The sequence below is a fragment of the Cyrtonyx montezumae genome, unplaced genomic scaffold (assembly GCF_038088225.1).
Source record: "Cyrtonyx montezumae isolate F1298 unplaced genomic scaffold, pur_monq_1.0 scaffold_2, whole genome shotgun sequence".
Classification (NCBI taxonomy): domain Eukaryota; kingdom Metazoa; phylum Chordata; class Aves; order Galliformes; family Odontophoridae; genus Cyrtonyx; species Cyrtonyx montezumae.
The window spans coordinates 13773858-13910973 of record NW_027071936.1 but is presented as its reverse complement, the minus strand read 5'-3'; the positions used below and the strand labels follow the sequence as shown (position 1 = coordinate 13910973).

The 137116-nt window shown below is 39.1% G+C and overlaps 3 protein-coding genes across 6 annotated transcripts; 1 reads left to right on the top strand and 2 right to left on the bottom strand.

Moving 5' to 3' along the window:
• The first annotated feature begins 64705 nt into the window (after window positions 1-64705).
• On the top strand, window positions 64706-75564 carry PGRMC2 (progesterone receptor membrane component 2). Its single transcript, XM_065736472.1, has 3 exons — window positions 64706-65041; window positions 73487-73642; window positions 74355-75564. The coding sequence occupies exons 1-3, from the start codon at window positions 64714-64716 to the stop codon at window positions 74450-74452; spliced, it is 582 nt and encodes a 193-aa protein (XP_065592544.1). The 5' UTR covers window positions 64706-64713; the 3' UTR covers window positions 74453-75564.
• A 5023-nt stretch (window positions 75565-80587) lies between these two features.
• LARP1B (La ribonucleoprotein 1B) lies at window positions 80588-114190 on the bottom strand. Of its 4 annotated transcripts, none has more exons than XM_065736405.1 (19): window positions 113895-114190; window positions 106493-106554; window positions 105367-105426; window positions 102560-102725; window positions 101097-101240; window positions 98601-98744; window positions 98173-98341; window positions 94353-94497; window positions 91084-91258; window positions 90190-90356; window positions 89329-89700; window positions 87628-87751; window positions 86597-86802; window positions 86096-86202; window positions 85395-85552; window positions 84827-84971; window positions 82902-83011; window positions 82536-82663; window positions 80588-81661 (listed from the first exon to the last, which is right to left on the bottom strand). In XM_065736405.1, exons 1-19 carry the CDS (start codon window positions 114142-114144, stop codon window positions 81446-81448), a joined length of 3048 nt encoding a protein of 1015 aa, XP_065592477.1. In that variant the 5' UTR covers window positions 114145-114190; the 3' UTR covers window positions 80588-81445. The 4 variants fall into 4 exon arrangements, with proteins under 4 accessions (XP_065592477.1, XP_065592475.1, XP_065592474.1 ...); XM_065736403.1 differs by having other exon boundaries at window positions 85395-85555; window positions 87628-87748; XM_065736402.1 differs by having other exon boundaries at window positions 85395-85555; window positions 113895-114189.
• A 4928-nt stretch (window positions 114191-119118) lies between these two features.
• On the bottom strand, window positions 119119-136141 carry ABHD18 (abhydrolase domain containing 18). Its single transcript, XM_065736481.1, has 13 exons — window positions 136039-136141; window positions 135242-135350; window positions 131817-131901; window positions 130744-130844; window positions 129353-129431; window positions 129186-129270; window positions 128445-128472; window positions 126589-126727; window positions 124548-124637; window positions 123796-123897; window positions 122603-122975; window positions 120498-120660; window positions 119119-119514 (listed from the first exon to the last, which is right to left on the bottom strand). Exons 2-13 carry the CDS (start codon window positions 135331-135333, stop codon window positions 119463-119465), a joined length of 1389 nt encoding a protein of 462 aa, XP_065592553.1. The 5' UTR covers window positions 135334-135350; window positions 136039-136141; the 3' UTR covers window positions 119119-119462.
• Window positions 136142-137116: the final 975 nt, after the last annotated feature.

Below are 137116 nucleotides of genomic sequence, written 5' to 3'. Positions count from 1 at the left end.
CCAATCAAACTATGTCTGTTATCAGACAAAGGAGACCACAGGTAAAAGGCACATTGTGAATAATGCCATCACAAGAGAAGCTTCAGACAGACTTCACACCTTATCAGACAGCAGAGAACTTAACCACAGAAATGCCTATTCCCACTGCACAGTCTTCTTGCTGCTAACAGAACTATTTCTGAGTACCAGAGGTGTTGTGAGAAAGGAAGAACAGGTCAAGATCGCTTCAATCAAATTTTCTTATCTCCTGGTTATAATCACTCCCTGCCTTAACACCGAAGTATCTTTTGCCCAAGGCGATTCACAGTACAGCTTCCCACAGGAGTCTCTCTCCCCACTAAGAGTGAAGAGAAAAGCAGCCGGGGAAATAAAGCAGCAAAAGGTGAGATTATACAAACATCATGATTTATACACAGAAATAAGTTAACCAAGCTGAATCACAGAATAACCACAGGTACAGTCAAACCGTATCAACAAAAATCATACCCAGATGTGAAAATACAGTCAGTAGCCCTATTATGAGCCAAAAAAAAAATCACAGATGTCAAGCTAAAGAACATGATCTTTAAAAGAAAAGCTATAGGTTGAACTTCCTAAAGAACTTAGAATTAGAATAACTATGCCCGCTCTTCTTGAGTGACAAAGTATCAGCTGAAAAAAAAAGCTATGGCTTTTCCTGCAGCTACCATTAGACTTCAGCTTGCTACTGTTCTAACTACACAAGATACCAGTAAGATAACTACATGTCGCATTGAAGCAATAGCTGAAGTTTGACATGAGCTTGTCAGAATTTCTGCTGGTATATTTATATTTGAGTACATACTGAAACTTGGACATCAAATCAAAGGTGGGTACCACGCAGCAGATTTCATGCACATCCTTCTCCACAGGACTGCTCTTTTTTCTGAATAGACTTAGATTTTAGTAATTACTTTCTTGCCACTTACAAGCAAGAAAAGGCTCAAAGAGACTTAACTATTCAAACAGAATCCGAAGAGCATTTTAAGTATTACCTCATTTTTAGTGATTCCAAAAGTAAAGCTATAGCATCCCAAAGCATTGATTTCATCACTTACTGTGCAAGAGACACTGTGCCATAAGAACAGCCACACAGACAAGACTTGCTCTAACAGCAGCAGGGGCAGGTATTACAGATAAGGGGCACAAGAGATGCACAAAGTGGTACTTCATCAGCACATCCCTGAGTCACAGATGATGGCTTTGCATTCAAAAAGCTCTCAGTGGCTGCACTTGTGTCGCCACTTCTGAGCCCAGGCATAACTTTAAGAAACCCTATGACTGCATGGCAATAAGTTTCCCAGAACTATATTCTAGTAAATTTCCACCTAGCGACCCAACAAAATCAATTGCAGCTTCCTTAGTCCTTGCATTGTAATAAACTGTAGTTCCTTGTTCCTTAGTCACATATCCTCAGCCACCCAGGATTTCCTAATCTGTCACATCCTCCTCAGAGTCAGTTTTGTTTTTTTTCCCAGCCTCAAGGAGGCTAGGTTAATTGGCCGGTCCTTCGAGGCCATTCCACATATCTGAGTATCCCTGTCACTTTTCACTGCACCTGTTGTAATGTGAAACGAGGAAGTGAAAACTGGAAGCTCACCGACTTTCAAAAAGGAAGACACAGTTTTAAATGGATACAAACCTACTGTCTCTGGTGCTTGGTCAAGACTAGAAACATGGCAATTGCAGCCTGGAACTGGCTAATTCTAAATAATGAGAACAAGGACAGGAATACAACATATTGGAGCAGCATTTCGCAAATGCTAATTAACACAGCTAAAAATTTTTAAGAAGCAGTATGAGCTAAGTAAAACAAACATTTCACACACATTTTCCTGGCCATCTTTTCTCCTAGCTCCCATTCTCTCAAGGAGCTGTCATAAAAGGCTCCCTTCCCTGGAGTCGTGCCCTGTTTTAGTTCCACTCATCTTCCATCCCCCAGACCGCAACACAGAAACAACTTCTGCAATTCCTATCCTCTAGCCCTTAAGTGCCTGGCTTCTGCCCAACAGTTTTATAGCAAGGAAAATCCCCACTTAACTCTTCTCCTAGCCTCTATCTTCCTGACTTATTCCTCTGGGAACACTTCCCTTTCTGTCATCCTAAAATTGTCTCAAAAATGAAGAAAAACATGAAAGAAGGATAACAGGAGGGGGGAAAAAGACAAATACATAGTTAAAGATATGAGGCATTGATTTTTATGACTACAGAAATCAATAACGACTAAAAAAAATATCAAGATACATATCATACGGACACATTCTTAAGATGCCAAATCCTTCCAGGCACACTGAAAAATGGCAATAGTGCTTGGAGTAAACAAACAAGGTCAATACTATCCCCTCCTAGTTTCAGAATTCCGGGCTAGAAAACTCTATCCTTAGTTTTGGAGGAAAGAACTTCTTAACCAAGCATGAGAGGCCATAAAAGCGCTTCTCATATTGCATTCCTAACATACTTCTTTTGCACTAAAAAAAATTCAGTCAATTTTTCCAGTCAATATTTAACAGCTCAAAGTAGGAAGACAGCTCCACAAAACTAACAATGTGGCAGACATTCCAAAGGTATGCCTTCCAGAGCAGCAGCTGTAAACAGTAGCAAAAACATCATCGTTTTTCTAACTTAGCCACCTTTGACTAACAGTCACAAAATGACTTCTTAAATAGTCATTCTCTTAGTATGGTAACTAATCAATTATTTCTCTTTTTCAGTTTTCAGATTCATTCTGCGCTGCTCAACAAGATGATACAGGTATAAGTAGAAAAGCCAGGCCTGTTTCTAAGCTCTGCTTCAGCAACAGATGTAAAGCCAAGAGACATCACGGTTCACATGTTGGAATTTTCTAAATTGAATCTGGAAAAACACACTGCAATAGGGTACATAGCAATACAAAAGAAGAAATGTGATCAATTTAAAAAAAAAAAAAGCAGATCTTGCTATGGCAGAAAGGTTTTGGTGCTTAAAGGCAGAATGTTATCTCTACAGTGCCATAATGACTTCGAACTTCTACAGAGACATTATCCACGTGATTTTGAGTTGAATGAGTCAGTTTTAAAACAATACTCTTATTAAATACTGATGTTTGCACCAAAAAAAAAAAAGCCCAAACTCCTCTCAGTGCCTGTTACTTTGACCAATGCTTCCCTTTAATAATTGTGATACTAAGGAATGGTTTCTTATAGAGCCAAGTCAAAGAACCAGACACGTACCTCCAGTCTACTCCTCAGCACACAGTGTAGTAACCACAGACACATGTACCTGTATCTTCAAAGGGGAATACATCTCTTCGTGAGCTCACAGAGTCACAACAAAACACAATTCAGGCCTAATTAAGAGCACTTAAATGACCTGAGATAGGTTTAAGACAGTGTTAAAAGCCCTGAAGATTCCCAGCAGTCCTCTCACTGTACACTGTTTAAACATGTTTCTCCTCACACGTGCAGCCAAGAAGAATGGGTATAATCCATATCACACTTGCTGCAAGCTATACAGAAAGGGCACTGGATAGTATGACCAGAAATCTTGCAGGATTTAATTTACAACCTTGTATGTTGTAAGCCCCTCAGGATAGGAAGCTCTCATGTTTTATATATCTGCAGAAACAACGTGCATACCTATGACACTGTATAAATAACAGAGAATCAGATTAAAAACATCTGTAGACACTCTGGCGGATCTATTGTCTTGCTGCCTGCTGTCTCTTAGTAATTTTTGATGGCAGACAAGACATTTCATGCAACAGGACTGCTAGTATCCTTGATGCAGCGACATAAGCATACGTAACAACATTTTAACGAGAGACCTGATGAATAGGAGAATTAAGAAAATAAAAATAATCTGTCCTTAAGGCATGACCTACTTACACTTTTCTGTTTGATTTGTGTTTACTTCTTGCCAAAACAAGATAGGAAACATGGATGATTGGTGGGAGACAGGAACATTTATTTGATTCTGAACTAAGACTGTTGTGATACAACTCTACTCTCTGGCTGCCCAGAACTGTCAACGTCCATTCATTTATTGTAAGTGGCTTCTGTGAGAACACGAATAATGCACGTCCGGAACACGGCGATTGCCATGGAAGATATAAAGATTCACACACTGTGCAACTATCAAGTACAGAAATAATGCTATAAGGGAGACAGACTGTTATTGATACCAAGCAGGGAAGGGAACAACTACATTTCCAAGCGAGAGGCAAAAAGGAATCCTAAATTTAGAACCAAATTCAGAACTGAAGCCAAGATACTGTCACCACCAGAGCTGCGTGAACACCTCACAGAAAATCCTTCAACAGTGTTAAAACCAGCTCCTTTAGGTTTAGAATAAAGAAGTAAAATCAGTTCCTTTCAAATGACTCCTGTATCCTTCAATTAAAAAATAGAATTGGAAACACTTCCCCCTCTGTCCAGCTATATGCTTTTTAATCTTATCAAAAGCCTTTCATGTTGACTCCATAGTCAAACTTCAGGCAGCTGGTCATACTGAACATCCGCTGAATCAAATGCACCTCGTGTTTCTGCAGTACTTCAGGCTGCTTCCACGAAAGACAAGAATTAAAAGTCACTCCTCCTAATAAGAAAATTCATTCTCGCCAAGAGGTACTAAGGACAATTTGAAAAACAGGAAAGTGCCAGAAGTGTGAAACTGTATGAAAAATATTTTGTTCAAAATGAAATGATCTGATTATCCCATTGGGATACTTTGAGGAGCAAGTGCTTCCCTCCGCCTTTCCACGTTACTTTCTCAGACCTATCTGTACATAATCAAGTCCACTTAGTTCTCCCCTCCCAGGAAGTGATATTCATGATACTTTCTAAAGTTGTACTCAAAATCATGGTGTTTTCTATTCAACTTTCACTACTTCCTTTTCAAACAAAGGCGTTTAAACTTGATGAGATAAAATGTTACAGAACAAAACGCTTGTCCCTTTACTTACAGGCAGAAAGCTGTGTACACATAAGCTAAGAGATACATACAGAACATGTATGTACGTACAGCTTTCAAATATAAAGTATATAGAGCATTTATTCACATCAGTATGTTTTTGGTGCAGATTTTTTATTTAGGTCTTCATTCCCCCTCCCCCCCCCCTTCACCTCATAACAGATCTAGATATCAGACTTTCACTCAGCAAAGACAGGACACTGTTTCACCAGGTCATTCCCTTCCTAAACATCTCCCTCCAAAATTTACATTGTCTAAAAATGGAACGTAAGTGGGATCGAGTTGTGCTCCCTGCCTGCTTTCCAACCAGAGGGTGCCGGTTCAACTTGCTAGCATAAGCTTAGCAGGTGTAAGATATCTGTTGCAGCTAGCAGCATGTTACATTACTGCAGTTGTACTTCAACCCATCTTTCTCAACCTCCTCCCAGTTCCCAGGTAGGAATTGACAAGAAAAACAAGAATCCTAGATAGCATATGGCTTACTATAAGAGATTATTATATTACTGAACTGCAACAATAAAGTGTAATAATGGCTATAAAGACAAACCTCATTACTACTTACACCAGCAAAAGGTCCTAGTCTCTGTCATGCTGTTCCTACTGCTGCAAAAGCAATCGGCCACCTAAGAAGGAAAGAGCTGATTAAGGCAACTGAGTAGCTTCAAGAAGGTCAAATACAAAAGAATACTAAACGCCCATCCCACAGTACAACGTTACCAGCAACACACTGCTGCAGCATTAGGTAAAACGCTTGGTGAAAAAGATTGTACCTTTACATTGCAGCTCACACTGGGAGTGCCTTAATACCTATGAGAATGACAGGCCATTAATTTCAGGCCCAAACACATGGATTCATCCTAGCTGTGCTGTTTGTTTGCTCTTATACCACTTCATTTTCAATTTCAAGCCCTAGAGAATACGAAGCTCACCATTTAAAACAATTTTCTCAGGAATTCCAGAAACAGTTTACAAGGGCAATTCTGTTGGTCCGCAACATGGCCTTACTTATAAAATTTATAAGAGTTCTTTGTTTTCAAGGCAGAAATTTAAGAATACAGATTTTGAATCATCCCTATTCTGTATTTTAATATTTACTTTAACGAGAAGTGTAAGCATACACCAGTTCATTCAAGCTCATAAGAAAAGGTTCTGATATACATCTTCCTTTAGCATTTAGTGATTCCTTCTTTATATTAATCTGAAACCCTTCACAAATGATTTTGAACATATGAGAAAGAAAGCCTGCTGCTAGACTTCTGTTTTACTTGCATCTGCAACTACACAACACCACCACTCTACGTATAAACAACAAAGCCATTTTCTACCGTAAGATAAAGGGAAATAAAAGTCACACAACATCGTGTCTGATGTTTCAGAGGACTACTTGAGAGAAAGGACCAAACACGTAATGGGGGATTGTGAGAACTTGCAGAATTAATTCCAGCTTTTTGTTACTCCAATGAAAAGTGATTTTTGTTTTTAACAAAGGCTGTAACAACATTTTTCTTCAACATTCACTTAATCGGTCATCAGCCATCATTTTTGCCTTTAGAAGTTAACCATTTTCCTTCCCATTCTAAAGAGAATCAAGTCTGAATGCCCACTTTCAAATCAAGCTTTCTCTACTATGACTTCTTACCAGTTGCCTACAGGTCTTCCCCACACACAGGGAAAAGGGGAAAAAAACATCAGTGTTTAGTATACTCTGTCAAAACTTCTTCCTTGTCTCTGTCCAATTACTCATTTGGGAAGAGCTTCTCAATCACTTTTTTAATTAACTTAAAACAGTTAACACATTCATTAATCCATCTCTTATGGAGCTTAAGTCATTGGAGAACTGAAAAATGTGACTCCCCATAACTTTTACCTTTGAAGTTCTTGATAAAGGAATCTTTTGCATTCAGAGAAGACTTGATCCATGAGATTACTGCAGTATCACTTGAATTTTGTTTTGGTGCCTTCCTTCTGCAAACCAGCTCTACCCTGTACTGAGGCAGCATTTTCTGTCATCTTGTCATCCTTCATGTGACTTGACATATATCACCTGCTTGCATTATTAACCTAGGAATGAAAGGCAAAAGTTTAGCTGGTGGAAGGTCTGTGCCCTTATATAGAACAGTAAAAGGCCATCGTATAAGCAAAGAAAGCAAACAAAGTATCATAGGGATGGACTTCATTTCCTTTGGTCAAAATACATCATGACTCCTGTTTAACACGAATGCAGTTTAAACACGCTATATGTCACCAAAAAAAAGGAAAACTGTAACACACTCAGTATTAGCAGTCAGTGATGAAAAACATATGTACGCAAGGATAAATGTCCTGAAACACAAGGAGTCAAGTAAACAATGGTATACAACATACTCTAGTACTACGAATTGCAGGACATAAGCCTTTAGACAGACAGCCTCCGTAAACTTCAATTTAAAACAAAAGGTAATATACAGTCTACTTAATATGAAGAGCTACTTGCAACTCTATGTATGAAAGACAATTTGATTTCATCAACGCTTTAAACATGTAAAGTTAGATAAGTTTTTTGACTGTTTCAGTTTGGGTACTTGGCCCACCTCTGTCTGTGTACCAATTACCAGAACACAGAGAAAGGGAGACATCAAAATTTTAAAGAGTATCATAAGGATTTACCAATGAACCATTCCTACAAAAGGAGCACAGTAAGTTAACAGATCTATCTTCATTTTCACACAATATGCGGAACCATCAAAAATAGATATCATACAAGAAAAAGTAGAAAACATTAGTTGACTGAACCCCAATTTTACTCTATTTTTAGGAAAACAAAAAAGGAGTTCACAAATACAGCATAGCAACATTTGAGGAAGATGTAACAGTAATGTAATATAACAACAGAACAAAGATGAACAAAAGCTCAAAGCCACTGAGTTCCTTGATGCTTCACAACTGCAGTCAGACCAAAGAACAGAGACTGCTGGATTTGCACATAGTGCTAACTCCTGAGATCATTAATGGTTACTTGCCACATAAACATGGGACAACAAACTGGGAGAGGAAATGCTGAACATCAGTAGCCAAATCACCTACATCAAAATAAAGGGCAAGAAGAAAACTACTTTGTATACAGTGCAAGCATTTAAGAGAGGCAAATACAAATAGCCAAGTATACCGCTTCCTACTGGAAATAAAGCCTGGTATGCAGTATCATATCATCATATATGGTCTATAGCATCGTTAAATATTAACTCTACTCCAAATTTTACACCTTCTAGATCTAAAAACAGTGTGAAACTACCATCATTGAAGGTACCAACATTTGGATCACAGCCTCTCATAATTTCCAACCAAACTTGTTTTTCTTGTATACATTTCCACAAAGAGATAGAGGCATTTTGAAGAATGCTCACTCAAAATATAACATCTAAACAGAAACTTAAGACCCCCTAAATCTGTTCTGAACATTCCTGGACCAGGAACATTATGACTGACATCACCACACATTCCCAGGGCAAACCTTTCCCTGACCAAGCTACATTTCCTCAAAGGAAAACAAACTAACAAACAAAAAGCAGCACTAAATAGCACTATCCCAAATCTCTCTCTTGCAAATTATTATTAATAACTTATGGACGTGAGTGTTAAGTTTTTAAGAGTTGTTTTTGTTTTTTCTTCCTAAGTACAGAAGTAATGTACAAAACTTGCTAATAAAAAAGCTTTGTCCATGCTATTTAAGAATGTTACATTCCTAAAGGTAACTGTGGAAGTTGTACATAATAAAAGAGCAATAAACTCAGACATTTATAAGTAAAGGCTACACATAGAAAAAATGACTATTAACAGTAGAAAAGATGAAAAGGAGGGAATAATATTTAACGTGATAAGGTCCAAGCACACAGCAGCTGGCATAGTCCAGTATTAGGGTTGAGAAAAACAAATCTCTGAGGAGGGACACAACATAGCTTTCAGGCGGTATTTGAAGTCAGTTCAGCTGCTTCTGATGTCATGCTATTGGCAGTACAGCAGCAGAGGCCAAACCTTCCCATCAATATTCCATTACATTTGTTGCCACGTGACAGGTGACAGCAGAGGGGCACTTAGGCAATAGTATCTGACATACAAGCGCAGATGAAGAAAAGGTGCGTCATGAAACTCCTCCCACACAGAAGAAAATTGCACCCACTGACATACCATCAGCATTTGCTGGACATTTACAGAGCCCAAACAGTGGATATGAAAACACCAGTGCAGTTCAGCAGTGGCCACATTGACAGTGGGTCAGTTCTGCTGGTGCAGATTTTTATGAGCATGGCATGCAGGCTCTTGTTCACGGCTGATGAAAACAAGCAGCCATTTATGGCTATTGTGTTGAAAACCAGCACTTAGTAGCTGGGAATTTGCTCTCTCATACTATTATTGAGCTCTATGCATCTGTTGTAGTTTCCACAAAAAAAAATAGGAAGAATTACTTTTGGAGTGACTAGTAAATATAATTAGTGTTATTTCTCCCTTCCTTTTTTTGCTTACTTTTTATTTCAATCTACTAGTTGTACCTTTCCTTCCAGATTCTCTTCCCTGTCCCACTAGAATTGGGGTTAAGTGGGTGAACAACACTGCAGTGTTAACCGCTTGCCAAGTAAAAGAACAACACAAACTTTCACATAGGTGAAGATATACTATTTCATGTTTTTTGAAGTACAGTGACCGTTTTAGATGGTTCCTTCAGCATACAGATAGTCGTTGCCTAGAACCGTAACAACCTCCATTCATTTTGTGAGGAAACACCACCATTGTGCACTGTTCTTTCTGGATAGTTAATGGGAAGGGTAGTTTGGAAGATCCCAGAATGTCCCAATTCTTTCTCACTAAAACATATTTTGCAACAGTGTACTTGCTACCCTTCACTAGATGAGGAAGATCAAAAATTTCTACTACAACTGCACTTGCAGTCACTCACTTCCTTCTAAAACAAAGGCAAATAAATTTTACTGTTGAGTTTTCATGTGGACACAACTCTTCGTCAAGAGCTTCATCTGTGAGGAAGGAGTTCAGAGGCCACAGCAAGAAGAAATCCGTGCCTGAGTCACCACCTTATTCTGATTAAGAACAAGTGGATTCTAAAAAAGGAATAGTTATGGAAATAATTTTAAAACTCTGAATTATGAAACTATCTGCTTCTGTGCCGAATAAAGTCAGTGCTGGCACATGTTTCTCATTAGCTGTACTAAAGCTTCTCAATTTCCCTGGAAATCCCTAGTTTCTCCTCTGAAACAAGATAATCTAGAAGGCCCCTAATTTTAGCTCTTCAGACAGAAAGGGTAGCACACGCATAAGCAGTGCTAAGTGAATGCTGCCAAAATGTCTGCGATTATGTGGAATGCTAAAACCAATGAGATTACTTGGCATTCATACCAACATTAAAATCTTCTCAATATTATCTGAAAGCAATGAGGTCTCACAGATAACGCATCTTGCACATGAAGCATTCACACAGCTGTCTACAACGTCAGCCAATGAAGAAATGACACAGCATTTTCTAAGAGCCCAATCACATAACTTGTTAATATGACCAGTTCGATACATCACCATCAAAAAAGATGAAAAACCAAAGTCCACCACCAATATGCTATCTATGAGCACAGCGTAAGCGAACATTTGCACATTTATAGAATAATCGCAACCAAAACCATTTTTTTCGTTTGCTATTAGTTCTGAACAAAGGAAGTACAACAGGCCAAACATATTACATAGTTTATCACTCTTTATAACAAAATTCCTATTTAGAAAAGTAGTGCTGTATGTGTTCATTTGTTTGTCTCATTTTCAGGCAGATTAAATCACTCCTAAACTGTTAGCTTTTCATTGAGAACAGCTGTCAAGATAAGGTAACTAAAGGAAATGTAACCATTTAGTATACACTTTGAAGCTAATAACATCGACATACTTTCCGAATAAACCTCAAGTTTACTACAGTCTGCTTTGAGACAAGTCCCCATTTTAACCTTCAAATGTGAGGAGAACAAAGTGATTATCCTCATCTCACTAAATAGAGAGCATTTGTACGAAGATAATACTGAAGGGTTGTTTTGAGAAGCTCTGTTCCTCCTCTGACAGAGGCACAGCAAACTTTCATAACAACATTGAAACATAATGAAGGAAAATGCTGCCATAAATTTCTTGCACTGTAGAGGTCACTTTAGAAAAAAAGCTGCTGATGGAAGAAGCACCAGATAAACCTGAAACACACAGGCACAAACAAAAGCACCTGACACGGTGCGTTACAAAAAACAAACAAACAAACCCTACTGGTCTACCTCCTGTCAGTGGTAAGGTCAGAACGACAGCCACCGCAGTTGGAAATGTTTAGGGAGAAAAAGCAGGAGTAGGAAACGTACAGGGAAAGCATAGACAGAAAGGGTCTCCACCATTTCAACTGCCACAAAACATAAGAAATGGCTTTAGACTAGAAAATAAAAATTTCCCATAAAAAACTCACCGGAATAATTCTAGGTGGAAATACTACAGTAAAATTGACAGTAACATTCATTTGTTTTTTAAATGTTTATCCACTAAGATAGAAAGTACAGTGTTTTCCCTCAGTTGCTTCTCCAGGTCTCAACTTTTTGATACATGAAAGGTTAGCTCACCTGCAAGGCTACCTTGAATGTCAGTCCATCCTTGGATTCATTACACTACACCTCTATAAATGAGAAGTCTTTAAAACTCCATTTAGAAGCAAGGCAAAGCCAGTTTGTTCCACCGCACAAAATACCACGTGACAAGACCACTATGATAAGGGTCTAATAAAAACACAACTGGTTGTAAAATGATAACAAATAAAATCCATTACCAGCAACTACACATCAGTAATACCTTTTTTCTTTCTTATCTAAAAACAAGGCTACACAAAACCTTCTTAGTTCTGCCATATCAAACAACAAGAATCACCAAATACTTCTCGAGCGTTTTATGACATACTCCATGTTATAAGCCCTTGCCTAAAAATCAAAATATTTAAGTATTCTTTGAAGCAAGAAGGAAGAAAAGTGTGATTACAAATTGGTGATGCAAGAAACCCCAAACTTATATCCTCCTTTTGTTCTATGCCTATCTATAACTCATTTCAAATATTATTTCAAAGTTACATTATTGAACATATTTCTATCCCTTTATTTTTAGCTGCCAGCAGAAATATCCCCAATCTCACAAACCAACAGCTACTAAGAAAAATGCTTAAACGCTGTCTAAGTGGAGTGGAGCCTGGCTCCACCCTTTCAGATCTCACAGGTGGATCACCTTCACCTGTGCTCCCAGGGCTGACCAGGTCTTTCCTTCAGGTGCTCATTCAGTGGTTCAGGCAGTGCCTCAGCAGTTCCCATACAGGTGGCAAAGTAGAACTTAAATTTTTGACATGTTCTTTTTCAAAAAGACCAAAACCTCTTTCCTTATTTATACACATGAATACAAGATCCTGTGTTGCTTTTTTTTTCTCATTATTTTTTGTTGGTTAGGTTTGTGTTGGTATTTCATGTAGAAAATTGTCTAGACTGTAGTGCACATGCTCTTGACAAAAGCTCTACCTTCTGTGATAACACTGCTGCTAGCTTTAGGGAGGACATATTTCAAAAGTACAAGTGACAGTTCAACAGGTGGTGCCTAAGTCTACACTTAAGTACCAAAATACAGACATCGATGTCTACTTTGAAGAGACCAACAGTCTTTTCTGGCTTAGAAGCTTCATAACATGAACCCATATATACCAGCTTTTAAGTTTCACTTGTTATGAAGGGCCTTACTCTAAAATCAAGCATTCACTGAATTAAGTGATATTTTTTTGCAGAGGCTACATGGCTGGAAATAAAAAGAGTGTATGAGCTAACTCAACCATGAGAAACATATTTGTGGTTTTTTTTTCCTTAGGATTAGCAAGGGAAATATACAGCACTATAAAACAAAACACAGACTGGAGTTTGCCTTTCAAGAAAGAATTACCTTTGCAAAGCAAAATCAGGACAAATATCTTTTTATCCAATAGTTAAAGAATTTAGACAGTCATGCTGTCTCAAAACCCTCCTTTTTCCAAAATCTTATCACCTGATTTTCTGTTGCTGCTGTTCCCATGTGCATCCTAAATATTTATAAATACTAAAGGAACAACTGATTAATGGTTAGGGAAACCAAAGCAAGGAATCACAAGAAAGGGGATGCTTTAGCTGTTTTTCAATTGTGTTTTAAACAGAAGAACTCAAAGTTTCTACAGCATGTTTGACACAGTCTCTCGCTCCGGGACAGGCCTGACTGCAGATCTCAAAGGCAGTTCTTTGGCCACATAAATCTTTATGTTTGGAGCAATGGCACAAGACAGACAAGCAATCCTGAACCGCTGAATAAGGTGCAATAGAAAGATATTCAGGAATGTGAAAAGCTTCATTTCTCGGTGAATATTTTACACATTTCCCTGGAAGGTTACAGCCTAAAATTTAGAAATTTGACCAGAGAAATGAAAGGCTGGTGAGTAATAGTCCACAAAAGCAGCTCCTCTGCATATTCCAAAATGCACTTGCAGTTTTTAAAGTCTCACAGTCACTGTTTTTTAATTTTTTTTTTTTGTTCAGATATATTACAAAATAATGTAATACGTAAGGTGTTTTAGTCTAGCTTGTTGCTCAGAAATCCTCACAGACCAATGGGCTCCGAAACAAAGCCTCCAACACTGGAGCAGAAAGAAAATCAACCAGAATACAAGTAGAAATACTTCCCCTCAGTTTGACTTCCTAAAAAAGGAAACTGTAAGCCTCAGTTGATTTGTCAGAGACATGTCATCATAAATACAACAGTCTGTATCAGTAAAACAGAGCCTAAAGAGTTTCAGAAACATGATATCTTGATAAATACAGAAGTCAGAAAAGAAATTGCTCTTTAAATATTGCATAAATGGTATGAAAAAAAGTAGATCAGCTTGAAATATAGTTGCCATAAAACACCTTAAGAAGTCACAACCCAAATGACAATTTAGATTTTTCCTTGTACATTTGATACTTTTTTGTTTCAACAGAACTATTTCCAGTCCTAAATGACTCTTACTGTCAGAGTCAAAAGTTTGCAGGATCCAAGAGCTTCCCATTCTAGAGCTTGTCATATACTAAATCCAGTAAATTTCAGTGTACTTCAAAATACTATTTTCACTAAATGATATGATGCAACTTCAAAGGCTTCAGAAGTACATCAAAAAGAACCATAAGTGTGGCTGTTTAAGACAGCATTCTTTCCATTCTTCTCTGGATACCTTAAAGTACCATAATTGCAATCTAAAGTTGAAATAAATTAATAACATGAGAGGATTATTATCTATAATATATTCACATGTGTATAGCCATTTTTGATTAGTTATGGCAAATATTTGATTCAAACAAATATGTCAATATTTTAAGCAGTATAATTAAGATGTACTATTTTTTATTTCAATTTTTATTTCAATATACTTCAATTTATTATTATTATTACTTTTAAAGACAGCTGTACAGTCTGAGGATCAGGGGCCCAATGCTTATGGTATCTGTTAGAGCTTACTGTATTTATAACTAGTACTCAGAATGCAAATTTAGTTGCTCTGGACGAGTAACCTTAGAGCCAATAATCAGAACTACTTTATCAAAAAGTGTCAGTATTGTGTGAAGTACATTTTTCATGTACTGTTCATATTCTAGTATTTGACACCTAAACATGACCTTTTAGCTGTGCATTAATAAATATATCAACATAAAAATTTGATTAAAAGTGAATGGTGAATAACTGAACAGTAAGCTGAATAATGGTGATTTTTGGGAATTACCCATGTTATCAATTCAAATATTTGGGGAAAAAAACACATTTTCATTAAAAAACAAAAAAGACAAAAAACAAAAACAAACAAAAAACCAACCCAGGAATATGTTGAAAGCTTCACTTAAGCTGACCTTATCTTTCTTTGCTAAACAACACTGATATAGACCAGACTATGCCCATCCCTTCTGCACTTCCTATTAAAGCAGAGCTGCTGGATCAGCTTGGCTGCAAGCTCCTCTGACTTACAGATCCAGGAAAACCTCACTTCCTTTTGGAACAAGACCCTCCTGCCTTTCTCATTTTATCAGTCCCAACATAACCACAAAGTAATTCTCCACTCCCAAGTTCGCATTTGGCCTTTAGACACTTAGGGTCACGCTAAGCAGTTGATTCGTCTTGAACAATGTTACCATTTCATTAATTCTTTGGAAGGCAATAGATCAATCAATACTAATGAGTTTCTTTTGACATAAGATCTAGTATCAAACTGCATGTATTCTACATTGAATATCTCTTTAGCTTTAAGTTCTTAAGTATTTTCAGTAAGCAGTCTATTGAAGTGAATGGCATACAAATTCTATTGAAGTGAATGGTGTCAATTGCTTCATTACAAATATTAATCACCTTTACAGTTTCTTTATACTAGTGCCTCAAGTGAAACTGATTTAAAATATGGACAGCAGAATTAGAAGACTGATTTCCTATAGCTTTAGAACTAACAAATTCTCGTGTCTACAAAAAAGGTAATTTGACAGAAATAATCAGGCTATTCATATCGTGCTGCCACCTACAGACTACCTAAAAACTAACGAGAATTGAACTGTCACTACTGCTCTTTCTTAATGAGAGCACTGATAGGCAGGCAGACAGGGAAAAAATGTATTGTATTTTCAAGAAGCTCATAGATATCGAGTATCTTAAAAACTGTCCTCCTTTCATCAGGTTTGGTTGAAAGTAAACTATTGGTATAAAAGTTCTTAGGATAAGCACAAATACCATAAGACATCAGTCTCATTTCCCAAAGAAACAAACATTGTATTATTTATTTTATTTTATGTCCCTTTCAAATAGGTAGAATCAGACAGATCATTAGAACATCCAACTGCCGAATTATTTCAAATAATTATTTTAAGAAGAACAGAGTCTTGTCAAGTCAGTCTGACCCAGCAGATCAAGAAATCTTACAGCAAAAAGCCAACTTCTGAGTTTGTTAGCCTAAAATTACTCAAATCCCCCTCAAGAAGATTACACAAGACACTGTAGGCTGACTGTCCTACGAGCATTTGTGGCTTCCCCTTCGCTGGCAGAAACCCTATGAATTGCCACATGCTTCCTATCCTAGCCTAAGTCCTATTCCAAGCAGGCCAACTAACTTGTTCAAGTGTTTTACCTTCAAGTATCATTTAATACAACGAATATATATATATATGTATATATATTCAGTATATTGAAAATACATTGAAAACTACAAATTTTGTGAAAGCATTGCTTGTGCTAAAGCACATGCCTAATTAATTGGACTACAACAAACCAGTCACCACTGGTGATGCTAGATTGAACAGATCTTCCTCTGGCATTGTAGTTTAGGATTTTACCCTAAGAACTACTTTCTCTTAAGTTTCTGGTGTCTATCTGCTTTTTAAAATTTCCGCCAATCGGTATTTCTACTCTAAGCCCAAACTCCTCTGCAATGCAATACTTGGACCCATTACATGCCAGTATCAGCAGTCATGTCCTATGTCATCCCCATCCACATAGGGACAGTTTTAAGTGAATAAAACTAGAATTAAAAAGGATGCTTTTCAGACTTTTCCATTGAATTTAGATCTCTTAGTGGTACCAGTCCTTCACACCTCTTTTGTTTTACTTCTTTAAACAGTCACAGTATTTTTCTAAGCCGTAGGATGCTGCCCTCTTTGCAAGCTGCAAGGCAGCTTTCAGTTCTGCAGAAAGCTGTAAAACTTGCAGGCAGCAGCGTCCAGCATCCCTCATCACCACTTGAAGCCAGACATTCCTTCACTATGAAGCATAAGGCAGGTGAATCTCAGAAAGCCCTTCCCAGTATTTTGATGTGTGACCAGGGCCATTTCAGCACATTTCTGAAGGCTACTTGAGAAGCCTGACATTTACTAAGTTCATGGTACACTCAGATTCCAATTAGTTTATTTCATTTTCTTCAGCTGACAGCACCTGACCTGGATAACCCTCTTCCAAATTCCACATAAGCTTCATCCAGCTCTGCTCTAAAAAAGCTACTTGGTGCCTTTTCTATGAAAGGAAGTTTCAGCAGTCTTGGGTTCAAGCTTTGCCCTATTACTGGTTGCACTGTAGCCGTTTATCAGTGGGATGTTTAATGAGGTCAGTATAACTCAGTATAATGTACTCCTAAATATACTTCTTATTGATTTCTTCCAATTCATTCACTGGCAAAGTCGGAGACCTCCAAAATATTAATTCATTTTCCAGGTACTTGTCAAATCCTAAGGTTGATTCCAACAGAAAAATTAAGAAAACAATCTATCATTTCAAAAAATGTGTTGTTAATCCAGGTGTCCTACTGTTTTTGCCTCCTGCTATCCTTGGTCACTCTCTTCACGCTACAAAATCCAGCAATGGACTCCTTGCAGCTATTTGCATCAACAGTGAACTCTCTGTTCAGCACTTGCCTTTCAAGTCTCATCAGTGAAGAGTCTACTTTTCTTTGGTGCAAGGCCAAAACATTTCTTATCCAGTTGACTGTGAGGACATTTTAAGCTCAGATCTGCTTTTCTCAAATGCTCACAGAAGTGTTTTCCCAGGAAGCCTTATCATTAATTTCATAGTTTCTGGCTAAAACAAGTCAACTAGCATCTGTTCTCAGGCCTGCATAAAACACTCCCTATTTTGTACAGTCAATATTTTATTCCTTTTATCAACCCCCATATAAGATTACACATTCTCATCAAGTTTGAACACAAGTTGAAGTAAACCAACCAATATATTTCAGCTTTTCTCAGACACAAAACATTGTGACTGAGTAGAATCTTCCTTACACAACATCCCAATCCCTACGTCTGTTACAATCTAACTTAATGTTTGCTAAGTTTTCCTTAAGGCTGCATTACACAGTACCAAATAAATTAAAACAAACAACATCAAAAAACTCACTAGAACAACTGATTTCTTTCATACCACAACCGAACTCCAAAAAGGAAAGGAATCATTCCGAGACAGTAACACTAGTACGCAAAGGCTTCTTTCAATATAATTATAAGCATTGCTTAAATATAAGTAAGAACTCAAGAAGTCGGGAAATGCAAACAATACCAAACTAACATTAATTTCAATTTTAATACTTTCCATGCATGTTGCATTTTCTGTTCCATTTGGTGTGTTAGAATCAAACTTGAACTAGAAATATATAGCCAGCACAAGCAAATCTGCTTTCTGAAACCTACCTTTTTACTTTTTCAAGTATAAATCACTAATTACATGTTCAATTACATATTTTTAATATAAACTAGGAGCTCTCTCCTTGCCTACTGATTCCGGTGCATTTAATTAGCTACATGGATAGAGGCTTGCCTGCACAGGAAATGCGAATTGAGATCTGTTCCTAATGAGAAAGGAATAAGCTTCCAAAGCTCTGTAATAAATTGTTCTGCAAGCATGCTCTGCTTTTCCCCAAACGTCTATCCTTCACCTCTTCACAGATTCTTTTAACTGCACTCTCCTTCCATCTTCTAGCTCACTTTTAAATATTTCTTAAATGATCTCCTAGTAAAAATGCACAGTCTAATATTTCACAGGTGCACTCATGCTCTCTAGGGTTAATGTATCACCCTGTCATCACCACGGTCAACACATTCCTCACAATCACATTATCAGCTGTTTGTGTAGTTTCTGTCCTTATGGGGTGGTTGGGAACGCACAGAACTGCCGTGTGAAAGATGTCCAGGTGCAAGCTTATAGCTTTGCATCTGTTTTTCTTCTCGTGAGAGTTTTCTGAAATCTTTATAGGATTTCCATGTGCTCTTATTATGTTATCACTAACATATGAAATATACACGGCCTTTTAAGAGTGGACTTAATACTATGCAGAATTAAAGCAACATTAGATTACAAGATTAAAGCGATTTTACCAGGATTTAATATAAAAACTACAAATAAATTAGTCCAGTCATATTTTTCACTATGATTATGCTATCCAGCATTCTCAGCTGTCTTTCACTGTTTTTCAACTTAGAGCTGCTTATCTCAAAAAACTAAAACCTGAGAGCTATCTTTCACCTAAATCACGATGAAAGGTAATCATCTCTAAGACAACCTCATACATGAAAATAGTCAAATAGGTTCTAAGAACAGCAGCAATTCTAAGTTTCATAAAAAGAAAAAATGCTCACCCCTCCAGAACTTAAGTACCAGTTGGGCCCTTTCCTCAAGACAAGAAATGAAATATCTATTCACAATAGAATTTTAGAGAAGGTGTAACTGCACTGAAATATGCATTGCTACACACACAGACTATTTTAAGTCTGGAAAACTCAAAACACACTGGAAATACTGTTATACTCTGTGGAAAGCATGACTTCACAAGCTGGTATTTTCCATACCTACATGCCTGCATACATTGTGATTTTCTTTCTGTCTACCAAATCAGTAAGGTTTCACATGAGTTTTACTGAATACATATTAACTTTCTCATCCCAAGAGATGCTGTGGCCAAAAGACATCCATTGGTCCACACGTATGACCCCTGCGTATGCAGATGTATAACTCTTCATCACCTAACTTCAAGACTTCATGTTCACTGTCAGTCCAGAAAAGGGAAGGTGTCTTAAAGCACAACATTACCAGTAAATTGATACTATTCTACATTGCTGTGAATGAGGGAGAATGACTCTGCAAGTACAGATGCAAACCTAGGCTATTAATCTCATTCCACAGTAGGGACAGTCATCACAGAAGGATATGACTGAAATCTTGTAGTGTTTAACAAGACAAAAACAACAACATATTCACACGCCTCTTCCTTTCAAACCCTAAGCATTTGACTTCTTGTACATCAAAGGGATTTCTATTCCAACTGAATTTATTTTTAAAGAGCTCACTCCCAACTGTTACAGAACTGTGGATTTCCATAGTTTTAGAGATGTAATGACAATTATACAGCAGAAATGTAATGACAGATTATTAAGTATTGTGACAGAATTGTTATAATTTACAGAATATCACAGTCTCCTTTTACTTCCCCTACTTATAACTGTTTGTTTAAACCTATTCTTTCTTTTGTGCATAAGGTAGGTGAGTATAAAGAAGCGGCCTACTCTAACATCCCCCAAGCAGTTTCATTTTGCAGAACTGATTCATTAACTGAAGTTTAAAGGTGAGAATTCCGAAACTGCCTTGAAATTCTGAAACTGCTTCTTCTGCAGCTGTTCTAAAACAGACCAGAAATTCTGAGGTATACCAGATTAACCCAGCAAATTCTTCAGAAAAGTCAGTGCCTCCTTTAAACTCCCTCGGATGAATATAATAGACACGCTTCTGATTCATTTGTAGGTAGCAAACCTTGCATCTCCTCTCATTCAGCCAAACAGCACAAGCATTTTTATTAGCTGCTATGTTACAAAACAAGATTAATCAGAATTAGACCATGCCAGAATTGGGGTCCAAAAGATTTACACTCTGCCAGATTGCATACAATGCTCCTGTTTAAGCTAACACACAAACCAAATTCAAAAAATCACATTCATATTCAAAAACACATAATATTGTTTGAAATTCAATAGCATTAACTCGGCTCTGAATTTCAGCCTGTGTCACTTCTCCACTCCCTGACAAATAGCTTACAATTGCATAAATAATTGTACATTTTTCATAAGTTCATAAGTTCATAAGGTTGGAAAGGACCTATAAGATCATCTAGTCCAACCATCCTCCTATCACTATCTCTACCCAACTACTAAATTAAGTCCTTTAGCACCTCATCTAAACGCTTCTTGAACAGCGCTAGGGATGGTGCCTCAACCACCTCCCTAGGCAGGCCATTCCAGTGCCTGACCACTCTTTCAGAAAAGAAATGCTTCCTCAGGTCTAATCTAAATCTTCCCTGGCGCAACTTGTGGCCATTCCCTCTCGTCCTCGTTTTCTTCCTAGAAAAATCCATACAAATTTTTGCAGCTATTATATTGTAACTGCCAACCTATCAGCAGCTGTTTTAATTTTTAAAAACTGTTTGTTTGATAAACTATATCTGTAAAATCATCTCCAGGTAGTACTATTGCTGCTTTCTTTTTCGAGAAGAGCCTGGCAGTGCAGATAATCGTACAAGAGAAGCCAAAGCTACTAAGTTTAGTGTGAAACTGTAACAGGAAAATAGAAAATCATTAATATGCCTTATTAAATCTGTAGAGAGTTTGTAGATTACTTTTCATCTCAATAAGTTAAATAGAGTTTATTAATAAATGACGTATTGAGAATAGTTGAAAAAAAGTAATAACCCATTATATTTTGATCTAGTTTGACCACATTGAGATTAATTACTATAAAGTTTACCTGCTACAGATGAAGTTAACCTTTTGATTTCTTATATACTTTAAAATTTCTTTGCAACAGATATTACCATCTCTGTTTGCTACAAAAGAACATATACAACCTGTAGTGTGAGGTAAATAACTCCCAAAGATAGCACTTCACAACAAAATAGTATAGATGATAGCATATTTTGGGTAGTTCTATATAAATAGTATAGATAGGATGCAAATAATACAAAAGAGAAGATGGCTCACCTTCAAGATATCAAGGCTCACAAGGGACTCCACACAGGAAGGATCCCTGAGAAGAGATCCTTCCCTGGTGGTGGTCAGCCCTTAAATGGGGTTTGAGAGAGGTGGAGCCAGGCTCCACCCCTTCCAATCAGACAGGTATATCACCTTCACCTGTGGGCCCATGGCTGACTCGGCGCTCACCCCAGGTGACCAATCAGTGGTTCAGGCCGTGATTCAGCAATTCCCATACATGTACACCAGAGCCAAAAAAGGTTTGGAGACTGGAACATTCTCCGATAACTATGAATGTTCATTCTAACTCATTCCAGTAAAAAAAAAAAAAGAAAAAAGAAAAAGTCTTGCTGATGATATCTAGGTCAGTACACTGTAGTTAAAAAAAAAACCAGAAACTCACCATTATCAGTTACTCTTCTGCAATCATTCTTTTTTTTCGTGGAAATTCTTATAGTTAGGGCAAAAATACAAAACAAGATGTCATTCCTATTAATTAGGTCACATATGACTTTTAAGTTTATTGCCCAGTAAGTGAAAGTCAGAAAATCTTTGATTTTAGCAGAATTTTTTTTTCCACTGTCAGAAAATAGTATTTTTATCAAGAATTTAAATTCCTTAAAAATAAATGTATCTCATGGGCATGTAACACCTTACAGTAAACTACTGTGGACAGCAGAATTTATGAATGCTTCTAAATCCATGTACTCTTAGTAAAGGTAGAATAGTCATAGAAATCAGAGCAGAATTCCTATGTCAATGAAAATCCAAAAACTAAGCTTGCCCTTACTTCACTGAAAAGAAATAATGGAAGAAGTTGTGGGATCCTACAAGATGGAAAAAATACAAACAAACAAACAGACAAAATAAAGCATCCTCTGAAAGTACATTCCATTAACAGCACACAACAGCAACAGCCTAACTCTATATGCTATAGTCCAGTAGCTAGATCTAAGACCTCAACAAAATCACAGCGTTTTCACACATAACACAGGACAAAGTGAAGAATACCAGTGTATATTTTGGCTGCTTTTTTTTCAGCATAATGAAGAAGAAATATTTTGATGAAAACTAAAACCAAAAGTATATCCTGCAGAAATAAGTATTCTTCATGTGTTTTTGTCAAGCTATTTAAAAAATAAAAATAAAATCTTATTCCAGTAAGAGTTTATCTTGTTTAAATACCTTTTATAATTTGAGTTACCATGATCTATTTGCATCTTTAAACTCCTTCACATTTAGCAGGTTATAAGTAAATAACAATGTTTATGTTGGAAACATTCTCATAGTGCATATGTTTACACTGACTATTTATTATCAGGTGTTTGTATGAAAGTCAGAACTAATGAACTACAACAAAAAACTGTGAAAACTGATTCTACTACCAACCCAAGAAAAAAAAAATGAAAACTTGATATATAAACAGTGACAACAATATGGACAGATGATGGATATAAGGTTGTTGCTGGTTAGACACGAAACGTCATCATGGTTTTCTGTTGGGGACTGGCAGTGGTTCAGCACCGTACAAAACAAAAAGAATAGAAAAATATACTTCGGGATAAAACATGGTTTGGGGATTTTTTTTTTTATTATTATGCAGAAGTCACAGTAAATTTGATGTACTAACAATGATAAACTTGGGAGAAACGGTGTTTTAATTAATAATTTGAGTTAAGGTAGATTACTAATTTGTTTATAAAATATGGCAGACTCTCATAGACACAATTGAGCTGATCTTTAATGGTATTCTGATGCCAATCAACATTTAAAAGTGATGAGAAGTCAACATAACTAGGCTTCCAACACCATTTCTAAGAAAAGTTTAAGAAGTTTGTTTTTATGAATTTATTTACAAGTGACATAGATGGTTAGCAGACAAGTAACTCAACAGCATCTCTTACAGATGCTACAAAGACGCAATACTCAACAGTAAAAGACAGAAGATAAGCACATGCTACTTGTTAAACGCTTGCCAGGATTCTTCTGAAAAGTAAGTAAACAAATTAAACCTGGGCTTATCTACATATTTTGAAAATAAAGATTGAGAACTCTTATCATCAGTTAATTTATAAGCAAAAGAACAAATGGTGGGAGAAATGAACATTACCAAGAACTGTATTTCTCAGGAGAAGATGATTTCTAGAAGAAATCAAAGGAAATCCTTTACTCATGTCTTACGAAGAAAGTGATCAGCAGCCCAATGAAATACATGGAAAGCCTCTACTTGGACAAACTGTTTTTCACCTGGCATACATATTTACATAATTATAGTAGCCGCGCTGCAAATGTATTATGTGTTGTTCCAACATATCCAGTAAGACAATCTTATGAACCTGCATAGCCCCAACTGATACACCAACGTTTTAGTGCTTTTCTTCTTTCAGAATGAATCTGTCATATCCCCTTTCCATTGTTAAGCAAAAAAAACTCCCACTTGCTGTAAATGTATCTTATAGTGAATCACTTTCACAAAATGAAATAATATTGCATACTATCTGTAGATCTAAGTTATAAATATAACTCAATAGAAAACCCTACCTAGAGAGTTGGTAGTGTCTCCCTTCTTGGAAAGACATAAAAGCCATCTGGATATGGTCCTGGGCAACCCGCTACGGGTGACCCTGTTTGAGCAGTAGGGGTGGAACAGATGGCCTCCAGATTCCATGATTTCTCTAACAAAACTGCTCAGAGATGGCAAGTTTTCCGCACGCTAAAGGACTTGTAAATCCATTGTTCTTTCTTGAGTGCTTTAAGATTTATGCAGATCATGCAAAAGCCACTAGGGATCAAGGCCCTCAGCAGCTGGGTTCTGTACCTTCATTCAGTTGTTGAGGTGTGTATTTTGTAAGCATTGCGTGAAAACTCAGTGGTTCTAAGCTGTTTTTTCAAGTTCAAGCTATTTCCAACCATTGTAAAAGTCTCAATATCCTTCTTTCAGGCTTTCTGCTTCATCTCTCACAGACACATCATATCACTCTTTGAGAAAGACATGCTTTGTTGAGCGAAGGATGTTTAGAGATTTATTATAGACATAAAGCACCTTGGACCAACAGTAATACCTGATGAATACAAGGAGGAGATGGTAGTGCGAGAGAAGCTGCAAAGCCTGTTTTTTCTAAAGGGTGTAAGACTTGAAAAGCGTTATGGCATCTAGAGCCATATTGTGAGGATTCCAGAAAATGCTGAAGTTTAAACTGAGAGATGGATAAGAGATTTAGCTTTCCACAACGTAGAAGGGCTTGTGATGATCATAGTCTCTGCAACCTGGGAGTGCAGAGAACTGGCCACAAACTGTGAGTCATTAGAAAAAGGAAGCAGAAGAAGCCACGATCATAACCTAGATGGTCTCTGCTTTCAAAGAAAGGCTGAAGAACGAGAAGAAAGATAAATCTACTCCATCTTTGCTATCTGACAGAGTAAGCCTCAGACAAGTGCAGTCACTTACACAGATAAATTAGTTACAGTCTCTTTGGTGCCAAGATTTCTTCTTCAAGGGACTGCAGCTGTTCACTGCCTCCTGTGAAACAGTACTACAAGAAAAGTCCAATGTATATCATAAGAGTATTGGCAAGGCAGATATGAAAGCACATGGATTCCTTAGCTGCATTTATTTGTAGTTAACAGACACCGCCGAGACACTGCTGTGTTAAAAGCAGACGCAATGAAGAAATATACAAAACTGTATCCCTTAGAAATTTATGACAGACATTTTTATAGAAACAAGATGCCATCTGTAAATTTGCAATTACTTACACCAGTAGTAAAAGCGTGTTGGTCCCGAGAAAATGAGAAGCCTTAATTCTTGGGTTAAGTCCTGTTTTGTTTTCATGACTAATGGTTCATACACACAGCAAGCACACAGATGTATGAAACTGCATCTGAGAGGATCTGTTGCTTTTGTAAAAGCTAGGATGAATCTTAATGGTGATTTCCATGGGAATGCACAGTGCCAATGCCCTCATTCCACAAAGTCTGACTATGCACGCTCAAAATCTAACACAAGATTTCCACAATGGAATAAAATTATCTACATACTTACCCTTAGATGTGTACTTGAGGGCTTTGCTGAATACAGGCCTAGATACTCTAACTTGCTGAAGATGCTTTTTGTTTCAGCAGATCATCAGTTAGAATTTCATCTTTATGTTATTAATAGGAGTTCAAAACTTTACTAAGTATGCAACATGCTCAGATCTACTTTTTTCCCCATAAGCGTGATAGGGACATGAAATGTTGCCCTGTCAATATATATTCTACATTAATTTCCTCTTACTACTGTAAATTATTATTTGAAATAGATGACATTGGAGGAGTAAAACATGTTAAAATTCTAAACAAAAGATATCAGGAATTGATCACGTTTAAATTAAAAATAATAAAATATCGATCTGTTGAGAAGCACATCAAGATTTATGAAATCAAAGGGCATGTATTAATGAAAGCAAAACTACTTAACATCAATTGCTGACCAGTCACATGTAACAATGACCTACATAAGCAATTTGTTAATTATGGCAGGGAATGTCATTAAAATGGAAATCTGTAAAAACAGTGCATCTGAAGTACTTCACTAAATCTGCTTGTTTACTGCCTCTTAACGATCCTTGAATAACATGCTTAGTTTGCACATTAAAATGATATGTGTATATACACAAATGTAGTTTACCTTAGCATTTCCTGTATTGTGTATTGGAAAATGGAAAATCATCACAGAGAACTCACTGGGATAGATTCATTTCATTGTGCATGCCACCAACACCTGTAGGCTAGATTCTCCACTGGCTCATACAGTTCCACTGGATTCAAAAAAGTATATTGATTTTGGCCAACTGAGAAACTAGCCTTATTTTTGTTTTTGTTTGTTTCTCTGTAAGCAAATGAAGGCAATTTAAAAATATAATTAAGATTTCTTAGAGAAATTACTCATATTGTATTATAACACATTTGCATTTTTAAACTAAACTGTATAATGAAAATAATTATTCAGTCTTAGAGTCAACTCACTCATTTTGGACATTCTAACAGACAAATTATGTAGCCACAGAAATTCCCCTTTCTCCTTATCCATTCATACATCTTCATATATTGAAATGTTTCCTACAGTTTTATAGCCACTTTTCTCTTCTCCAGCTGAAGTAATAGCATAGCACTGTGGCTGCACTCTCCTCCGAAAATAAAATTTCTTGGATAATGTAGGAATTGCTCATAACTATTCTCAGCAGTGAGGGAGGAACTAATACGTCAAGAAACATGACATTTTTATTAAGCACCGTGGTCTAAGTTCCTACAGGAACTAGCCTTAATAATTTGGTTGCACATTGCACTGAAGGGATTAATATTATTTACTTATAAGCATGGCTTAGAGCAGGATTGCTAACACATCCCGCACACTTTCACCAGCTCTGCGTCTGATTTAGCTGCACATAATTTAAAAAAGTCATCACCAAGTGATTTCTCAACTATCTATGTGCCTCCAAGCACTGACAAGGGAAAAACTCTATCAACCATTAAAAATGATCTTTAATATTACAGTACACCTTTTGAGATTCTTCCATAAACTAATTCAGAAAACCTGGTAAGGTTTTCTGTTTGTCCACAAAAATATAGCAAATTCTACATTTTCATCCATAATATCAACCTGGGACGACCTTATTAATCACTCATGGCCATACGGCCTGCACTTTTTAATCTCCAAGTTTTGTTAAATATTTAATAGCATTCCTGACTACTCACTGCTAATAGACAGAAAAAAAGACTTTTAGGAAAACGGTATAATTGTCGGACTTCTTTTATGGGAACTGTTGAATCACAGCCTGAACTACTGATTGATCACTTGAGGTGAGTACTGAGTCAGCCACAGGAGCACAGGTGAAGGCAATGCACTGAGTGACTAGAAGGGGTGGAGTCTGAATCCACCTCTCCCAGACCCCATTTAAGGGCTGACCACCAAGAGGATGCATCTTTTGTTAGAGATTCCTTTTCTGTGGTGTTTATGGTGTGTCTTAGCCATCAATGACAGGTGAGCTTTTTTAGTTTTTCATTTGTTTTTATACCATCTAGATAAGTTATACAAAGATATACCATCTACCTTTATTTTTTTGTGTGGGTGCTCTTTTTTGGGGGCACTCTTCCTATACTTCTGAAGAGTGCATTGAAATAAAACTAATTTATTTGAACGTATATGTTCTTAACGGGTCATTGATAAGAGTAATCTTGTTTAAGTTATAATAATTATGTAATTCCTTAAAGAAATAATTTGTCTTAAAGATGTATCATCAATTTTAAACTCTTAAACTATTATTTAACTTACTGAATTAATATTTTACTGCTATAATAGCAGAGTAAAAGGAATCTTTTTATTTCACATTTTCTTTACTTTTGTGTGCGCAATTAACAGGTTTTACATCTATAAGTTGAATTATGTATAGTTAAAGCATTTTTAAGTCTGGTGGTAAGCAAGTTATTTTCTATTGTTATACCAGGAAGCTAAACAGGGGTGGTAAATTTAAATGTAATAGACCAAAAACATTTCTCAATATGTTTAAAGTGTTCGGTACATAATATGAATTTTATAAGCATAAAATCTGAATGCTTTTAAGATTTAACTTAGTCACTAAAAAAAGCTTTGTATCAGTACAAGACTTCAGTAGTCAACAAGACAATAAAACATCAGTGAAGACTTGTATTTGAACAAGGTAACTCCTTATACAGAAGGAAGTGTAAAGTGCACAGAAGCTTGAAATAAGGCTATACGAAAATGTACATGCACATTTTGACAAGGCAATAATAAACTATTTTCCTATATAAAAAGGGAGAGGAGGAAGTTCTCTAAGTAAATGACTATCTCAAGGATTAGGAAAAGGAAGTTGTTGATCTCAACCAAGAATGAGGAAATCAGCTGTGACTGATTTGTGAACAATTGCCTCATTTATATGAACTTAATGTACTGCAGGGAGTCACTCTGGTGATTAACTAGTTGGAGTCTGCTGCTGATCATTTTAAGGGCATCCTTGACATCTGATAAGCTGTATAAATGATTCAGAATTGTTTATTTGGTGGATTTTTCTATGTTAGATAATCAGTGGTAAAAGACGTTATCAGACCAAAATAATGGCTGAGACAGCTGCTGCTTCTCTGTATTTACAGTGCAGGTACACTCAGTACACTCTTGCTCAGTTACCCCTGACACTGTAGGACACGGTTGCTACCGGAGCAAATCAGTAACAGTGTTTCACAAAAACAGAAACAAGTAAATCAGCATGCAGTTAATAGTACCTGTAATAACACATACTGTGTTAATGCACAGCATATTAAAAGTAGGAACAAATAAAGGCAAATGGCCTTCTAGATGTCCAAATTTAATACAGCCCTTCATGTACCTTGTTTTACTTGACCGATGAAATGTTTCAGGATCAACATAGAAGGTGGAAATACCTGTACTGGCCTGAAACACTGTGTGCCCCACATTTGCTGCTACAGGTCCCTCACCACTTATACTTTGCACTGAAGCCCTCTTCAGGTTCACATGTGTGCACACGAAACTCAACAAGCTGATTCAGCTCACAGATCTGGTTGAAAGCTGTTTGTTTTTTGAGTCAGCAGGGAATAACTTGCTTCTTTCAGTAATGATGCTAGATTACTAATTTGGTTTGAACCATAGCATCTTATTTCATCCTTAAGGTGTACTGTACATTCATGAGATACTAGCTTCAGTGAGTAAAAATAAACCTCCAGAGGAGTGAATGTTCATGCCAGATTATTTCAGCGATCTGGTTTACATTATGTCCTAAAATATATTACTTTGCTAGATTGGAAACAAGACATTTAGAGAAGGAGAGAGAGTTGATTAACCTAGCTTTCTTGGAAAAGCTAACGTCTGGAAAATCACACCTTTTGCACCCATCCTCTGCATTTTCAGCTAGTATGTGATTCCCTTTTTTTTCCTCACAGAGTACTGTTTGTTTTTGTTGGGTTAGTTTTCTCTGGTTTAGTGAGTAGAACTGGTTTACAGTAGGATTTGATGAACAGAGCAGACAGCACCAGGGAGTTAACAGCAATGTGTGGCCACGACAAGAAGGAAACTGACCATTTTAGCAGTGGCAAGCCACTGGACCAGTTCAACCTCAAAACAAGGAAAACAAAACTGCACCATGAGTAAGGATAGTAACCAACACCTTGGTTTAGCAGTTGTCCATAGAGAGTCTTAACTTCCTTCTGTATTTTCTGGGTTTAAAGGGTATAACCAAAGAAGTGCTTTTCTCAGTAAGACAAGCCCACCTCCTTGGTAACAAAAGCAATACACCTGCAAGAGGAGAGGTAGTGCAAATAATAATCCATATCTTTCTTAATGTTCAAGTAGCAAGTTTAACATTTAAGTACAACTAATGACTAGTTTGGACTAAGATCAATACAGAGCACATAAACAGAAAAAGGTTTCTTTGCAGCAACATCCCTGGCAATAGGGAAAGGAGAGAGAACGTGCAAGCAAGATGACTGTAAGGATAACTAAGTTCCAACTGTGGGAGGAAGCTGAAGGAAGAAGGGACAGAGAAAGGGTAATGTAGCAGCACCGTACAGAAGGCCATACAGAGCACTGTGAAGCGTCATCTAAACTGCAGTCTTATTAAATTTTACATCACATCATCTGACATCAATTAAGCCTCAAGTATAACTGTCTGACTTCTGTGTTGTATCAACATGCCCTGTGAGACTTTAGCAAGGGACAAAGTCAGCAGTCCAGACTGCGGGAATGCCTGTGAGAAGAAAGCTAATTGGTCAAACCAGTGTTTTTCAAACCTCTTTAAGTATTTCACATCTACTATACTTCTGCTGAAGTATAGAAGACAAATGTAGCCACGAAGGGTTTTGAACGAAGTTAGTATTAGCACGAAGGTATTATTTGAAGGACATAGTTTCCTTGGATATATCTGAAGATGAGTGGATGTCAAGCGCTTCAGAACGAATACTGGATAGCTCAGAAGGCACTGGGAATTCACTGAAGCATGGACTACTGCCACCTTTTGGTGCTTTTAAGCACTTCCACCGTTTTATGGAGCTTCACTACTATATATACTTTTGTTTTACTTCTCTTTTAGGTCATTTTCTTTATTTCCGAGTTTATTCCTTGCTTGAGTCCGTGTTTTATTCAACTTATACGACATGTTGTATCCTCTATGTACTTTATAACCACGTCATTGACAATGTACAAATCCAACAGATCACATAAACATTTGTAACCAAGACCAATAGATCTCTTATAGTGATTGTGTAACATTTAACCACCCCTTACCTATCTCTCTTTCACCCACGTTTATGTATTTATTTATTCTTACATTATTTTTTTCTATCTCCTTCTCACCACTGTGAATGGTCAATTAGGCAACAATTTCAAACCATCTTTGAGTCACCAGGAGGTGTGAGAGACAGCAATTGTTTCATGTCTAAAAGCTTGCTTTCTGAGGTATTGTTTGTGTTAAGACAGGTTCATATAGGAGGGGAAAGGATGGGTGTCACTTAGCAATACTTTGTGTGCTGTTTTACATTTGAAAACACTTATTTGGATGTATTTGTCTTTGAGTGTGTACTGGTGGAATATCTGGCCTATGACCAGGTAACTGGTACCAGAGAACAGAGGATGTTACCATTGTATCGTGAGAAGGCAAGATAAAATTTGGTTGCCTTTGTTAAGAAAATAGTAAAGGAAGAAGTAGTCATCATCAACCAGACAACACAACTTCCTGTGATCCATTGCTACTGGAGATCAGCATCTGAACTACAAACCTCACAGGACCCACGGTTGTGGCTACATCCCTTGCTTTCCACAGTCTCATTGCTTTTTTATTTTTTCATTTTTTATCTCTTCTCTATTGCCTGGCTTTGCTTCCCCATATTCCCGTGTGACTTGCATTATCTCAGAACGAAGCATTACAAAGATTCTAAGGAATACTAATAAGTAAAGGGAAATAGAGAAGGACTTGGGGGTCCTGTTGAACAACGCATTGGACATGAGCCCATGAAAGGGGTGGAGAGTGTGTATGATGCCCTGCCAAAACAGTACCACCTGTGCCAGACTGGGTCCATGCCCAGGGTCCTAAAGAGCAGTGGAGGTGAGACAAGGGGAGAGGGGGGATGATACTTACCCTGGGTTAGCCCTGCCTTCCCTCGATATGCTCCATCATAGCTTCAAGCTGTGTTTTAACATTTCCACTACATCTTCTAGGTTATTTTTACTTAAAAATAATAATAACTGAAAAAAAAATTGTGTATTTGCTACATGGTTTTTTTTTGAGTATTTAAAACCTCTAGAGATTATGTATTTTGAAATTGCTGATCCAATTTTAGCACTAATGCATAACATAATTCATTTTTTCACAACTTTCAGATAGGCATGACCTTATTATTGCTGCCTACCTGTGTAAACACCATGACCAATACATACACGTGTTGAGATGTGACATCAGTGTGTTTTGCAGCTTAACCATGCATCTGTATCACTCGGCCTAACATTTTTACTAACTCTCTTTTACATGTGTGACAGCTGTCATAAGATAAGATTTCTGGAAATGAATGGCCTCAGATGTATTAGAGCAGTTTTGTTCTCAGCACAGCAGAAAGACCTTCTCCATGTAGTTACTATGATATATACTACTGCAATGTATGGATAACCTGTAGGTTATGCAAGGGCTATCTGCACATTATCAATCATATGTTAGAGAACTGCTTGTTTTTTTACAACAGCAAGTTAGAAAGAGTGAAGAAGGCAATACTTTTCCAAAAGATCAGACAGACAGAAAAAGAGTGAAAATTTACGTAAAGCCTATAATAATTTTTTTTCCTTGCTTAAACCATTTCCTTTGCCCCATTTCAAATTGCTAAGACAGGCACAAAGAACTTAGCTTTTAGTTTCAACTCAGACTACAAACAAGGAAAATGTTTTTCTGTCATGTCTATGTGGGGATCACAGGTATACTGATGTATGGGAACTGCTGAATCACGGCCTGAACCACTGATTGGTCACCTGAGGTGAGCACCAAGTCAGCCATGGGGGCACAGGTGAAGGTGATATACCTGTGTGGGTGGAAGGGGTGGAGCCTAGTTCCTCCTCTCTCAAACCCCATTTAAGGGCTGACCACCACCAGGGAAGGATCTCTTCTTGGAGATCCCTCCCATGTGGAGTCCTCTGCGAGCCTTGTCATCTTAAAGGTGAGCCATCTTCTCTTTTGTATTACCTGTATAACTGTTTATATAGAACTACTTAAAATATACCATCTTCTATACTATTCCCTGGTGGAGTATCGTCATTAGGAGTTATTTACCCTACAACTGACTACAAGCAGGCACTGACCGGGAGATCTCCTTCATAACGATTTAGAATGGAACGTTAATCATTACATTTATTTTTATTTTCCTTCAGTTACTTTTGTTAGGCATCATTTTAAATCGTCGCTATCTTCATCTTTCATCATCATTTTGAATTTGGGATTAGCTTTGAAAATTTTCAACCAAGACAAGCAAAATCTTTTGTTTAGAAACAGTAGGCCCAAGTTTCACAGTGTCATTGGTAAGGATAGAGAGTTTATTTTCAGTGGTGAAAGCGGACAGAGTCTATAACTTCATTATGGAGAAAGGCAAATGAGCTTTTTCTGTTACTCCCAACTCATATTAATTTGTACCGTATTACACAAATAATCCCATGTGTTGAAAAGGTTAATAAGGAAGAATCAGGCCTGTTGCTTGTTGATAAAACTGTAAGCCTGTGGACAGTTAGAGAGCAGGACTGGAAGCCCTGCTCACCTTGTAACAATCAACAGACTAATTAGCCATTGTAGGCCACAAACCTGGGTTAAGAGAAAGTGGGATCCGGAAGAAAGAATATGAGAAATAAGAGAGTGTTTGGTACGATGTGCACTGTATGTACCTGGTTTGCCAAGAACAAGGCATTGATTAAACAACGTTACTTAGTCACAATGTTACTTAGTTATAAATCATACAATATAGCCTAATTACACAAATAATATTGCTTAGCTATAGCTGAAAAGGTATATAAGCGCAGCTGTGTGTTTCAACAATACACTTATATTAGAGAATACACTAGAGGGTAGAGATAGATCAAATAGAATGTAATGGAATGCAAGAAAATAAAATCAAGTTTATGTTTGTATCAAGCTGGTGATCTTGCCTCTTTATTACCACTACAGTCATAAATTTACACGTGACTGTCAGGCAAAATAATTAGTTGTATGGAAACTGCTGAGTTAAAACCTGAACCACTGATTGAGCACCTGGAGAAAAGATCCGATCAGCCCTGGGAGCACAGGTGAAGGTAATTCACCTATGCAACCAGAAGGGGTGGAGCCAGGCTCCACAACTCTCAGACCTTATTTAAGGGCTGATCCTCAGCGTGGAAGGTTCTTTTGTTGGTGTTTTCTGCTTTTGGAGTTTTTCCTCTGTGACCTTAAATCTTCAGTGACAGGTGAGCTTTCTTTTTAATCTTTTTGTAATATTTCCTTTTTTGTGCTGGTTCCTTTGTCTTTTTACTAGTGTTCGTGATTGAACTCATTCTGTTCAGTGCACCAGCTTTCACATGGTGTTAGGTTTTGGAAAACTACACTGTGTGCTCCATTATGTGTCTGTAAGCAATAATGTGAGGTTTTTGTGATATGTTTTTTAGGCTGGGGAGCTATAAACACTCAAACAGTGCTTTACTTACTGAGGAAGCTTACTGTGAAAATGCTGCTCCCTTGTGAAAAGGTGTAGTAGTGGATGAGAAAGTATAACTGTGAAGAGGAACAGACTCTCCAGTTGATAGTGCAGCATATTTTAAGACTAGTTCAGTTAGAATTAGCTTGAGATGGGAGGAATCAGGCTTCATACAAAAAACAAAACTTTTGGTGAGAATGAGCATTTAAAAGCTTTCTGCTCCTTGTTGGGTCATCCCTTAGATGTACAGATGAGCAAAAGTGGAATATCAAGCAAAACAGTTGCACTGATTAAGAATAAAAAACACTTTCCTAGGAAAACATTAATTTTAACGTTATATACTAATTGTTCACTTCTTCAACAAATGGAAGAAGGGTTTTTTTTTGTTTGTTTGCAGTATTCCATATCTCTTAAGGTACTTCAGTAATCAGAAAGAAGGAACTGAGCCATGTTTTTGTACTGGAATACTTTTATATGGTGGGAGCATACTATTAACACCTATTCTACGCCATCCCGAGCAGTTTTATTGGCATTCAGAATATGCCAACAGCTCTTAAGACAGGGTGTTTCTCTTATCAATTGTTTAGATTCACTTTAGCTTAGAATGCAGCAGTAAGGCCAAAAGAAGTTTAGAGTTTATTGTGGAAAAAAAGATTGCTGTTGAGGGACCTTTTTGGTGTCGAGCCCTGGAGAGCAGAAAGCAGCCCCCCACGACCGCTAGTGTACATAGTCTCCATTGTTTTCTCAGGTTTCACAGCTGCAAAGGTTGGGTTGTTTCCTTTTCCATGAAGCAGCTCTTCTTCCTGTAAAGCTGCACAGCAGCTCCATGACAGAAAGGATATTTATTTTTTTCATTGATTTGGCAGGATGGGGATTGACCTTGTTCTCTCTTCATTGGTTTTATCACCCAGCCCAATTAATTTGATATTCCGTGACCTGAGCAACTCAGTGTATCTCGGGTGGCTGGGGCTTGTTTATACTTTTTTTTTGTGCTTGCTTGTCTTGACAAAAATTACTTGAGAGATGTCTCTTAAATCATTTTATCTTTTTATATTTAATAAAAATAGATCAGCTTTTACCTTAAATGTACTGGCTAGAAGATAGGCCAAGAATGAAATAATTTGAAGCCTGTGTAACTGATTGTGTTCCTCAGAGACATTCTTGCCTAAATGTGCTATTTATTCCAGTTTTAATCTAAGAGAATCCTTTAGATAACAGGTATTTGTTTTTTTCATGGAGGGACCTTAGGCCAAATGCCCTTCCCAAATTTGTTAACAATGTGATCCTAGTCTGTGCTGGTATTCCCCCACACTGCCCAGCAGGGATTTTCTGCAGTTCGCAAATGACACAGGTCTGGAAGGCAGGATATTTGTGACAGAAGGGTGCTTTGTTAAACAAATCTCTAGAATTTAAGTTATCTAACCATGCCATGAAATGGGGCCTGTAGACTTGGTTTCCTAATGCCCTGCTATGCCTCAGTGCCATCTCATGGACACCAGCGATTTCCAGCACAAAGTAGTTGAGGTAAGGAAGGTGAAAAGGAAATGCAAACACATTGTTTCAGAAATGAAACTAAACCCCATGTTATCTGCTCTGTTCCTGGCATAGTACAGCATTCAAAGTAACTTACCTGTTTACTTAATTACCACCTCATGTTATTACACTTGGATGCTTTCATGATCTTTTCAGACAACGTATGTCAGATTTGGACAAGACCTCTCTTGAAGTCTCAAACATAAAATATTTAAAAGTTTGGCTCCAAATATCAAATTTGACCATGCACAATTCCAACAAAAAGAGTAAAAAAATCTATTAATTAGCATTAGATTTTTTTTAGTATTGTTTCAGTTTACTCAAAAAACATCTCTGTAAGCTAGACATTAGGAAAAAAAAGTCAAGAAAAAATGTTTTACTTCACAAACCTGGTTGTCTCAGAAAGGCAGTATGTCATTTTTTCCTTATGAAGTGATTTCGCAGAATGGTTTCATATTATTTCCAAATAATCCTTTTCTGATCCAATGTTAAGTGAAACATTTTGGATCTCTAATGATTTGGAATTATAGAATTGCAGTGCAAAGGTAATCCGCCGTGCTTCTGAATGCTTTGGTTATGCATAAGCATTATTTTATCAGTCCCGTATTACTAGTTACCATACTTCCCTGAATAAATGCATCACTAATCAGCAGCTACTGAGGTTGAAATCTAACTTTTTGCAATCAAGCAGTAACTAAATATTACCCATAGTACTACCTCCTCTGTTTTCCTAGACAGATCACAATCTCCATGTCTGCTTTCATTAAAATATTTTTGGACATGACTGGTAACTCTTTAGCTGAATGATAAGTATCTGCCTATATTAGTTTAGGATTTGGCAGCAAACTCTGAAATATTATAGTCTGTCATATCCTATGGCACAAGGGCTTAAGACTTTCCACATTCCTTAAGTTACTCATGCTATTTGTAGAACTCGGCACAAATTTGCACATCTAAATGAAAAATGGTTCATTTATAGTTTGTCTGAAGCTGAATGAGCACAAAGATTTCTGGCATTTTATTTTAAGGGAAAAAAAAACCTCATTTGTTAGAGCAGAAAAATTAACTTGGCTTACTTCCATCTGGGATTTATGCGTTGCAATAAAATCCCTCTTCTTGAGAAAGGGTGCCTACGTTCCCTGTAAAACACAGGGAATTTAGCTATTCAAAAGAGTAAATTGAATGGACCGCTTACTAGACAGCACTAAGCTTTGTCAAAACAAAACAACAAATGAATAAGGCATCTATATTTTGCTACCCACAAGCACTTGAGGGTTTATCCTCATTTGGGGTTCTCAGCTACCAACTCTTTTCCTTCTAGTGCTCGTGTCTTTTCATCAGCTCCTTCTAATGAAAAAAGAGAATTCACAATGCTCCGCAATTTGCAATTAGAAACTCTGTTGTTGAAGTGTACCCCTTTTATTTAGGGGAAGATGCATATTGGATCATTTCCTCTGAATAAAGGAAAAGGCTCTGAAGCCTTTATTTATTTCATTTTCTTCCAGGCCATTGAACTTATTTATGAAGATCTGAATTATTAAGTATATCTTAACACGTGTGCGATGAAATTATTTACACAGATAAATTTCTGAGAATTATTACACCCTACAATGCAAGGTACAGTGTATGCTCTGAAATGCATGTAATCCCACAGATATTAATATAATTATTTTTTAAGCAATCTGGTGTAGGAAAAAAAAAAGGCCTCAATGGAGTAAAAGAAAAATTGTAACAGAGATGAGTCAAAGTATTTGAGGGAACCTGTTAGCCAGTTCTTGCATCTTTAGGCAGGGCCCAGCGTTGGGATTGTAGTTTGTTTCCAATGTCATGTGTAACTGTCCATGTTAAGCAGTATATGGAAGTTATGCTACAAATTTAATCAATTTTCTTTAACTCTGTAAAGGAAAATCTTGTAGTTTTTTTCTTTTTTAACAGTAACATATCTGGGATATAACTGTTTAATTTTTCTATACTGTGAGTTATTTCTCTAGATTTCCAAGGGGAATGAACAGGTATCGTGGCCTTCAACATTGCTCTAAAAACCCACCTGCATTTAGAAGAAGAGATTTTATAGACCTCTGAGAAATTGTCCAGAGTACAAATGGAAAAATTAAGAGTTAAATTCATTTCAGCCTCAGATGGTATATATTTGAACCTTCTCTTTCACTTTTGCACACATGGATTATGTTTAACATAATTCTCAGTGCCTGTAGACTTCTGACAGTAAATTTTCTCAGTTATACTTCAAAGAAGCAGCAGCTTTGTATTCACACCGGGCTAATTATTTTTAGTTTTATTCCACGTTTTAGACTGAGAACTCTAAAGCGTTTTGACTGCCACCACAGAGAATCTGGCAGTGAAGAAAACACCTGTAACTTGCAATCCTATAACCTCTACCTGACTGTGAGCATAACTTTACTTGCAGTGTTGTTATAGTAACAGGTAAAGGTGTGGGAAGATCAATTTTGAATGGACCAGAGAAATAAACTTCTATTAGTTCTATATGCTTCATACATTACATCATTTTTGATGAAGTGTAATCAGCTATCTAAGTTCAGAAGATGTGGATGTTTGGTACGCTATCAACATGTGTAGGCTGTTTTCTCAAGCTGAATTCAGTACCAGGCATTAATATCCAATGTCCTGTCATGGGGGCATGACTGAGCCAGTGTTTTTTGTCAAGCAGATGTTCCTAAGACCTGAGAAGTTGGCTAGAATCTTTTAGGTTCCAACATAACCAAGACACGTGGCCACTCTTACTCTTCCATATGTGATTAGTAATTACAACCAAGACACAGAGTACTTGAATTTTGCCAAGGCAATGTATTTTACAGATAGGATTACAAAATAATGTGTAGTTTTACAGAGCATTACAAGCGATGGTGAAGGCTGGCAGTGCAGAATAAGCACATACTCTTAAGGTAGGTTTGTCCTTATCTGACTTGTCAAATGTGGTATCAGAATACATAAAGGAATTTTGACAGGTGTTTTGGTTATGCGAAATTAACATTTGCAGGTAAATGCATCTTGCATTTCAGCACTGTTACAAAGATAATTCTGCACAGAGTTCTCTGTCTTATAGACTCCACCCACACTTGCCTGCTTTTCTGTCTAGCTTCTGATCCAGGCAATTATTGCCTTTTTGGACCTGTAACCACCAAAACAATTTATGCTGTTTACATGCTTACAGCTCCTTCAGACTAACTACAGAAAATATGCCACATCCTTCAACTCAATCATAAATTACTTCTTTAGATTACTATGTGCCACAGAGTCAAAAATAGGTTATTCTACAGTAACAAGGCCTAACATTGGCTGTGATGGGATTTAAGCCTGATACAATTGGTTAACACGCATGCTGTTATTTTGTCTTTTTCATTCAGATCAGTGCTCTTACTCCTGAGGGTGAGAAACAAGTACAATTGGGCTCTGTCATTCTGTTTCTGCTAGCATGTTTGGGACTAATTTGCAGTGCAATCTCTTGATATTTACCACTTATTATGACTGAAGTCTCAGGATTATTTTTCAGAAAATTTAGCTTAGTTTCACTTCTTCTTACAATCCTCTGTTATTCCTCCTTTGCTACCACTAATCATAATTGCATGAGAATCTCAACTTCTTAGTGACAAAAATATGTTCTGTTGCAATGCCATGAAAATAGATATTGCCTTGTTTCTCTTTACCCCGAGTGTAGAACACATTAACCATGTTCATAACTTGTGTGTTTATATCTGCACTAATGTGTTTTCTGCTATTATGCTTTAAGTTATATGCAAAGAGTATATTAAAACCCACAGTTGTTCTATGTAATATCCATCTATGTAATATCCATTTATAACTGTGTCATGGCCAGAAAATGAAGTCAGTTATGTTTAATAAGCTCAGAATTCCTGTTTGAGCTATATCAATGGAACACAACTGTATGCTTTTGTCTCTGGCAATGACAGAGTAAGACATCTCGTAGATGTCTGCAATTATCATTTTAGTGTCTAAGTTTGACTTCTCTATTGAATACCATTGGCTTTCTCTTTCTCACACCCATAATTACAACAGGCTAAAGGGTTAAAAGCACTTGGACCCTGCCAAAGAAGGACTTGGGGGTACTGGTGGATGGCAAGTGGACATGAGCTAGCAGTGTGCCATTGCAGCCTAGAAAGCCAACTGTAACCTGGGCTGCATATGAAGAAGCATGGCCAGCAGGGCAAGGGAGGTGATCCTGCCCCTTTGTGGTGGTGAGACCTCACATGGAATGCTGCATCCAGACATAGAGTCCTCAGTACAGGAGAGACACGGACCTCTTGGAGTGTGTTCAGGGGAGGGTCACAGGAACGATCTAAGAGATGGAATGCCTCCCATACAAGACCAGGCTGAGAGCTGGGGCTGTTCAGACTAGGGAAGAGGAAGCTCCAGAGATACCTGAGAGCAGCCTTCCAATATGTGAAGAGAGACTAAGAAAGAAGGGGACAGACTGTTTAGCAGGGTCTGTTTTGACAGGATAAGGGGACGTGGTTTCAAATGTAAAGAGGAGAGATTAGGTTGGACATGAGGAATAAGTTTTTTACAGTAAGGGTAGTAAGGCAGTGGAACAGGTTGTCCAGAAAGGTGGTGGATGCCCCATCCTTGGACACATTCAAAGTCAGGCTGGACAGGGCTCTGAGCAACCGGATCTAGCTGTACATGTCTTTGTTTGCTGCATAGGAGTTAGACTAAATTGCCTTTAATTATGTCTTCCAACTTAATTGTTGTATGATTCTATACACTCTTTCTGGTTTGTTCTTATTTTTAAACTCAATTATGTTTTAAAGTTCAGGACCGTTATTTTATCTGAACAACTTTTAATTATGCTTATTTTTCAGCATATTTCCTTTTTGAAGTAGATACACAAAGGATGGACAACTCTTTCAATTCATCAAGGACACTTAAAAACAATATGTAAAAAAAAAAAAGGCAATGCCAGTTGTTCTCTTGGATTCTATCTAGAAAAAATAGGCTGCCTACAATCGCAGAAAACTGATTCCTCTTGTTTGCTTTTGCTGTGAAAGGGCAGAGAAGAGGTAGGCAATGAAACTCATGACGTCTGGAAATGCAGAAGATGTTTTGACAGATAAAAACCTAGAACATTTCAGTTTTTTTTCTCTAATGAAAAATACTGAGCGAAGGAATAAGGGTGTACTGCAAAAGCATGTTATACTCTAAGCAGAATTAATAGGCTCTGCAAATAATGAGAGAGCATTTGCAGGAAGTGTTTGGTATGCCTCTGTTCATTTGTAATGCTTTACTTAGCTAAAAATATATACAAACCCAACTTGAAAATAATTTTAAAATGTGTACATTACAACTTAGATTGTAACCTCCATGCTCAGAGGTTTATTGTTTAATTGTAGCACAGGTCATCACGAAACATAGAAGAATAACAGAAGAATACTGGCATACTAATACACAATAAACAGTAAGCTTGAAGTTAAGATGGTCAAAACATAAACTGTAGTACAGTCTAGAGAAAATTGGCTTTGAATTGTTCTCTGATTTCTACTGACATACCAGTACAAATCAGAATAATATCCTGCTTATTCTAGCTTATGAACAGTAATAAATCATCTGGGGGAAAACAGTGTCCTATATATTTAACAGAACAAACCAAGGTAATATACAGGAAGATAATATATAGTAATATAATAGGAATACATAGGAAGTAATAGGAATGCATAGGAAGTTGTGCAACAATGTGCATAGGAACTTCTTCACAGTAAGGGTAATGGATTACTGGAACAAGATGCCTAGAGAGGTGGTGGAGTCTCCTTCTCTGGAGACGTACAAGACCCGCCTGGACGCCTACCTGTGCAACCTGGGCTAGGGAGCTGCTTGGGCAGGGGAGTTGGACTCGATGATCTCTAGAGGTCTGTTCCAGCCTCTGTGATTCTGTGTTATTAGACGCCTATGGAAAGATCTGTAGCTTTTGTGATTCACTAAGAAGATTTTTTTGTTCTTGTTCTAATGCTAGATGATCCAGTTACAAATGAGACATGAGTAATATTATTTGAATGGTGTCAAATGCAGGTAAAAGAAAATAACTGAGTGGTCCTATGGTTGTGCTCAGAAGGGAGGTTAGGACGAAAGGAGTGTTATGATTCAGAGAGGGCTGCTCAAGCACAAAATAATAAAAAAAACAGTCATCTCTAAGGAAATCTGTATTATGTTCTAACTCACAATATGCTGAAAGCACAGCTGAATGGAAAAAAGGTTTTTTTGTTACTCAGTTAAAATGAAAGAGAATCTATAACATTTCAGCTAAGTCATGCAAAAAGATGCTAGACTGGGGTACAGGAATGAGTTGCATGTTCTGTGTTCTGCTTTTCTCTAGTTAGTGTTGTTCCTAAGAGTATAATTTCATTATGTTTCTTTGCCATTATCTTATTTTAAGATGAAATTTCACTGAGCCCAAACACAGTTATGCTTTCAAGTCTGGAGAGCACAGTATCAAGAAATAAGGTGCCGCAACAAAACTACATACAAAGTTATTGTTGTCCCTCTTGAAAATAAACAAACCTGGAAGCAAAATCCCTACAGGAGAAGAGGAGGTACGGGTTACGTTGTATCCATAAATGTTGGTAGTCTCTTTAACAGTAATCATTGCAGCATGGAAGATATATGTAGATGTTACTTCTAAAACCAGGTATCTTCTTAGAGGCAAATGACAAGAGTTTACAGTCACAGCAACCTCAGTAGTGGCAGTTCCGGAATGAAAATAAAGATCTGAAATGTATAAAACTTATACCATAGTATAAATGCAACTGCTGTCCCACAAAATGCAGTAGTTATTATTCAGTCATTTCAATGTGTATAGTACCCACTATGACAGTATCTTACTCATGATTCTCCAACTTTCTAGACTAAAATGCATTTATGTATTATGATTGTAACACAAGCCACTTAAAATTAAAGAAAAGCTAGATCTAGGTTGATGCTATAAATGTCATTCTGTCTTTATGCTTTCCCAACCTATGCAGTGTAACAGAGTAATCCTAGGCAAATAACAGGCTATTGTGTATTATATCATAATGCGTTTACTCTACTTGCTTTACTCTTCCTATGGAAGTAATGATGGTGATTTTAGAAAGCCTGTATTTGATTTTAGAAGCCTGTATTTGTCAAGTACAGATGATTTAAAGGCTTTTAGCAAAGTGGCTTTTTTTAACTGGCAAAAAGTATCACATTGGAGTTTTCCAGTTATGACTGGCACTGGTGGTTGTAATGAAAGTGATGTTAGAAGGAGGGTTCAAGACACTGAAGCTTTAATTGCTGTCAGCAGTGTGGGAAAACGCTAACTGTAGACTCTCACACAGTCCAGCTAGCTTGATGCAGTTTAAAATTCAAATACTGAACTCAAGTAGGATTTTCTGGAAATAGACTGTATATAAATTCTAAATGTCTTGAAACTCAGCAGGTTTCCACTTCCTATTCTAGAAAATAAATCATTTGCATATGAATAAAACATCATTCTTCCTGTTGTTGTTGTAATATATGATTTCTTGCTATAATTCAAAGGGTGTTTTATAGATACAGACCCACACATCACCGAATGCTGGGTGTATTCTGTTATATGTTGTGGTTTGTGCTTATTTCTAATAACAATATTAACTATAATACCTGATAAATGTAATTTCAAGGAATTGGAATTAGCTTTCTAGAGTATGTTATTCTCACATGCAGCCACTGGATGGACTTACGGAGCTGGCAAATATTTTTTGGTTGTTGACAAGATATGCAACTAGGTGAGCAATTGAGAAGAACCTTCCCTTCTGGGCAGCAAAACATTTTCTTCAGAAAAGGCCTGAGCTTCCAGAGCAAGGCACAAGAAGGGATTTTAGTCTTTTCTCTTCTGCTGATTTTGTTTTCAGCACCATTTGTTTAAGAAATAGTAGGCTGTGGAAATGAAACAGTGATAGGAGAACTTGATTGTAAGAGAACATGTAAGTCAGTTCTTAACATAATTACTTGGTACTACAGTTCTAGGGTAAAAGCACTAAAAATTGTACAGGAAAGAAACAGACTAGAAATAGAAGCAAATCAGAGTTATTTGAAGTTCAGTTCAATTTTTAAGTGTGCTACTTCAAAATATCCATACTTTTGAAGAACAATTTCAGGAAATCTTTGCTTTAGATATCTCACTTTTTTTGTTTGGAATAGCAGTCATATGAAAATTTGAATCTCACTGGATAGTATGGGAAAAACAAGCCTTGCATTACATCATCTATTAATACAATTATTTTATTCCTTTCTTTAGTAAAGTAGGCTGTCAGAATTGTTTCTGACTATTTCAAATGTATTGTATTTAATTATATAACAGTCTATTTAATACACTTCCTTGTTTTCATTCAGTGTATACAACAACAGCATATGTATGTGAGATTCCATACCTCTCTGGACTTGTGTAGCTAAGGGTAGTAGTTATCAGTTGTGACAGTAAAACTCACTAACCCAACTAACCCAACTCCCTGAACTTCAAGTAAATAGTATTATTATAGGGGAACAAAGTTAAGCTCAGGCAAGAAAGCATAAAAAACAGAATAACTCTTGCTTAAATCTCTCTATACCTGTTGTTTTAAAGCTGAGGCAGTGACAGACACTAAAACGGCCCCTTCACTCTCTTGATATAACAACCAGTTGCAGGATATACATGATGTTGTTTTATCTCTGTACTCCACAGCCATCTCCCTCTTCTGTCCCAAACTGTTCAGAATGGCACCAAAGGTAACTGTAGTTGAGATTACTCTGCATGCTTTAATTTCTTTTGTCTTTGTACTGTTAATTACAAACTACTGTTATATGTAGACTTTCTGTAGTGAGTCAATTTCCTCTGACTGTTTAATTGCACGGGATGGTTTTGAGGAGTATACTGTTATAACCAGAATCAATGAGATACAAATTTGTAAAGCACGTGAGCAGGAAAGAAAGACTGTATCTGGTTCAGTGTGATAATCTATTGCTTTCAGCCCTCTCCTGGAACAAAATATGGAAGAAGACTATAGTCATCTCAGCTGTCAACCTATATTGATCCTATTTAACTTCTTCATTCTGAGAACAGGAACTCTGTGGATAAAAGGAAAGTGGCAGTAAACAAATCATTTTGGATCTAATCATTCGGGATCTGTACAGTATTTTGCTGTTTTCTACTATGTTTTTGCAAATCAAGCCCAGTGCAGGGCCCAGAACATGCTAACTGAGCAGCCACATTCAAAATTATCTATGTACTCTAACACTGTTCTAAGTCAGGAGATGATATCCATGAATTAATCACATGTGGTGATAAGACAGGACATGGAATAAGAAGGAATTACATCTCATAAAATTGTAATAATCATAGTACCCATCACTGGACACTGGTTATAAAGAATGCAATATTCCTCTGGTATACCAGGACTTTTGAATGCCATATGTTGCCCTCATTTCAGGTGAGGGAATAACATCTGTTATAAAAACCTTACAGTAGGTAATGCTTCTCACTCTCCCTCCCTACCTCTGTGATAATTACAGACAGTGATCGTACAGGAATGAAGTCAGGCTACAAGAATATTGAATGACTGAGTCAGGGACTAGGAATGGGACTGGCAGCCGTAGAGTCTGCCTGATACAAATGATTTCTCCTCAAAAAAAAAAAAAGTTGTGACAAACTAGGTTATCTTTTACCTCATTTTATGCAACTGGATTTTCTTTCTTATCTCCCTAATACATCCAGTGTCATATCATATGTGTGTGCCTCCCTGCTAAAAGTTTTCTGGTAAACTTCATTCCTCAGCTAAGAATGCTTCCACTGCAAAGCCCTTGAGCATGACTTGCTATTCTTGGCATGTTCTGCCCTCCTTTAATTTATTGACCTTGTTCTGGAACTAGGTGTTGGTCTGCTTTTAATCATGCCAGACTAACCAAACAGCAATCTTCTCATACCAGTGCTGATTTAGGAAGCCTCTGCAAATCTGTTGCTTTGGGAATCTTCAAGCATACAGAGATTAGGTCACACACGCTTCCTTTCCAGGGTAGCTGGCACCATGCGTTGCCAGCTCCAAGCTGGTACAAAAAGCTGGGTGGGTCATCTTCCTAACATTATAGAGGGTAACACTAATGGAGTCCATGGAATTACTTATGCCTCTAATCTAACCACCTACATAAGCAAATCAAGTGAATCATCTACCTTACTAGTCTACCAAGTCTCAGACACATGTGATACTAGATATCACGTGATTGAGATTTTTAAAGTGCTTCTAAATTACATATTACAATTGAAGCTACTTAAAAACACATACTGGGTTTGGGAGCGGTCCTCAAACAAGGCAGAATACTTAGGTATTTTATTGTTCTGAATGAACCATGAGTACAAAACTGTTTATTCCTGTGAATAGTATATTAGTTAGAAGTTCTCAAACCAAGAAATTACTACGTAATTTCATTATTCTGTCACTGGATCAAACTTCTCAATCTGCTCTGATTAGGAAAATATGTATTAAACATTGATCATATAATGATGCAGAGACCAGCTTCAAGGCAGGTAAGACTGCACTGTGCAAGGGATCTAAAACAAAAAAGGCTGACCAAAAAGCTTTTTTTGAAGCCAGCAGAGTGCTGTGCCACTGCTGAGACTGGAAGCTTGTAGGCACACTGCTTCGCTAGCAGAGGTGGAGCTGGTGCTATCTGTTTTTTATCTCCTGACCCTGACCCTTGGTTACTGGGATATAAACAGCATCAGAGAGCTTCTGCCCACACAGCTCGTAAGGTGAGAAAAGGCTGTTTCTGCACACTGACAACAGGAAAGTCAGAGTGTGAGCACAGCCCACTCTGCTCATGCAGTCCTGCAGTAGCAGGCGTGGGAGGTGGGTTGAGTGGCAGGGTGTACAAGTGCTGTCCCTTTTGCTCAGGTGACCAGCTCTCTCTTTGGTAGTGTCTGAGACTGTAAGTTTAACCATGCTCTCCACCAGACAGCGAGCGTGCCACAAGAAGACTGTGGTGACTCAGATGGAGGGCCTGCCTAGAAATGTGTACAGGCCTCTGGCTGCAAGGAGTGCCTGAGCCTGCTACTGCCTGGGGAGGGTGGCCAGAATTTCATCTGCATGAGGTGTGAGCAGATGGACTGGCAGAGCTCAGAGGGCTGTGATCAGTGGCGTGGAGTCCAGTTGGAGGCCTGTACTTAGCGGTGTTCCTCAGGGGTTGGTGCTGGGTCCGGTCCTGTTCAGTATCTTCAACAAAAGACATTGATGAGGGGATAGAGTCCACCTTCAGCAAGTTTGCTGATGATACAAAGCAGGGAGGAATGGCTGACACGCCAGAAGGCTGTGCTGCCATTCAGTGAGACCTGGACAAGCTGCGGAGCTGGGCAGAGAGGAGCCAGATGAGATTTAACAAGAGCAAGTGTAGCGTCCCTCACCTAGGCGGGAATAACTGCACACAGTGGTACAGGCTGGGGGATGAGCTGCTGGAGAGGAGCTTTGAGGAGAGGGACCTGGGTGTCTTGGTGGATGACAGGTTGGCTGTGAGCCAGCAGTGTGCCCTCGTGGCCAAGAAGGCCAATGGTATCCTGGGTGCATTAGCGTGGCCAGCAGGTCGAGGGAGGTGATCCTCGACTCTGCCCTGGTGAGACCTCACCTGGAGTACTGTGTCCAGTTCTGGGCTCCCCGGTACCAAAAGGCCCACCTGGATGCCTACCTGTGCAACCAGGTCTAGAGAGCCTGTTTTGGCAGGGGGCTTGGACTGGATGATCTCTAAAGGTCCCTTCCAACCCCTACAATTCTGTGCTTCTGTGAGTAATACATAAATATATTCTAATGAAAGATATGTCAGGCAATTGATTTCTAGAGGTAACAATAGCAAAGCTCATTCAAAATTCCTGATCTTTTATACTTTATAGATTGTTCAGTTTGTTCAGTAAATTGCTTAATTTGCATTGGATGCACTACTCAAATTACTCAAACTAGTAACCAATCTGTTCACTGTGCACCTGAGAGTGTAATAGTAATTCTGCTCTATTAAAGCCAAATGAAAATATCAGCCAAATCAAATATCAAAAAAAATGTTGCCAAGACTGAGGATTTTGTCTGTGCTGAGGCCTGTGCATTCCTACCTGCTCTATGCAGTGCCACTCTGTATATATTATGTCACAGTGCAGGCTAAGATCAGCTTGGAAAACTACAAGTGTGGGTGACATATGACATACAGTATGAATTCCCCTCACTTAATTAACATCATCTACTCTCTTTGACACTTAGAAATTCTAGTAGTCAATTCTTGTAATACACCAAATTGGCTTTGACTTCTTTTGGGGTATTCGTGTCTGCCACCCTGAAGAAGTAACAAGATCACAGTACCCATATTGCTCAACCCTAACATTCTGTCTAAACCTTGTGTCAAATTATTTTCTGCTTATCCAGAGTGATTGCATATACTCATGCGGACATTTCTGTGTTTATTTCAGATTAGTTTTTAATGGCACAAAGACTATCAGTGCACGTTTCCATGTGCTCTGTTTCTACCCAATTTAGAGTTAAACTCCTGACACCACACACATAGCCTTCACTCACTGGAAGCAAACACAAATATCCATATGAATATGAAGGAAGAAGGAATTTGAAAGTAAATATAATAATTAGCAATTCCAAAACAACTGTTGAAAAAAATGATACATTTTCTATCCAGGAGGAGGCCTGTTGTATTTATGTATTATCAAATTCCAAAGCCAGAAGCTGGCAACAAGTTTCTCTTCCCACTAATATGGGTGTATCCAGAGCTGATTGATGAAGTTCATAGGCAATCTCAATGGAACGAGTCCTAATCCAGAGGTAACTGCCTTTGTTCTGTTCATCTTTTGTGCTTTAAAACTCCTTGTACTACGTCACAGCTCTCCGTGCTTGATTTTGATTCCCCCTGCTGCTTTAAAATGAGGTATGTCTTTCTTATGAGTTAGTCCTTAAGTTAGGAAAAGGAGATGTGAAAATGTTACACAGTGTACTTTTGACTCAGAAATGCAAGAGTCTCACTGCTTGCTAATGTGCTGACTGCAGGCCACAAACCCACCCTCTATAGAAATCCAACCCAAGTGAGGGAAGGGTTCCTTCAAAAGGAGTGGGGGTGAACAGTGCGGAGTATTGATTTAAAAAACCAACATGCATCAGTCTGTACCCATACTTGAATTAATTTGATCTACATCATTCATGATTCAGAACCTCCAGATGATTTCAGAACACTGTAATGGTGAATGATTCTGAAAATCAAGGGAATAACCTATATATGGGTGCTTATTTGTGTTGAGATTACTCATAAACAACGATCAGTGGAAATACTTGCTATGATTACAAAGCAGTGTCAGTGGGAAAGGAATGTACAGTCTAGCATAAATCACAAAACTCATAGTACGTACAGAACAGGGAAGCACACTACGATCCTTTTCATAATGTGTTTTTTTTTTAATTAAGGAGTTCCTAAATATAGCAATAATATGCATGAATTACTTAGATACACTGGAGTGGCAATATCATTTTATGTAGAAGTAGAAAAATGCTTTTCTCTAGAAATACCTAAAGATTATAATTGTGATTTCACAGTCAGCTTAAGCCAATCTGTTTGCACAGTTGTGGAAAGCAGCTATTCTCCTCCATCTCTGGCTGTAAGATCGTGCTTTTCCCTTGACAGGGCTCTGTGCCATAAAACAAAACTGTTCCTTCAACAAAGCCACCTGACAGTAGGTCAGACTAGAGAACACAGCAGCAAACTCAATGGTGAGTGGCACAGAGGTCTTAGGTAGCATTAAGGTAAGATATGAGGCGTGAGTGACTCAGGAATCCAAAAATCTGCATTCAGGCTTAAGCTCTCAATACAATGGATGACTGCCTGCCTCAAAATAAAATCCAAAACAACTAAACAAGTAATCAAAAAGCTGCTTGAAGACACCATCTTAGCAAGTACTTAACTAGAAGACAAGAAGGAAGTGTCGGTGCACGGTTGCCAGTGCCCTGTTCCATCTACTTCAGTGTCAACATGCAGAAACTCCACTACAGTAATAACACTCTGACTACAGCCCTTGGTCAGAGGTGGGAAATCAGGGCTAATTTCTTTTTTGTCCAAGAATGGTGACAAACAAACCTCCCTAATGTGTGCTCTGATCACCAGCCTAACATTCTGTTGTTGGATGAGGGCTGGAGTAAAGGGAATGGCCAGGCATTTGTGATACTTGATTTTGTACAACTTGAAGAGAAAAAGGGATGTTAGGTGCATCGGGCAAGATAGGAAACATGTCACTAATCCTTTAAGGTAAAAAGAAACAACACAGGCAATCAGAGATTATCCAGTGTTGTAAGTAACCCACAAGCATCAAGTTCAACACCTGGTGCCACAAGGAACCATCTAAAAATCAAGCCATACATCTTAGAGCATCTAAATGACAAGATGATAAATTGTAGTTCTACATCTAAATATAGGGGGAAAAAAAAGGATTTAACATTTTTATATGTGAGATACTAATTACTGGCAATTAAGAACAAAGCATCAACAACCGAAACCGCAGACCTGTCTTACAAAACTTTGAAGGCCATCTTTTTCATGCATCCAGATTGAGGCTGTGTTTGTCCCACATTAATTTACTTTTTCAAGCCTTCAATTTCTACTGTAAGGTACTACTCATAAAGAAGTCACTATTCCCATCTATGCAAGGTTACATGAATAATGATAAGCAATGACAGGTATTTCTAAAATGTGATTTATATGGCTGTAACTTCCCCACCTCAGCCAGAATGCCTCCAGAATAAGTAGTGGAGATGTATACCACAGCAACTTCCTTCAGACTTTTTTGAAAACGTACAGACTTTTCACCATTCTTATTTTTGCATTCTTCTTTCCTTGCTTGTAGAAATACAGCAATTTTCTGTATCATTCACAGAACTTTGATCCTCAGCCTTCAAACAAGTTAAAGCAATCTGAAGACTGTTTCAGATTGGACTGTCCTGCTAGACCAGTACAACTGCTGCTATTTACCTAGGAATCTTTTCACGAGTTGCCATTCAGGTCATCCAAACTCTGAGTTCAGAGAGCAACAGAATCAGCTATCACGTCCTCACATTTCCATGGGAGTTCTTACATCAACACAGAGCATCTCAATTAATTGAATTCCCAAGTGCGAATCAATAGAAAGGATACAAAAGAAAAGAAGTCACAATCTCTGCTGATCACCAGATTTGTATTGCAAAGACAATTATAAAAACTGTCAGTTCTAGCTAAAAACCACATTCAGTAACAGAGATTTGTTTCTTTTTGTTTTGGAGAACATATGTAAATCAACTGCAATATGTTTTTTCTAATTCACTATTACAACAAAGGGTAAGAATATATTAATCGAGAAGACTAGGTTATCAGCTGCTCTTGGAAGCTGATAAAAAAAAGGAACTGCAGGTGTCATAATAAGGTAACATCTGCATTCCTGGTTGTAAAATGTCTGGAATTTAATCAGACTTGAACTTTGCAGTGCTTGCATACCTGTGTCAGTTCACAGTTCTCTATTCTATGAACACACCAAGACACCATAGCAAATTCCACTCTTCATTTAGAAAAGGAATTGAATCATAAAATCACAGAATCTTAGAAATACAGAATGGCTTGGGCTGGAAGGGATCTCAAGCATCATCAAGTTCCAACCCCTAAGCCACAGGGAGGGTTGCCAGCTTCAAGCACTAGATCAGATTGCCCGAGGCCCCATCCAGCCTGGCCTTAAACATGGGGCATCCACAACCTCCCTGGGCAGCCTGTTCCAGCACCTCACCACTCTGAGTAAAAAACTGAGAGCCAGCCATTAGAGTGGCTGGAGAAAGGTAGGAAGCAGCACATATGCTATGCTGTTTATTAGCAGCTATGGCAAAAGTAACAGGCAGGAGACCAGACCGAGATGTCTGCTGTATCTGAAAGACATTGTAGGAATCTAATCCTGAGCAGGACACAGAGACTGCTGAGGGTGGTGATGTGAATGGCTGGTGGCTGGAGGTGATACAGCATCCTATGAACAGCTGACTAGATATTAGATACTGCAGTATGTTAGAACAGAAAGCAGTGTTTTCTAAAACAACCTGTTTTATCTGGGCAGGAAGTACAGGGAACTGTTTTTCTCTAAACCTCTTCTTCTCACAAGGACCTTATGCTGTTTGTTCTCTTTTAACTATGGTAGACTTCAGAATATAGAAAGAAATTGATGTAATCAGCCACACACACACGAGACTCCTGCAGTTAAGAAATCTGCTGTTTCCTACAGTACAGCTAATGGTAAAGAGAATTTAACTGAGAAGTGAGGTTTTTTGACTGTGTTAGCAAGTATCTAAGCACCACCAAAGACACACACTACACAAAAGGGTTGAAATAAAACTGATGTCAGATAACTGAAGAAGCAGCAGAAGAAAGGAGCGCAGGTACAAGTTAGGAAAACACAGCTATAGCAATGCACAGAGAGTTTGTCCAATCAGCAGGAAATTATTGCTCTTCCTCATCTCATTTTGTATAGAGAGAAAAAAAAATCTTACTTATCTATGATAAGTCTCTGAGTGTACTTCTTTAAATTACAAATATCTCCAATAACAGAAATAGAATTCCTGATTTTCCATAGACAAGAATTATTTCTAAAAAGTGCATACAATTGTAGGGGGACTGCTGAGTCACAGCTTGAACCACTGACTGAGGCCTGAAGGAAAAACCCAGTCAGCCCTGGGAGCGCAGGTGAAGGTGATCCACCCGTGAGATCTGAAATGATGGAGCCAGGCTCCACTCCTCTTAGACCTCATTTAAGGGCTGACTGCCACCAAAGAAGGTTTTCTTGTTGGAGATTCCACCTTATGGAGTTCTTTCCTTGCAAGTCTAGATTCTCAGAGGTGGGTCAGCATTTATTTTCCTTCCTTTTGTAGCGTTCCCTTGTTGGTGGTGGTCTCTTTACAGCAGTGACAGTCTTCTTCTAAGAGATATAAATAAGTATTTATGAAATAAAGAGCAGGATATGAAGCTCCCATAGAGGAAATAATTTAAAAACCCTAGCTGTGTGTAGTTTTCCAAGTTCAGTTATCAATAAATGCTAGGATTCTATTTGAAGGAATGCAACTTTTTAAAAACACTAGATCAAATTTTCTATTTTCCCTGATTTTTTTTCTAATTCTTCCTGCATGTGCAGTGCTTAATTAGCTTGTTCAGATACAAGCAGTATTAGCTATTCTGTCACAATTACCCGCATTCTGTAACTAATTAATCCTTGAATAGTCTTAAGGCTACCAGCAATTTTAGTACAATTGGCATCCTGAGGCCACAGTGAACTGTTCCAGCAACCAAGAATAGCTGGAACAGAGAGTGGGCCCAGCCATGACATTTCCTCCTCAGCCACAACCTAACACATGTCTAGTATGCCAAGGGCAAGAGCAACACAGAAATGAAAACAGTCCTGAGTGGCAAACTGTGCTCTCTTTATGGCCTTTTAAAACTAATGGAGTAGCATAAAGAGGCTATGGGGAAAAGGAAAATAGGACCTTGGCAGGGCTACTAATGATTTTTCAGTTTTCCAATGTTCCATTAAAACAATAGTAAAAACACTTAGATGGGATCAGATTCTGACACAAGTCTTTTATTCACTGGTGCCTCATACTGCAGTAACTTTGCAGCAGTGTGATCGTCAAGCATGCATAAAATGCTGTGACTTGACAGTATTTCATGTGTGCTTTACACAGGTACAAGTAACTTCACAGGGTTAAGACACATCGGAATAGCAGTGAAGCATCAGGACCTGTGAGCAGTAAAATGATTATACGCTTGTGGCAAATTAAAATTAACAAAAATTAACATTAGAACTTCAGCTTCAAATACACTGTAAACTCAGATTACTTTTTTTTCTGCAACTCCACAATACAGCTCTGGATTTGCAGAGAATGGGAATTCCTTATACAAACCTGAAGGTTATGAATGTTTTTTTTCTAAGTGGTTACATCCACACTGAAGGTTTAGCCCTTAACTTCTGCTTTTGCTAACCCCTTCCATTTCGACCAGTATTTTCACAGAAAATATTTCTCACCAGATTCTCCAAGGGAACAGACGTCTTGCATTGCATGACCATTTCATCTGGTACAAAAGAGGGAGTTGCACCTGATGCAAGTCTGAGGGAAGCACAGAACCCCCCACATCCTCTGGGTTCTCACTGCTATTCGGAATTAGGCCAGTGGTAAAACTGCAACCCATTCAAAACCAGGCTGTAAACTACTTCCCACCGAACTGTGAAAAACAAGAGAATTGGCAAGAGATGTTGCAAGACTATAGCCTTCAAGTTAGTAGGTATCCATTGTGCAGAGTTGGCAGCGACGTTCTTTTAATTTAACCTTTAGCTTATCAGTGCTGATGAGCAAACCGATACAAACCTTCCCCCAGACATGTCAGCACTGCTGAGGCTGACTGTGAGATAAACCCTGGACTCTGAGCAACAGTAATAGCTCAGCTCAGCTGTCAGCAGCAACACCACAAAGCTATACATGGAGATATGTTGCCTTTGGCAACATTACTGACTTCAGTTACTGAGAACTTTTCCCTTTTTCCTGCTTGTCCTGTTCTGTCAACAACCACATTACTTTATCAACAAAACTGTTTGTCAGGCTGCAGGGCCCTAAACACGAATTGAAGAAAAATGCTGGGCAGTTTAAACTGTATTAGTCTCCTGATTCAGTTCCCAAACTGAATCAGGAGACTAATAAGCAGCTGCGTTAGCACAGCTGAAAGGGTGTCAAGAACAAGCAGCTGGTAGCTGAGGTGAGACTTGGGAATGCCTTCAAACGGGCTGCTGCTGGGAAAACTGCACATGAAACAACAATACATTTACTGTATCCATCTTGGAATCCATACTTCCAAAGCCACAGCCCATGACTTTTTTTACTGACATTATCTGAGGCACTAGTAGTCTTATAGCAGTCTTTTTGATGAAAACTGCCTTCCCTTCTGGGAGAAGAGTGGGAATTGGATAAACAAGCAAACGTTCTTAGCACATGACTGCAACTTACGAACTTAAGGGAAAACAAAAGAAAACCGTATCTAATTTGGGTTCGACTGAAGTACAGACACAAACCTTGATCCTTCTGACTGGTATCACTAAGATACTCCCCACCTCGCTGCTCTGCATCAGCTACACTAAGACCACGCATCTAAAGCACTGCACAAAATTCACTCAGGGTGTAAGAGCTATAACGTTTCCCAAAATAACTCTAGTGTTCTAGTTAGGGAAATACAAAGGGCAGGAAATTGTGAGTCAGAACACTGTCTCGTGTTCTCAAGACTAGAAGAAGAGGCAATTTTTTTTCCTGCAACGGTCCTGCTCATAGATCAGATTCTAGGATAGCCATACTGTAGGATAGATATTGTGGAGAAAACATCTTAACAAGACAGTAAAACACTAGAGGAAATTGCCCAAGGGCCTATTGACTCTCTCCCCTAGGAGATACTCAGAACTCAAGAGGTCAAGTCCCTAATCAATCTGATCTCAGCTTGCGGCGCTGTTTACTGAGGCTGCATCAAGTGACCTTCATAAACACTTCAAATTAAATATTCTGATTCTGTGACCAAGAAGTACTACCTGCACAACTTCAATAAGGCTCTGAGAGCAAAATATGGTCTAAACTGAGTGAAGGTAATAACATCTCTTTTTTTTTACATTTAATGCCCCCTATAAGTTTGCCGTGTAAGCAATTAGATAATACCAGTGGCTTTGAAGAACGCAATGCCTAGAAGTGAAATTCTGAAAGGTGAAGAGTCACTGTTAAATTTTCAGTTTGTATAGTACCAAAGGAGAAGATGTTGATTTGGGTTTGTGAGTCTCCTTCCAGATGGTGGAGAGCCTATACCTTTTTCCACCTCTTCTTTCAAATGATTTGAAAATGTAGACCTGATACTGCTAACAGCTGGGGCAAGATAATGAGGGAAATGGGGTCTAGCTTTCCACAATAGATGTGTTCTTACTCTTGATGTTGCTTGTAACATTGCAAAACCAACATGAAGCCTGAGACAGGGAAAACAAAGCCAGAACTATGTGCAAATCAGAAATCATTTTGAGGGCACAGGCATATGCTTTGGAATAGGTGTAATGCCTTGATGTATGTTACCAAAAAACAAAACTAAAATATGACTTTAAGATGCTTGCTTACAGGAACAGTATTGAATATATTCATCTTCTGTAAGGCTGTAAGGTTGTAGAGACCTCCTCAAGAAATCAGAAGGTGGTTTTGCTTTGCAGTATGAGAGCCTTTCTAAGCTTTTTTTGTTTGTTTCTTTAGGAGAACTTCTTTTCCTACCATCTATGAGAAAACCCCAACTTAGGGGTGCCATTTGCTATCACTTTGCAATGAGATTTAAGTACGCTGGGAGTTAACAACGTAACTATTATATTAATTGCATATAATTATAAATGATCTTGTGTAAAACATTTCTGTGTGTTTTGCCTTACTGGTGCAATATAACTTAGCTTAAAAGTCATGTATATCCTAAAAAATGTTTAGAAAGATTCTTGACATATAAAAATGCATTAGTAAGATTTCATAGGCATTACTGCTTAATAACGAATTAATTGTTTTGTGATTGAGATGCTCTTACTCAGGCACGTTTTGATGACAGCATGTTCTCAGGAGGCTGGTATGAGTGAGAACAATGGCCAGCTCACTGGAGTGAAACTAATTACGCTAAGGGCGATGGCTCTTAATAGACTGTGTAGCTTACAGCCAGGAGTCATCGTGGATGGAAGACTGGCTGGCAATCGAGAAGCTGAGAAGGTAAGCAGGAAGGAGGAGGAATACAGACTACACCTGCATCTGAGGGATCAGGTTTCTGTGTACCAAAGATCTCTTGGATACATGGTTGTACAAGCATTCCTCAGTCACATCACACTTGCTATCCTTTTCCACACTGTCCATAACAGAACAGTAAGCTGTCAATGCCTTTTTAAAACATCCTATTTTGTTTGAATTCTGTTGAAAATCCAGTAAGTTAACAAGCTTTGTCATTTAAGGGAATCAGACCTATCTGGGTCAACTATACTCAGTACTTTTCAGTCTTTAGGATTTTTGATTTCCCCCGAGCCTTTGAACATCCAAACCAACTTAAGAAAATGTTGCTGTAGCACCTTTGGCTCAGCAGCTATACCCTCTCAGTCCCAAGTGTGCTGCAATAACTGGTAGGATGGCTTTTTTTTCTTCTTCAGGTAAAATCAAACAGACAAATCACATTATTGATTATCTTACATACACAGCAAATAGCTATGTGTCATCAAAACTTGGTCTATTTCATCAAATTTCTCTTGGAAGAGTTTTCTACTAAGGCTTTAACAAAGCATCACCTTCCAGCAAATTCAATCCCACAGCACGTTTTACATTAGCTTCTCCCACACACTTAGTACTTGCATATCATGTAATACCACTGCAGTAAAATAGCACTAGTACTACAGATTACAACAAAATGGTCATGAGCCCAAGCATGTGTCTGGAGTACTTTGTGTGAGTGCTCTGTAAGAACTGAATAGCACTGTGCTCTCAAGAGTCTGTGTTATTCCTCCACAGAAAACTACTGAAAATACCAATCTCTCAGTACAACCTGGTGTCATTCTGAGAACAAACGTCTGCTTTTAAGAGGTGACAGCGGTAGCAGAAATAGTAGTACGAGACTGCTAAAGAAAGATTTCAGCCCTGCCAAGAAGGACCTAAATGACCTTTACTAAAATTTTTCAAGAGAAATTGAACGACTCACTATGTCATTTTTGAAAACTCCAGAAGTGCTATCTTAGTAGATCTACAGCTCTACAAACTCTTAACTAAGATCTGCATAATAAATTTATGCTATATTTGGGATGTGGTGTGCTGTTTACATGAGACAGGCACGCTACTTATTGTAATTCCAATTTTTAGAAGTCTTGTACCTGTAGAAGTTTTATTACCATCTTTCTGTCAGTTTGGAGAACATTTTCATTGACATATACCAGAGTAATTAGTATAGATGTAGTTGTACTAGAACAAAGCTGACTTCCAGCCTACAGTACATATCATACTTCACAGAAGTTTTTCTCTATTTGTATAATTTCATCTACCTTACAATACCTTTTTCCAGTTCTTCCTTGGAATGGAGGTGCAGGTAAGCTCTTACCTTGAGTTTGCCAGGAACGATCGTTTTTTTGGTTTATCCTATACCACCATCACTTTTGCCATGTTTTCTATAAATTTCCAGCTTCGTTTGTTTCCATAAATTGGACACTTTAAAGGAGAAAAGACAAAGAGAAATCAGAGGCAGCACCAGTTTTCATAACCTCTGTTATTCTTCAGTTAAATCAGATCCATGAGCTGGTCCACTATGCGCTCCTAAAAAAGTGCTGTTAGCCCAGAAAAACAGAATTGTAGGTATATAAATGAGTAGCCGAAGTTGTTCAACCTATGTTAAGCAGTAATGGCACTGAACGCTGGATTGCAGTTTGTTACAGCCCAGGGCCACAGACAAACAGCGCTTCCGTGTCAGTAAATTCATGCATTCTAATAGAATGAAATGACAATTAACAAAACTCCAACGAAGACTTGAACAATCTCAGCTAATTTTATATCAAAGTTAGTAACATCCATACACATGTATGGGTTCAACCCTTAGATTCAGGAAAACTCAAAAACCATCTGTTTCATCCTCTGATATTCTTGTTCACTATCTTTACCTCTAGTAATGACTGTCATGAGAATTCACCTTCAAGATGAAACACCAAAGATACATAATATGACACAGCAGATGCATACTTAAAAAAGAAACATGGAGGGATGCACAAAATAAAATCTCCTCCTTGCACAATATGAGCCTGAACCTAAACCCTTAATTTCAAGAATTGTATTTCTAATTATCATTATGAATCAATGTTTCCCATCTCATTGTTTACGTTATTACAAAAGTACACTTGGGATTTCTATGTACATCACATTCTGTGATATTTCTGTATCTGCCAAAGGTGTAAAATACAATTCCAGTTTGTGACTCTTCCATTCTTTTCCTCGGAGGAAAAAAAACCCATCAGTCTTTTTACAGTTAACTTTTTACAGTTAATGTAAACGTGCACACACTTGAAAAAGATTTGTCCAAGGACTTGTTAGGGTTTACTGTATATTAGTATGGTAGGTATACTAATACCTACCATATGAGAGGTAAATAATGAGAGAGTAAATACCTTGAAGAAATAATTTTGTTCCAGGTGAATTCATACCAGATGAGATACTGCCTGTTTGTACTACTCTACTATCATGCATAGTAATCAGGCATATCTCCTGCTCAGCTGACACAAAGCTGGCATAAAATCTGAAAAGACACTATAGCATATGCTCTGGCTGATTCGATAAAAATACACTCATGTATACACACCAACACAGATCAAATTTTTACTGCCAGAAAATCCAGCATGCACAGACCTGATGTTACTTGATACAGAACCACAGACATATATTGCTTCATATCTTCCGTGCGTTGATTTTTACTTTATGATGAGCGTGAATGAAGACTACAAGTTTGTTTAAAATTTCCCAACCAAATACTTGTGTGAAGTGATCCTACTCTAGTATAATGGTTCTTTGAATAAGGACAAACATGATCCCCACACAGCATCAGTGCCACTTTCACAACATCGGCGTATGTGACTTCAAACATCCATGGTCTAAACAAAGAGATTATTTACTTAAGACAAAAGAGTCTGTAATGCCCTTCAGTAAAAAAAGCTGTTAGATTGGCAGCACAACTGCATGCTTGGAGATATGTTCACGTACAACATAAAAATGTTTGTGTTACTCTTCACCTCCTTAGAGCCACTAATAGCACTGGAGCAGAGAAAATCAGGCTGCTCTGAATTTCTATAGGATAGTCCTGAGGAAGCTTTATCCTGTGCCTCAACACACACCTCACACTGTCTGCATAGCTCAATCCTTTTTCAGCCCCAATTACTAGAAGTAACGGTTGCTGTTACTGCAGAAAAATTTAGTCTCTGAAGAATACTTCTGCATGACTGCATTGAACACAGATGTTAACAGGAAGTTGTCTTGAAGACAAATAAACTTGTTCTTACTCCTATAAGCTGTTTCTGTTTAATACCTCTCCAGCTTCCAATTCTAACAGACTTTTAAATTATAATATTGCAATACTTCTTTGGAAGATGGATATCCCATTTCATTTCAGCATAGCTCTGGACAGTATTCAAAATGCAGAGTTGGCAGGGTGCAAAGAGAAAAAACACAGATATGTACACAGTGAGCCTGCTTTTCCAGTGCCTTGTGATTTATTTAGTCATACACACATGTGTTTGGTGAACGGTCAAAGGCTGCTGTTTTGATTTAGCAGTATTATACACTCACTTTCAAAATGCTCTAATAATGAAGGACTTAGAAAGCATTCTAGTATATATTACATACTGCTGTAGCATCTGAATTTTTTTTTTCAGAAGCAATGCAAATGCACGCCTCATTTTTCAATGATCTAGGGCAGCTTTCCTCTTTTATTACCTTGAGAAAATGTGTTTCTTATTCTTTGTTCCTGTAGTTCCTCGAGTAAGTCTTAGAATTCAGTGTTCCTCTCTTGCAGCTCCACAGTAATATCACTGCGATGGAAACACATCTGTTTGCTACGTATAGCAGTGGCCTTGCTCACTCTCCATAACGGCTCTTCCATACTCAGAGCACCTGCAAAATAAGAGAGAATTCATTAAATATGCATATATTCAGAAATACAAAAGAAAACCGTTGCCTGGCTTGTCTGTGGTAAAGGCCCCAATTTACAAAGATCAACACGATGGCTATGATGCTTTCCTAAACAAGGAGATGGTAACCTCTTCCACTAGAGAAATTTCTTCAGCCAACAAAAAGAGGGTTTTGTAAACTCTGGTGACAATTCTACATCAGCAAATGTTGAGTGTCACAAACAGAAGTGACTGCAAAATTCACCTTATTAATTAAACAAAACAACCAAAGTTTCAGCTGCATAATAAGTGTTCAGTACTATTTTGTAGGTAAAGGCAAATGCTTCTGGTGATCTGCTGATGTACCTATACATGTAACCTATGTAACCTATGTTACCTGATATGTATTATCTGACTGTATTCTGCACTCTCCTCACCTTTCTTAGTGCAAAAAAAGAAAAAGAAGGCAAAAACTGAAAAATATGGACTGGACGACAGAGAATTTCAGCAACTTACCCCTAACTATGCATACCTGCCCATGAACTGGAGCTATGTGTGTGCACATTTTTCGTAACAACAAACCAAGAAACAAAAACAGCAGGGACAGACTTTTGGAGACTTTTAACCCTGATACATTTTGTCCAAAGAAGAGGTCCTTTTTTGGTTAGTCTAACCTTGGACTTAACTTTCCCACCTAGTGCAAATGATGTAGGTCTAGAGGTTGTGACAACACACAATATTAAAGGTGTCTATTGAATTATCTGAAAGTTTTGTGGCCATATAAACGTGCATAAAATCATTAAGCCACTACCACGACACATTCCTATTAGTTGCGTATTTCCCATTTTCCCCCTCAATAATGATAGTAACTTTGAAGACTGAAGAGGGCAACAAACTTCTGTATAAAGTGCTTAAATGGCTTTTGTCCTTGACAGAAGCTGATCTCTCCAGGAAACTCAACACTGTTACTAACAGATATGGTGAAAAAAACGTATACGGGCTTGAAACACTTTTATCCTGCACAGGCACCTACGAATTCATTGCTAAAATCTCCTACAGCAGCTAGTGGATTTGTTTCTGAAATGACTGTTGAAGCTCACTGGAAACCTGAGGCATTGTCCCAAGCCTACCTCTGTATATCAGGCCTCCTACTAGGTGATAATGGGAGGCATAATATTCACTGCTCTGATTCCTGCCATGTGCCCTAAAGAAGTATGCAGCATCTAGGCACTGCCAGTCCTCTACTTCATAACATTTGCGTTTTAATACAGCCATTTAATATTACTTCAGCTTTTAAACTAGATTTTGAGAATGCTGCACTGAGCTAGTTGCCTTGAAATTCAGTCTCAAATGTGCATGTTTCTACCACCATGGCCCAAACTGGAGCACACATCTATTTCCTTCTACTACCTCCCAAGCACATGTGTGCTTCTCCTGGCTTGACAAAACCAGATTTAATTAGGTGCCTGTATGAACCATAGCCTGGAATAGTTCCTAAGGAAATCGGTGATCAGAGACTCAACAGAATATACAATGTTCCGACATCTTGACAGAATAGAGATGGAAACACAAGTAAGCAGAACCAAGAAAAAAACAACGTAGAACAGAAGGAATGCATATAGCAGCCTTGTATGGGGACTGCTGAGTCACAGCCTGAACCACTGATTGAGTACCTGGAGAAAAGTCCAGGCCAGCCCTGGGAACACAGGTGAAGACAATTCACCTGTGTGACTGGAACGGGTGGAGCCAGGCTCCACTGCTCTTAGACCTCATGTAAGGACCGACTGCCATTGAGGCAGGATTTCTTGTTGGACTTTCCTCCTCTGTGGACTTTTTCCTGCAAGCCTAGCTTCCCAGAGATGGGTGAACATTCTATTTTCTTCTGTCTTGCTACTATCTTTTCATTGCATTGGTCCTGTTGCTGTTACAGGCCTACTTCTATCCAACGTCTTTAACTTACAGGCGTGCAGCTAACAGTGCTGAGCATCAAAACTAACACAGAGGGAACAGCAGCCAAGGTAGATCCTTGCAGGCAAACTGACAGATGATGTCTGTGCTGAACCAAGGAAATAACTATGGAAATTTTTAAGGTGATACCATGCTGCAGAACAAAATATAAATGCAAACATAGAAGTGTCTTATTAAGATATCCCCAAAAGAGACATAAAATGCAAAAAATCATATACTGAAATTGGGCTAAATCGGTATTAGTTTTAAAACTAAATGAATAGCATCCACATTAACAGTGTTTCCCAAAGGGGAAAACAACAATAACAACCAACCAACCAACTGAAAAAAAAAAATCCTCAGCTCTTTAAAACTAAGTCAACATTTACAATATTTTTAACTTTGTGAAATTCAAGACAGTTGAAAAGCAGTCATTGACTTCACAGGATTTTAACTGTATTATCGTGCATATAAACGTAACCTGGTTACCTAAGAGCTTGGCGTGCCAGTAGTAGTAAATAGAAAAGGTACAATTCTGCCCAGTATGCTAAAGGTCACACCTGCATGGGCGAGAACTGAGCTGAGAGAAGGGAATCACTCAAGTTATCTGCAGTTGCACTAAGCTGTTCAAGTGATTTTTGGACCTCAGCTCTACATTTTCCATATGCTGTTCCATTATGTTTCATCACGTTAACTAGGAAGCATTGCTGTTGAGAGACGACAAGAATACCTGTTCCTGAGCTCCTGAATTGCAGTGTACCATCAAATGATCTACCTTCTAATCCTCCAGACAGGTCTCACCCTCAGTTTCCCCTCTTCTCTCTGCATAATACACCTTTTGTTTTGTTTTGTATTCCTTCTTTGTGCAGTGCCTCCATTGTCTGACCATACATCCCATGATACCCCAAAGTTAACACAATCAAATGACAGGCTTGGCCAATTAGAATTCATCCTACGCTATCAACAGTGGAATATGAAAATGTAGTTACTTAGTGGAGGAGTATGTCCCATTCATATTAAAAACCTGTCCCCTTGCTTTTGGGAACCCAAGTTCACCAGAAACCCACCCCTGGTTCTGAGGGAAGGCACTATTAGTTAGCCAGTTTGTCAGGGCTAAACTGGTGCCCTTCTAGACAGGCTTCTACTTGTCCCAACCACCTCTTCAGCAGGGGTGACGTTAGGGTCATCTCCACTGGCGCAGCTGTTTACAAGCATGGCATGCAGGCTCTTGTTCATTACTAGGGGAAGAAATGCATAGCTAACAGGGGTAACTGTTGGAAAACAGTGTTTTGTAGCTGAGAATGTGCCCTATCAACTAGTGTTACTGTGTTCTTTGTATGTGTTGGAGCTTCCAGGGAAATAAAAAGGAGGTGCTGCTTTCAGAGCAACCTACGCATTTTAATCGCAGTTCTTCAACTGGTGGGAACTTCATTCTGTCTCCTCACGGAGGTTGTCATTACTGAACAGGTTCAGAGGGTAGAAAACTGAACACCTAACCATTCCCTGAACGTGCTGAAACTGCAGAGCTTTCTGAAAACGCTAAGCACTGCCAAATGTTACTTAGTGCTGGGTTCTTGCACTGTTCACCCGCCTGCGTGGAAATACTTGACTTTTCCAGCTTTAGTAACCCGTCTGTGAAACGGTGATTGACTGCGGCTGCTGTCAGCAGGAAGGGATGCCTCTGTGCCACGCAGCTGCGTGGAGTAACCGTGCCCAGCGGGTCCACAGTGCTGGGGTGCCACAACTCAGTGCCAGGCAGTGTGGCTGAGCCCAGCTGGGGACCCGCAGGCACAGCTACGCACCTGTACGACTCTTCACCCGGGAACACGTGGCCAGGACGAGGAAGGGCCAAGCCCTGCCACAGCCTTGATCTTCTACAGAGATGACTGGCTGTCTCACTAATGAAGCTTGAAGTCTTCCACGACGCCATTAGCACCGTGGCGGGCACGGACCGGCCCTCGACCCCCTCCCCAGCGGGACACTCCGCCCGCCGCAGCCCCTTCCCCACACGGCTCCTCCTGCTCCCACCGCGCAGGGGCGCGCGCACCAAACTCCCGCCCGCGCCGCCCCGCCTCGCGCGAGAGTGGAGAGGCCGCTCCGCGCATGCGCGATAACAACGGCCGCACCTCTCGCGAGGCGGAGGGGCGGGGCGCGTCCGCTGCCGCGTCGCCCGCGGGGCGCGAGGCCGGCGGGGGCGGTGCCCCGGGGCGGGGACCAATCGGAGGCGGCGAGAGGCGAAGGAGGCGGGGCTTGGGGCCGCGAGGGGCGGGGCGGCGGCGGGCGGGCGCGGGCCTGGTGGTGATGGCGGACGGCGGCGATGAGCGGCTAAGGACTGCGGGGAGCGACGGCGGCGCGGAGGAGCCGGCGGGCGGAGGGATGCTACTGTACGTGGGGCTGCTGGCACTCGTGCTGCTGGCCGCCTACCGCCTGTACCTGCGCTGGGGGAAGCGGAGCGGGCCGGGGGGCGCGGCCCAGCAGAGCCAGGCCGCCCCGCTGCCGCGGATGAAGCGGAGGGATTTCTCGCTGGAGCAGCTGCGCGAGTTCGACGGGACCCGTAACCCCCGCCTTCTCCTGGCGGTCAACGGCAAAGTCTTTGACGTGACCAAAGGCAGCAAGTTCTACGGGCCCGGTGAGCGTGGGGGCGGACCGGGGGAGCTCGGGGGGCGGCGGCGGTGCGGGAGCCGCGGGAGGGCCGCGCCGAGCCCCGCCGCTTTACCGGTGGCTTTCCAGCTGCCCGACGGATGCGGGGCTGCGATGTTTTAATCGCTTTCCTTCGTCTCTTCTGGTAGGTTTGCCACGTGCAGCCGAGCGGCGCGTCCTGCCTTCGAGCTGTCATGGCTCTGGGAAGAGCGGAGACAGCTGGGTGCTTACCTAGAGGGGCAGGTGACATAGCAGTGTGAGCTGTAATCGGGATGCAGGCGAGCAGGGGGAGCTGGTGGGCTGGCGGTGAGGATTGTCCATGAGGAATAAATCCCCGGTGCTTTCACGTCATGAGCTGGGCAAGTTTGCAGAGCTGTGTGTGCAAACCCAGTGCCAAAGGAAGTGAGAGTTACGGCTGCTGCTCATTTTCTTCCTGAAACAATGGTGGCTTGGAAATCCGGATCTAATCAAATCACACAGGAGTTTTTCATAGTAGGTGTGACTGGTGCCTTTGTGTGAGGGGCAGAGGAGAGGATGCTATAATTTTTTCCAGGAAATAGTTCAAGTGAGGCAGCTTTTTCTTTGTGTTTGATTTTGCTCTTAATTCTTAGGTTATAAAAACATAGAACTGCAGTGTTGCAGGAGTTTGGTCCCAACTGGTGACAGGCAGTGGTACAGCTGTGCCAGCCTTGTGCTCTTGTCACCATCAGAGTATCTGATACCAACTCTGCTGCCGGTCACAGAAATTGAAGCTCCCCTAAGTGAATCAAAATGCTTTGTGTTGGGGTACTGGAAAAGCTAGCACTAGGCTCTGAGCTCCCTGGCTGTGCCTAGGTTATGCCTATGAATTGATGAAGCTGAGAGGATGCAGTCTGGTGCAGCTTCCAAACACTTCATTCAGGCAAGTTCTTTTGTCTCACATGCTTTAGGGATTTTTAAGCTGAGACCTGTGTCCTGATATAAAATACAGCTAAGGTGAACCTTGTGAGATTCAACAAATCCAAGTGCAGGATCCTGCACCTGGGTCGTGGCAGCCTCTGCTATCAGAACAAGCTGGGGGGTGTAACAATAGATCCCTGCTGAAATGAACTTGAGGGTACTGGTGGATGGGAAGTTGGACATGAGCCAGCAATGTGCCCTCACAGCCCAGAAGGCCTACCTTATCCTGGGCTGCATGTGAAAGAAGCACAGGTTCCAACTGAAGCACTTACTTGTTTCTAACACACAGGTTAACGAGACGTGTGCACACAGAACTTAGAACAGCAGTCTGAGTTAACAGATTTCTTCATCAGCTACCCCTGAGAAATAACATTGAGCCACACACTGAACATTTGTTTTATCTGTTTTGTGTATCAGACATCATTTGTGGGCTTTATGCTGTAGTAGCACCGGCTTGCATCTTCTACCTCTGGAGGCCCATTGCTGTGAGGAAACTAAAGCTTTGTGTTTAAGGACATCAGCCTGTTTTTTTAATAATGCCAGCAGCTGGTTTCCCTGAAAGCAGTGCATCCTGTTTTTGTGGAGAGAGAGATATATGTCGTAGGCGGTTGGTTTTGTTTTTTCTTTGCTGTTTTGAAAGATGTCCTTTTAATAAGAGAGCTGGCATTATTTTTCTCTGTCGGATCTCTGTTTTGTGTGCGCATTAGAATATGGGTGCTCAACCTGTGCTTCAGTTGCATCACACTGATGCAATGCAGACAGTCTGTGTGATACGTGTCAAGTAGTATTTTCTTGCAACTGTTTTCTGACCGAAAAGGAAAAAAAAAAAACCACAACGAGCACTTGGAGGCCTTAAAAGATCTGAGAAGGGTTAGGTGGAAAAGACTTCAACTTCTAAAACTGCACCTCTCCACGAGCTTTTCTGTCACGGTAACAGCAGAAGTTCTCTTGGTAGTTGTTTGCTTCATAGCTGGAGTACAGCAGGAGTGCAGAGCTAACCGACAAAGCAGCAGCTATGCTTTGTTAAGCAGAAGAAGCAGTTGAGAGCGCTGGCTTTGCTGACAGAACGAGCTTGGTCTGGGAGCTGTTGGTATGTTGTTGAGGTGCTGATGCAGAGTTGTGCCCTGGCTTTGAAGGTGGCAAACTGCATTGGCTGAAGGTTTGCTGCTCTCTTAGGCTACTCGTTGACTGCTGGGTTACTGCTGAGTAACGTGGCTGTCTCAGAAGGCTTCTGCTATCTCCAATGGCAAGTCTCTTTTTTTCCTCAATGTAGTATGGATGAAAGTGTTTTTATTACTTCTGTGCTTCTCGCATAAGGCTAATACAGTGAATTGTCATCTAGCCTACGTTTTTGTCCAGCAGGTGAGATTCCATTGTAAATCTTGATAAGCTTTTGATTTTATTAGAAGCTCTGCTCTTTTTAAGTTTCCATCCACTGAATCCTGGTATGCTTTGCTCTGTTTCAGCGAAGAGCCCACCAAAGACCTACAGGTAAGATTTTTAACAAGTGGATTGACTGTTTACCTCATCCTTTCAAACAGCCACAGTTGAATGTTTCCCTTTCTTGAACATTTAATCCAAACTTCCTTTTCAATTATTTATTTATTTATTTTAATGTGGGCTCTAAAGCTTTCCATAATTTATCCTATTGGTAACGAGTCTTTGGTACGTCTGATGCATTTCAGGTGAGATTGGGAAGGTTGTATCACACGTTTAACTGTCTGTGCCTCCAAGAATCTGTTATTTCACATTACACTCTCTCAAAATAACGCTTAGAGGGTTCTTTTTCACAATTCCCAGGGCTGTCTTCTGTCCTGCAAGCATACCCTTTGTTTCATCACTTCACTTTCAGTTGTATTAAGTAAATATCACTTCTGCTTGTCCCTGTTTTGAGTTCTACAATGCTTTGTTTGATTATTAATCTTAATTACCTTTTCCTTTATCACCTGCAAACTCTGCAAGTAATCAAGCAAGCAATTAATGGTGCATTTTAAAAATTCTGGAGCCAGAATATCAAAGCAATTGTGGTGGGGTGATCTCCCCATCCCATAACCACATCTCATGACTGAGAGCCTGACGACTGGTACCTTTAGTGCGTGCTTTGTTGGTTTTATATCTTTATCACATGAAACAGGTTTTACTGTTTCGTTTATTTGAACTTGAACTTTCATGTTTGTTTACATTAAGATTCCTGGAGGTTTACTGGTCGATAGATAGGCATAGTAAGAGATAAAAGTATTCTTAACAAATCTAGAGTTTGAATTGGCATGGTAGTATAATGCTGTAAACATGTTTAGATCAACTGAAAAATACTTGGTGTAGTTTTTGAGCGGGACAAAGCAAGATGGTGTATAATCTAATATGCAACTGTTCCACATCACTTCTTCGAAGAACCAGTCAATTTCTTGATATTTTTCCTGCCCTGTAATATGTGGTCACTGTCAGCTCCAGCTTTACTCTGTCAAAGTGTCACAGAGATTCCTACTTGACACTTTTCTAAGAAGAATAGATCAGGCAATAGTAGTATTTCCTTCCACAAATAGCTCTGTCATAGTTCATTTTTCATTAGGGGAGAATTGCCTTTGTTTTGTGTTGCAAATCCAGTGAACAACTACAGTATCTGATATTAAATACTCTGAAAAAATTTGAAGTAAACGTTGTTGTTTCTTCCATAGTTTATGTAGAATAACCTGGTGCTGCCTGAACTCCTTGGGAATTTAGTGCTTTGAGCATAATTACATCTGCGTTTAAAAGTTGTCCTGGATGGTATTGATGCTTTTGTACTACGTGTACAAGGGTAGGGCTGGGGTGAAATGCAGCAGGAGGAGCAAACGTGCTGTCTGGGGAGGTCTGTTAAGGGTTTAGAGACAATTACAGATGATAGGATGGGGAGAGCAATGCTTCCTGTGAGGTGTGAGTCTTCTGCAGTTTGTTTTGATGCTTGCCCGCTCTTTGTGCCATGCGGGGGAGGTTTCTCTCCCTGGGACTCAGCTCCTCAAGGAAACAAGTGTAAGGACCTACCAGAACACGTACACTGGAAAAGTTCAGAAATGCCTACTGAGGAGAGAGTGGCTCTTTGCTTCTGGCATGAGTGAGTGGGACAAAAGGATCTCCATTCCCTGAGAGCACTAACAGTGTGGAATACGTAGGAAGATGCAGCTCTCTGCCCTCTGCAGCTTTTACTTTGTGACCAGCAGCTGCTCTTTGCCTTTGCTATTAAGCTGGATATATTCCTTAACATCTGAACAACTGCTTGATAAAAGCTGGCTGAATAAATCCCTAGTGATGTATTAGATGATTTAAATCAGGGGTGTGGGGACTTGGCCAAACATGATGTATGTGATGTGGTAGTGTCATCACTGTTGATGATGTATAGATGTTAAATCCAGCACATAGTGTTGCATCCCTCTATCATGTAATTGAGCCTGGCTAGTGTTGCTTGCTTTATTACAGACTAAACTATGGACAGAGTACTTCTCCCTGAGGTGGTTTGGGATGTGTCCTCTCCAAGTGTGGAGTTCCTCGCCAGAGCCTTGTGAAGCTGAGCTGCAGGCTGTCTGAGCAGTGCTCACTGTCAGCCTCTCCAGTTCAAGTTAGCTCGCTGTTTCCTGCACTTCTCCCACAGTTAGGGAGAAGGCTGGCAGGAGGCAGAGCAAGGCCTGTGCCTAAGAAGTCCAGTTTAGACCCAAACAGTTCCCATTGCAGTAGGTAGGCGTTGTGGATCATCCTCCTAAGAGCATTTAATTTCCATACGTGCTGTGACTTCAAACTGATTCACATCTTTCCATTCCTGTAAATCTGGAGTGGATTTCAAGTTGAAATAATGTCACCTTGAATTCCAATGATCCATGTTATTTTAAAGCTTCTGTTTTCAAGCTGCATCTCGAAATGGCTTTGTTCAACTTGTTGCTCTTTAGTTCTTCTCCTACAAGTGACACTAAACAAACATCTTGGGATTTGGATGGAAAGCTTGAAACAGATGGTGGAGATTTCAATTTGATTTTGAGCAGGGAAGGTAGACAGAGTGGTATGTTAGTGCAGCTGTCAGCTATTTCTTGGCCTTTCTCCATTCATTCCTTTAACTTAGAATGAAAGAGAGATTTGCCTTGGTTGTTGTCTGCAGCTTAGGAATTGCTGTCCATGGGTTTCAAAGCTGCAGGTGGAACAGGGCTGTGTTCTGGAGGCTGCACAGAGTGCACAGATGCTTAAGAACACCTGGCATGTTTGGTGATTTGTCACAAGTGTTTTTTGGCTGCTTTTGGAAATGAAAACTGGTTTAAACTGAACCTCATTAGCCTGCATGGCTTCTTCAAGGAACGTGCATTAGTCTTGTGAGAGTGAACACAATTCATAGCTGATGGTATCACTAGGTTAGATACCGAATCCACTTGCAGCTATTTGTGGTGCAGGTCCCTGTACCAGCAGCCAGAGCAGTCTTGAGTTTGGTGCTCAGCATTCACTTTCATTACTGGTCCTGGAGCAGCAGTGTGGGTACTTGTGCAAAACCAGTACGCAACTGAAATGGTCCTCTTGGTACGTCAAGAATATCTACTCCAAATTTGAGCACCAGCATAGGTTTTTGGGAATTACTGGTGAGACCATTTTAAAATTCAAATGCAGGCTGTGTTCCAAGATCCAGTTTAGCCTGTTCTGGACCAAGTGACTGGAAAAAAATGCTTCCAAATTAAACCTTCAGCTAGGATAGCTTAGTATTTGTCAAGTGTCTAAATACTTTGTGTTAATGTTATTTTTCCTTGTCTGCTATTGCTTAACATATGTAAGCAAAGAGAAATTTCATCTTCATTGAAGATCCAAAACAGGGCTAGGAGATACTGAAATCCTGCATTCAGAAGTTGGAGAGGTTTTTTTTGTTGACTTGAAAGAGACTTGAGTTTTGCCAAGGCTCGGGCCTGCCCAGCTCATTCATAGGTAAAGATGAACATCAGGCTGGCACACATCTGTCAGGAAGGGCAGATTTTATTTGGATTTTACAAGGAAGGGAGAATCCTTGCTTCCTGGGAGTGGTACCGGGCAGTGGGTAGCAGTATTTGCATGTGCATAGATGAAAGAAGTGCATATTTTATACAGGGTAGAGTTGTAAGGTAAATGAGGACTTTACACAGGGAAAAGGGCAGTGTATAAATGTGGTATTACAGAGGTAGAGATAGGCAGGCAAATACATAGTTTTGATAAGAGTTTGGTCTCACAGCGGAGCTGACACTAGAACAAAGGCTAGGTAAGAGTGTTGTAACATGTTAAATCAATGATGGGAAGAACATTCTTCAAGGAGCAAAGCTTTCTTGATGTAAGGCTTGCGACTGTGTGAAGCCAAGTAACACGTTGAGATGTTTCAATGATTTTTTTATACTTTTGTGACTTTTCCTCTTGCTGCTGTGAGGTGCCAAATAGGTGTGGGGGGAGAACTTGTGGAGGGCTTGACTGTGAAGTAGCTAATTTTGGGCGGGGTAGAGAGAAAGAAAACCACTTAGGAGTCTGTGGTAGTCTTGAAAAATTGATTTAGTCCATGTACCTACGCTACTAGCATCTCTTTTTACAATCTCTTCAGTATGTATATTAGTGGCACAATGAATTATTTAGAACAGGAGCCAGTCTAAATAGGCAGACAAAGAGAAATAAAAGAAGGGCTATAGGTAGGACAGGCAGAGTAAATTGCATCTGGTCACGAAAGAACTCTGTGGGAGTACTTCAGGGATTGCACTGATGTTTCTGCCACAAGATCGTGTTCACGCAACCTGTTTTTTTTTCCCCAGAGCTGACTGTGCTTGCACCTTCCTGAAGGATTTTCCAGGATCTGACGTGCAAAATACCTTTTTAGGACCATTCTATCAGTTTTTATATCAAAGTGAATAGTAGATAAGGTGTCATAGCGAAACACAGCCCTGTATATTCTCTATTAATTTTAAATGTTGTATTTAATCTGTGTAAAGTTACCTAAGTGGAAGCTTTAAATCTTTAAGTAGATTGCTCATATATTGAGATGTCTGAACTTGTATGAACTTGTACTTTACCAACCCTGTGATTAAGGGGAAGCCAGGCTTGCATTTTTACTATTTTCTTAAAGTATTCATAATTCAGGAGTTGCCTTTTAGTAACAGATGAAAGAATATAGCTGTTTTTTATGGGTTTTTTTTAGTTACATTTACAGAGCTAGGATTTGAGGTGCTGTGAGTCTGAAGGCTTGTGTTTGCTCGTTACCATTTTGCTGTGAGTGTTTGCACCTGTTGTGGTGGTTGCATATGACTTCTGAATACTCCTGTAGTAAACACACTGAAACACGAGCGTTTAAATTCAGTTTTAGAGAAGGAAAATTCGTAGCAATATAGTGTCATCTGGTGTTATCATGCATTAGCTAAAATCTTGCATTGATTAGTCGTAATGCAAGCATATGTCTTAAAGGCATTTATGCTTACAACTGTGTGTGCTATTGAGCTGGGAGGGTGTTCAGGGCTTGGTACTGAGTAACGTTCAAGTAATTCTTGAACAGAAATAATTGGCATCAAGCTGGTGGATCAAGAGGTAGCACCTCAGCAGTGGCTGCAGCGCATCCCCAGATGCAGAGCTTTGGGGAGGGGGCAGTTTGCTCCTTCAACTCTAGTTAGACAGAATTCTGATGATGTAATACAAATAGTTTATGGAAACTTCATTCTAAATGCTTCAGGGGAAAAGAAAAAAATCTGGGGCAAAATCCTGTTAGCAGGAAGCTTACACTGCGATTTATAATCGCTCTTAAGGATTTACTGATTGTGTGTGATCTTCATAGAAGCTGTTACTAATGTTGTGGGCCTGTGTTCCTCATTCAGAACATCAACAGTGAGATCACCTGAATGGCAGCTGGTTTGGAGTACAGCAAGACTTCTTGTTAGAAGAAGCTCTGAGTTACTTGGCCAGCAGCAGCTGTTGCTACCTCTTACCAGCTTTATGAAAAGTTACTGAGTGTGACAAATGAGTAAATTAAATATCTCACTACAGGATTGTTTCAGCTTCTAAGTTGTGTTTTGCAGTGTAACTTTCACAGTAGTAAGAAATGTGTCATAAGATCCACTGATTGTCAAGTTATGGTGGTCCTATAAGTCAAGTAATTGGCACTCTAAACAGACTTCTTACTAAGCTGTCCATATGATTTGGTTCTGTTCACGCCCAACTTCTACATACTCTGTTGCTTAATGGAAGTAGATTTCTTTTGAATTCTGTCCTCCAGTCCCTTTGGAATTTACATCTCTTGACTTGCATCAAGTGTCAGGGACTTTTCCAGATAACCCCTTCAAAGCTGTTGTCCTGATTCTGCTTCTCTCGGCTGACTTTCACTCCTAGCGATACTTAACGTTGAATTGCAGTGTTGAACATTGGACAGCCATGATGTCAAAGCTGCATAAGCATGGGGCTTGTCATGTATGGCTTTGGCAGACTGAAGAATTGACATCAGTCACCATAAGCAAAGACCTGAAGGTATCGGTTTTGTCTTTTTTGTTTTCAGAGGGTCCATACGGAATATTTGCTGGCAGAGATGCCTCCAGGGGACTAGCAACTTTCTGTCTAGATAAAGATGCACTCAGAGATGAATATGATGACCTATCGGACTTAAATGCTGTACAGATGGAAAGTGTAAGAGAGTGGGAAATGCAATTTAAAGGTAACTGCTCAAATTAGAAGATCTTTAGCTTAAGGAAATGTTTTAATATAAGACGACTGACTTGGGCTTGGGGCATCTTTAAAAGAGATCTTGATAGTGTCAATAACAATGCAATGTAGTTTTTCTAGGAAAAGACCAGGGATTTCAGGGCTTTCTTCTTAGAGAGGATTCCACCATACCCCACTGTAACATTTTTACCCTGTTTGTTTTATATAAGAAAGGTGTTCTCTTGTCAGCTATTCAGTATAGAGTAGCTGAGCCAATGGAATTCCTGCTCTCGGGTTGCTAGCTTTGGATCCCAATGAATTATGACTAGGACTTAAGAGTTGTTTAGGCATAAAAGGTTAAACAAGTTTGTTTTGTAATCATTTCTATGGAAGTATGCCTCTGGAGGGAGGGGAAACTTTTTTTTTTTTTGACATTAGTTGAAATTGAAACAGGCTGAGAGAATTTGTGCTGGTTTTTATAGCAGTGTTTTCAGCCTTTGTGTGATAAAGCCGGCCTGACTGGCATGGAAACTTAAGTACTGAGAGCAGAACAAGTAGTGAGCAGCCCTAAACCAAGAATGTTGTAGGAGCTGAGCTTGTTGATAACTTGCCATCCATGTCAGAGCTGTAGTGTGTGCGGGGGGAAGAAGTGAATTTGCAGCTATGCAGGCTACCTTGGAAATTGAGTTGGTTTTGATTGTAATGGAATCGTGAATCTCTTTCAGAAAAATACGACTACGTAGGTAGACTCCTAAAACCAGGGGAGGAACCATCAGAATACACAGATGAGGAAGATACCAAGGATCACACTAAACAGGAATGAACTTTGTAAACAACCAAAGTCAGGGGCCTTCGGAACTGCAACCTCTTATTCCCCATCACAGAATGTCCTGCATCTTTGGGTACAGTTCATCTGCTGCGAAAAACATTCAACAGGTTTTGTACAAGGAAAACAATAAAGTCACAACTGAAGATTTGAATACTAGACATTATTTGTGCTGCCAAACTTTTTGTTGCAGTTTATTTGTAATGCCTGGTAAGGCTTAGTGAAGAGGGGCCAGGGATCTAAAGGCAAAAACGCTATTCCTTTTTATCAGTAAGCCGAAGCCTTTTCAAATAGCATATGTTACAAACTCTAAAGATGGGAGTCTTCAAGCTCAGTGAAAGGTTTGAAACTTGTTTCATGTTTGTCTTCTCCTTCAGCATTAAACAAAGATGCACTCACATACATCAGTATCAGTAGGTTAGACTACTGACACTGGTGTTACAATGTGAATTTCCAATTTTGTTTTGTATGTGGGCCTTAGGAGCCCTGGCAGAATACTTCAGTTCTCTAAGAGAAGTCCATGCAAATCAGGATGGGGGTAAAATTCATCCTTTCCTCCAAAAGGATTGGGTACAACTATTTCCTCTTTGACAACTCTTATCTGAGGCCTGCCTCCCTCCCACTCCTTTTTCCCATTGTCTAAATCAAATCAAATATTAATTGTGCCTTATTTCGCTTGCATAGACTTGAATTGTTTTAAGGGAAAGCCCTCTTTCATAGTCACTACATAGCAACATTGAGACTGAAGTTAGAATGTTCTATTGACTGGAAAACCTTGATGTCATTCTGTGTATAGAATGTAAAAGAGGAAAACTCAGTGTTACTGCCATATGTTAATACTACATATACTTAAATTAGCATTGTGATGGCCAAATGCATACTCCCACGCTTCTTTTTAAGTAATTTAAAACATAAAAAAAAGTCACCCTTCCTCCTCTTCCAGAAGCTGCCTAACTTTTGGGAGCATAGCCTTCACACCCCTGTAGAGTGAAGGGGCGTGCGCGCGTGTGTCTGTGTGCGTGTCTGTCTGAATGCAAGACTTGAGAAGGATTGTTTCTGCAGATATTGTAAATACGAGTACCATTTTAATAAAGCATGTACAATACCAACTGGGCTGTCAGACTCTGTGTGGAAGCTGTCAAGCAGAGCTGGAATGTGCTGGAATACCAAGGAAGGGGAAGAAGTCTTGGATATGAAACATTCACTGTTGTTCATGTTCTTAGCTTCGAGGCTGTGGATTTTCTTTTCAAGTCCCACATTTTGAAGAACCTGGAAGACTTAGGTAAGTTATAATTCAAGGAGTACACCTATGCCAATGTATTTATGGTGGTAAAAAATGAAGTGATTGTAAATAAGCGGTCTAGGAAATAGTAGAACGTATGAGAAAAGCCATGTGTCTCATGGCACTTGGAGGACAAGGATGGTGGAGAGCAATACCCATGGATCACTCAACACCTTGCAGAAACTTCACTGCCTACTTTACTTAATTTGTAACTGACGCCGTTAAGTTCATGGCTTACAGCTTTATGGGTTACATCTGTACCTGTGCTTGCAGACTTTATCTGTGGTGTGTTTACAGTAACAGATTTCTATATATCATTCTTTTGAATTGTCAACTCTGAAATTTCAGGAGCTACTGCATTTTTATTACTGTTTGACTGAAAGAGCTTTGTGTCGATATAAGTGAAACAAACAGAAATCCTCCACTGTCTCGCTTGTAACTTGTCCTGGAAGGCAGATTAAATTCCTTTCCTTGCATCTCCAAGCCTGAGACGTTATATTTCTTGTGCTGCGATAAAACTAGCAGAACTAAAGCCATTTCACATCAGGTTCCACTTGCAGGTTCTGGTACGAGCTGAACAATGCAGTTTAGGCATGAAGCTGGTTGGTTTGTGCGTGTCACTCATTAAGGTGCTGCTTTCCACTTTTCTCACATCCTTGTTTAACTGAGCGTGGATGCAGCATCCAATCTTCTGTTTGTGCATAGTTACTATAATAAGTATCAATCTGCTAACTGATCAGATCAAGTTTTTTCAGGCTTCCACATAAAAATACTTTTACAATTGATTGTGTTACAGCTTCTACTGTACAGAGTCGTGGCTGGAGATTCCCATCACCTGACATGAGTTACCCTGTTATTTAGTCATTATTTAGCTATTACTGTTGCTACATCTGGCATAGCTGGAGCTTGAGCTGTTTATCTGGCTTGTGTCTGCTTAATGTAGAAATTTCTTACTGGAGAAAGAGCAGTTGTTTTCATATGCTGTGCTTTCCTAAACCCAGCGTAGCCTTTTCCTTTCCTTCGTTCTAAGAACTGCAGTGAAGCTTAACTAGATCAAAAATATGTGATTTTTATTTTTTTTAATTACTTAAACTGTTTTAACAAGAGCGATGCCCCAATTCTTATTATTTATGATTGGTTAAATAGAAAAGTGATCAAAGATGGGTAAGAAGGATGACTTTTGCTTTCAAGAAGTTTAGCAGTAACTGAAGACTAGAAAGCAATAATCTTTTGGCAGAAGCATGTCGCATAGATAGAACTCTGTAGTTTGATGCCCAGTGGGTCTTCGGATTGAGTGGAGTTTGGCTTGTTCAGCCTGTGTTAGAAGTCACTAGTGATTTAAGGATGACTACCTAAGCGACACTTTAAAGCACACTGTATCCTTCATTTGCACAAGAAGTCGATGCATACAGTGGGTGCTTACAGTTCAGAACAACATCAGATCCGTGGAAGCTTTAATGAAATCAGTATTATAATTTTTATGGAGACATTCATCCTTGTAGGAGTTATAGCAAACACTTGGAAAAAATTCACTGTTAAATTAATGAAAATGACAGGTTGATATCTTTTCTTTAGGCAACATAAGGGACTATTCTCGTCTTCATTATAAGCAAAATACATTCCCAGTTTGCTTATTAGTTGTTTTCCTGGGCTAGACCTAGCATTATGCTGGCTTAAGAGCAGTCATGTGTTAAAACATTTTATTTCAGCCCCATTTGTACATAGCTTCCCAAGTTCTTGCTTGTTTTGGTGACAGGAGATGTATATTTAAAACTTGTTTTTTTAAAAAACAAACATATTTACTTCATCTTGAACATAGCAAGTCTTCATTGGGGACTATTGAACTGTCCTTCCACGTGCTCATGTCTTTTTATTGAGATAGAACTGTTTTTCCTTAGTTAAGATTTGCATTTTCTTCTTTTTCGGCATACGCAGTATCTGATTGGTGCTCTCTTAAGTTGCTTCTTGTTTTGCTTCTTTTTAAGTAGCTATTATAAGCCATCGTAATCTAAGCTATTTTTCTGTTGTTTTTTTTTTTGTTTTGTTTTTTGATAAGGCTTTAGGGCCGTAAGTATGGACAACTTAATTAAATGTGAACGGCTCTACCCACCAGGTCGGTTCAAATGCAAGTGAAGTGTTCTTTATGTGAAAACCATAACTCACCCCTAACCCAGCTGCATTCCCCTCCTCTGTGGGGTTTGCTGTGTTTCTGTGCACTTAGCTGTTCCACGAGTTTTCCACTTGGCTGTGTTTCACAGAGCTCCTGTCTGGCAGTGCAGCCTTCTTGCAGAATTCATGATGAAAACTCTATCGCCCCCATTCTGGTCATGAACTGTGTTTTCTGTGACAGTGATATTTTAGTGAGCTGTCCCAATTTCTAGGTAACTGGGTAAAGTCTACAAGCATACGCTGTAAGCATCTAAGAAAAATAAAGCCTTCTGAAGGTGGAAAGTTTTGGTGGCGGGTCTGGATTTGTCACTGGCCATGAGCATTGTGGAGTAAAAGCACAATGCTACTGCTTGACTTGGGCCCTGATTTCATGAGAGTGTGAAGACTGTCATTACTTTTTATGTAGTTGAAAGCGTAACTAACTTCTTGCTGGAGAGAAACCACAACTAATCAGCTTTGAAGGCATTAATCCAAAGCGCTGCCATAAAATTGCAAACCTAGTTGCTTAGATTTCTTCCAGATTTCCTAACACAGTGCCGTTGCAGCTGTGGGCCAAAGTTTCACATTACTTGGGTCATATAATAATGCTGCCTTAGACAAGTTAAAAGCCTGTTTCCTACATGAATCCCATTACCTGGTTAGAGTTTGGAGGGTTTGTTTCTAGTGGAATTTGCAGAAGGTGAAGAAAAAGAGCACTGCCTTTCTCCCTCCAAAACTCTAGGCTGAAGAAAGCAGAGAGGAAAGCTTTAAGTTTATAGGCATAGCCATGCATCGCTGTGGGATTCCTCTGCAAAAGAACACCAGCCAACAGTTAAGTCTGTTCCTCAGTGTGAAGCTGCAGAAGGATGGTCTGTCACGTCAGTACAGATGGATGTCTGATGCCTGTGGACACAGGGCACTGTCTGCTGTGAGTATGAGCTGCTTTCTGCTCCTTTGAGTGCTTTATCCCTGCTAAACTCCAGAAGAATCTGTCATGTGGACAGGCTACTGCTTCTCATTGTAGGAAAATATTGCCTGCTCTCCTTAGGGAACAACAGGATTTCCTTCTTTCCTGAAAAAACCTTTTGAGCAGGACTGAAGAAGAACCTTAATGAATGAGCTTTTAGCATAGCGTAGTTTGAAGTACTTGTAGATATGTTTCTCAGCAAAAAGGCATTCTTTCAAATTCTGCATTAAGCACACGAGTTTTTAGACATGTCAAGGGTCAAAAACCTGCTGACTACTTGGAAAAACATGTCTTAAGACCAATAGTATTCTAACAGGTGAATTGAAGGTTACCTTAAACGGATGCAGACAGCAGCAGAAAGGATGCTGGACATACATGCCTTTCAAAGACAAATTTGTGGCTCCACAACAGGAATGGCAGTTAGAGACAGCTAATAGCTTTGAGCCTTACAGAGGAACAAACTGCTGAACTGTTAATCTTGGGGCTTTGTTCTAAACTTGGTGTTCTCATCTCAGCACGCAAACAGCAGCAGTGGTTCTGTCATTCTTTCTACCACTCTGCCAGGGAGCCAAGGAGGGAAGGAAGATTCGAGTCCATGAGAAATCAAAGGGGGCATTCCTGAAGGTAGGCAGAGCTATTAGCCAGACCTGGGTGCCCAAATAAAGGGGCCATACTCTAAAACAAGGCTTTCCTTTGCCTTCAGACACATTTTCTACTCACCTGTCATTTTTTCATTGAAAAAAATCACAAAGGCATATGAAAAATCATCACAAAGTTTGGGATAAAAAGCTGGCTGCATTTTAAGAACCCACCTGAGCCTCTAAAGGTTCCCTAATACCTTCATGAGGTAACCCTACAGCCTCAGGCTCTGTAGAACTGTGTTGGTTTTTTTTCATGCATCTGGAACAACAACAAAGCTCGTAGAGTAAAACACGATCAGAGGGTTTTTATAAAATTTGTCAGGATATTATAAAATTACACACCAAAAGCATAGTCTGCGCATTTTCCAATGAAGAAAAAAGAATATTTAAAATCTGTTACTTGTATATACAAATTCAGTTCAAATTTACATTTGCATCATTTTCCTCAATCGCAAGAGTCATGGATCAAACACGTGGTAGAGATATGTCACTTCAGCTTAGGGAAAGGTCTTAAATTAGTTGTTCATTTTCACTTAGAATAGGCCCCTTGTAAAAGGCTAAATTTTGTACTGTGATTCTCTTTACTGCTCGGAAGGCCACTGCTCGTGTACTCATTTACAGTGTAGACATTCACTGAGAGTTTCAGAAGACAATGATTGAAAAAAATAATGGACTTACTCCGACAACTTCTAAGATCTGATAGCAGTATGACACGCTGACTTTGGATGTTTGCTCCGTTTGGACATCTTCATGGGTTAAGGCATTTGTGCTAGACAGGATTCTCAGTCAGCTCTTTTGCAGCTAACTGGTAACAAAAAGCTGAAATTCTTCTCATTTACCCTCGAAGAACTAAGGGACCCACTCAGTTTGTGCAGTTGGTTTTTTAAATCCAAGTAATGAAATTAAAAGAAATGGCATGATATAAACACCCTCTTCTTTTAGCTACAGCAATGAATGTATATTGCAATAACTTACATTCAGTGAAATTGTGCTTAGACCTGTATGAAATTATCAAATCTTAGCTAGCACAGTTTAAGCAGAGCTTCATCCAAATACTGCAAAATGAAGCAAACCAAGAAAGTTTACAAGGAATATTTAGTTTCCTTCCAGAGTAATTTTTATTCCTTGAAATACAGAGGAAAAAAAGAATCTAAAAAAAAATAAATGGATGCCTCTCATGTTAGAGTGCTTTATCATCATATGAGAAATCACCTGAAGCTTCTTTAATGACCTGCACCAACTGCAGACACTAGATGTTAATTTAAGACGCTGAACCTAGCGATCCATTTTTCCCTGTATTTTACTGGGGCTTATTAAGAACCAGTACTGAAGGAAGTATCTGCAAAACTATCCCAGTTATGTGTACTCAGCTCCATACTTAATACTAACTATGGAGACAAGAGAAAAAAATAAAAACTATGTCTTTAAATAGAATCCAGCAATGCTGTATCATATATAGCTGCACATTCTCAAGTGCACTTTCACACAAAGCATACTTTTTAAAGTTATAGATTCAAAAGCAAACCAATCACATAGACCCTTCTTTACATTTAAAATTATCATGTCATTTTTTTTTACTTTGGTAAAATATAAACAAAGGGACAAAGAAAGCGCAGTCAGTAAGATGGATATACCATACCTTTCTTAAGAGCTGAAATGTAAGGCGTCCCCCAAAGTACTTTTTATGCATATGCTAGGAATGCAGTTTTTTGTAAACAAAAGCTTGAGGAAAGCAATACTGAAGCCAAAGAATCTTTCCTAGGACCCTTCTGATGATCCCAAAACCAAGAACGACTCTCCTAGGGTGTTTTGGAACTTAATCCCATGAAAAAAGAATGTAATCCTTTGTCTTCCCATTTACTTTTAATCATGTACTACATTGGCTCACCTTGGAGATCTCCAAACAAAAAGAACGATGAAAAAAGCTGCTTCTCAAGGGGGCGAGGCTTAGTCTATTTTTCCGGTACATCACTTTCCCTTGATTCTGTGGCAGCATTAGGATGACTTGCTCTGGGTGCCTGCACACAGCTCCCACTGGTAACTTGCTCCAGCACTGTGGCCTGAGCCACAGGAAATGTTCTACAGGAACGAGCCGGATGTCTGCGATGACCCGAATCCTCACCTGCTGCAGCAAACTGCCTCCTGCCCCATTCTTCACTAAAAGGAGGCTGAAAATTAACATCAGTACTCTGTTAAGAGCTGTTCTGTAAGGCCAGGTACCCGCCCTTTCACATGCTTAGGGGAGGAGAAAGGAGCATTCTGTAATTGAGTCCTTAGTTAGGCACAGTAATCTTAATCACAACTCACCACTGCTACTCTTAAAACTTTCTTGGCTGTTAAACTACAAGTGTAAAAAACATGGCAAGTTTAGGATTTCAAAGACTTGGAACACGACATTATATCCAGTGCCTGATATTTGCAACAACTGCCAGAATAGAGGGCTGCAGAGGATGACATAAGCAGTAGATCACAACCCCATTACAACAAGCACAGCAGCACTGCTGTCTGGAAATGTGCAGCTTAAGAAATCAGTGGTCTATAAGAAGGTTACGCTGAATTTGGCGTGCCAAGGACAATGCCTGTCACAATTCATTAAGGAACTGGTAGGTGTTAATTCATTTGCCAAATTCCTGAAGAGTACAGAAGTAATCTGTCTTAGCAGACGACAAATAAACTATGTATTGAGTTGAAAAACCCTTTAAAGTCCTCCTTGCTCAGCACTTCATATTATTACAACAGTAAAATATGTCCTTTTACATATTTTGGTTATTTACTGTATTTCATTACGTGAGAAAAAGGGAAATTCAGCACTGTTTATACGCTAACCGTGTCTCAGCACCATACTTCAGTTTGGAAAACAACATCTAGAAAAATGTGTAGTTCCATTCATTTCCATTAAACTTTTTCAAATCATGCCTTGTAGTGACTTGATGGGATTTGTAAATTTGCCTTTTAATGAACTGAAGTACTGTTTTGAAACAGTTTAATTGCAGTAAAAATAGGGTTGTGCCAAACTGATTAAAAATAGATGTTGAAACTTACATCCACTCTGAAGTCCTCCAGTCTCCTGAATTTACTGAGGTATTCTTGCAGCTTGGGGTCAATGGCTGGTGTCTTGTGCTGAGAATATTTCAGGTAAGCCCAAAACTTTTCCAGTCCATAAAGCTGACCTAATGACAAAACAAAGTAATTTTAACAATTTACAAAGGTTAGACTTAACTGTAAACCTAATTGTTCACCAGTATCTACATATGTAAGAGAATTGAAAGATAAGCACAGACTAAAGGTGCTCTTAAAAACTAAATTAAAACTGAGCTTACTAAACAAGTGAATGCCAAGGAACTGGGATTATCTCCCAAGCTAAAGTTATGCTGCTGTAAGCAGTGACCAGCCTGTGATAATTATTACCAGCTTCATAGTCCCTCTTTGTTTCTTCCTGGAAGTCCTTGAATATGTCTCGCCTGAATTTCTTCTCTAGGCCATAGCTGTAAAATCGAAACAAACATTCCAACCCGTACCTAGGAGAGAAGAAACAGGCAGGAGAATCTTAGGAATACCCTCCAATTGCTCAAAAGGATCCAAGTTCTCAGTCTCTCCTTGTATTTATGTAAACAGCACAGTCTCATTTTTCCCTTCCCACAAAAAATGCTTCCTTTTACGTTCAATCCTTACTGAACAGTCGTTTTGAAACACCTTTACAAATAAGCAAAAACTCACTTAGGAATGCCTGTTTTGTCACGTGGCTTCAGTTTATGAACTACAGACTCTACATGCCTGCAATTTCAAAACAAATGCTTTTACATTTTCAAGATGTTGAGACCCACAGCTCCATCACCTCATGAAAAAGGGCCTCTGATTTTTCTTACCCTAGCTTCCTTCCATGCCTCTCCTGTTTCCTGTCAGAGGGAAAGAAACTATTGACACCAATCTGCCTGCCACTCCCTCATTCAGCTCGATCACAAGCTTCTTAATCGTTGCTCTGAGCTGAGGTAATGTACCTTCATTTTACCCTGCTTGAAAGCATTACCTTGGCTGTCAAGCTCAACTTTTTCCTAAGCCATACTACCTGAGCAAGTGGGAAAGTCACAGAAAAGCCCTATTGCTACAAGTTAATAGTTATTACTGGTTTCCTCCTATGTTAAGTGCCCTGTGGGCCCACCTGAATTCTTAGCAGGCATGTTTGAAGTCTGCCTCGGGCAGCCAAGCAGCGGTCAAAATGAATTGATCCTTTTTCTAGGTAAGCGAACTGGAGGCCAAAGGATGTTTAATCCAGCAACCAGTACCAAACCAGCCATTGTGATTCTGTATAGCACTGACCTCTAACCATGCAGACACACAGTTTTTATTTGAGTGCTGAGTTCATTCAGTCATCAGATGACTGCAATATCACGTTATGAGTGTATGAAAATACACAATGGTGAGAACTCCTGAAGTCCCAGTTGCATCTGGATAATCAGTAAACTGTAAGGAACACTTAGCTAGGGAAATATTCATGCCAGTAGCACTTACTTGAAGTATTTCTTAGAGATAAATACAGAACAACTATTTTTTCTGGAAGGATCTGGATCAACTTCTCTTTATGATACAACGATATGTTACAGTTGGCAAAGACAAAAATGACAGCATAGCTGGGACTGTTCTGCATTTATCTGCTATCCCTCAAGAGCCTTCTGAAGTTTCTCTTGGTAAATATATACTTGGATAATCACAGAAGCATAAAGAAAGCTCTCAGTAGATATACAAATGATGATTAAAACCACCTTTGCATCCTACGGACTTGATACTCCAGAGTGACAACATATCCAAACTTTAAAATTTCCATACACTTCCTCACTTGGCATTCAAAACATTGGGCTACCTTGTCTCTTTGACTGAGAGAAACAGAGGCTGGGGGAGGGAAAAGGAAGAAGTGTGTGGGAAGAAGAGAGGGAACATGGAAGAGCTAATGGGGCAGTGGTAATTTTTTCTGCTATTCTAGGAAGACAAGCGGTTTGAGGTCAAGAATGGACGAGAAAAAATCACAGAAGCTTTCCTAAGAATAGAGCTGACTTGTCAGAGTCAGCAAGTTGCAAGGTTCTGGAGAATTCAGGACCAACTACAGGTCAGGAAATACCATACACTTAGCTACTTATCCACAAAGCGCAAATACATACAACCAAATTTGCTGGTATTAAAACAACTTGGAATTTTGAAGATTTACAAAGGGTCGAAGCTAAAAATAAAAACATTCACTTAAGATACATGTAAACATCACTGTAATTAAAAAGACTGATAAAGACATCGGGTTTTTTAATTAATTTTTTCAAATTTCAGTTCCAAGAAAAGACTCATACCTGTAGTGTTCTTTTGCATCATCTAGAGCGAGTTGTCTGAACTCTTCATACATTTTCCTGTTGAAGTGATCTCGCAGGAAAAAGGACCAGAAACGAAAAAGTGTGTTCATTTCCTGGGACTGGCCAATTCCCAACCGTTTCCTCTCTGAAAAGGAAACAAACAAACACACAGCCACAGCTTCCTAATTCTGGAACAGGCTGTTTTCAAGTGCGTTTTCATCAGTAACACTGACACAGGATCTTCAAGAATTCTAATTCTGAACTTTCAAATGGTATTTTCATTGAGCCTTAATAATTAAAGTCAACTGATTACCTTCTCTCAAGGACTCGTATTTGTTTTAGTAATGAATATTAATACAGAAAAAGTTGCAGGAAAATGTCAAGGATTTTGAGGGCATTTTTTTTCGTCGGGAATTTAAAGTTAAATAGCAAGAAAGTATCATTCAATATAAGCATCATTTTTCCCCAAGAAAAAATGAGGGCTGAAGAATAACATGGATAAAACTGCTATCAAGCGACACCTGTTAACTGCTTGATAAAAAGTTAGTAAGTAGAGTAAGTGGCTTACCTGTTAGACACCTTCGATGATACTTATGGTACACCTGTTGTGTAAAGCCATTTTCCTTTAGCAGTTCATGAGAAGGATGCTGAAATTTTGGAAGAGAATTTGGGGTACACCCATAACCTCCTGCAAGCAGAGCTCCTTCTGAAGGTGAAGTACTGGAACTGCTGTAAAGAAACATTTCTGTTCTACTGACAGTGCATTTCCACAGAATCGGCTTTCAAGCTTTCTGCTGTATACAAGCACTGTCAGTACAGTACGATCACCTGACAAGCACTGCAATGTGTACTTGGGTTCCCAGTCATCCTCTTTCCAGGTGTACATCTGGACTTCTATTTCTGTGCTATTATCTTAAAAAGGTTTTTGATGATGATAACTAAGCATTAATGTAATAAGCGGTTTTAAATGACTACTTAAAGTCACTGACCATCAATGAGTATCAGTACTTCGGGTAACATTAACAATATTACATCATGGGTCAACAAAGAGAATGAGTATGAGAATAGGCTAATTAGCTCAATTCTACATGGCCCTACTTCTAAATTCTAGGTTTGTCTCTAGTCACCATTTGCTTTTCTTCCATCACTCTTCCTTGCTTCCACTCTGTGTAGAAAAATCTCACTTAATCAGAGCCTATTTCTGCACTGGCGATGAGAACTAATGACACGACAAAAAGAAATTTTAAAAACCAACCAACCAACCCTCACCTCACAGAGGAAGTTCTTGGCCTGTGGTCTCTGGAATCCATCACCCAACCAACATGGCATTCTAAGGGAGGATTCGTACTGTGCCGTGTTTTTCTTTTTCTTGGAGCCTAAGGAAGTAAAGAAAGCATTTATTTTCACAATTTGATTTCACTCACTTATCCACCCAAGACAGCATGCTGCCCCTTTTATATTGTATCTAATCAAATTTATTTAAGTCACAAAGCTCCAGCTTCGTAACTTAAAGCTTAATCTAATGTAACAAATAAAAAATCTTTACATGTTACACTTGTTCATCATGGACTTAAAGAAATGTTACAGAGAAAAATAAGAGACCATTTTGTAGAAATAAAAAAAGAATGACTACGGTAACATTTTTTAAGAAAGAAAATTATCAAGTACAATTGTTTCATTTTTGCCCTGCCATTCTAATAAATTACGTTACACGCATGAATTTTATAGGCTTTCCGTGGATTTTAGAAGATACTAAACGTTGTGATTTACCTTTACATCAATGGATTGTGCTTCTTTAACAACGGGGTAGAACCTGGGTGTTTTACTGGGATCCTGTAGCCTTGGGGTGCGTGGTGTTCGCGGGGTGAAACCAGGGTGATCTCGAGGAGATTGTGGAACTACTGCTGGCAGTGACCAAGCCACTGCTACTGCTCGAGATGCTTCATTATTTAACAGATTACAAGCCAGCTCATCTCCTACATCAACAAAGAAGAAAGAAACACTTTATTTTCAAAAAAACCCTTAAGATTTCAAAGCTTAAGCTCCTCTTAATACCTAATACCTTAAAGTCATGATTCTAGTCAAGTGAACTGCTTCATCCCCAGAAGGATAACGGAAATAACAAAAAGCATGTGGTGCAGAAGCAGTGCTGAATAACTGCTCAAAGCAATGAAATAAATATTTCAAACATGTCTTCTCTAGAAAATTTATATCCTCTTTTCTGCTTCTTTTTCCGTATTTACAATGGCAAAGCAAAGAAAGGTAATCACATTCTCGCTTTTTGGTTAGGGGGTTTTCTTCAACTACTTCAAAGATATTAGCATGTACCCCAGTAAATGTTAACAGTATCAGAATTTCCTTGAAAGATAAAGGTTGGGACGTTGCAACTTCTTGGTAAGGTTGCGATATGAGTGCAAAAAAATTCTTCCCACTTCCTTCTATTCTCATTTTCCAGAAAAATACCAATCTAGAACATGTTTCACCTCCATAGCTACTGCATGACACATTGTAGATGGCAAGTTACCATACAGCACCACCAGGTGCTTTTTGCATAACAGAACAGAATGCTACCTTTAGATGAGCATACATATTCAGTTAAGTACTACTAGTATCAGCTTCTTCTAACACAAATGAAACTTACGGTACTGATCAAGAGCTGACAATTGGAAAAACTAGCAAAGAAAAATCCTCTCCAACTGCTGACTGAATCAAAAGTAAAACATTACATGAGCAGAAAAAGTTAAAACACGTGCTTCATTACAGAGATTCTAAAATAGCAATGTGTGTGTTACGTTACTTACCTTTCTGTAACTCTGAAGAGGCTGGAATAATTTCCTGGGTTTGATCAGCATTCAGTTCCGGTGCAAGATTATCAAATTCTTCGTTACTAATGAGATTGAGCTTCTTGAAGTTCTCAACCTCCTGCTGAATTAGAGAAAACAAAAAGTGTAAACACGAACCGCAATGGCCGTTGTCTTGAGGAAAGGCTGAATATCCTAAGAGAAAATAAGCAACCCAGAATTCACTCACAGCTGAACTCACACCAGTACAGACCTGGTTTAAATGGAGTTCCTAGCTGTTAAGAACAACACAACTGATGCTGTATTTTCTCCAAGAAACAGGCCGCCAAATGGGTGCACAGAGGCCAATGGGGCCATAGTCAAGATTTTTTCACAGAGATCCTATCCCTTGCCAAAACCAAAGCAGTCCGTCTTCTGCAGTAAGTCTGACAAGGAAAGCAACTTAGAGGGGCAGGAGATGACCTGTTCCCTTCCTCAGGCTACATGTAAAGAAATGCCAGTGTTGTAAATGAAACAGCAGCACCTCAAAGCACTCAGGCTCCTTCCCAGCTGAAGGTAGTGTGGCATGCGTGCATGGAATACAAGCACAAAAATCTCATTTAAATTATGGTCAGGAACATCACAACAAGAAGGAAATATTTCCTCTTCCTGTGTGCCATTTCTCACTGTCTTGTTCCAGCCTGTTAATTTTCTTACAGCACTTTCATCCTAATAAAAACTCCGTATTCCGAATCTCACCATTTATTCCAGCTTTTATTCTCAACATTCATTTCTAACTCTGTCAGCTCTCTTTTGTACTCACATGCTTCCTTTGTCCCTTAAGTAATTTTCACCCTTTTCCTCCTCCCCATACAACACGCATTTGTCCTTACCAACAGGTAAAGCTCCTCTGTCTCACCGTTTTTGTCTTTAGGTAACTATTTCTGTGTGCACACTATCTGTTGTTGATACAGCAGTACTGCCTACAGACAGGCCACTCACTGGGCTCGCTTTCACAAAAAGTGGATTCCTTAATAAACCAAAAGCAGTAAGTGACAGGACCTCTGCCTATGAAGTGCTGGAGTTCAACACGTCTGTAATTACACAGCTGTTCAGCATATTAAAATAAAGCAATAGAAAAATCACAAAACAGACAAGCTCCTTCTGAAGTCCTGATAGCCTACATGAGAGGGGCCTCAAATACAAACTGTGAAGTAAAAGGGTTTTTATAATAAAACAAGGTGTGCAAACCCAACTGCAATTCATCCACACAGCTGCACATTCTTACAAGCTGCAAGATAAACAAAACCTCTAAATAAACTACTTAAAAATGACTATTATATCCTCCTCCCTGTCTTACACAAAAGCACGTCCTTACACTGCCTCTGTACTAGGGGTCTGCAAGTGCTTTTTATGAATCGAGCTATTTATAGAACAAGAAAATACAGGAAAAGGTGAATCATCTCCAAAACATTAAAAATTGTTCCACAGAATATCCATTCTGTGCTCTTGGTAAAACCTGTGTCAAGAAAAGATTTTGCTTTCAACAGTCTAGATCATCATGAAAATGAACATAATCTACCTATCTACTGAATTCAGCTGTCACCTTTCTTTCAAAAATGCTTAGTTGTGCAGCAGACAGACCAAATAATTTTGGCACTGTTTGCACAAGCACAGTTTTAAGGTTAAAAAAAAAAAAAGGAAGAATAGAAGAAGAATTACCATTACTGTAGTGTCATTTTCATTCTGCACCATCCACAAATCCTGTTCATAATAGTATAAGCCATCATTAATAACTTTAGCAAGTTCTGATGTTATTTTCCCACAGCACACATGGTTGCCATTATGACCTTCACCAGGATGCTTTCTCATATACGGTGGCGTCTGTGTTACAATCAAAATCTTGTTTACGTCCTGATCATCAATTTCATAATCTGAACTGCTGTCTGACCAATCAGTGAATTTATTCTTATGGCCCTGAATTTGTTCCATCTCTTCATCGAACAAAAAATCAAGTTCTTCTTGCTCTTGTTCCTCTGGAGGTGGGGGTGGCTGTTGCTGACCTGGCACTTGATCAGGTACAGGAACGCATTCCTAAATAAGAAAAGGTGATGCATTTTATACTTGAAATAGACAACAATAATGCAAAAAGAAGACAAACAGAACATAACTGAATGCTCTCAAATGAGAATGTACAGAATTAGAAACGATACAACCACTTTAAGATATTTATCAAGCTCACAAGTAAATTACTTCTCCAACTAATACAGCATCATGAGTTTTTAGAATAATTCTCACAGCACAGTAACAGGTTTCAGTAATGCACTCGTACAACCCTCCATCAATAACAACAAAAAAACCCACATTTATTTTCATTATAGTGAACTTTGGATCTCCATTTGAAATGCACTTGGTTATTCTATGTCTGGATAGAGCAAGCACTGCCCACACTAATAGTTTTACATTATCAAGTATCACATAAATTGAAGTGTGAAAAAAAAAACAAACAACCCACGACTATTTAATACTATAACTTGAAAGTGGAAAGATTTTGCATTTGCTTAAAGTTCTTTCTCATTTTACCTTTACTCTGACAGCACGATGCCTCTTCTTCACTTCTATCCAAGGTTTAGAGTCCAAATCAGGCAAACTTGTAGACAACCCTTTAGATATTGTCTGAAAATTACTTGTTTCACTGTTTTCCTTCAGACTCGGTGGGCTTCCCAATCCTGGAGAACTCAGTGCCGACTCTAGCATTGGAAAACAGTAGTTCAGTTCCTGTTGTGTTGTTTTTGGTTGGTTGGTTGGTTGGGATTTTTTTGCGCATCAATCTTTCCCACTGTTTACTACCTCTGTGGTTCAAGTTAGCACTGATTAGCAGAATTTCTTTTCATAGTCCAATCAACATTTTAGGAAAAGACCAGTTTATCAGCTTATTTAAGTGAGAAGTTTGTAACAGACTGAGAGAAATCATCTGTTATTCAGAAGAATTCATTTATCAGGGGCATGTTTTCTCTATACCAGGTGCCAGCTCTCCAGATGGGTGCCTAACTCAGTCTTCATTCTTCCCATTTAGTTTGAGCCAACATTTTAGTAAAAGATTTACTTGCCAAGCATTGTTTGAAAACAAAGCGATCTCCATATTAATAGGGTGAATGAAATCCCCATCCAAAACTAAGGTACTCAAAATACAATTAACTTTCAGCTAGTACTAATGCTTCTGCTATTGGTAATAAAAAAGGACTGCAGGCCATTATACCCTCTTCTGAAAAATGGTCACAACTATAGCACACAGAAGGCATTTTTATCTACTCCACATTAGCCACATCAGCCACAACTGTATGGCTGGCAGGCATATCAGCTGAATAAACTACTACCAAATGCACAATTTGTATTATGAAAGTGGTATCGAGAAGCAAACCCCCTCAGCTTGACAGATAGCCCCAAACTTAAGTTTCTATTAAAGAAATCCTTTACCAGTATGTGAGCCGTAAACTTGGCCTGGTATGAATTCTGGACAATTGATGAGCTGAGAAAAGTCAGTCCTTGATAGGCTGCAGGGAGGTGGACCTGGAACTGGCCACTTTTCTGGATTAACCCTTTTTCTTATCTTCTGATCCACAGTTTCAACTTCTGTACTGTCCTTTAGGGCCTGTTGGACAAGCGCATTAAAGCTTAAGAACGCATTACATATCCAGCACCTTCTTATGCCCACAGAAAACAGTCAACTCTTTATACAGTAATTAAAAAGGGAATTCAAGCTTTTTGTGCTTGTTCTTCATAATGACTGTCTGTTCTTTACTGGTGCAAATGACCTTTTCATTTCAAGAATAATCATCTTTTTCTAATTTGATCAAATATCACCTCCTCCCTCTCCCCAGTCTGTAACCTCCTCCTTGTGAGAGGGCACCAAACCAACTCCTCCCTAGCTTTCTATCCACACTCCTACTTTCCCAAACTTAACTCCAACCCCACGCACTTTCTTCTCTTTCATTCTAAGCATAGCTAACAGTGAGTACAGAATCAGAGTGGTGAAGACCTGAAGGGACCTCTCAAGATTGCCTAGACCCTCTGATCAAGCAGGGTCAGCCATTTCCAGTTGGGTTTTGAGCATATCCAAGGATGGACACAGCACAATCTCTCTGGGCAACTTATATCAGTGTTCAACCATTCCCACAGTAAGATAGAAAGAAGAAAAAAGTGAACAAAACGTCAAGCCAACAAGCTGCAAATATTTTTCCTTTCTGATGTTAACACAAAGACTGATACAGAGAGTAAGATCCAGATAAATTCTACAAAAGAGCATACCAAAGATCAAAGGGCACAGAAAATTTAACCTTAACTGGAACAATGAGTTAATCCCCATCCAGTTAAGTACAGGTAAGGACCTTCCGGTCTATTAAGCATACCTGCATATCTGAATTAAGGGAACTCTTATTTTAGTTACAAAAGATGCTTAGACTATCTTCTGGATAAGAAGGAAATATATGCGCAACAAGTCCAGGAGCGATCTGATAACAGTATGCTGGAGCTTCTCTTGAAGGTGTTCGTTTTCTGGAGGCAGATTCATCCGCAGGGGCAGGATAGGGCACCCATGTGACAGAGGCTGCTTCCACTGAATGCAATTTCAGGTACAAGTGATGCCAACTATCACCCTTTCAGGAGAAGCATGAATTCAGCTAACTAAAGGATACTGCTAGAGAAGCTTAGTTTAAGTACAGTAAGATTATTTTCACTTTCACTTTCTAGCCTACGTCTCTGTAAGCACTCACACTATGCTGCTTATTTTAGATCTTATGAAAGAACGCTTCCAGTTTTCCTTGGGCTATCTTAGTTAAATGTGATTTAAGGTAACTACGTAACAGCAAGGCACTCCTTAGAAGAGCAACACACCAAAAAGGCTCCTATACTGCAACTGAATTAGTCTCCTAACTCTCCCAGACATACTCAGTAGTACCCAAAACATATTACACTGAGACCCTATTCTGCCTGCAGACACTAGGTAGAAAACTAGCACTAAAGGAGAATCTCTTTGGAGAGACCATAGAGAGCAGTGAAACAGCAAGGTACTGCAGTTCAGAAAAATGAATAACCTGTAGTCCTAGAGATCCTCTACTACCATCACCAGCTCCGTTTTGGACCTATGAGGCACACGTATCAGTAAGTTGCTCAAGTACTGGACAGCCTCAGAGCCACGTGAGAAGGAGAACATCTCAAATACACATAGTACCACTGCCTCTGGTCAGACCAGTAACATACTGCAACAGGTGTCTGTGCTAGAGGCAGAGAAACATCTCCCTGCAGCAGCAGCATGACAAACACCAGCTTAAGGACTGGGCAACACATTTAATGACAAGGTCAGAGGAGAGCTTGCATTCATCTTACCAAAGTCAATGGAAACAACAGAAGAGAAGCCAAACAGCAAGTGGATTCAGCAGAACTACCTGACAGGGTTTACAATTTAGGCAACCTTGCTATTGGAAAAGTATCTCTGGACCTTAGGAAAATTATTTCCAGAGAAGAATTTAACATAATTCAGGAACACATCAAGATCACGTCAGCTTAGCCAAGTGTGTTATGCAGTAATCTAGACAGGTACTCATTTTAGCCTCCTAAAAAAAGTTTCATCTGAAAGAGATGCACAAAGATCTGTTCTCTTTCAGAAATCTTAACATGAAGTGTTTTCACTTTAGTAGAAAAGTAATTTGGCAGCCCAGTTTTCCCACTCACACTAAAGGCATAAGAAACACTCTCCTTAAAAATCTCGTAAACTATTAGAAATATCTGGTATACCTTGGCAAAAGACACTGACCAAACAATGGAATTTGTGCTAACATCCTGAAGATTTTGTGAACTAATTAGTTGCCCTAAAATAGAGCAGTGGTAGACTCTGTGAAAACCCAATCTGTGCACACAGAGACGTAGTTCTCTTGACAGCGCTCATAGGGATGTTGTGATGTGGAACCTTCATAACTTCAGTTTTTTTAAACACCTGACAGGGTATTTCTGCAACTATCCATCTCGCACCTCTAAATACATGATGATTAGCTTGCAAAGGAATCCTCAAAAGTTGCTTCAAAGAACCTGACTATACTGAGCACACCGATTTCCTGTGTTTCAACCTCTCAAGATACAGAATCCTCAAAGAAGTAAGAGAAGATGACTGACTGCAAAAAAGAGACTTGCAAGTGTATTCTTTCATGGGCATAATATCCTTAGGTTTCAGCAATACTACAACTTTTCACGATCTGACAATATCCCCTTCAAATCTTCTTTTCTTAAAAGAATGACCTTCGAATGATTCTGTATTTTTTCCTACGTATAAGCACTCTGCTGTATTATGTGGTAAGGAGCTCCTTTATCATATGAACGTGAGAACACCTTGTGTGGGTGTTAATGACCACATTTCTCTCAACTTCTGACTCAAAACAGGATACAGAAGTGAGTAGGATTCTGACAAAGAAAACAAAGTAAGCCTAATCTAATGCACTAAATTACTGACTCTATAAGTGTCTCGGATATAATTCTTCAGTTTGTCTACAGACATAGAGATGTCTGCTCCTTTCATCTAATTGCTGCCCTTCATCATCTCCCCTTGCTGTAGCCTCACTCTCAGAGTGTTTAAAGAGAAGAAAACATTTCATGCAGCATTCAGCCCTCAGCTCCAATGGGACTGTGCAGAAATCCATACAAAAAAAAAGAAAAAAACACCACAACTTCCTACACACACTTATGAATCATTTTACCTCCAAAATGAGCGTAGCATCTGTACTAAGTGCTTGCATCCGGTGGAAGCTAGCAATCAAAGAAACAGGCAGAAATCCTTGTTGGTCCATCTTTCTCCTCATAAAGAAGTCTCTCTCCAAGTTTTCTGTGCTGAAATAATACTCACTGGAGGAAAAAGAAAAAAAAAAGATGCAAATATGAGCCTATTATAACTGTAAGTAAATCCTGAAACAGTAGCCAAGATATTCCTTGGTAAAGTATTCCATTAAAAACAGTGCAATCAACAGCACTGTTCTTTCAACTGGCATACTGTTACAAACAAAACTCACGGAACAGCATGCATGCATGCTCAGCATCTTAAGAATGACTCATGATCCAGTACAGCACATGGGAGCATACATCAAAGCCTTGTTACAACCTTTGCATACAAGAACTGTGTGTGGAAAGATTCTGCCCAGTTTTTCTTTCACTCATCTCTCCTTATTACTTACACAGACAAAAACAATATTCTCTTCGCCTCCATATAACATGAAGGACAATTGTTGCTTACAGCTTATTTCTCCTACAGCAGTACCAGTGCAACCTCATCCTGAACTGTATTCCTTCCACAGTTTCCAGTACATTAGAAGTTTTAAGTGTCCTATCTGAATGTTGAGGGACGTACATGCACTCTGAACCACTACTTCAAGCATGCTTGTGGGAAGATGAGAGAACCAAATCAGTAATCATGTCTTTTTTTTCATGAAACTGTACCAAACAGAAAAACAGATGATGGAGAAAGGGAGAGACTAAATGAATAAACAATACTTAGTGGATAAGGAGAAGAGGGACAAGGACTATTTCATGAATCTGACAAGAGAGACAAGTAACAAGGAAACTGCAGAAAGACACTATCTGAAACAATGAAGTTGTTGTATGAAATGATAAGGATGACAAGATGTTTTATACTCAGTGATGAGAAAAAGCAGAGAATTCAAATCACGATTGGACACACAAAGCATGGGAATAAGAAAACAACCTATGGAAAAGAACAGAAGAAAAAATCGTGACTATAATCTAAGCCTTTAACATGTTTTGCACATAATGATCATAATTTAGCATACTATATCCAAGGAATACTACTACTCATCAGGTTCAGGAAAAAATAAGCAGTGAAATATTTATTCTGTGACTTAAATAGGGGTAGTGCAAAATAAAACAAGAAAGCAGTAAAATGCCGAGGAGAAAACACACATGCAAATATAAAGTCTAATTCCAACAAAGAATAAAATGCTACACGTCTCCACTGAAGTTGGCTCAAGGCTAAAGTTACCAAAAGGAGAGTGGGGACTGTGATGCCATCTGTGAACCAAAGAGAAGCTTGATACCATTTCTTTCTCAAACTTCCAGTGGCTAAAAAAAATGTAAAGCAAAAGCTTTCCGTATGAAACACTCAGCTTCAAGACAGAATGAAAACAAAAGTCTCAGAGCTGGACAATAAGACATATGACAAATGAACACACTGCCATTAAATTGAAAGAAACAGACAAGAGAATAGGGCTTTCGGAGAATTAAACTCTTACTCAGATCTAATTGATTAGCAGAGCAATTGTGCACTAAGGTTTCTCTCAAGAATATTCTGTTTACTGTGCTGAACCATCATTAACTCTTTTCCCCTAAAAGTCTAGAAGATAGACAAGTACAAAAGCCATGTCAATACTTTCATAATGTTACCTTTACAGTCATACAGTAAAGGTAAAAATCTTGTAATGATTCATCTAGTTAAAAATTCCACAAGCAGAAATGGACAGTGACTGAACTTGACTCAAACTGCCTCATATGATGTCCATCATTCTAGAAAAAGGAATTTGAAAGAACATTAATGATAAACGAAGATAATGCACAAATTTGTATAAGCAGACGGACAAATCTAAACACACACACAACACCCTCCAGCTTCGCTTTTCTTACTTTCCTCAGAACCTTTTATTTATTCTTGAATCGATACAGACTCGGAGGCACATCTGAGCTTTTATTTCTCTGTTTTTAAGAGTACTTGAACAGAGTTCTACTCTACGTTGCACACTGAGGAGTTTCGAGGCACTGAAACTTTCCAGGCTGATTATTTCAGCCCATAATTAAAAGCGTTAATGAAATTTTTGTAAGTAATATAAATAATCCTCTTGCACATCAAGCTGGATCTCGGGACAAGCATAAACTGCCTGACAGCAGTGTACTTCTTACTGTAATATCAAATCAACTCAGTTGGACACAGCATCTAGCATTTTTCCTTATTAAGCAGGTGAACAGCTCTAAAATTCATCAATATACTACATAAAACAATTTCCCTTCTCTAATACATCCTCCTGTATCTCAGACTCCATAAGGAACTCCAACATCCAACCATTCTGTTAAGCTTTTCTTTTGTAAATGCTTCCTTCTTTGGCATAATCACTTTAATACTTCAGAACTCAATTAAGAAAGGCAGACCAAACCACCTCCATGTATCACTTAATGATACGTAATTGATGAATAAAGTTGGTTTCCCATAATTTTAATGTGATATAAGAAATGTATAATAAAACCATATTTTCCTTCCTTTTTTTTTTCATTTTTTTTTATTTTTTAAGGAGCACAAAAAGGATGAAGTCGTATTTTAGATCTACTCAAGAATCTCTCTCTTGAAAAGCAGACTCCATAATCCAAGTGCCTTAGAAGTTATATCAGACAAGCAACCAACGGCTCTAGTTAGCCAGCCACGCTGTCTTTTATGGACACCTGCCAACCTCTTTTTGCTAAAATAAAACACAAATATAACCAGAAGTCAGATGTGACCAGTGCTGCAACTGACATTTTTCTCACCAGAGGGGGACATCATGATGTCCTACCTTAGAAGGTCTGGATTCTACACTGCATGCCCAGAAATCTGGCCAACAGTGGAGTCTCTGTGCTCCTCCCTCACTTGTCTGAGGACAGTGCAGGCCGATTATCCTGACATGGGGGTACATGTCCACTGTCAGGTGTCATAGGGGCCTGGCAGCAAGAGTAAAAAAAGACTGCAATAGAAGTTTTGAAGTTGATAGCCATATGCCAGATACTTTCTGCCCTTAAATAGGCTTTTTTCTTCCTTTTTCGTCAACTGTAACAAAAGAAGCAAGAATAAAATAAGCAAGTTGCTTTATGGAATACAAGGGCAATAGAAAACCACCAAGCAGGCATCATGGGGAAATGCCATTACAAGTACAGAAGATGAAATATCTGCCAGTGGTGGAAACTGTCTCTTAAAAATGAACTAGTGATTTCCAGACCCTTTCAACATGTCTCCTGGTTATAATCAGTCTTCCAGATGGTTTCTCATTCCTAATGGCATACATGAGAAAGTAAACATTTCAGATTACTAGAAAATCAAGTAGCATTGCAAAACTGCTCTTTCAGTTGAATGTTTCAAGTGAAACACTCTGAAAACATAGAACTAACAAGAATGCCCAAAGTGAAATCAAGAGCAAATAGGGAAATCTCTAGCTGCACCACCCAAGAAGAGCTTTATAAGCAAACAGACCAACAGTACTCAAAAACACGAGCTCAGAGACATCCATATCTCAATTACATGACAACATAAAAAAGGGCTATGTACCATAAATAAAGAAGGCATATGAGTCAGAGCCACACTACAGCACAAGATGCAGAACAGCTGCCTTAAAATTCCTCCCCATCACTCAAGCTTTTTCACCCCATTTGTGAGTAAGTTCAAACAGGAATGTCTCCATCACCACCATTTTATGGGTGATAATTCATTCCAAAGAGTGTTTAATCCCTTTCTTAAACGGATCTCTCAATCTGCACACTAAACAATCTACTTACATTTGACGTTTTATATATTCTTTCAGAAGAACTTCATCCACAGAATACATCTGCACTCCTGTTCCATCATTGTAGTAATACATCATGCTAGAGTTAAGCTCAGGTTGAAATGCTTGGTCAGTTATTTCACCATACAGTTCTTGATAACCAACTGAATAGTCAAAGTTCCCTTCAAAATGCAGGTGAAAATGAAAATTAAGTCAATTAAGTCCAGTATACAGATATTTTAAGACATAAACATGATACACATGCTACTTTATGATCGGCTTTCTACATCTGAATTAAAATGAACAAAAAAACCTCAAGCTACTTAAATATTATCAAGCTGCAGGGTATGTATGTTCAGAAAACTCTACCTTCGTATGAAAACATCACCATTATAAACGTAATTTAAAAAACAGATGCCACCCATCTATTTCTTTGCATACTTCTACGGTTTCCTCTGCTTCGTCCTCTTCCTTTGCCTCTACCTCTTCCTCTGCCTCTGGAGAACTCTCGAACACTGCCACCCTCACTTCTCACACTGCACACTTCATCGTGATCGTCTCTCCTTTCTCTATCACGATGCCCATCTTTAAAAGAAAAAAAAAAAAGTGGATTACAACCATAATTGAACAACACAGTGCAATTAATTTGCCTCTGACTCATTCCTAGATATTAACCTTAAAATACAGCACAGAAAAACTGTCTCTTACTACCTTTTGCATAGCCTGAAACGTCGAAGGAATGAAACTGCTGAATATGCAATGGCCTGATGTCCTTTCTATCAGGGCTGTCAGCTCATACTCAGGGGACCCACCGAAACTCAGCTGTGCTAGTTGAAGCATAAAGGTCAGGTCTGAAGCAGGAAGGGTCAAATAGAAAGGTTTGCGTAGCAGTGCGGGTAGGAGCTGCTAGCAATAAGGAGTAAATGAGCTGACTGGCAGTCAATCTCAAATGTTTCTGAAGCAACTGGACACTCATGCCAACTCAGGGATCACAATATCTGCAAGGAGTATAGGACAGGAATGCATCATCATGCAATTCTCCTTAGAGGCATGGTAATGCACCCTGCTTCTGAGGACAACTCCCAGTACTTACAGAGAGCTACACAGGGCTGCTAGCTCTTGATAATTCTGCTCTGGGGAGGATTTCCAAGGCTCTCTGGAACCTCCCTTTTGTTCTGAGAAGCAGCCATTTACCACTCCCCTGACTCAGCCTGTTAAACAGCAGTATTTTATTTTCTACTCATCTTCCCCTAAATGGAGCTTCTAACTTAAGAATCCCTTTTTGTCAACATGGCTAAATCTAAGACAGCTCTGAAAATCATCCCCACATTCCGTGCGACCCCTTTGTCAGAAGAATGGCTGGGTACACAAACCCCATCTGACGTCATTGAGAGCTGCCAACTTCAATATAGGACTGACTAAAAATAATGTGGTCTTTCTTTTGTTGTTGTTTCTATTAGAAATCTTGCTTTACTAGCAATTAGCTTTAAGAAACCCTGCAACAAAATATGTATGATTGTAAATTCAAGTTGCTGTATTTGATCTTCTGTCAAATAACACCTTGAATTTACAGATATCCTAGTCAATACGTGTCTTTCTCTTTGAGAGTTTGGACCTCAGCCTCTTACAGACTCCAAATGTGGCGTCACTCGAAGTACTTCCCCTAGCCAGTTTCATTTTTGCACTGAGTGCACATATGGCTCATAGACACACACAAAAGCCCTACAAATAACACATTCAAGAGCAACTGTTATATTTAAGCCTGACACAGGTTTGGTTAGTCTGTTTTTATTTAAATAATAAATAATTCTAAAGAACAAGAGAGGCTTTGTGCTCTCTTACCCTGAAACTTATCTTAAATGACCACAGCCTTGATATAAAGTTTACACTACAAGATTGTGGTTGTTTGACCATGGGGCTCCTGAGGGATAATTGCTGGAGTAAAGTGAAGCATTAGTGAAAATCCTTCCCCTGCCCTCTTCCGTTCCTCAGCCACCCAGGTGAAACCCTGGTATCAATGCTCCTAAAATGACTTTAAAAACAAATCTCACCTCCAGCACTTATTACTATAGGGAGCAAAAACTTGAATTGTTAATGCAGCTCACAGTTCTGAAACTTAAATGCAAATACATAAACCATAGAGTTAGTCTGCAATTTCTGCTTTCTCACAAGCTCTATTTAGAACACCTGAAGACCAAAGGCAGTACCAGCTATGGTGCACTGTTCCCTCTGCTGTGCTAGTACAGCTTTTCTCACGGCCACGCTGAGAAACATATTGGGGAAGTGAACTTAAAAGACGAAAACAGTACCAGAAGAATTGCCAATGCAGAATTCAAAGCATGGCCCCACAAGCAACTGCTCTGGCAGCAATCAAATGCAGGAACAGGAGAGCAAGACAGAGCAACCTTACTGCAAGAATATTATCAAAATTTCTGCACGGTGAAACTGTGGCCCAAGACAAACTCGTTAGCCATCAGGAGTACCTATGGCTCTGAACCAGCACATACTGTCAAAACAGACTGTTTCCAAGCTCTCTCACTCAGAAGTGTCATTGACTGAGGTTACAATTCTGATGAATATGCGAAGGATTAAAAAATAATAATAATCTAACATAAAGCTTTAAACAAGACTTTCCAGTTTAAAACTTAAATATTACGCTACGGTACAGTTAGTTTATTTTTATGAATTACTGCAAATATTAACACTATTTTTTTGTTTTGGTTTGGATTTTGGTACTGGCAAAGTCAAATTTCAACATCAGCTGCAAATCTAACACCTACTCCTGTGGTGTCATTCATCAGAGAAAAAAAAGAGCAGTGTAGCACTTTCAGTGTGTCTGCTTCAGTCTGCCCAGACTTATGCTAACAGCCAACAAGTTTTAAGTCACACTTCATTTGCTACAAACAGGAAGACTCAAAGAGATTGAAAACTACTTACTTCTTGTCTCATTGCGTTTGTTGTTATGAAGTATTAACTTGTTTGTTTCCAGCTGAGATCTTGAGCTATTTCGAGAGCTTGATCTTTCTTGACTATCTGACCTTACATCATCCAAGTGAAGTGGAACCCATTTTTGCTTGTTACCTTTAAAAGTAAAATGTTAACTTCTTATTATGGTACTGCTTGAGGTTTCAGATCTCATTTAAGATTCTATTTAATACCACTTTTAAAATTAAAAATAACAATAAATTTCAATGTTAAAAAACTAGGAGAAGCAGCATAGCATTGTATTTTTAAGGTATAATAAATGACTGAACAACAGATGCAGTAAACAAGAACTTCTCAAGTTGAAAGGTAAGCTTAAGAGAAGTAAATGAAGGTGAACTTTGTAATTAGTTTTTAGATGTATTCATGCTCCGTAAATAAATGGTCAAATACATACAGTACATTCATTACTAAATAATTTCACAATCTGCATGTGAAATAGAATGTAAAAATAGAATGTAAGGTTAATTACTGAAATGAAGATTTCTATCACAAACTGTACGAAACTGTCTGAGAATTTTGCTGCAGTATAGCAGTTTTACATCATGACACTCAGATTCAGTTCATTTCTGCACATCAAAAATGATGAGCAAAGCCGTATCTTGCTGTAGGCTGGCCTAAACATCTACTGGCCACTTCACTGTTCTACACTTGACTGATACTGTGAACTTTGTAACACATAACACTCATAATCCACACTGGGGAAAAAAGAATGAGTTTGATCCTGGAACAAGCTTTGCTCTGTACTTTAACTTAAATAAATAAATATATAAAAGCACTAGAGGATTTTATTTCTTGATATATACACAGCATGATTAACAAATCTAAACAACGAAGGTCTTCAGATCCTAAAGCAAGGAATCAAGAAATAAAGCAGTTGAAGGCAGCGATATCATTAAACTACCCCAGTTCTATCTTCATCTCACTCAAGTTTATTGACCAAGAAAAACAGATTGCTTCTTGTTTTTAATGTATCAGATTGGATGGAGAGGAAACAACAAACCAGGTTTAGTCTTCAGGTGATCACTTCAAGGTGTAAGCCAATAGCAAAATACGAAAACTGAAATGATAACACCTATAGTATGTACTTGCATACATATATGCATATGAAATTAAATGAACACAGTTTTACCTATTCAATTGATAAAAATGTGAGAGATTATAATCAAATGAAACCAAAACTTTCTAAAGATTTTCTGTCAGAATTCCATTTATCATCAGGAGGACATGAACTGCTTTTTCTCCAGAATTCCTGTTTGACTAAATAGGACACTACAAAACCTGAGAGAGGAGGCCTGCTTTGAGCTTCCTAAAGCAATATATCATGTTATTACCTAAATAAATGCAAAACAAAATGCTCCATCAAGTCATTCAACTGGAATTAACATAAATGTATCAACAATAGTACCCAAACGAACCTTTTTTCCTTTGGTTGTTAGTTTGACCTTCATCTTCGCTGTTATCTCTTGAACCATTTGGCTTAGCCTCCAGGCTGTCCTTGGTTCCATTATTGCTTTTTTGATCAAATTTCTCCTCCTTTTCTTTTCTGTTTGTTGTCTTCTTACCGTAACTTACAGTCTTGCACTGAAATAGATACTGGTAATTATTTCTGACAGCACTGCTGCTGATAGCACAAGATAAATTTCTTTCACCTATTAAAATTCCTTTACTTTTAGCAGTTCTTGAAATTTTCAGGACAGTGAGTTTTAACCACTGTGTTGCTCTGTAAAGACTTATTTAAAATAACTTACATGTCTGCTCGTCTGGTAAGACTATGAAAACAATACTGTAAAAGGAACATGGTCTCGTTTGGTTTTTAGTATGACGATATAAAGCCACAGAATGTACAACAACCGTTTTTCAATACCTCAACACTGAATTCCACAGTGCAAGAAAGAAAGAAACAGTACACACTTACTAGTATCTACTGTTAAGATTGATGGACTTTAAAAAGCTGCATTCACAGGACTGTTAATGCACAGCATCGTGTGATTTTTCTGATTTACCAATCCCAGCTGTCCATGTAAAATATAAGGAGCCATGGCTCTGTCAAATCTATTTCATTAAATCAGAACATGAGCCAAAAACAGATGTGGAGCTGTATGACTAGATCAACCCTCCCTCCCCTCACCATTAGAATATGGCATTTACTGAGCATTGTTTGCATTTGAGTAGCGCCAACATCCTTCAAATCATCATTTCTTGGAAATCCCATAGAACAGCAGTCTTCAAAGAACATAAAACAAACAGCATTTCACTAAATAGTGGAAAACTTCATTTGGTGTACATATAATGCCTTCATGGAAAATTAAACTTTACAATCATTTTTGCCAAAGCGAAGTTCTGCTATCTTGTGGAGATTGCTTTGAACTTGCTGGAACGCATACAGCAGATATGGCAGTATTATTCCCATAATTACTTCCAATATAAAACCTTCCCCCAAACAAATCAACTGAGATAAAATACAAACTGACTGTCTGGTTTAACAGACACCACGTGAATTTCTGTGATTAAATTCTTACGTACTAAAGTCAACAGAACTTTAATTAACATTCAATCTATATTTAATTAACAATACAATCTATACCATTTGGTAAAGCAAAAAAATCTGGAGAACAAAAATACTCTTGAAACAGACTACATCAGACATTTGTGTTTCTGCATCAGCCTCTCCGATTAGTACTGTACAGAAATCATTAATCACACTAAATTTGATGCAATCAATAGATGTCAAAGCACTGTGCTATTGCAGAATACAAGAGATCAAAAGATACAGGTGTATCCCAGGTGCCTCCCCAAAAAGAATAAAAAAATAAAAAAAGAGATGGTAGAAAAAGCATATTCTAGACTTAGTTATAGGTCAGCATTAACATTTGGAAGTATTACTAAAAGATACAAAACGTCATTCTTTAAATGCTATTCAATCTGTCAGAACTAAGCTCGGCAGACCCTCTCCTTTTCTGACAATCAGAATGCTTATGGCACAGAATTTATTTTTGTAGACACTGTTACAGAATTTCTCTGCACTGTAGCAGCCTCCTACGTATAATGTATTACAGCAGGTATATCTGAAATATCACAAATAAGAAGTATTCCACAGCGAAACCGACAGCATAATCTTCAGGAATGGCATTTTTGAGTTAGATAATGAATTAGACAATGCCACAAGAAAAGGATGTGCATTTTGCATCAAAGGTATAAAATGCACAGATGGAATTGTTTCCAGTTTTATGAATAATCAAACCAGAGACTGAAGTTACACACTTCTAATGTTATCAGTAAATTAGCAGAGTCCATCAACACATGACCTTTGTGGTATTGTTAAACAGATCACCACTGTTTCCCTGTGAGAAGGAGAGGAGTGGCAACACCTCAACAACTGGCAGGAATGTTAGTGATGGAACTTATCGATACTAAAGAGAAGTTAAATCAAGGACTAATATAGATCTGATATCAACAATAAAGATAGGACTCAATTAGGGGAAAGAGAAGGTTTTAGAAACTGAAACCACAGGACAAATGATTCAGCTTCTATTTGGAAGTTTTCAATCATACAACACACAGTGTCGAACCCAAATCTTCTGGCTTCCCTCACCATGAAAACAGCAGAAAAATCAGAGATGCTCTGCTAGGACTAAAGCATGGAGTGAAAAGCACCACATATATAGGAAATGCCTGTGCTTTGTTGCTTTACACGATGATAAAAGAGGCCTCAGATGCATCATGCACATATCGAGATATTGTAAAATAAAGAATTTGATGACACTGATGCTAACAAACCAATCTGCAATAGGAAAATAAATCCTTTCTCCATCCCCATTCCTCTGATGATTCCCAGGACACCTATGCACGGAACAATTTGAGCACAAGAGAGTGCAGCATGCTCACAGTCCCAAAAGTTACAGCTCCGTGGCTGTTTAGAAACCACTCAAAGAACAGACAAGGGAAATATAAGAAATGTACAATGGATTAAATGCGGCACTTTTTTAATCTGCATGTTCACACACGCCCAGCTACAAAGGGTGCATGCATGGATGCTTGTGAAGTGTTCAGAAATGGTTGTATTAGTATAGACAGTTAAGCACAGACCAGCATTTGGAATTGTTTAAGACATTTCTGCTGAAACTCTAGCATATAAAAAGCACGTTCTGAGGAAACCCTATTAATCACAGAAGGCCACGTGATTCTTAATAAAATAATATTGCAGATAACAACAAATACTTACCTCATTGTTTGCTGTTTCACTTGGCGTTGGCCAGTCTCCAATATCAACAAAATCACCGGCCTGCAAAGACAGCAACATTTTGTGCTACTTGCTAGATTTAGTCCCTTTTAAAACACGGAAGATTACTTCGATGACAAGACTATCCTCATTCGAACAAAGCTATCAGAACTAGCAATTCTTAAATGCTGGGAAATGCAACAGAAAATAAACAAGCAGCTTTTTTTAAACAGAATAGATCAGCTGCAGAAGTGACCAATCTGCAATTACATTCAAAACAAAGTACAACACACCTTACCAACCATGCGATAGCAACTGTCTAAAGAACACCTTCACTCAGAATATGTCAGTGGACATGGCCAAATAAAGATGACAAGCAAGCAACATTTCCTACATTATGCAGTTAGAACAAACTAATGAGTTAAGACTGAAGTACACAAAGAACAATGTTCAAGGCTAATTGTTGTCTTATAGATGTTTCCCTGCCTGCTTTAAAGGCATCTACATCTTTAAACACCTTTTAGCATCTGGAAGACGTTTGAGCACTGGTTTTATTCAACCTAAGAAGATGTGGCTGCACAAAATTTTAGGAATGTAATTTTTCAGTAAGAGAATTCAGTGTCTCTCCTGTCACAATCATTTTGCAACAGAAAGTAAAGCACGCTCGTTACTGAAGTAATATACAAATAGCATTCCCAAAACCAAGCCACTATCCAACATGCACAAATTATGTTGTTACATTAGAACCTCTTCCCATTTTATATAATTTCATGACTTGTTTAAACCCTCTTGTACACAGACCACTTGAGTTTTCTGATTTCCATTTCCTCGTCTTTAAAAATATATATATATATATTCTTTCTTCAAAATTAACCATTATCACAGTAGAATAAGACACTTCTTAACTTCAAAATACCTTGTCATTTTTTTTTCCTTTTTTTAATAGTAGCAGCTGTTTCTGGTTGTAAATAATCACTGTGGCAAACATTTCCTTGAAATGATTTCATTTTCCTACCTTATTATCAACAGAGCTAAATGCTAGTTTAGATAAGCAGGTTACATTAACTGGGACTTCTAACACAAGCAGCCCGCTAACCCCAAGCTGAATGCTTTTCTGGCAAATACAAACCTTGCTGCACTTCCTTGTCCTGGGTTTTGCTGCTTTTATATGCTTAGAGGAATTCTCTAGTTCTGAAAAAGAATAACAGTAAACAAATAAGTTGCACTTAAAAAGCGTAAGGCATGCTTTAACAATTTTCTACTATCTAGCATATTATATCTATGGCTTTTTTAGCAGCCTTTGTATTGACGGCAGTGAACATTCGTAACATAATTACTACAAGAATATCTCCATAAGATAACTAATAGCATATGGCACTGAAAAACTCAAACTCACAAGAAGTATGAACAGTCTTGAAAAAACAGGTGAATGGAATATTATATAACAGTATGTAAGCATTTGTTGAACTATAATGCCAAGATTGCCTCTAAACATTGGTAGTTTAATTTAGGTATCAGAAAAAATGAGACTAAAACCCATATAAACAAATACCCATACATTAGAATCTACACTGAAACCACGTGATTCATTTAGGAAATTCACCACTATGTGAGCATGAAATAAAATGATTCTGCATATTGACAAATTCCTAGTAATTTCAATGTGTAAGCAAGCACACATACGCTAAAGAATTGAGCCACACTGCTTGGAAACAAATCTAAGCAAGACAAGAAAAAATAAAAGGAAAGATGCAGAGACAAAATAACTGTAAGGCCGATACATTTTTATGTTCAGATTCTACAAGTTACAAAATCTGTTTATGATAAATGCAACTAATTGCCAGAAAGCTGATAATCAACCATTTTCAGAACAATCCTAAGACCTAACCTTCATAACGACAATACTCCTCCTGAGAAATAGTACCCATTTTCATTCATTATGCTTTTTAATATATATGCAATTTCCATTCTGTATATGAATGTGATTCTCTCATTTTCCTACCCATTACACTGTGCTCTAGGTTTCTTTGTTGAGTATTCAGAGGAAAAAAAACAACAAAAACAACACAATAGCAACACAACTATTACCACATAGCTTCTCTTGGGAGAGTAGATCCCGACAGATAAAGCCACCTTTTAGTTTCTTCTACCTTCATTCTGTTCTCACCATGCATATTCTTTAAATTATATTCTTCCAGCTGCCTTAGTTCCACTCTCACTGTGTGGCTTTTTCTGCCACAGGGAAGCAGCTACAACCTTCAACAGAAGAGGTTTTTTTCAGCCTTTTACTGAAAGCCAAGCTCTAACCATTGAGGAGGGCTGAAATCACTAGGGGATTGTTACGTCCTTGAGGATAACATCACCTCCTTAGCCCTTATCTCTCTGGCAGCCACTGACTTCCCTAATCTCCCTCATTGCAGCTTCACCCCGGGAACCCCACCCTCATGCCCAGTGCACATAATGACTGTACAGTCCTAATTTTTACATACTGTTCAATAGCAAACTAACTACTAATATGAAATAAGGAAAAAACAAACAAACAAACAAACAAAAAAGTTGTAGTCACAGATCATCAAGCTAATTGTAATTTGTGCCAACAACATAGCTGTCAATTGCCTGCCAAGGCAAACTGACCAGCCATAGTGTTTGCTCTCTGAACAGAGCTCTCCTTTTAGCTGTTTGGTTACCTTACCAAAGCCCTTTTTTCTGTCTCACAACACTTTTACTTAAATTGCTACCCAAGGACTGCTCTGCCACAACTCCTCTCAGTGCATCCTTGCTGAAGCAAGGAATTAAACAGAAAAAAAGCCAACTCAGCTTCACCGCAGTTCCTTAGTCATAGGATGTTATTCAAGGCAGCAACAGAGGCCACCTGAATCAAGCAAAATGAGACCCAACTTGTTTTGTAAGTAACCTTTCTTATCTGCTTATAAATCTAATATGTAGTCATCTTAGAAGATAAATTTGTACACTACGTGAAAAGCTAATGAATATCAGGTAACAACACTGTCTAGCTGATGGAGCTCATACTGAATGGAATGGCCAGTGCTCCCCAGCAAGAGCTCTTCCAGGTTTCCAGGGTCTCATTCAGACCCAAATGTAACTGACCTCTCCTGGCCAGCCAGCTTATCATTTAGGAGCTGGATTTTGGCGTGAGGCATGAAAGAAAAGATAAAGGGTGGGGGAAGGAGAGTGAGAGTAAAAGAACAAAACATCGTCTCCCTTACAAGTTTTACCTCAAACAAGTCTGCCACATTCTCATGAATAGGGATACAGCCACCTGCAGACAAAGCTCACCCCACCATTGGAATATTTAGATAAAAGCTCCATGCTGAACGCTAACCCAGCCTTGGGTTTCAGAATCATGAAACAGTACTGAATACCAGAAATGCTATCTTTAGTTTATGGCCAGAGCAGAAGCCACCAGCCCCCGAAAATATTCAGCTGTCTGCTATTCCTTTAGCTGGTGGCTTTCAGATGAACTTTGAAGAAGTGGACAGAAAGAAAAACCAAATCAAGGATGGGCAAGTTTAATTGCTAAGGATCACAGTTCAATCACTGAACTCCAGTGAAGATGCCATCCATGTGAAAACTGAAATAACATGAAAAATGGCTTCCAAAGATGGTTCTTTTGAGTCTCCTTATATACTGTGCCCTAACACAAGGTATCTTCTGCAGAAAGACATGGATGTACCAACACGTCACGTACAGTTCGAAACAATAATTACAAAAAACAAAAGACAAACTGCCAAAACAGCACCAACCCTCAAACAGCTGCAAAGAGAAGGTGACACTGGATGCCGTGCAGAGATGGAGGAGTAAATTTACACATAAAAATGCATCACCAACTGTAAGGCTAACTACATTTTCAGTATATTCTTTGATACTTCAGAAAGGATGTGTTGAAGTTGTGAAAATAACTAGGCAGCAATTTAGATTTTTTCTTTACCTGATGAAAGGAGCAAGGAAGATGTTTTCTGCATATGTTTTCATAGAATCACCAAAGTTGGAAAAGACCCACAGGATCACTCAGTCCAACCATCCACCCATCACCAATAGTTCTTGCTAAAACAGCTCTCACTAAAATCACCAATAGATCGGGGGTGAAATCAAGCAGCTCCTCAAAATTGCAGTGGAACTGTTAGTTGAACATTTGCCACACAGTCATATTCCATTTTTAAGTAAGGACAGCAGTGCTTAAACCTGATATTTCAACAAATACACGTATAGGCCTTGCAAATGTGACAGAATAATCCCTTGGAACATATGATAGTTTAAACTTATGAGCATGGATGCATGATCCAAGACTGTGGGAAATTAAAAAGCAGTCATCAGTGCTAATATCCTTTCCTACAGTAGTTGAAGCATTTTGTAGCAAAACAGCATTAGTTGGACCAACTTCCTCACCATACAAACAGATGTATTTTGTGTTCTATTTTATGAACTGTCATAGGTCTGGAAAATAATGACAGCAGATTCGGAAAGAGAATGCTTTTAATCCCTTCAGGGGTGGGATAATTGCTGAGGTTGTATCTCTCGATAATTCTTCAAATAAAATGGCTGCTATTTAAACTCACGGTGAATTCACAAGAAATAATGACAGTATTTGCATTAGATCCACCAAAGGATTTGATAATCAGATCATTTGCCAGTTTACTAATCAAAACTGCAAAGTTTGTTATGCCCAGTAACAGCACACCTTTACTAAGCTGTACCTGCAACACCTGCTTACTAACAGACCATAGCTAATCAATAGCACTTGTGAACTGGTTTCTGCTACCGAAACATCAGCCAGAAGAAGGATGTCCTCAATGTCCAGAAATCGATGGAATGAATGATGACAAACTGAGCAAAACATTAAAGACTGAAGCGTACAGTTACACTGATTAACTACAACATCAAAGAACACTTGGAAGCGAATTCACTTACCACAGATATTGTGCTTTAAAGAAAACTTCCATAAATTTCATTAACTGTTCTTGAATAATTATCTAATCACACAGTCACAGAATTGTAGGGGTTGGAAGGGACCTCTAGAGATCATCGAGTCCAACCCCCCTGCCAAAGCAGCTCCCTAGACCAGATTGCACAGGTAGGCGTCCAGGGTGGCCGTCTTGTACCAGGGAGCCCAGAACTGGACACAGTACTCCAGGTGAGGTCTCACTCAGGCAGAGAAAAGGGGAAGGATCACTTCCCTTGATCTGCTGGCCACGCTCTTTTTAATGCGCCCCAGGATCCCACTGGCCTTCTTGGCCACCAGGGCACACAACTGGCTCACGGCCAACCTGGCATCCAGCAGGACAAACAGTTCCCTCTCCTCAGAGCTCCTCTCCAGCAGCTCACCTTCCAACCTGGACCAGTGCGTGCCGTTACGGTTACTCCTCCCTAGGTGCAAGAATCTACACTTGCTCTCATTATATCTCATCCGGTTCCTCTCTGCCCAACTCTGCAGCCTGTCCAGGTCTTGCTGAATGGCAGCACAGCCTTCTGGCGTGTCAGCCATTCCTCCCAGCTTTGTATCATCAGCAAACTTGCTGAGGGCGGACTCTATCCCCTCATCAAGGTCATTTGATGAAGATGTTGAACAGGACCGGACCCAATGCTGACCCCTGCGGAATACTGCTAAGTACAGGCCTCCAACTGGACTCTGCACTACCAATCACAGCCCTCTGAGCTCTGCCAGTCAGACAGTTCTCAACCCATCACACCATGCACTCATCTATTCCACACTTCCTCAGATGATGCTGGTCTCAAATGAGTCATTAGAGCTACACAGCGTGTTGTTTGGGTTCACTTTTACAAGGTTATAAGAAAGAAAAAAAAAAGTATTTCATCAAAGAGGTGGAACAACAATGGAATAAAATCAGTTCAACACCTCCATGTTGGAAATTATTTAAGTGAAGGAAGGATAACTAATCTCTTTTGGAAGAGCCTGGCTCAAAGGGCAGGCTAAGATAAAACAAGACTCAAAGGAAAGACAAGGAAAACAGGAATAACACTGGGTTGGTACATGGCTTCAGTAGGGACACATCTCTTTGGCTCCATTTAAAACAAAACTTATCTTGTTACATAGTAAAAAAAATGGTCATTGACATGATTATGCAGCACTTCCTCCTCGCAATGCTCCTGTCTTAATTAGCCAGTTCCAACTTGAAGAAATGAAGACGCAGTGAAAGCTCAGCACTACGGGAGAGGCAGGGAGGAACGTGCATGCTGCAAGAACTGCCTTTAACCATGGGCAGCCCCTGCCAGAGCTGCCTTCCCGTGCCACGGATCCCAGGGTTAGATAGGAACCATGAACTTCACTGGCAACTCCGTATTGCTGTATGTTTTCCTCTGTGAATTAACTGCAGATTAGTAGCAGCCATTGTATCACTCTGAATTTGTTCTTCTTAGGAGTTTAATAAAAGGCTTACTCCGCAACACCAAACTATAGTAACAAACACAGCATAAAAACAACAAGTTTGTTTATACGAGGTGTTTGGTTTACCACCACGTTATTAAAACCTACTGACACATCCGACACCCAAAATTAAGAAGTAACAAAGCTTGGACAGAACTCTTCCACCAGGAAAGACTTTCAAGCTTTTTCCATTACTTTTTCCTTCTATTGTCTGTCCGGTGACTTCAGCAGTTGCCTTCAAAGGAAGGAGTTGGTTCTGCCTCTGGTACAGATGAGTAACACTACAGTGCGTGGATGGCCACAGGTAAGTGCCTGGAAGCAGCCTGCCTGGCGTGTAACTATCACGGAGCACGCCGCCATACATGCGTCAGGAAACTTGCAACAAATCAGGCCATGATCAACGAGTTCAACAGGATTCAGCTGCTACTTTGATGCGAGATTCTTTTCCGTTTTATTATTCCTCGTACGGACAGTTTTACATTCCATCCCAGCAGCATTTCTGCTCACCTACTTACTACTTCACAAGCGTAATTTCCATACTACTACACTCAGAAGGGCCTTGAGTCACTGATGCTGCTTCGTCAATTCACTGCTTTAGAACACATCTCCTGCAAACTGGGGGGGAGACGGGGGGACTGGCCATGCACAATCACTCCTTCCCTCATCCCCGCTGGATCAGCCATTCCACCTTCCACAAGCAGTGAGCAGTGGCTCCCCCCAAAGCTCCCCATGGCAACCACACCACACCACACCCTACCTCGCATGCCTTTTACTGGTACCACTGCCACCAGTAACTCCTCTATTTGCTGAATTATGCACTTGCCATTGAAAGAAGACACTCCCCAACCTGTAAGGGGGTAATTTCATCAATAATAACCTCTGCACAGATGAAAAACAGCTGAAAGCTCTGTGAAGTAAACTGAACACCTAATGCATGTGGTGGACGAACTCCACGCCTCCATTCTTTGTTCCTCTGACAACTCTTTCTGTGTTTTTCCTTCAGCGGGAAGCAAAACCTCAACAAAGAGCAGCATTTCCAGCAGAGGCCCGACCAGGCCCACGGGGCATTAGTGCACCAAAGCGGCTCCCGCTGTACTATTACTGGGACTGCCCCAGCAGCCCGGGCAGGTGAGGAGCTCCCTGCCGTGTATGGGCAGGACTGCAGCCATAGCACGGCGCTGGGCTGCAGGAGCAACGCTAAGTTGGCATTTACGAGTGCGTCAGTACACACAGACAGCACGGCCCGATGGTACAGATGGGTACACGTGCTGCCAAAGGGTCTGATCTACGGCTAAATAAAGGTTCTGAGGTCCGGAGAGCATTTCTGTCTGCCTGCACGATACGTCTGCTCGGCACTGTAAATGGGATACACCTCTCGTCGTGAGGGAGGCACACAATTAAGTCCAGGGTAAAAGAGACCGTTGAGAACGTAACCGGGGCTGCCAGCAGAGTGCAGGGAGCACACGCCGGGCTACGCATGTGGGGCTGGCAGCTGCTTCCAGCCGACAGCAGCACTCCAAGAAGTGCTGACTTCGAGGAACTCCTCAGGGGCCCAAGGCTGGGCACTCTCAGCCCGCAGTCTGTACGAAGCGCTCACACAGCTTTAGTTTACATCTGGGGTAATACAAGGCCAGCAAATCGCACCAAGCCCGAACCCTCAGCACCAGCGAGCTAACTACAGCTGTAGCACTAAGGCCTTGGCACAAGCCCGACCTCGTGAAAAGCGAAACACGGCAGCGGATCGAACAGGGAAATCGGTACCAACAAATCAAAACGAAACCAAACACACCAGCTAAGCAAAGCACGACAGAAACAAAGAGCTGACCTACAGGAAAGCAGCAGGGGTTCAGCAACGCTCCTGCGTGACAGCGGCGCCGCACGGGCGGCTCAGCGCTCCGCTGCCGGTGCGGGGCCTCCGCAGCCGCGCCCCGCCGCCCTGCCCATGTATGTAGAAGCCCGGACGCTCGCGGCCGGCCGCGTGCAGCGCGGCGGAAAGCGGAGCCGGGGGAGGAGGAAAGGAAAGGACGCGCTCTTCGCCCGGCACACGCGGTGTTTCCTCAGAACTGAAAGCGGCCCCGGCAGGCCGGCACCCCGGCACCCCGCCCTCCCGGCCCGGCCCGGCCCGCACCTGGATCCCGCGGCACGGGCTGCCCGTGGGCCGCGCCGTCCCTCGCGGCTCTGCGCTTCGTCCACGCGTTCTCCCTGGGCGGAGGGGCTTCGGCCGCCGCCTGCCGCCGCAGTTCGTCGGGCTCGCGCCGGCCGCCGCTCTCCGTAGCCTCTCTCTCGCCGGGCTCTCTCCGCCGGGCTTCTTCGGCCGGCCCGTCACGGCCCTCGGCGCGCCAGGCCGGGCGCTCGGCGGACACCTGCGCGGCGGACATGCCCTGCCGGCCGCCGCGAGCGGCCCTCGGGGGAAGGCGGCGGCGGAGGGCCGAGGCGGGGCCGCCGTCTCTCCTCCCCGAGGCCGTCGCCGTTCCGCCCCGCCTCCCGAGGCTCCGCTGTCCGCTCCGGCGCGGGGCACGAGGGAGGAGGTAGAGCGGCCGCGCAGTGACCACCGCCGCCGCGAGGGAGTTGTGACCTCACAGAGCAGCGCGGCGCCCGCCAACGGCACACGGCTCGGGGCGCGCGGACTGCCGGGCCCCACAGGGCAGCGCGAGGAAAGGCGGCCACGCGTGCTTCAAGCTCTGCTTGAAAGCAGCGAGGCAGGCCGCTTTCTGCATGGGGGCACGTCCAGTGATAAAGGCTTTTCCAGCCGTTACAGATACACGTTTACACAAAATTAGGTAGGGAGCCAAGCGAGTTCTTAGCAACGCCTTTAAATACCTAGAGAAGTATTCTTAACAGTACTGCTACACATAGCCCAACTCCAGGAGATTGGTCTCGGCCAAAACACCCTTCATTTGAGACACACTACTCTGCTTTACAGAGGTTAGATAGAGGCAAAGCCTGCACCAAACCGAGCACGTGCTGCCTTACCAGAAACAAAGGACGGTAGAGGGTGGAAGGAACCTCTAGAAATCACCTAGCCCAACGCACCTGCCACAGCCGGCTCCCTGCACCAGCTTGCACAGGAAGGTTCACTGCAAATTTAAGCTGAAAACGTTGGAAATAAGGGAGATCTTTTCACACAAATACATCTACAAATGCTTCTAAAGCACCTTTTGTACAAGGGGCATGCCCTTTTTCTTCAGTTTTAATTGATACCAAGAAAAAAAGCACAGTAAAAATGGCAGCACATTTTAAAACACCTAGAAGCATTTTTCTTAGCAAGAATTCTTCTTCATCAGTTGTACAAGTCAAGGACATGCCAATAGCACCATTGCAATGACAAATTTATTTGAAATAAAGGCAAGCATTGCTAGTGAACAAGAGCATTATCTGCAGACATTTACCTCTGCTCCTGAGAACAAGATTATCTCCCACACTGTCAGGTCAGATCAATTTTCACTTAGTTTATTTCACGTCCCAAATTCAGAGGTTAAGCAGAGGCATTGAAGACCACCATCAGAGTGATGGGAAAGCACAAAAACCCTACCTAGTCACTGGCAGAACAGCATTCCCCTCCGCTTCCTTTTCATTGTACAAGCACTAGGGAGAAAGCAGCAGGTCTGTAGAGCAGCCAGGACATTAGGAACACCACAGTACTGCAGCACCTGAAGACCAGGGAAAAGCAGGAAACTAGTTAAGTGGCAGAGGAGAGCTGGGCAGGGGAGCAGTAACGTGGTAGCATTACAGGACAGCATTTTATTCCTGTCACGGCCTTGCACAGGCAACGACTGCCTACAGGCTGACTACACAAGCTTTCTTTCAACACTGTGTAACTTATCATTACAGCCAAGTTGACACAGAACCTGACAGCTTAAGATAAAGTTCCCTGCCCCACCAACTGTAATTACAGTCAATGTACATATAGCAAAACCAAAAAAAAGACACAAAAATATTAATAAGAACATTTGCTGTCCCGAGATGTTAATGGCTCCCAAGTGAAAAATCCCACACCAAGAACCTTTATAATAAAATATGCTATTTAAAGAGTACCCATATAAGTTTTTATAGCATTCTAGTAAGACACAGCCACTCAATTATTTGGTGCAACTGTCTTTTTGCAACTTTAGGGTGTTGAGTTTTATGAAAAACACAACACAAATGATTTTTCCCTGCTACAACACAAGCTGAGTGCTCACTTTTGGGCTTGAGAAGAAAAATTACAAAAAGCTCTATTTGACACTGCTTAAAGGCACCTTTCAGAGCTTATCCTTTCAACTGCAAAGCCCACTTCCTACACCATTTGTCAGCCTTAGCATACTGAGGTGTTACTAGAGCCTTCAGTTTTTAGCCAGTGTAACTAAAACACTGCAACACAACTGTCTTGGTTGCTGGGTACAGCTGGCAGCCCACAGTTAGAGTGACTGCTCAATTTCCACAGAGAAAACCTCAACAGTTTTCCATTTTCTTATTTTTCTTTATACAAAGATGAGCAAGCCTCAGAGATGCAAGGCCAGTCACACGCACAGCTATCTGTTGATAGCAGCCTTTCAGCTTGTGTGCGATATTCCCATCTGCCTGAGGGACTACTGCTGCTGATGAAACCACTTCTTTTCCCCTTGAGCAACACTCCACCAGCCCAATGTTGCCTTCCCCCTGCACAGATGGAAAAGCAACCATCAGCAATTACTTCTGCACAATTCTACAATACTTTCTGAGCGTGCCGCAGCACAGAACACCCTTACTCAAAGCACAGGAACAAGCAGGAAAAAGCTCAACAAAGCCACTGAGAAACATAAATTAAGACTCACAGTGGTATCTTAATTAGCTGATAGGAGCTGAATGTAGAACAACATGAAAGCACTAACATTGTTTATTATGTAAAGCCTTTATCTTGCACTGTAGATTAACGACTCTTCTTATGCTACAGTGCTAGCAGGAATACTCAGGAATTACAAGCTGACAGAGTCACTCTGAATTCATGTTGACAAGGGAAAAGAACACCACACAACTGTATTGTAGGATTTTTATTGAAAAACATGACATAGAAAAATGACTGAGGTCAACTTAACAGGGAGTTTAAGATGTGCAGAATGGCTTACCTGCCACGATTTATTGCAGGAACCTTATTCCATTATTTTTCTCAAGCAATTACTGGATTAAAAATCACATTCTCATTTAACATCAGAAACCGTTTGCTAATAATACTTCCCTACGGCTTATTCACAGAATTTACTTTTAAAAGCCAACATTCCTAAAATTAAAACATTTATACAACAATATTCCTTCCTTCACAGACCAGTTAATGGCCCTCCTGTGTCTGATAACTGGCAGACGTGATCCACATACACAATTTCTGTTTTCATTTTTTTTAACTGGAGAAATTTCAATGTTTCTTACTGTACTCTCTTATTTGGCACCACTGCTTTAGTTACATAGCAAAGAGTGATTCTCAATTGTTGGAGAGCAGTCCTTGACTACTTTCAAAAGTCCTCCTCAGAAACAGGAGTTACGTTCATATGTATGTGGTTCGTTGCATTGTACGCCCTTTTTGAAAAGTTCAACTCATTAATAACATCATCAGAACACTAACCTCGAGATGTCAAGCTCCCATCAGTTCTGCAATTCCTAGTATTGTGCACTTAGGAAATATTTAGGTTGGCATGTTACATTCATAGTGTAGAGAGGTTGATTTTTTAATGCTTAGTCCTGGTCTTAAAAAATTTTCTTTTTTCTCTTCCACTTATTCATGCCCTGTCCCTTGCCACCAGTTATCTCCCTTTCTTTCATAGCTGCAATAGACAGGACAAAGCACATGAATGCATTTCCACGTGGCCATCCACACAGATGTAAAAGATCTGGTCAACAGCTGACAGCCCTCTTGTAAAGCACCCTTAGTTGAGAGATGAGTTAGTATCAAGGTAAAACCCATCAAACTTGTAGTTTAGTATTCAAGTATTTAATTTTAAAATTTGAAGTTTACACAGATCATTTCCAACCTACCAAAATTCAGTATTTTAAGATTTTGATACATGCTAGTCGTTTCACAGTCACTCCCAGTATTAGATAAAAAACAACAACACCCAATAGGAATAATGAGAAAGCACCTGAAACAAACAATTCAACTTTCAATAGAGTATCACTGCTTTTGAATTTTCAGTACATTTTGACATTAATTGACTTTGGTTTTCACAAAGTGTTGCTTTCAGTTTTATCTCTGCTTATCTGACCAGTAATATTCCCAGTTAGTAGTTCTGTCTGCTAGACTGAGATGCAAAGTAATACACTGGAAGAAACAGAGCTCTAATTGCTTCATGTACAATTAAAACCATGCTGATAACCAGGGAAATCAATCACGAGTACGATCTGAAAGGGACGTAATTCACATATCTCAAGAAACTCCTCGATTTTTTTGTTCGATTCTCTGTAACTTTTGTCATTACAGTACTAAAATTAATATTGAAGTGTTTTGGCTTTCAACTTCTCTGTAAACTTGCTTTAAAAGACTGATACAGAACATAGCCACTATATAAGATATGGACAGCTACCACAAACAGCTGATTCATGATGACCTCTAATTTTACTTGTAACTTGTTGGCATTTTTGATCCCAAAAGAAGCAGCATCAGATGGGATTCTCTTCAATGTGTTCCTAATCCTACTTTTATTTTTTTCCTTAAACATCAGTTAAAAAACTCCCGAAAAACAAGGAGAAAACATGACTGTTGTGGTAACCCTTAATCTCACATATGTTTTAACACTCTACAATATTATGTGTTTTTGCATATCCGCACTGAGTGCATTTTAAAAAGGACCCCTGCTTTCAAAGAATGTTTATAGCACCATATAATCTGCTGCTGATTTAACTGCTTAAAATCAGACTCATTCTGACACTGTTTATCAAGGAAAGTTATTACACTGTTATTCCCTTTACCAATTTTTAAAAACATCTATTAGAAAAACGTATCCAATTGAATGTATATAAAAAATGAATTACTGGACACTCCATTTAGAGTTATTCCAGCTCTGTAAAAACAACTAATAGCTACATGAGCCTTCTGGAATGGCACCGTCTAATTTAACAGCAGAAAAAAAAAACTAATGGATGCATTGAATTAAAAGGTCTCTCTCACCCTTCATTCAATTTTTCAAAGCTTTTTGCAAAATCAAATTCAGCCTCGTTCATTGCTGTTCATTTTCAATTCATAGTAAGAGAAAAACAGTGACAAACACAAGAGGCAGAGTGTTGGCCAAGCCATTTAAAATGCAGCAGGAACAGCAAGTGACAAGGAAGCGTGAGAAAAACATAATTGCCGGAACAAACTGTAAATACACTAAACACAAGACAGTATCTTAACCCTAAAGCAAATTTTATATTCTATCAAGATTTAAATAGTTCTGCTTTCAACAGATACACAATGAAGAATTTACTCAGGATTGATACGTAACGCAATCAAGTATGAAGTATGTGAACCATTTGTGCACTAACAAATGCTACCATTGTTTCATCACAGGTAAAGCTGAAGCACGTCAGAATGGCACTTGGTTGAAAGAAAAGTAATACTGGGACTTGACCATTTTTTATATTGGTTACCTACAACATTCAAAGTAACTGACCATCAGCTACTTAACATTGCAAGAGGCTTGTTTTCCAGAGATGAGTTCCACCAACGGGAAACACAAACGAGATCAGTTCGAATCCATGATGAAGATAGTTAAACAGCATATTTCTGAAGGAAGCGGTCAAATGCATCATAAATCGCTTGCCTAAAGCAGGAAGAAACAAGTTAATTACAGATCACTTGCATAATTAAGGAAACAACAGACAAAAGTGACTATTTCCATTTATTTTCAAGTTAAACGTATCATCACAACTTGAAAATAGCATTCAGAAAAACACAGTATTGAGTAATCATTTTCCTTCATTTATACCTGGGATGCCTCAACTTCAACCTAGCAGCACGTTTCAGGAGTCAGCCAGTCTACTTACCACCATCCACAGGAATGCAAGTTTTAATTGACTCTGATTTCTGTACCAAACATGTCAGGAAGTATGTCAGACATACAACACAAATTAATTTTGAGGGCAATGTTTCAAAATAACAGTAAGATGGGAGTTCACATATGTTGACTTGGTATATTGCTATTTCTTTCTGATGTTGCTTAGACTTCCTAAATGGGATGTACACTCTTGCTAACTTCTTACATGTTAAAATTATCTCGGCAAGTATTTACCTTTTAAAAACCAAGGAACTGCAGGTATAAATATGTGTTTGTATACCTGATTTATGTAACTGACTCTGAAAAGTCAACACCTAGTACTATCAAGGCAAGACTTTGTGCAAGTACCATTCATCTGTCACCAAGCTTATGCCTTAATTCTGGCCTTCAACTATTTACTCACAGAAAACACCACCTGCAAAAGGACAACAACTGTACAACAGAATCTAAGAGGTCACTGGTCAAAAAGTATGTTCTAGTGCCCAGGGAACCAACGAAGAACAACTATAGGAAAGCAAGAGCAGTAATGATGAGCAAAGGCTTAGTGAACGATTTGGGAGACATGATGCACCATCCTCACTCACAGAATAGAATGGCAGCATTCTCTAAGATCCAATCATCTGATCTCAAAAGCAGTATAGGTATTTGTTGCTTGAATTATAGACTCAAATTTTAGAAGGAAAGCTATGTCTCTCAAAATTATGGTTTTAAGCTCTCAAATATTTTTTCTGATTCCCTGTCTACCTTACCTAAAGAGTCCTTGTTTGAAGAGGTAGGCACTGACGTGACCTCCATTCAGATACCTGATTTCACATCCAGGCCAGATTTCTTGAAGACTGCGCACTCCAGTTCGAGGGATATATGCATCCTCCTTAGCCTGTACAACTATGATTAAACTGGGGTCAACTGGAACTAAAGAAAAACAACTCAAAATGGAATTGATCTAAAATTAGAAAATAACAAATATTTCAGCTGAAAATTTCCGCTATAATATGCACCCAATTACTGAAATTAAATAAAAGTAATCTTTAGTCAAAGTATGTTTTTTCGTATCTTCTGCAGCATCCAAATCTTGATGCTACAGTAGTGAGTTCATCAGAAGAAAAGCAGTCAGACTTCCTTCCCTCCTTCAAAATGGAAAACTTCAAAAGTTTTTCAGAAATCATGAGGAAAATGCTCTTTCTCCTTATTGACAAAACTCCATAGCATTCAGGTCAGTTCAGAGACATGGCCATCCTTCCCCGGCCAGGGCAAAGAACTAGAAGACATTTGAAATTCAACAGACTAGCAGCGTTGTATTATTTTTCTCTCAGAGAAGAAAAAAAACCCAAACTTTTGATATTAGAAATCAGGCAGCAAGTACAGCATGCTCATTTTCTTTCCTGTTTCCTAATTATTTTTTCTCCTTCTGGCTATAGCATAAAAATCCTAATATATAGATAGATAGATAGATAGATAAAAATAGATTATATATGTATAAATAGTTATTATCACCACCATTGCACCAAATCTGTTGGTATTACCAACAGGAATAACGCTAAAATGCTGTTTGGAAAAATAGCACCAAAAATGGATAAAGCAAAGAACACCACTCTTCCCAAGAATATATGTGGTACAGTAGATGGTGACAAACTAAGGCATTGTAAGTGGAGGCTCACAAATATTTCAGACCCTTTCCTTTTGCATGAGGTAAATCATGTTTAGAGGATATACTATGTTAAGGTAGATCCCATCTTTTCATTCCATTTTTTTTTTTTCATGCAATCTGAATGTTAGGTGGATTTCCTTAAACTCCTCTACAGATACATTTCAAGCATACCCTGGCAATGGATGCACTATCTCCCAGAGCATCAGGAGACTTGAGAGACAATTGGTACAAAGGACTACATCACCTTAACAAGCTCACTGACATCACAGATCCTCTTACGCTTCAAGAAAGGTCAGTGCTTTAGCAAAGTGATACTGGATATGTGATTAGATAATAAAAGAATGTATGTAATTAGAATCAGGTTTTAATTTTCTTATTCTTTGGTTTTTTTTTGTCTACAGAAATAACTTCTGAAGTTCTAGAGAAAAAGCTTTAGTGTTAGGTGTCACAAAACATTCCTGGACAGCAGTGATCTGGGACAGCCCACAAAAGCCACTACAAACCTCGACTGAACTCCTTCAATCAGTACTAGGAAGTAATCACTTATTTGCACTGCCCACAAGCAGACCATTAAAAGTGATTTTTTTTTTTCCCACCAAGAAACTCAGCTTCATCATTTTAAGACTCACTGGGCTACCATTCCATCTATATGCTGTGCTTGCCTTGGGAAATGTTGCATTCACCAGACTGCATCATCCCAGAAGCATCTCGGGTTATTTTATTGGTCACATTTATCTTAACGTATCATTTAAGTTGGGATCTCATCTACGTAGACTGCTTTCCAGCTGAAGTCAATACCAGGTTTCCACCCCCTTAGATTTACTTTAACCTGCATGAAAAACCTTACTAACAGGATGCAGAAGATTAATTAGGTCTAGATATTAGTCACGCTGCACATTCACGTTATTTAAAGAGCAAAATGTCTGCGTGATAACTCATACCTGAAAATAGCCACAGCACAGCACAGAAAAATGTGCACAGATACAGAAACGCACATTTTCCATTGACTTTATCATCAGTTAGTTGTTAAAAAATAAACCACTAGGAAACTGAGTGTTAAACAGATGTTACAAAACAACACTCAGAATGCTTTCATATTTCATCTAAAGTGACAGCACGTTGGTCGAATTAGAGAAAGTATTCTCTTTTATTAGAGAATACTAATTCAGTTTTCTCAACTCCACACTGAAACAAATAAATACATACCTGAGAAGTTAGCTACGTGAGTACATTCATCCATCACTCCTTTCATGAACCTTAACGACTCTCTCTGTAAAGTGTCACTCTTTGTTCTATTATTTATCTTGTGTACCCGTTGAATGGTTAAATTTTTATTGCTACTGGTTGAAAATGTTTGATTTATGCACTGAATTTCAGGAGCGTCCTGTATTAAGAGTCTTTCTGATGAGGCACTTAGAGAACTTCTATTTGTGGTAAAGCTGTGGACAGCTTCTTTAGACTCAGCCTTGTTTGAAGAATCTAAGTTGAACATTCTGGAAGTCACATCTATGTCCTCCAGGCTATCTACATTGTCAGGAAAGTTTTTAACAAAATCTTGTCCCATCTTGAAAGAATCTGTCTAAACAAAGACAAATTATTAAGGCACTCCTTTACATCATCTGGTTAACATCAGACTTCAAATCAACACAACATTCAGTAAAGGGAGGCAAAGAGCACTCACTGCTTGGAGTACTTATCATTTTCAAACTACACACGTCACACAATGAATGAAATCCCAATCATCATAACCTTCTGATATTTTAATTCTACATTGGTCAGCTCAAGAAAGTGCTGACATATGGTAGTACACGATTCAAACATTTGTCTATTTTTAATTCTGTATTAAACTCTGAATTAATGACTACAGTTCAACAAGCTTACATCTCTGATCAAATAAATCACAAAAGCTATGTTTACTAGACACGTGTCTCTCAAAACAGTAATAATGATGTTTTGAAAAAGTTGCCACAAGTTAACGATAATTTTTTTCCCCACAGATGGGAAAAAATAGGCAATAGCAAGAAATATAATTGACCACATCCAATGTTTGGCTTATGACTGAAAAATTTACTTCCTCCAATAATTAGGATGACATAAGCTGAACTTCCTGTAATGTTTCTTTTTTTTTTTTTTTTCTAATTAATTAAAACTCATTATCTGGAAGCAATTCCAAATTTAAAGGACAAAATCTCAGCATTAGCAGTTTCAGGCTGCCAGCTTTCCAAATTCCAAAGCAATTTACTGGGATGAATTACCTATGTTTTCCATGTTTTGACTGAAAACATTTAATGTTGTAGATTGCACTGACTTTGTAATAAGGGATATACTTAACATACATTGTTCAACTAAAATATTAGGCACGTGAACATTTGCAAATAGTGAAAACAAACCATACTTACTCCACGGTATTCAAGCATTTGAATGATTTCTTCTTCATAAACAGTTTGTGTATAATATTGTTTCTCAAGCTCTCTCCAGTTCACTGCCTTACTCAGCACACCCTGAAGTTATAAACACAAGAGTCTAGTACACAAGCAAAGGCCAAAGAATATTCTGAAATAACAACATGCAGAGAAAATTGATTCGTTCCTGTGATTTGATTTTTGCAGTGCAGTTCTGGCTTCAGTTTCCAGACAACCCTTAGAATTACTGGAAGCTTTTAAGCACACACTGTAAGGACACACACAGGACATGGAAATACATTTCTCCTTAAAAAGTAAAAAATAGAAAGATTTAAACACACATTTAGACTGAACTGAGCCAGAGATGACTATTAATGTTGGCCTGTTAAATCACTTACCCAGCAGAAGTAGTGAAAACAGTTAAAACATTATCATGCAGCTACTTATGCCAGGCTTTGACCAGAAAAAGCACTTCCTCAGCTTCCTTCCTTACCTTTCCACATCCAGATAAGGACTGTGATTGCTGTATCCCAAAGCAGCCCTTCATTTACGACATGATCCAGCGAAGTAGCTCAAAGTTACCTTCCCCATCACATCATATATCCTAAGCTTTTTGCCACTAGTTACTAATCATGGCCAGAGTGATATGAAACGTCTAACTGAAAAGGCGAACGTAGCTGACCCAAGCGTTTTATCTCATGTATCTGATTACAATTCAGTATATTAATATAAAAATATTGGTCAATTACCGTAGTAAAGACTGCAGAAGCTGTTGACCACGAAAGACATGGAATCAGTGGCAATGGCTTAGGCCAGTTCGTCACCGCCAGGGAAGCCATCTAGAATCAAACGCAGTTATTACGTGTATTAATACCAAATTCACAATATTTTTGAAACTATTTTAAGACCTCTCTCACCTCACATTTATTTGTTTATAAAGCATTAAATAAGAAGTATCAAAGCAATTAAGGACTGTGGTAATCAGATAAACTTCCACCTCTTTAGAATTCAGAAGGTTTAGTCTGTTCTTCAGTGATTTCCCTAACAACAAATATCCTTGTGGACAGGACTAATTTCACAGATAAATGGGTTTATAACGACAAGAATTCTGAATGGGATATTTATTCCTACAGTTTAGTTATTTCAAACAATGGAAACCTTCATACAGCCTAGTCATCAGGCTCTTAGAAGCTTATTTCAAGACAAAATTAAAGCAATCTATAAAAACTATTTAAAATTTTACACTTTTGAATTCATATTCTAGAAACATAATATGCTGAATTACTTCTCATCTGAAAGTACTGTTTTCCTGCCCTTTGAAATCTAAATTATTGCTTTTATATCAGTACTCGGTACAAATTTTGCTAACTATCCTGATATTTCTTGTGTAAATAGAAAAAAAGAAGCTCAACATACAGAAACAACAAGCAAATACTTCCCTATGTTGCATGTTCCATCCACGTTTTATTATACTGCTTTCAACAGCGTAAAATCCCTCCTACAAAACACCCCGTGTTTGTCCTAGACATTCTACTAAGTAGACTAATACAAGTGAATTAGAATTCTATTTGAATTGTATTCAATAATACTAAGGGGCAGGAGCATCACACAGGGATGTTACAACAATAAGAAAGCCAGACATCTTTGGCCTTAGTTCCAGCTCTCTCCATCATTAGAGGTGAATTAATGATACTTCCTTTCAGTTACAAAACACATTCCTAAGACTGCTTTAAATTTAAGTTAGGATTAGTCAAAAGAGTATGTTTCTGGACAAATGACAATTACACCAAAAGAGTTTCCAAGCTCACTTTCTCTGATCATGGCTCTTGCTATACTCATCCAGCACATAATGACTGGTATCGGATACAGCACCCTGCCGTTCCTATACTATTCACAACGAAGGCTCCAAAGTAGCCCACAGCTAGCCGTGGACACACCAGTTTAAGAGTTACAATCCACAATATAAATAAGGCATGGGAGACATGTTTAACACAGTTTTGTCTAATCAGGATGATATTTATGTGAATGTAAGGTATTTCACACACGTATGTCATCTAGAGTCACAAATGGTGCTTTGGAGGAAAATGATTTTTCTTTCAGTAGACACTGTCATTGCCGTTATCTAATCAGTTCTTGACAAGAAATAAATACAGAAGGATCAGTAAAATGGAGGTATGTTGTTTTAGCTGGCTTTTTATAAGTGAATCACCGACCAACAATCCATCTGTGGAGACACAAGCAGTAATGCTGTGCATCTTACTATGAATACAGTGCCATTTGAATTTGAATACGTGCAGTCACACACGATATGTTATCCACTGCACTCCAGAATTCTTCTTTAATCAGCACCAACGAAGAAAAAAGTTGATTTGAGAACAGACACGACACCAAGAGTCAACACAGTCACGTAAATTACTGTACCATTTCACTCAATGCATTCAAAAACAAATTTAAGACTGGAGGAAAGGAGGGAAAAGTAGAAATTGATCGATGTAGTCTTTCAAAAAAGACTTTTTCCCATTAGAAAAAACCGTTACATGCGAAGATACTCAATGAAGCCTCTAAAAAAAAAAATGGCTGACAAAGGGAGCTACGATTTGTCATTATTTATCAAGGATTATACTAATTCAGCACTACTGAACATGAGAATTGCTGACAATTTTTCTCATGACTATTACTTAATTTAAAGTACATCAGAGAGGAACACTATAAAACCAATTCTTTCCATGTCCTAAATGATCAAATGAGAAGTTTAAAAAAAATTAACAAACAGGAAATATAAAAGCTTACATGTCCTCCCATGGATATTCCAGTCATCCCTAGCGGTCCATAGCCTTCTCTCTCTAGCCAGTGCAAAAGAGCTGCCGATTCTAGAACAAGAGCTCCTCCCATCACAAACAGGTCCGAGACATTTTTTAAACATGACCGTCTTTTCTCCCCAGAAAAGGAAAAGACAGGATTTATTTTCTAAGATTAGATTTTGACAACTGTCATCATTCTGTACATACTTGTATACAAAGCCTGATCACATTCCCAGAGAATTCTGGATCCTAACTCCTGCTCATTCAAGAGAAGAAGCAAGTCCAGATTCTCTGGCACTTTTTCTAAGTGGGAACTAGGAACAGACACCTGCTAAGCTTCTAATATTACTCACCACCTGATCATTTAGAAACAAGTATTAGCAACACTAGAATCCCATTAGCAGTAATCTTCTGTGCTGTCAAGTTATAACGGATATTTTCAAAACAGAATCACAACACTTCAATTCTAGATAGTACACATCTCAGTTGCAGAAAAGAACAACCTTGTTGTTGTTGTTCTTCTCCTCCTCTTATTTACTTCTTTCTTATCACTGAAAAATTGCAGTACGCCAGCTTTGGAAAAACTCGGTGTCATTGTTAAGACTGAAACTGTAAAGTGGGAAGTTTGTCACGGTACTGAGAAATTAATGTAGCGTATTCTAAAGCACCAAAACAGGGGAAACAAAAAGGAGAAAGCTATTCAGCTGAACCACAGAGGAACTCTCAAAAAACGAAAGTATTTTACAGAGCAATAACATACCTCTAATGAGAAGAAATACCGTGCTAGTCACAGAGAAATGAACGTAACAGCTGCAAAACAGTACTCATAAGCTGAAGTGATTCTTTCTGACAGCTTTGTTATGTAAGATTCATCAATCCTCCATAGCTGCTACATTTACTAAGCACCGTTACTACTAAAACTGCTGTTAACTAAAAATTCTGCTGCTGCTTTGTAAACTTGTACCTAAGATTGACAGTTATTTCTCGGGGTACATGACAGCACTTGCCTTTCAGAGAATCCTTGTCTACATCATTCATATACTAAGCTGTCAAGCTAGGACAACAGAAAAAGGAGTTAGAAATATCCTCACCAAATTACTTTTCTGCATCAATTACTTTGCTACAAGGAAAAAAAACCAAAAACCTTCATCTATTCCAGCACACACGCTCTCGTCCCTTTCCTATAATCTTATACTTCTAAATGCAATAACGATTAAATATATAAATGTTTTTCCTATTAAAAAAGTATTTTATAACAATCAGCTGGCAATTGTGTTTGTACATTTTTCTTAACCTTTTAAAAAAAGCAGTTCTTACTGCCATAAGTTCTGCATCTGCTCTGAAAATTAACTTAAAAGCCATTTCTTGAATTAAAACTTCAAGACTGAATATCACATACTTAGAACAGGCCAACGAACAAGCAACAAGTTACTTCATGCCTTACTGTGGTCCTTTTGTAATACCTAGGAAAAAATACCTGTAAAACTGAGCTAAAGAATAACAAGACAAACTATCAGAACAAAGACTACTCATATTTGACCGAAATAATTGCAGCAAGTATATGTATACAATTGCTGATCAGGAAAACAAACTGCTGCTTGCTTGCATTCACGCTCATCTCATTCCTATGTTGAGATGCCATCTCATGCAAACTTTCACGACCACAGTGATCTCTTACTGCAAACAGTAGTAAACCAGCCCAGCAAAGGGCTGACAATTTGGTTAACAGGATGTTTGGGATTTTATTTTTCTCAATGAGCTCACAAAGCTTATACTAATTTAACTTCCTGAGAAACAAAACAAAACAAAAGTTGCATCTTGCAGACTGTATCTTGCAGTACTTACATTTGATCCTTAGGTTTTCTGCAGCCATGTAGAAGTCTCAAGTTAAAGAAAGTAATAATTGTCAACACAAAAATAGGCAATTAAAAAAAAAGTAAAAAATTAAATTAATCCCATGCACACAGCACAATTAACTAAAATTTTGAACTTGGATTCCAAGCATTTAACAGGACCTAAATCACATGAAATACAATCTGATTACGTAACTTAACTATGTTAAACTTTACTTCTAACAGGTATGCAGGAATACAGAAAAGGACATGAGATTCTATTTAATGAAATGAGGTAACAGTGTTACAAGTTACTGATGAATTGATGAAAGATCTTTATTTTTTAATTAGAACAGATTGTAAGGGCCAAGATTAAGCCTCTCAAAAGCACGTGAGGCTCTAAAGGGTCACATTTGAAAATGGAAAGCAAAGGAAATAATGTTATTTTCCATCAATCATTAACACACCCAAAACTAACACAGTATGATGCAGAATGAAAGCACAGGTTTCACTCTACCATGACTACAGTAATCAATCACATTCAAAACTCTGATGACGAATGTGATGACAGATTAATGCCAGAACTTCTACTGTGATGACTATACTAAGAAGCTGTAGAAGACATCTTCAGAAAAATCAGAAAAGCGTTACTCAGTTATACTGTGTTCCACCTTGTGTCTCATTCAGCAGGTTCCTACCCTGTGAAGAAAAAACTTATAACTGCACAAAAACCCTGTCTTCCACAAAAGGATATAATAGGGATTTTCAAGCAATAGGGAAGCCATACAGGCTTCTTTTATCATTGGACGAGCCATTAACGTGCGTCTCCTCCAGAAGTGCTAAAGAAAAGAAGTATAATTGTAATCCTAAAATCCAAATACTTATTCTCTCAGTATTAATTCATGTTAACATTTCACTTACATGATCCCCAGTGCCTGCTAAATGAATGCATACAGGTCTGTGCTTGCTATTCCATCTTCTGGGTGTTATGAACTGAAACCTATGAGAAACAAACATTATGGAAAAGTAAATCTTTGCTTCATATAAATATTTGGAAAAACAAACACAAACCAACACACTCTGTGACACACTCAGGGAAATTGTTGATACAGCAGTATCATTTTTCATAAACACATCCAGCAAAGAAAGGAATCCAAGAGTATGACAGACTGAATTCCAGACATGAAAAGGAGTCAAGTGGAAAGATCATGCTCCTAAAACAGACCACTACCTCATCATCACAATTCCGATTTTGCAGAGTGGAGAAGCAGAAGTTCAGACAAAGAGCTGCCTGAACATGTATGCCTAGCTCTCCTAGACAATATTACTTTTTTTCTCCTGAAGGCACAACAGCTGAAACTGAAGAATAAGATCAGCAAAACGTTTACATTAAAATGAAAGTAGTTGAAAAGAGCCACAAACAAAATATTTTTATACACACAACATTTAATTTCTTCTGCTGCTACACTGAAGTTATTTACAGTATAACTACTGAGAGGAAAAAAAATCCTTTTGAAGCCACTAATATTTGCTCCACAAGATGGAGCACAAACACACAAATGAATTACAACCAGGGAAAAAATAAAACTCAACCAACCAAACACATGATGCACAACAATCTTAAGTGAAATTACAACACTCAAACAGTACTGTTCAATGCAACAGCATAACAACCTCACAGTGCAAAGGAACACATAGGAAAGCAGTCAGATTTTGGTATAAATCAGGGATGCTAAAGGGGAAGTGGAATTGAACTGACATTTCGGCTACTGAACTTTTTCTGCACTACATGTCTTAGTGTGAAGTGTTCTTCAGATACAATGTTTGGAAAACAAAGGTATTCCAGTTTAAGGCAACACAATTTCTACACCAAAAAACAAGACAACAAAAAAACCCAATACTTCAGAATCAAAGCATCAACTACAATGCCAGAGACTAACAGAGCCAGGTAATCCCAGGTTTTAATTTTTCTTACCATAGCTTAAGATTTTCATAAAGGGTTACGTCATCCACTTTCAGCTAAGATTAGACTTATAGTTCTCCACATTATCACTAGTAATAACCACAATTGGAAGAGAGCTTCTGTTAAATAAACACGTAATTACCCTAAAACTCCCATCCCTTGCAATGCTCACTTTCTTTCCTGACTTCAGAATATAATCTGTCATTCTTTCTCAAATATCACAATAAAGCACCCTAGCAGAGTAATCAGTATTACGATACATTGGCTTTATGGTAGAACTAAAGATGTATCATTTTTATTTCTCTCCAATACTAGCTTGAGAAAGGAAATGCCACTTGTTTTCTCCTACCTGGCTACAAGAGACTCAACAGGCAGGATACCCGGAACATAATGAGCTAAAGGGGAAATGAAGTGCCCCTCAAGGATTTTACAGTCCGATTGTTCCTCGACCTGCAGAGAGAATGATACATATCTAACAGCACAGACAAGTATTTTTCCATATAAATTACCTACTAAAGAACCAAGTAATAAGCTTAAACTGTCCCGCTCGAATAGTATATTATTATTGAAGTATATTCTATGTTTTGAACCTTTTGAAGCTTCAGCAATTAAAATCCGAGGCCCCGCACCTCCAGTTATTGAATGATTGAGAATAAGATGAAAATTCACCTGTACAACCACTACTTGAATCTCCCAGCTTACTTCAGTTCTGTAATAACCAATGTGACCACCCATTCTCCCACCCCTTCCAACCAAGCTTGACTTACCTGCCATTGCCTCCTAATTCTACTCACAGCGGCTAAATAACTAATAGTGAAGTTTATTAATTTCACTTTCACAATTTCACAATGCTGAAAGCATTTAGCTTGCCACAGAACTGTTTGCTAGTGTAGTTGTTTCACCAGAACTACTGGCTTTTTCTGACCCCTTTCTTCACACTCCCTCAATTGAAGTCTTCAGGGCAAGGATTACCTACATCTGCATTTCGCTTGAAAGCACAGGGCTTCCTTTCTCTAACCAGCCTGAAAACCACACTACATTCATTTGTTTTGCCACTGCAGTATTATTAAAACCTTCACAGAAAAGTTCCAGTATCCCTTTCTCTAAAAGACAGCAACAGGGACCACTCGTCAACTTAGTTAACGCCACCTGCTAGAAAATCACTGATTAGCAAAAGCCAAGTGAGTATCATCAGGGATCTGTTCATCGTCCTATGTACACGCTGTCCCTAAATCAAGTTCCCACTTGCCAGTCCCAGCAGCAAAACATCTTGTAATAGCATCAGGAAAATGCAGATTCATATGTATCAACACTCAACACTTGTACTCTTTAAAAGCAGCCTGGAAAGGACTACATTTATTTCACGTTTACATGCATTAGGCAAACAAACTGAGTTAAACTGCACCCCTTGTGTTTACGTACCTTGTCAATAAAAACTGGGTAATCTTTTGAAACCAGTGTCTGGCATTTTTCCCTGTTTCCAATGATCTTTCTGAACTCAAAAATTCTATTGAACAGAGACAAAGAAAGAAAAGATTCAGTTTTTAGTCTAAATAAATATATATATATACACACATATGTACATAAAAAGATATTCAAGTGCATTTACAGATGAATCAGACTACGATGGCATAGGTCTATAAGAACATTTCTAAGTTAAAAAAAGTGAAAAATAAAGCACTCACATACATTGCCAGAGCTTACAAAGCCTTTAAATAGTATTTTAAACCTGATATAAAAAAAAAACCAAGGCCATTTTTCAGAGCAAAATAAAGACACAGGAACCCCTACTCTTACATACCCTTGAAGACATATTGGAGAGATATGGACAGAATGGATAAAAGGCAAAACTGCCAATGTCAAACTGTCAGTGGCTCAAGGTGTAACTGCCACAAGTCACTAGCCACATGCAGTGAATCCCAGAAATTACAGCAACTGAAGTGTGAGGTTGATAGCTGGATATCTTTCAAAGCCACCTGGATAAGCTGGAAGAACGAGTCAGCAAACACCCTAAATCTCAACAACACAACTGCCAAGCCTTGCACCTAGTCCTGTGCAACAACATAAACTGGGAACCACCCAGCTAGGAAGCAACTCTGCAAGAAAGGGCACACGGTGTCTGGCATGAGTTTGCAGCATGGCCTTGCAGCTACGCAGACCACTGGTACCCCCCTCAACATTCAGCAAGAAAGCAGACAGAGTCCAAGCACTCATGAATCACATCTGGAATACTGAGCCCAGTTTTGGGACCACTGTCAGCAGAGCGCAGCAAGGATAACTGGAACACATTACATATGAAAAAAGACTGAGGGAACTGGGTGTGCACTGCCTGCAGGAGGGAAGGCTCAGGGGCAAATCCAGCTGCTTCCCTCTGCTGCGTACATGGGCTAACAAAGCACTGCAGAAGATGAAACAAAACTCATTGACAGGGGTAGAGGGTGTGAAGACAAGAAGCAATGGTTGCGAGTTGCAACACTGGAATTGCTATTGAAACAATGAAATCTTTACTCATCATGGTAGGTGTATAAGCTCATGGCAACCTAAGGACCCAGAAACTGAAATATCTATCCTCAAGGGACTTCAAACTCAACACCAGGAGGTGCTGAGCGACTTGAAAGAACAAGTTCTTAGTACTGAGCAGGGGCTGGGACTAGATGCCCTCAGTATGTACCACATAGCCTAAAGAACTCTATGCTAGGAATTCTTACGACTCTAAATACATGCAAAGATGTCACTGATTGAATTAAAACAGTAGTTTTGGACAGGCAGTACAAAAGAATGGTAAAACAGGAACAAACTATTCACCTTCCTAAAAGCAAAGAAAGCCACTACACAAAGCGGTTCACCACAACAAAAATAGCTCTAACTGTATACCCTGCTTTTCTTATGCAGAACACTGCACTAAATATTTCTAAGAGTATAGCTATGAGACACGTCTATGGAGGATGAATTAATTGCAAAGATGTTTTGCTTGACACACACTCTTCGAAAAATACTACTTGTACATATTTTCTTTGTAGTTCAGAGAACACTAAACCTACTGAAAGGTAAACCTTCAAAACGTGGAAAAATTTCAACTCCTGCTAATGAGCTGAGGATAAAGCATTGGGATACAAGTCATCACATCAAGAGCGTGCTCAACAAACCTTCATATCACATCTAAGCGAGACAGTCAGTGACATCAGTCAATCTCAGTTAACGCTAAGAAAGTTCATGAAATAATTCAAATGGGTTTGCATAGCCAACAATTTAAAAGACCAAACAAACACTAACACTGTTTCCAGCATGATCTGCGAGCTAGGGAGTGGTAATGCCTCCTCACACTGGCTGCTGTGAGGAGGCAGGAGGTAGCGTTCTTCCTTCTTCTTTCTGGGTGAAACCAAGCTGCCTGGGAACAACTTGCCTTTCCACCCAGTGGTAGCACAGAAAAAAAACCTTACAGATCTCTTACAGCTAACAGTAGAATCAGTCAGACGTTAGCCCATAGATTGAGTGGGGGGAAAAGATGGGGAGAAGGGTTAGTGAGACATAATTAAGTCCTCCCAACATTTCACATGAGGAGTTTGATAAACATCCCATTTCAGATAAACTCACAACATACAATACAGAAATGCTGCAGTCACAACTAAGTGAAGTACGCATTTTTGATCATTGCAACAAAAGTAAACTACGCTAACTTGATAAAAAACCAACACTTAAGTTTTGCTGGGAACTGCAACTTGAGATAAAACAACTGAGGAAGGAGATTTAAGAAACAAACAGCCTGCATAACTCCACCACTATCCACAGCAAACTAAATTTTTGCTTTCTGTTTTCTCAATCTATATGCAAATACGTACGAATTGGCTTAGGAAACATTCAGCATTCCCTTATTTATATACTACATGATACAGAACATTTTCAGTCACTTAAAGGTTAAAACAAAACTAAAAATTAAGACATGCAAGTAATTAATTTCTAGGTGCTCCTCACAATTTGAACGGAAAAAATGCAGAAGTTTATGAAAAAAAATAAGGGAAGTAGAATTACCGCTTGAAGACATTAAGAAGAACCACAGAGTCATAAGGGTTGGGAGGGACCTCTGGAGATCATCAAGTCTAACCCTCTGCTAAAGCAGGTTCCCTACAGTAGGTTGCAGAGAAAAGCGTCCAGGTGGGTCTTGAATGCATCCAGAAAAGGAGTCTCCACAACATCTCTAGGCAGCCTGTGCCAGTGCTCAGTCATCCTCAAAGAAAAAGAAGTTTCTTCTCGTATTGAGATGAAACTTCCTGTGCTCCCAATCATTCCTGCTTCCCCTTGCCCACCACTAGGTATTGCCTAGAGGTGCCCAGCCTCACACTCTTGACACCTGCCCTTCAGATACTTTTAAGTGATGATAAGATCTCCTCTCAGAAAATGAGTTTACTGCTTTGGGGATGAGAGAAATTTCTGAATGCATCTTACCCTTCTAAGACTCCTCATTATTAAGCAATTACAGAAAGTTAGCAAGATCTTCTTCATGTTAATAAGAAAAATCCCTCTGGAAAGATTTGGCTAGTCTTGGTCTCGGTCAAGACTTTAAAAAGTCACTACTTAGAGTGGATTATTTTAGACGCAGAAGTGAAAAATGTGATTGGGCACACATTCTCTCAAGAAAATCCTCTTTAAACAGAAAAGCATTTAAGAGAACCCTTTAAGACTTCTAAATCCAGTTACAACGTCAGTATGGAAATACATGATATCCTGATCAAAATAAACTTCAACATAACTTAGTAAAAAGAAACACAGAAGAGTACCAAAATTCCACCTAGTTTCCTTTCAATATAAATGACAGATAGTGCTATTACTATTGTTTTTAAATAAGTCACCTCTTCAGATCCTCTGGCTTTCCCCATCCTCTGATGAAGAGTTTAGTGAGGAGAAGCTTTCTGTACAAGACATCTAATTTACTTACACCCATTAGCAGCAAACTGACATCTAGAAAAGAGAACAGGTAAAAACAAGGCAGTGAAAGAGGTTAACGCGAGGGGCAAAGTCCGTTGCTTATTATTCTAAGTTGGCTCTTATTCTGATACCTGTAATCAATGAAAAGCCATATCACTCTCTTACTTAGGCCAATTCTTTTCCTTTTAAACAAGGTATACAAGCAGTGAATGAAAATTCTACCTTTGGGGTTGTTTTTATTTTTATTTTTTTAAGAAAAGCAGAATGTAGCAGGAAGAATTTGACACACACAAAAAACTAAAAAGTTATCACATTATTGATGAAAAGATTACAGAAGAAGCCCATGAGATACTAAGTCTTCAGCCAGTTCTAAGTGTATTTTACTTAGACCAATAAGAAGAGTAGCACTGATCTCTGTCCTATGTCAGTACAGTAAGAATGGTAAAAACTTTCCTATCTAATTGAGTTTTCATCAGTGCATCTCAGAAAGGAAATTAACTCTGCTTTGATCCCTTTCCAATTTCCCCCACCTTGATTCTTATGATTTTGAAAACAAAGCACCCACTTCCTTCAGAAAACAAACAACAATAAATAAAGACATCACACCGTGAAAATCCTCTCGCCAGTGTCATATTTTACTTGGGAAATACAGTAGCTCAAATATAACTAAAGCCAACAAGGTTTTATGCCAACTCAGCCTTACTTTCAAAGCAATACTTACTGAAGTGAGCTTGGAGCCGCTACTGTGCTCTTCCAATAAGGAAGAACAAACAAGAGCAGTCTGGTCTTGATCAGCAGGATATAGGTCCTTCAGTGATAATGAGGTCCACAATCTGCACTACACCTAAGACAACAACAACAAAAAACCATTATAATCAAATACTTAGTTCCTAAATTGCCTTCATCTGTCTTTTAATTTTTCCAGATGCCTCTATACTAATAGGCCAGAATAACTTGATAATGCTCCTAAGAAGTGTGATTTCATTCACATATTTTAATGCTAATTCCAATATGCTCATTCTTAAGATGAACTTGTCTGAATAAAGCAAGTAAAAAGTGTTCTTAGATTAATTACTCCTTTGCACTTCTACAAAAGAATCATCAATACTTAATTTATCAGTAAGACTCAAGATATCAAAAAATAAACAAAAAAGCTTTAATGCTAATCAAAAACTACTAACATAGAAATCATAGACAAGATACTTAACTGCTAGAACAAGCATCCTAGACAACCTTGTTCAGTCATCAAATGACAGAAATAAAAGCCTGTTATCACCAGAAATTTTTTTTTTAACACTGTAGAAAGCGTTAGATCTTACTCCACCAGTCTCAAATTGCTGTTTCATATCTGCTGGCTCTACAAGAATTTCTTGGACAGTGAAATAAGTGCAGAAGAAATTCTCTAACAATATTAAGTTAGTCAACATAAGCCACGAACCAACACAAATACAACAAGTGCTGGCAGCTGGTATCAACCCTGAATGACATCAGATTTCAGTATCAAAACAGATAGGAAAGGAGGAAACTTTTGCCACAGACTTGCTAGCAAAATCAAACTTAATACAAGGAGATCAGCATATACGTACCTTCTCAATTCAAAGAAACCACTCAAATTTGGTTCTTAAAACTGTAGCTACTTTCAGTCATAATGAAGTAATAAAGACCCTGCCCAGTCTTCCTGCTCTTTTTCAATTAGTAAATATTTTCTGGTATCACAAAACCAAAAGAAAACTAGCACCCCACAACCTTGTGTACCCTTGTCTGAAAAAAAAACCAAAAAACATTCCCACCCACGGCCT

Coding starts and splice junctions, on each gene's coding strand:
- PGRMC2 (XM_065736472.1), top strand. CDS start 64,714: ATGGCGGACGGCGGCGATGAGCGGCTAAGGACTGCGGGGAGCGACGGC. Junction 65,042..73,486: donor CAGCAAGTTCTACGGGCCCG/GTGAGCGTGGGG, acceptor TTTTGTTTTCAG/AGGGTCCATACGGAATATTT. Junction 73,643..74,354: donor GTGGGAAATGCAATTTAAAG/GTAACTGCTCAA, acceptor AATCTCTTTCAG/AAAAATACGACTACGTAGGT.
- LARP1B (XM_065736402.1), bottom strand. CDS start 114,144: ATGTCCGCCGCGCAGGTGTCCGCCGAGCGCCCGGCCTGGCGCGCCGAG. Junction 101,241..102,559: donor TAACAACCAAAGGAAAAAAG/GTTCGTTTGGGT, acceptor TTACTTTTAAAG/GTAACAAGCAAAAATGGGTT. Junction 98,745..101,096: donor CAAACGCAATGAGACAAGAA/GTAAGTAGTTTT, acceptor TTTCTTTTAAAG/ATGGGCATCGTGATAGAGAA.
- ABHD18 (XM_065736481.1), bottom strand. CDS start 135,333: ATGGGTGTAAGTAAATTAGATGTCTTGTACAGAAAGCTTCTCCTCACT. Junction 129,271..129,352: donor TAGCAGGCACTGGGGATCAT/GTAAGTGAAATG, acceptor TCTTTTCTTTAG/CACTTCTGGAGGAGACGCAC. Junction 120,661..122,602: donor TCACGTAGCTAACTTCTCAG/GTATGTATTTAT, acceptor GTTTTTCTTTAG/TTCCAGTTGACCCCAGTTTA.